Source organism: Amblyomma americanum, chromosome 11, assembly GCF_052857255.1.
Source record: "Amblyomma americanum isolate KBUSLIRL-KWMA chromosome 11, ASM5285725v1, whole genome shotgun sequence".
NCBI classification, from domain to species: Eukaryota; Metazoa; Arthropoda; class Arachnida; order Ixodida; family Ixodidae; genus Amblyomma; species Amblyomma americanum.
Window position 1 is genome coordinate 87,654,975 of NC_135507.1, and position 117,671 is coordinate 87,772,645.

Here is a 117,671-nt window from a genome sequence, read left to right on the forward strand (position 1 = left end):
GGCCCCTCGCGCTCGCCCCTCCGTCGGCTGCCGAAGTGGGCGAAAGCAGTCCGCTACTAACGTAACGACCGCTACATGACGTAACGAGCGCGGATTAGGGCGAAAGCCCAGCACCGCATATCGCCGTTAGGCGCGGAAGCGGTAGTATTTAAAACTGTATTCTAAATTATTGGCTACATCTGTCAGGCGGAGACAGATCACTACAAGACTCGGTCCAAGGGCGTTCGGAGGCAAGGCGAGCGGACGCGCTTCACATGCGCTCCGCAAACTTTGTCCTTTACGACCGGATTTACTCATTCTAGCCGTCTGAAACTAGTGTCATCAGCCTCCGCTTCTCGTCAGGAATCTGCCGATACCAACCTTTCCCGATTTGGACCTCCACATTAAGAGGCAAGTCCAAATCTTTTCATCACCCCGCTGCGCTGAGGCTAAGCCTCGCGGCGCAGCAGCCGCCGATACCGAACGCCGCTAGAGACGCAGCTAGGAACACCGGCGCGTCGGCGCCTCGACGGCGCCATGGAAACCATTGTAGTAGAGGGAGAAGACGTATCACCCTCGGAACTTACCTCTACTAACGGCTGGCAGTCAGCGCACGACAGGTGACGCTCTAATCGCAAATCGCCTCCCACCGTTACTCCGAATCTTCCTCAAGCCCCGGCCGGGCGCAGGCCCCGGCCGCCCCAACTGTCTTCCCTACGCCACCCCAAGCTCCCCATCGACGACCACAAGATCATCCTCCGTCCCCGTGGCGGCCTCAACCTTCCGACCGTGAGCGGCGTTGTGCTTCGCGATGCCATTCTGCAAGCAGCCCGCCTCGGACATCAAGAGGCCAAGCCCGACACAGTCATCAACACCCTCCAACATCTCATCCTCATCAACACTCCCGACCCGCAGCGCAGATTCCGCTACCTCAAAATCAAGTCCGTAATGATCAAAGGCATTGCCTATGACATATACTCCTACCAAGCGGCACCGGAGGACTGCGCCCACGGCGTGGTTCACGGGGTCCCTCTTGACCACTCATACGAAGATATCAAGGACCTTCTCAGTCACGAGCGGAACCCTCCCATCCTCGACTTCAGACGCATGGGCTCGACAGAGTCCATCATCTTCCTCTTCGAACAAGACTGGGTGCCCAAGCACATCTACTACTCCTCTGTACTTTATAGGTGCTACCTCTTCAAAAGGAAGATCGAGCACTGCCGTAACTGCGGCGCACTCGGCCACCGTGCGGATGTGTGCCCGGCTCCCAAGCAACGCCGCTGTCCCGGCTGCGACCAAGTCGAACCCCCTGAGGACCACTCCTGCACGCCGCAGTGCAATGTCTGCGGTAAAGCCCACCTGACGGCGGACAAAACGTGGGCGCGCTTCCGCACGCCATACCTCGTCAAAAAGAGGTACTGGGATGCTAAGCGAGCCACCGAGGCAAACGCCAGCCAGACTCCCATCAGTCAGGCTCCACCCCAACACCGCAGCCGCTCCTCGACACGCAAGCCCCAGGCCCCGCAGCTCACATCGAAGTCCTTTCCGGTGTTGCAGCCTGCCGCACCAAAACAGCTGTCCACCCCTCACAAGCCCAAGGCCCGGACCCGCTCCTGGACTGGAACCAGGCCACCACCACCTCCAGTCCTACCGAGACCACCTGCCCAGGGCTCCGCCAACCCCCTCTATGAAGAGCTGCTGCGTGTCCGCGCGCAGCTCGCCTCCCTCCAAACCACCAACCACCGCCTCCAGGCACAGCTGCATGCCCACCAGCAGGCCCAAACCCCTACCCCGGCACCAGCGGCCCCGGCCGCTCCTACCCCCACTCTTCCACAGCCACCTCTCCCTACTCGCGAACAGCCGGCCAAGAAGCGGTCCGCAACACCCACTACCTCCCTGACCACACCAACCCCGACCGAGGGAACGCCAGCCCTGCCTCCCAATTTCGAACAACTCATAGAGGCGAGAATTCAGGCCGCGGTATACAGACGGCCATCCAGCCCTTCACAAATCAATTCGCCAACCTCACTACCCGTCTAGACGAATTTGCTCGCCAAACTGATGAGCGATTTAAGGAGCAAGAGTCTCGCCACGCGACAGCCTGTGCTGCCGTGCGGCCTAAAAAGAAAGCCCGGCTCCACAACGTCTCCAACTCCTACACTGCAAACGAAAGCTTCAGTGATGGCAAGACCACGCACTATCCTAACCATCTGGCAGTGGAACTGTCGAGGGTTTGGTTCCAAGCGGGGTCTGCTTCACCAGTTCCTTGCTCGGGCAGACGGCCCCGACGTGCTCGCGCTGCAATTAAGAGCCTTCCAATCCCCTCACCGTACCCAGCTACGTGCCCATCGTCTTCTTTTCTCCTACACCCCCTCAGGTTGCATTTCTTGTACGCCGTGCGCTCACTACTATCTCCCAACCCTTAGACGTCCCCGAAATAGATCATCTCCTCATCGAACTCGTGCCGCAGCGCGCTCGGGATACTGGTCTCTTCATCATCAACGTATACAGCCACCCGAAGTGCCTGCGGCATGACTTCGACCGACTATTCACGCTTGCTAAGCGAGCCGCACACAAATGCCCCCTTCTGATTGTAGGGGATTTCAACGCCCCGCACACGGCCTGGGGCTACACAGCCGACACCCCCAAGGGGCGCAGGGTATGGCTCGCAGCTCAGCAGGCCGGCTTCTCTCTTCTCACAGACCCCACCAACCCTACTCGCACCGGGAACAGCGTCTGCGCAGGCACTACTCCTGACCTCACCTTCACCCACCGCCTATCTCACGCTGCGTGGTGTAACACCCAGGAGAATTTGGGTAGTGATCACTACATTATCGAGATTCTCCTACAAGCAGGCCCAACACGTAGACCCTCTCGTGATGCTACCATCACGAAGTGGGACTCGCTCCGCACCTCCAGAGCAGCCCGCACTCTACACACAATCTCAGACATAGCCACTTGGTGCGACAAACTCCAGTGTGACGTCCGCGCCGTGAGTCGCCAACTACCAGAGGCTGCCCTGCAGACGCGATGGATTCCCATCTTGTGCACCTATGGGACGCCAAGGCGGGTCTCGAAGGGAGATGGCGGCGTCAGCGCTGGAATAGAACACTCAGGCGCCGACTGGCCCGGCTCAACAAGGAGATTGAGACGCATGCTGTAACTCTGTCTCGCCAAATTTGGGAATCTCTCTGTAACAAGCTGGACGGCAACATGAGCCTGCCCCAGACCTGGAACCTATTCCGCCATCTCATTGATTCGACTCAGTCCAAGACACACCAGAAACACAACCTCATAAAACTCATACACACATCCGAGGCCTCCCCGCAGGAACTTCTCGAGGAGCTTCGTGATCTCTACTTCCCGGCATATCCCTCCGCAAACCACCCTGACTACGCAGGCTCCCCCAACGACCTTCTCGACCAACCGATCACCGAGGCGGAAGTGAAGGCAGAACTTCAGCGCCTCAACGCGTCCTCAGCTCCTGGCCCCGACGGAGTGCACAACAAGGCACTCCGCAACCACGATTCCCCCTTTGTCAAAGCCCTAACCGACTACTTCAACGAATGCTGGCAGCGCGCCGCCCTCCCACCTCAGTGGAAAGATGCCAAAGTAGTCTTTATTCCCAAATCCGGCAAACCACTTCTCCCCGCTAACCTCCGTCCCATCTGTTTTACGTCGTGTGTGGGCAAGCTCATGGAGCGCGTTCTCCAGACCAGACTCAACCGGTATTTGGAGAACAAAAACCTTATGCCGTTTCCGCCCAGGCTTGTCCACTCAGGACGTCTTTCTACAGCTCAAGCACCACATCCTTGACTCCCGCGCGGGCGACACCAAGGCTATCTTCGGCGTCGACCTAACAAAAGCTTTCGATAACGTTACCCACGCAGCCATCCTAGAGGGCCTCCACGCCCAAGGTGTAGGCCCGCGGATGTACAATTACGTCCGCAATTTCCTGTCTGAACGAACAGACACACTCACCATGGGCGACCACCGGCTGTCCGGTGTCTCACTGGGAGCACGGGGAACCCCTCAGGGTGCTGTACTGTCTACTATCCTCTTTAATGTAGCCCTTCTCCAACTCCCCCACCAACTCGCCCAAATACCCGACATACATTTCAGCCTCTATGCTGACGACATCACTATCTGGGCTAATCGAGGCAGTGATGCCGACATGGAAAAAAAACCTACAGTCGGCCCTCAACATCATCGACTCATACGCTCGCGCGCGCGGCCTAGCCTGCTCCCCTTCTAAATCAGAACTCTTCTTCTACCGTCCCAGGCCGCACGAACCCGCCAACCCTCCCATCTCACTCTAGGAAACCACCCCATTCCCCTGGTCTCCAAAATTCGCATCATGGGCCTCGTCCTTCACTCCCACGGCGCGCATATGGCAACGCCATCCAAACTCTCCAGACCCAAGCCCAGCAAGCCACCCGTCTCATTCGGCGCGTGGCGAACCGGCGCGCGGGTCTGCGAGAGCGGAACGCTCTCCGCCTCACCCAAGCTTACATCACGAGCCGCACGGCGTACTCATTCCCCTACCTCCCCCTAAAGCAGAAGGAGCGGGACCGCATCAACGCGCTCCTCAGGAGCTGCACGAAGGTTGCCCTCAGCCTACCCCCCAGCATCTCTACTACCCGGCTGCTCAACCTCGGTACCCATAACACGTTTGAGGAGCTGGCAGAAGCCACCCTAACAGCACAACTGACTCGCCTGTCCAGTACCGCGGCAGGCCGCACTCTACTCTGTCAGCTAGGCATCACCCCGATCACCCATCCTACCGAGGGGGTTCCCATACCTCCAGACCTACGCTCCCATCTCATCATCCTTCCAATCCCTAAGAACATGCACCCCGAGCACGACAGAGAACGCAGGACAGCCCGCGCCAAAGCCCTGCACAAGCTCTACGGCAACAGTCCCGAGGTAGCCCACGTGGACGCGGCAGCGTACTCGTCGGGCTTCCGCATGGTTCTCGCCGTCGCTAATTCTCAGGCCCGACTAATCGCATCAGGATCCGTCACCACAGACTCATCGGAAATTGCAGAGGAAGCGGCCATTGCACTTGCCTCCACCTCTGCCACCAAAATTATCTCCGACTCAAAATCCGCCCTATTCAATTTCGCCAAAGGCCTGATATCCCGCACCGCGACTCGGCTTCTACGCTTCTGGCACCCCACCCACCCCGTAACCCTCATCTGGACCCCCGCACACGCAGGCCTCCCGGGTAACAAGGAGGTCCACTCCCTCGCCGGAGGTCTCACTTTCCGGGCCGGAGTTGGACCTCCTCCACCATCCCGAGAGCGTCTGCTTACGTTCAAAGATGTTCTTGCCTACTACCGAGATACCCTCCATCCCCCACCACGGCGGAGTCATACTGGGAGACTCTCCTGGCCAGCTCTGCTGCTGCTGACCAGCGCCGGATAATTACTGACGCCCTGAAGCGGATAGCCCTCCAAGGACTGTCCTTTGCCCTGTAAGGGCAGCCCCCTAAGGGTTGCCTCGTGCCATGTTAGGGGGTTTGCCCCCTCGGTATTTGGCAATAAATGTTTCCACCACCACAACTACAAGACTCTCCGCGGTCTCCGCTGCTGAGAGCAGGGTGGGGGCACCCCTCCTAATTGCTGCGCCCAGACCGTGAGGCCCCATGATGACGAAATAAATTTCATTTATTCATTCCTTCATTCACTCCTTTCTGGGGTCGTTTACGCGGCATGACCGCTCGTTGGCCTGTACTCTACATAATGTGAGCATTTTGTAGACGACCTATATAATTATAATTGGTTTTGGGGGAAAGGAAATGGCGCAGTATGTCTCATATATCGTTGGACACCTGAACCGCGCCGTAAGGGAAGGGATACAAGGAGGGAGTGAAAGAAGAAAGAGGTGCCGTAGTGGAGGGCTCCGGGATAATTTCGACCACCTGGGGATCTTTAACGTGCACTGACATCGCACAGCACACGGGCGCCTTAGCGTTTTTCCTCCATAAAAACGCAGCCGCCCTCAAAAACCCTTTTAACGCGACATCGTTAAGGAGCCCGTGTCGCAGAAAAGCCGGTGTCGTCGGCGTCTTTGGCCGTGAGCGAAAAATGGCGCATCTCAGTGGACACTTGATCGCGCCGTAAGGGAAGGGATTTTCCTTCTCTCTTAAGGCGCGGTACGGGTGTGCAAAGGGAATGGTGAGACAGGCCTCATTTCCTTTTCTTAAAACCAATTCTCATTTCAATTTCTCTCCCTTACAGCCCGCTTCGGGTGTCCACCGAGATATCTGAGACAGGCGTCCTTTCTTTAAATTGTCCAACGGGCCACGCGTCGCGCCGAAGGGGCGTTGGTGTTCCGTGCACCCCTTGGCAGCGCTGCAAATCGCTGTCACGTCTCACTCTTAAAGACGAAGTGTGCTCCAAATTTTTCAGGGACCTTCTAAGCTAAGGACAATGCAGCGAGCCACGGAAAGAAAAATTATAGGTCCCACGTTAAGAGACCCGAAGCGGGCAGAGTGGGTGAGGGCACAAACGCGGGTTAATGACATCATAGTCGAAATCAAGAGGAAGACATGGACTTGGGCAGGGTACGTGATGCGAAGGCAAGATAACCACTGGTCCTTAAGGGTGACTGAGTGGAATCCAGGAGAAGGCAAGCGTAGCAGGGGGCGGCAGAAGGTTAGGTGGGTAGATGAGATTAAGAAGTTTGCAGGCATAGGGTGTGCGCAGCTGGCAAAGGATACGGTTAATTGGAGCTACATGGGAGAAGCCTTTGCCCTGCAGTGGGTGCAGTCAGGCTGATGATGATGGTTAAGCTTCAAGGCCTCGATTTCCAGTGAACAGGGTCCAAGAGCCATGGTCTCACTTGACGAGTGATGCACCTCATGTAGCACAAACTGAGATATAAGACATCTTCAAAGTCACTACCCGAGGCAAAACAAACGGCAAGAGAACATGCATGGAAAATTTGTTTTCAGCTGGTTAAGGTCTAAATTAGTCATATAGCTCAGGGTCAAAAGACATTTCAAAATCCGTCTTCTAGCCAAGTCAAGAAACTTATTAAAGTGGTCTATCGAATACCAGTTTTAAACGTTGTAATAGAACATCTAGAAATGAGCAACATGAAGACATTTCCCAGACGAATGTAAGCAGTTTATAAGATGTTTGCAATACGATTTGTTTGCCCCCATTTAATTTGTTCCCGCAAAACTTGTGCATTTTCTCCAGCAAAAGGGGAGCTAGCGAACTGCGGGTCTACATCAAGCTTGCACTGTGCACAGCACAGCCCTGCTGCACATGCTGCAAGCGTGATGCTGGTGTGAACAGCCGCTATTACGCATAAATGAAGAGAAAAATATCAAAACGACGCTATTTATAATGATAAATAAAAGATCTTATCAAAAACAAGCGGCACAAGCAGCACCTGAGCAGGTTGAACTAAATGGGGTAGCGGAGAGAAAAGAGCACGCCTGGAATAAGTTATATCACCAAGATCTGATGCAGATGAATGGTGCATCAGAAAAAAACCAAGAATTATGACACAAGCAGCTAAGACACCATTCAAAATCTTCTGCTATGTACAACTTTACTTTGTCGCGGTGACATGCACATGTACGACCGCGCTTGTTATGTCGCGAAACATTCCTTATATGGTGGACAGACCAAGAAAAAGTAAAAATAAAAATGCTTCGACGCGGAACTGTTCGGTCAAGCTCAGTTGTGCTGATTATATAGTGTCCGCGCGCACCTAGATGACTGGAAGAGAGCGCACACATTTTAAATGGCTTAAAAGGGGGCCATAGAGCCTTACAAACTATGTTAGTAACTCTGCACATCTCCAACCGAAGGTTCCAAAGGTTGGAGATTTGCAGTTTATTATACGCCTTCAAAACCAAAAAGACAGGCAAATCTGTCAATATGTTCAGTTTCCAACCTATAAACTCTGCCCACAAACTTTTTCATTCAAACGCTTAATTGTAACAAGAGCTGTGGTTCTCCAACAAGCTTGGAGTTTTGCAACGTAGTTTTACGACATGCAAAGCACAGCGTTCTAATCAGTTATATATTTTCTTGCGATAAGCTTTCAAAGAACCCGAAGTGATGGAAATTTATCCATAGCCTTCCGCTATGCTACCTTTTCCGTCTACCTTTACTCCCCATTTATGCCGAATTGGTTTTGAAGAACTTTCTCATTTCTGGGTGGACACCTCGATCACTCTGTGAGCAAAAGTGGGAGTGAAAAAGAATGAGGTGCAGTAGTGATGGATTTCTGTATAATTTCTACCACCTGGGGACCTTTAATGTGCGCTGACACCACACAGCACATGGCTTCTTTTTGAGTTTCGTGTCCATCGAAACCTGGCTGTCACAGCCGGGTTCGAACCTACCTGGGGTAGTGCAGTATTGGGCTCTCGCAGTCCGACCTACCTGCCCTTGCTAGTCGTCGCCACAATGCTAGTGTGTTTGCTTCTTAAGCTACAACCGGAACTTTACATCTGCGCACCCTCACCACGCGTCTCCCTCTGCACCTGTCATGAGCAGTAGGTATCACAACCTCAAGCCCACACAACTACATTCTCTACGTCATTCTTCCACCAGACGGCCAGCAACTGGAATGGCGTTCCCTGAGAACTTGCTGCTATCACCTGCCCATCTATGTTTCTTGTCTGGAGTGCACATGTAGTTGCACAAAGAAAATCTTTACTTTGTATAACTTGCTTAAGAATTATCTTTACTTGTTTTGTATTTGTGCCCTGCATCACTTATGTAATACGCTGAAACGATGGTCTTTAAGGTAATAAAAATGAAAATCCCCTGTGTAGTGATGCCACATCATCACTGATATCTATATAGGGGATGTGTGCCCTTATGACAGCAGTTTCCAACACCAGTCTTGAAACAACATTTTTTATTTTCCCATACTTGCACAGAACATACAAAACTATTACGCCAAAAGACCTATGGCAATGGCTGGTAAAAATAAATATTTCATGGTAGTATAAAGAGTAAAGCTATGGGTGCTAATGCTTTATGCGCAAACAATAATATTATACTATAATATTATACTATAATTTTCTTTCCATCTATGATGGAGAACACTGCGGATAAATCCTGCTTGCGGACCAAATGCCCTGACTTAATTCGAAAGCCTCTAAGCAGGACAGCATCTCAGAGGTAGATACTCAAGTCATGCCATTGGTCAAAGAGCTCTCGCCCCAGGATGTGCTTGGCACGGCTCCATCTGCACTGCTTTCAGCAATGGCCGTGTCGCCATCGCGCTCCTCCTGCCCTCCTTCTTGGGACCCGTTGCCAGACATGGCAGCTGCTGCCTCTGCAGCTAGCCGCTTGCGCTTTGCCCATGCCGCCTTTACCCATGGCTTCTTCACTTTCTTCGGGGTGTAGTAAGACTTGGCACGTTTGGGATGAGTGCATGGAGGAAGTGCCACAGTGTCGATAACATTCTGTTCATCCACCAACAGTGGCCAAAGAAAGAATGAGAGAAAGCGACCGCACAACAGATCGTATTTTTTTCGAGTGTCTCGTAGCTGTTCACACCGACGGCAGGCATGCTGGTACAAGTCCGGTGCCCACTCTCGGCTGGCAAAGGAGCAGAGCTCATCCTCTGAAAGAGCTCTCGAGTGGCAATAAGTGCAGCGAATGCTGTCAATGTTTACTGCGTCAAGGGCCTCGCAGAGTTCCGGAAAGGCAGAGCCGTCACATAGGTAAAGCCAAGAGTCTGCGTGCTCTCCGTCTGCAAAACGATCCACGAGACGTCCAAACGTAGCCATGGTTGTCTGCAAAAAAACAAGGGTGGCACCAAACATTTACATTCTGACATAAAGCTCACAAACTTAATGATAAAGAGGTTAAAATCAAACAAGACAACAAAGCCACGCAAAGAAACAGGAAACCACTCAGTGCCTACTTGCTGCCGACAGAAGTGACAGTCCACTCACTGTAGCAGAGAAGTAAAAATTGCGCAAAAGTTAATCAATACATATGCATTTATTTTTTTGGTAGGCCAATGTTGCCTATGAACCAACCACACATTTTTCTTTCCTGCTATTAACAAGCTTTTCACTTCAACATTACCTACAAGGTAGGCTTACTTCATTGTGATGCAACGTGCCGACATACGCAGCATCAGAGTGCGCTGCTAAACCTTGTTAGTTTTGACTAGCATATTTCAAATCACTTACAATATTCTCATGGTAACATTTAAGCAACAAGGCACGTTTGCATCCAAATACACAGAAGTAGCCTCTTATATCTTGAGTGTTTTGGTAGCCACTTTCTGAAGTTTAAAGTTAGGGTGCTTGGAAAAACAATGTTTTCAGGAAAAATCTAAGCTGTGACTAACATTAGTGACTTCGAAAATCATGCTTAACTGAAAGCTAAGCAGCTAAATTTTAACAACACTTTAATTACTCCAGCTTCGAGGTCAGTTTGTCATCTTTGCAGCCGCAGATATGATAAGCCATATCGCTTTGTAAAACAGAAAATATCATTCTCTAAAACCCTCTACCCCAAGGAAACCTTACGCTTCTTTCTGCACAAAACTGGAACACACCACACAAGGTGCGCATGTACCCATTGGTGACAGGTTGCAATCTGAACTGCGCACAATTCGAATCATCTGCATTATTAGGTATACAGCGGCATACGGTTTCTTTTCTTTAGTCACATGGTACAGATGAATAGATTCATCATCGCAGCTGTAGTGTTTGTAATTGGCATTAAGCTGAATGTCAATATTAAGATGGCAACTAAGGTCAATAAAAACATGGCAGCTTAACGAACAAGCTCGCATCATCTGCGTCCTGCTCAGTCTAGACAATCAGACCCACTCCTGGTCTATAGGAACACTAAAATGGTGTCAGAAGAGTTCTTTAACCTCGTGTGAACATCAAATCGACAGCCATTCCGTCGTAGCATCCCCCAGAAGCAAGCAGCAACCAGTAGTCACAGCCATGGCGCATGTGCTCCCACCCTTCCCAAGTTTCGACCCTCGTGCGACCGACGCCAAAAACATAGGTCACGAGTCAACGAAGTGGATAGCAAAAATTGAGAACTTTCTTTTAGCGTGTGATATCACGACAGATGCGTGAAAGAAAGTGTTCCTCCTGCAGTAAGTCTGTGAAGAAGTCTTCGACATATTTTGCTCACTCCCTGACAGCGCTAAACAAGCTGCAACGGCAATAAGCACGACCCAGGCCACGCAGAGCACATCGGCGCCAGAATACGATGCCGCACGAGCGAAACTGAACTCCTATTTTGCTCCACGAGTGAACTCAACATTTGCAATTTACAAATTCTGTCAAGCTCAGCAGAACGCTGGTGAGTCACTGGACGCCTTCTACGCGCGCCTCCGTCAGCTTTCTCGCCACTGTAACTACGAAAATGTCCCCGCTGAAGTGCAGAACCAAATCATCCTCGCCACAACATTGTCTCACCTCCATAAATATGCAATGCTCCATTCCCTCACTTTACCGGACTTACTTAGCCAAGGAAGAATGTTCGAGGATGTCGAACGGGATGTGTCCGAAATCGAAAAGAACGTCGAAAGCAATGCGGCGGTATTTGCAATGCACAAGGAAGAACAACACCATGGTCAACACCAAAGAAAGGATCAGCAGATGCCACGACAGACCTTCGCACCGCAACGGCCTCGTGTTTCATTAGCAAGTTGTCACAACTGTGGCGGCAAGTGACCTCAACAAGGCGGACGATTAAGCTGGCCCGCATGGGGCAAGACATGCAAGGCATGTAACAAGATTGGTCACTTTGCATGATTCTGCCGTTCAACGACGAGAATGGTACAAGCAGTGGACTATGACAGTGGTCCAAACAGAAACTGGCAGGCAGCCTGCAGTAGGAAGAATTCAAGTACTAAAGAGCATGCAGCCACCTGTGACACCAATTAAGCAGCGACGAATATGTTTTTGCTGCTACGACTTCCCTTCACGCAAGCCCGTCTCCAAAAGCTATTAGCACTGTCAACAATGTACCGGTCACTTTCGTAATTGACACAGGTGCAACAGTGTAACTGACACAAGTGCAACAGTGTTAACTGTTGCTCAAAATGACTTCAAGAGCTATCGCCTCAATGTGAATCTCCAGGAAACATCCACCAGAGTGTTCCCACACAAAGCAACATATCCCCTTGATCTTCTAGGCAAAGTCTCTGTCACAATAAGGTACAAAGGTAAGTGCAATGAAGAAGACATCTTGGTCATTCCAGGAAACTGTGCGCCACTCTTAACCTTCACAGCAGCATCCAACCAGGGTCTTGTCAAGACCACGTACCAAGTTCACGAGCAACCAGGTGACAAGTCGATCGTGGAAGCATTCCCCAAGTTGTTTAGTGGAGTTGGAAAACTCAAAAACCAACAGATCCACCTTTTCATGGACGACACTCATAGGCATATTCCATTTGCCTTACCTGATGCCACAGAAAAAGAACGTGAACACCTCAAGTCAGAAGACATCATTGAGCCAGCCATTGGACCTACACCCTGGGTGTCCCCTGTGGGCTTTGTGCCTAATTGTGCCTAAACCACATCAGCCTGATGAAATTCGAATCTGCATTGACGTGCGTGTTGTGAACACTGGCAATCAATGTGAACGACATTTGTCTCCAACAGTGGATGACACCATTGTTGCCTTGAATGGATCAACAGTATTCTCCAACCTTGATCTCAAGAATGGGTATCATCAGTTGGAACTTGACACATCTTCAAGGCAGCTCACAACATTCTCAACACATGTTGGCTTGTTTCGCTACAAACGCCTAAACTTTGGCATCAGCAGTGCAGCTGAAATCTTTCAGAACACCATCCGCCACGTGCTGAATGGCATCCCCAAAGTCCTAAATTTTAGTGATGACATTCTTGTCTTTGGACAAACAAAACAGCAGCACGACGCCTCTTTAGAAGCCGTTCTGCATCGACTCCAAGAAGCTGGATTGACACTCAATGAAAGAAGTGTCACTTTCATCAACGAGAACTGAACTTCTTTGTACTTATTTTTTCAACTGATGGTGCACGTCCTGATCCCAAGAAAGTAGCAGCCTTTCTGCAAACCAAAACACCGGAGTCACCTCAAGAACTGAACAGCCTGCTAGGAATGGTCAACTACTCAGGAAAATTTCTAAGAAATCTAGCCAACCTCACACAGCCCTTACGTGAACTGACAATGAAGAATGTTTCATGGGAGTGGACAGAACAATGTCAGAACGCCCTTGAGAGCATGAAGCAAGCCATGTCCAATGCCTCCAACCACCTTGCTTACTTTGACCCATCCAAACCGACACAACTGGTAGTAGACGCAACTCCACATGGACTAGGTTCAATCCTCGCACAGCGTGTCACGGAACACGCTGCAGTGACTGCTTTAGCAAGCAGAGCACTTACACAAGTTGAAAGCCGTTACTCCCAAATAGAACGTGAGATGCTCGCAGCTGTATGGGCCATGGAACACTTCCGCCTTTATCTTTGTGGAGTTCACTTCCTTTTGCTGACTGATCACAAGCCTTTAGTGAACATATAAGGAAATCCACGATCATCACCATCTGCCCGCATTGAGCGCCTCGCTTTATGTATTCAACAGTACAAGTTCGATGTGCAACACACTGCTGGAAGCAGCAACCCTTCCGATTATCTTTCCAGGCATCCGGTTTCTGAGATGCAGATGTGTGCCCTCATCAGCAAGGTGCCCAATGAGTGTGTTAACATTATCCAGCGCCACAGCATCCCAAATTCCTTCTCGGCTTAAGTCGCTGAAGAAACTAAAGCCAACAGCTACAGTTGCTTACCAGTGCTATCCAGCACCCCACACTCAACAGCTGGGTCTCAAACGAACTGAAGCCATTTGCACCTGTAAAGGCAGAGCTAACAACAACACCTGAAAGCATCATTCTTCGAGGAACACGCCTAGTTCTTCCCAATAGCCTGCAGAAACAAGCAGTGCTGCTGGCCCACAAAGGCCATCAAGGGATCGTCAAAACAAAACAACTGTTGAGGGAAAAGGCCTGATTTCCAGATATGGACAAGCTCGCGCGCACTTTGAGTAAAAGCTGCCTACCATGTCAAGCAGCTGTTCCCCGAGCAAAGATAGAACCACTTGCCATCACTGAACCACCCAATGGTCCCAGGAAGGAAGTGTCGGTTGACTTTTGTGGTCCTTTCCCAGATGGAAAATATGCCATGGTGGTAATAGATGACTTTTCATGATATCCAGTACTGCAAGTCATACACTCCACAAGTGCAAACAACGTATTTCCTGCCCTGCGACAAGTGTTCTGCCAGTTCAGAATCCCAGCACAGGTGAAAAGCGACAATGGACCACCATTCCAAGGAATAATGTTTGCTGCCTTCTCAAAGGAGCTGGGATTTCGACAGCATCGAGTCCACACCTTTGTGGCCTCTGGCTAATGGTGAAGTTGAATGGTTTATGAGCATGTTCACACATTCAGCTTGAGAACACAGATTGGAAAGTAGAACTCGACTCTTTCCTCTTAACATACAGGTCTTCGAAACACCTCACAACAGGAAGATTACCATATGAACTGCTGTCCGGCCGACTGATGAGACATCTTCTGCCTTGCTACACTGAAGCTCCTTTGGAAACTGAAGACTTGAAGTTGAAAGTAACTGTGCTCAAGAAAAACACTTACAACAAACATCACGCTGACACACGAAGGCATGCTCAACCACATCGCTTCTGTGTTGGTCAAAGAGTCTTGTGTAAGCAGGACAGATACGACAAGTTCACTCCGTACTATGATCCAGACCATTATACCATTGTCAGCGTTCATGGATCACAAATCAAGGAATCGAGAGGAAATAGAGTGATAACGTGCAATTCAAGCTTTTTCAAAGATGCCTCTGGCCTTTGAGAAGCACCAGCCACACCACTCGACTGTGATATCGTATATCCACCACCTACTTCAGTGCCAGGTACTGCACCACCTGTATTGCACCAGAGTTCTCTAATGCAGTGCTACCCAAAGGGAAACAGAAAGCCTCCTCGTCATCTGTCAGACTTCACAACATGACTTTGTGACTGTTAGTTGCCAGGAGACATTCACGATCTTTCTGCAGTGAACTGTTTTTACACCTTGTGCACATTCAGTCAACATTCCCCAAGGAGGGTAGTGTAGTGTTTTTAATTGGCATTTAGCCGAATGTTAATATTGTGTTGGCAACTAAGGTCAATAAAAACATGGCAACTTAACGAACAAGCTCGCATCATCTGCGTGCCACTCAATCTAGACAATCGACCCACTCCTGGTCCACGGGAACACTAAACCCGCCTCCACAGCAGTCATTTTCAAGAGCATTACATTTATGTAACCATGATACCTCACTAGGGCACTCTCCAAAAAAGCATTTGCCACCATAATACTGCACCTCTCTTGTTATGAATTTGCACAGGCCTACAATACGCAACAACTATCCTTGGCAACAGATTAAAGCACCCAGGGCCGAAACACACCCTCTCTTCCTACACAGCGAAATACAGTTTTAGGTTGCAGCTAATACTTTGCAGTTCAAATAGAGTGCATAGTGAAAATACCGATGATTTCAGACATATTTCTGACATAACTGCAGTTTCAGCATTACAGAGTCACAACAGAAACAACTTTTTTGATCACAGCAAATTTTCTTAGGATCCTGAGGTTAAGAGATGCTTCCATAGATGGCACGAGTTTTACCAGCAACGAAAGAAAGCAACCACGCAGCTGAAACAGTTGTAGATGCTCCGGCCCTGCAGCATTATCTTCACTGTCAAGAAGAGTTGTCACGGAGCATAAAGAGACAGAAAGCTGGGGGAAATGCGGTGTGGAGAGACGAACAGCCTTCACAAAGGAAATAGCCACGATGCAATTCCAAGCCGGTTCTGTTTGTCTCCATTTGTTTCTCCCTCCTCACTTCCACAATTGCTGAGTTATTGAAATGCCCTACGGCTGAGCTCGATTCGTGCAACCGTGTTGCTGTGCATGTTGTCAAACGAAGACAGCCTCAAGCTCTGCACAAGTAGCCAACTGTATCTGTGCGCCATCTTTTTATCCCTGCTTCCATTTGCTGCAGTGCAAGGCTGGTGCCTACCCTTGGCTAACCTCCTTGCTGCTCCTCCTCTGCTCTCTCTCTCACCATTAATACCAGTTACTGACGTTCTCACCACCCCGCACAAGGCAGCAGGCTGAGGCATATATGTTAGAGCAAAGCGGCAGTATCCACCTCATTTGGCGAAAGCAAGGGAGCCAGGTGGCTACTCCCCACGTGGTAGTCTGCGGGCACGACCAGCACGCTCATGCAGAAGAATTCCTCGAACGCAGGAAGGGTGCCCACTTCCTCAACCTCAGGGTCTCCCGGTGGTCTCTCCAGGCCGTATATGTCGTGAAGAACTGCAAGAGAGAGAGGAGTAAATTTCGATTCAGATGCACCCATGTATGGCACATATATCGATAAACTAGCACACAATCTGCTTCTGTGACAACATTCACGTGCCAGAGTCGCTGAATCTTTGACACACGCCTGCGAGTACAGACGAAAGTGTGCAGTACGATAAGCGGATGGTGATGAGCTGGTGCAATTGGCAGCACGATGCTCGCCACATAATGAGAGCCCAGCAGCCGCGATTATGCAAGAATGCCAGAACCACAAGAGAGTATTAAATCTCAACTCTAGCCCCCTTTCATGAGCCAACCAGGTCGCCATTAAGAACATCCCACACACCTGCCACTTAACTCCCTGAGTGATTCACTAATGCATTCACTGCTTCACTCATCCGTTTATCGATCCCTGTATGCATATCTATTCACATATTTATCTGTTTATGTGCTCATTTACTTAGCTGGACAACACTGCCAGCCGCCTTTTGGCAACCAAGGCAGAGGGGTTCAAGAGAGGTATTTGTATGTTGCCTCAGGATTGCACACCTCAACATGGGAGCCAGAGACAAAATGATAACATAAGGCTATGTGCACCGGAACTGCCCTTTACATTCTCTCGGTGCAACACCTACTCGATGGCTGCTGCACCATATGTGGGCACAACCCGCGAATATGACACAGCTCTCGCCTTGCTCACACAGCAGACCTGCGCTGACTGCCTCCAGCTTGCGGAACATCGAAGCTACCTCTGTAGCTACCTGACATCAGCTTCAGCAGCATCTGCTGCTGATCAGCATAAAGCAATGAAAATGAGCACCCGTACAGATGTTATCAGTTCCCAAGAACGATTCGGGGTGCTCAGTACACTGCAGCATTGTCCCTCAGCATGGCGCCTTAGCAAGGGGCTTTCCATTCGTGTTCATGGAAATGCTCAGAATCATGTCAGGCAGCAGAAGAGGTGCAAGGCATGCGAGCTGGAAACCTACTCAGGGGCTTATTTTCCTCGCTTCCAATGAAACTTCAACGCTAGCGCAAGTGTGCGCAAGTTTGGAATGACTTTCAAAGCAGCAAATATGCCAGTTCCAAGCAACCACTAGCATTTTTGGCGAACATAGCAAAATACACCAGAGTGCAACATGGATCTGCAAGCATCATTGAAGTGACTAAACAATATTAGTCAAATCTCAATTATGCAGGCTCGAAAAGGATCAGATTATTTTTTTCAAATGTAAGCATAATTCAATCCAAAGATGGCCCAATAAAATGACAGAATGATGATATGCATTGTGTGAGCACCTGCTCCAGAGAAGCATCTGCTCTTTCTGTAACCTATTCGAGTATATTTGACCACTCAACACTGAGGATAGCTGATGAATCTGCAGTGGCCTTCACTCGTCATGACCCTGCCCGAGCCACTCAGCTGCCTCTTCCCCACAGCCACCACAGTTCGCAAGGTTCCTTCCTCGAAAGGTGCGTGCAAAGAAAACTGGACAGACGCCCATGTACGACCTCAACTTCAACACAAGAACTACGTATCTCAAGCTACGAAGTCTCAACACAACATTATGACTTACATCAGGCCGCCATAGACAGCAAACCACACTGTACGGCTTTTTGACAAAGGTTCTCAGACCAGACCAAGTGCCACACACATGTACATGTTGTTTGAATTAACAAATTTTTTTTGTTATGGCAACATAACTACTACAGCACAAATCGTCGGCTCCAATAAATCTAGTAATTTGGCTTAACCCAGTAAACCAGATTTCACTGCAAAAGGCAATATCCATGCACTGAGCAATTAAACAACTGTAGGCCAGTTGCCTGAAATGAGAAAGAAAATCACAGCATCACCACAAGCAAGAGCACACATTTTGGGCATATCCTGCTAGATGTTGTTCAACTTCCACCGAGTGGAGAGACGAGTGATTGTGCTGGAGATGCGCCCAAAACACCAGGTATCTCGGAAAGTGAGAAGGGCCAGGTACGGATCGGAGCTTTTCTCAAGCAGGTCCTTCACTGTCCGCACCATACGCTCAGCCTCTCCGTTACTCTGGGGGTAACGAGGGCTGCTTGTCTCAAGACGGAATCCTTAAGATTGGGCAAACTTGACGATATCATTGGATACGAACCGAGGACCATTGTCTGTCCGCACGACGTCGGGAATCCCGAAGTGAGCAAAGCAACTCTTCACAGCAGCAATAAACGCCGTAGCAGTTATAGTCCACAGTGTGATCACTTCAGGGAACTAGAGTAGTAATCGACAATCAGAACATAGTCACATCCTTTAAACTAGAACAGGTCGATACCGAGGTGTTGCCATGGCCTCTCCGGTGTGGGAGTTGACATCAGTGGCTCTGAACGTACGACTCGAGTCTCGACACATTTCGGACACTGGGCCACAAGGTGTTCAACATGCAGGTTGCAATTTGGCCACCAAACGCACTCTCGGGCGCGTTCTTGACAGCGGCGTATCCTTTGATGCCCTTCGTGCAGCAGTGCGAGAATGTCGAAACGACAGAATGACGATACAGCGATCCAACAGAAGCAGACCCTCGTACACACTCAGTCTGTCTCTCTCCTTCCAGTATGGTGCTATGTGGGTTGGTACTCTGTTCTTGGAAGGCCAGCCTCTCTCAGAGTAAGTCATGACTGAGGAACACTCCCCATCTTGAGCTTGCTGTCGGTGAACATCATCTAGCCAACTTTGCACTCAAGGAGGTAGATCCTTCAAGACCTCACCGATGAAGATTTCCAGGCTGTTAACGGCTTTCGAGGTTGGCGAGCCACAGGGTGCTCGTGATAGAGTGTCGGCCGTAGCTACGAGTTTCCCCGGTACATATTTGACAGTGTACTGATAGCGCATCAGCTTTATCCACATTCGCTGTACTCGAAGTGGCAAGATATCAAGATCCTTGCTCGCAAAGAGGGATACGAGAGGAAGATGATCCATCTCGACCTCAGAGCTTAGACCGCGAAAATACTGGTCAAACCTAGCCACGGCGCATGTGACTGCCAGAGATTCTTTTTCCGTCTAACTGTAGCATCCCTCTGTAGGAGTGAGGGATCTAGAAGCGTAGGCCACAACACATTGAAGTCCTGAAGGCTGATCTTGGACCAAGATGGCCCCCAGACCGTGAGAGCGTGCATCAGCTGATACTACAGTCTGGCAATGCGGGTGGTACTTTGCCATACACGTTTCAGAGCTGAGCGACAACTTGTTGCGAGTGAAAGCTTCCCCAAATCCAGGTGCTGTTCTTGTTCAAGAGAGAACGAATGGGTGTCGTGATATCAGACAGGTTTGGAATGAAGCAAAGCTATTACAGGGGCTAGATGGCTGATCATACTGAGAACAAATGCGCTACAAGCGACACAAAAGGACACATACACACACACACATACACACATACACACAAGCGCAAACTAACAACTGTTTATTCCATACGGAAGGTGCGTTTATATACGCAGCGTCAGTTTTTGAAAGAAGCAACTATCCCATCATCAAACACATGACCATCACCACGACACAGCATCTGCACTTATCAAGTCAATCTCAGTTTTTGTAAGTGCAATAGAAGGAGTGCTTACACAATTTCCATTTTCCACCTTTTTCATTAAAAATGCTTCGACTATCTCTCTTTCAATCCTTTCTTTCTGTTTTCCTCCAATTGTGGTCCTGTGGAAAATTGGTGTGCACTTCTTCTTACACCTGCAGCAATGTTGCGCTAGATTTCCCGGGTGGTTAATTTTGTCGCAGTCATTGTGATGCTCCAAAAGTCGCGTGTTGACACATCTTCCCGATTGTCCAATGTATTGTTTTCCGCATGATATTGGTATTCTATATATGATGTTCTTCTGGCATGGTACGAACCTTTCCCTGTGGGCAATGTCACATTCCTTGCGCTTGTCACTCTTTCCTTTTGCGTTTACCTTGTTGCACAGGCTTATCAACTTTTTTGGTGCGCTGAATACAACTTTCACTTGGTGTTTGTTCGCCACCTTCTTCAATCCGTGCGATACCTTATGTATATACGGTATAACAACCATTCCTTCTCTATTACTCTGTTCTTTTGACTTCTTTTTTTCTTTCCTCGTCAGAGATTTCAGCACTTTTTCGCCCACTGACACGATCATGTTGTCAGGGAACCCACTATCGGTCAGCCGACTTATTTGCATGCTGATGCTCTCAGTCATTTTGTGCTCGCAGGACTTCGTCAGGCTCTGCATCATACACGATTGGGCAACACTCCTTTTGACAAGCTTAGACTTGCTGGAATCATATCGCATGATGCTTTTTTTCACTTTTTGTATGCTACCACGTATGGACAGGGGTTTCCTGTATTTGTAGATCAAGGAATCTTATCATCCCTTTTTCCGGGAGTTCATACGTGAAGTCAGGGCCATCAAATATGCGTTTATAAAGCGTGACCATCGCCTACGCGTCAACCGCGCCTGCTTTTTCCGCACTAAAACAGAGCAAGAAATCGTCTACATACCGAAAGCATGCCAACACGTTCCTGCCTTCGAGCTCTGGTTTGAGGGTGCAATCACCCTTTGCCATGTACAGGTTCGAAAGCACAGGGGCCAGACACGAACCAATGCTTATGCTGCCTCTCTGTGCGTACACTTTTCCTTCATACTGCACGTAAAGGGATCTTAAATATACCCAAAGTAGTTCAAGGAACCCACTGACGCTCGTCCCACATTCATTCTGAAAACTTCGTCGCTCCATAGCTGTCAATACTTTCCTCTACTGCAGAAATCGCACCGTCTTGAGGGATTGAATAAAGCATGTCTTTAACGTCCACAGACAAGCAAGTCACCGGTGTCCCATTCTTCAAGAAGCAGATGACCTGCTCTGATCCTTTCACCATGTATGGGTCATCACAAGTCAGTTTAGACAGTTGGACCTGCAAGTATCTAGCAACATGACTTTGCCATGTGTTCTTGTCCTCAACGATCATCCTGAAGGGGTTGCCTTCTTTGTGGGTTTTGACCGAAAAGAATGGCCGCAGTGTGAGCCCCTTGCTTCCTTTGACCGCGTTCGAGAGCTTTTCCAAACCAAGCCGGGCACATGATTTGGCCGCTTCCAATCTCATTTTCTTCAGATCTTTTTCCTCCACATTCAATTCATCGAAATTCTTTCGAATGGCATCAATAGCTTTTCTCTCATGTTCTTCTCTTTTCATAACCACGAATTGACCGGTTTTGTCCGAAATTTGAAGCGTAAGTGCGTGGTCGATTAAAAATTCAACAGTCTTTTTGATTGAAAAACGCTCCTTTCTTGGTTGTGGCAGTTTTTTGACGCAATTTACATCTCCAGCAACGCAGGCAGCTTTCTCCAGCCCAGGGGCCCTACTGGCAATGGTGTGTACCATTCTTAACAGCTGTACTGCAGTGGCTTTGACCGGAACGGCATACTTGGGACCTCTGTCTAACATGGACTGTACCTTGCTTGGTAGATGGCTCCCAGACAAGTCGATGTGACCTTTTCTCTCACTTGGCCGACGCTGCTTCTTTGGTAATGAAGCGAAAGTCCTCTTCGACTTCTCTTCTCCAATTGACCCTGCCAACTCAAGGAAGTATCTCACCATCACCCTAGTTCCTTCTTTGTCGAGCGTTTGAGCGCAGGTCGATTCGATGTGGAGACGGTATAACCCAATCTGCCTCCAGCTTTCTGCTCGGACGATTTTGCATATTCTTCGAGCCGTCCTCTCTCTGGGCGCCATAGCTCCCAACACAGTCTTGATTGCAGCACTCGTCAGGCCGTGGTTCAGGGCATACGTGAGAGTTCGGGTCCTGGTCCTTTCCTCCGCAATGCAGTTCACGAGGTAGTAAACACGATGTAATGGTTGCAGGTGTGGAACATAGAAGCCCGTTGTACTTGAAATAGAGGCCAGCAAAGCTATTACAGGGGCTAGTTGGTTGATCATACTGGTAACAAATGCGCTAGTATATCGTCGATCATATTGTCAACTCCGGAAGTGCATTCTAACAGTCTTGACATGAAGTGCTGGAAGTATTCAGGCGCCGTCACGAGGCCAAATGGAAGACGCCTGTAAAAGTAGCGGCCAAAGGGAGTGATAAACGTCGTCAGTTCTTCACTCTCACAACTTAATTTGATTTGGTGGAAGCTGGACCTTGCGTCGAGCTTGGAAAGGACTTGTGCCCCATTAAGTTGGCCTAAGATGTCTTCCACTGTTGGCAAGACGTAGCACTCCTCCGCTGGATGACCTTGTTAAGCTTCGTTAGGTCGACACAGAGCCGGTACCCCCCAGACGGCTTCGGCACAATGACAAGGGCCGAACACCATGCAGTTGGCGTATCCACTTTCCGGATGGCCCCTTGGGTTTTCATGTTGTCCAGTTCTTTCTTCATGCTCTCGAGCAGAGGAAGGGGTATTCGGCTTTGGACGCCCAGTGAAAAGGAACAAGCATCAGGACAGAGGTGGATGTGGTATTTCTCTTGTGCTTCCCCCAGCCTACGAAAGATATTGAGCTCTCGACTCAGTGCACAAACTGAACGATGCCTGAGTCTTCGATTGCCGGTAGTCCAAGAAGGTGGGTAGTCTGATTCTTGATGACATACAATGTCTGGTCACAGTCACTCTGTTGCGCCACTCCAGGGTAGCAGGGAAAGTTCCCAGCACGCCCAACCGATAATTCCGTGACCAGATACCTCGGCTTCTGCTTCATTCAGCACATGAAGCAATCCCGGGAAAGAAAGCGAAACTACCGTTACCTCTGCTCACGAGTCTATTTTGAATTTTGCAAGGTGGCCATTCACGCGTAGGTCGGTGTACCTTGCCCGATGCGTACTGAGCGCATCAAGTTTCATAGAACCGAGCAGCTCTTTTCGTTGCTTTGCCTAGCAAACTTCTACAAAATGACCCTGCTTTCTGCAGAAATGGCACGTAGCCTTGCGTGCGAGGCATTCGTTTCGCGGGTGAATACTACGGCCGCAATAACTGCAAGCTGACCCATTTAGCAGCACTGGCTTGCCACTGCGTGACGATGCGCATGCCGTCGTTATTGCGTCGCACCACGTCGACGTTCAGACTATCGAAAGCAGTGCTGTCACGTGAGCTTGCGCGGGAGAGACGCTCTTTTTCAGCGTCCTCACGCAGACGTGCTTGACACAGTGCTTCTTCTGCCATGAGTTTTGTGCAGCAGCACAACTGGTCAGATAGCTTTTCATCCCGCAATCCCATGACAAACTTGTCCCACACTAGGCGGTCTTCCACTTCGGGGCTTTTGTATCTGCAACGTTTTATGAGATTGCGAAGCGCCATGAAGAGGTCATCGACTGACTCACCCTGCTGCTGTGTTTGGCGATGGAACTGACGGCTTTCGTAAATCTCGTTGATGGGGTGCACGAAATGCAAGGCAAGCTTATCCTTGACAACCGAAAACGAGAGGGTTTCCGGAGTTGAATCTCCGAAAGACGACAAGACGCTGCGTGCTCGAGGCCCCATACAATACAGAAGCGTGCGCACCTGCACGTCGTCGGTGGCTGTATGCAGACCAGTGGCGAAGGCGTAGTCTTCGTATGTCGCTACCCATGTTGGCCACTCTCCTGGGCTTGTAAAGGTGAATGGTGGAGGGGGTTGAAGTCCGGGCGAACCGACACGCACGACGTTGACCTTGGAGGCACAGGCCTTGTGGTCAGAGCACCTCCGCTTGCCGCTCTAGTGCCATTGCATTCAATCCGGTCATACCGATTCCTCGAATAACCACCACAACGTGTCTTTTCCGAAACAGGATTAGCAACGACAGAGCTTGTCAGGCACGTCAAGCAAGCCATGCTCCATAAATTGGCAACGTTGACACCAGTTTGCCATGTGGCAGCATGGGCATTAGACGATTCATTCAAGTAAGTGGCACCATGGGACTGTTCCTGCCAAGACCAATGTGACATCAACCCTCATGGCCAACGTCATCAGCCATGACCTATATGGCATAGGACCAAATAAAATCAAAATGAAATAAGTTGCCAGAAACTCATACCAGTGGGATTACGATAACACTCTGCAACCGAGACTGCTTGCTAATCTCATTCATTCCCATTATTGCACCCATAAATCTCCATTAACCCACAAATCACTCATTAATCCCTGCTTATCACTTTCATCCACCCATTAATCCACCCTAATCCATTATCAGGGGTGGACCAACTTTAAAATTCTATCCCATTTGCTTTTTTAAGAATGTGGTTAAAAAGGGCCCCCAGATTTTCATATCACTCACCATTACACAAAGGGGGGTCACTCAGTATTTCAAGACTTTTTGTAGCGATAGCTACATAACGGCAGCATTTCGAGCCTTCAGCGTGGCGGTTCCGCCACCCTGTGGCTGCACCGCCACCCTGTGGTTGTGCTGCCATGCTGTCACGTGGTTGGTCACATGGTGCGGAGCAGCTGTTGGCGGCGCAGTGCCGTGGCTGATCACGTGGTTTGTCACATGGTTGGTGATGTCACCAGCCGTGTGGTGCGGAGCAGCTGCTGCTGGTGGCGGCACAGCGCGCCGGCGAAACCGAGCTGCACCAGCGGTGAGCGTGCGCCGTGTCAAGTGGGACGAAGATGAAGGAACACCCAGCGAAATGGACCAGTGAAACACTGACTTAAATTATAAACAAGTTCCACCCGGCCAGCTGTAGATATAACGTCACTCTAGGTTTAATCACAGCTAAACCACTGCCAATTTCTTTTTGAACCCCAATCACCCCCCAATATGGCAACAGATGGAATCAACAATCAAGATTATCTGCCACCGCTCTGCCTCCATCCCTATAAAATTCCTCCTCATCGGCCCAGCAGGAATAAAAAGTCCATAGTCCAGGCCTCTCATAAACCTTATTATTACAGCTCTTTCTCTTCATTAGCAATGCTTGCCCAGCAAGAAAACACGCGAGTAATTACTAGTAGACTCGTGATAATTCAAACTCTGTTAATCCAAACAAATTTTAGAATTTTGTTTGGCTGGCTATATATTCAATGCATTTTAAAGGCACTTAATTCATACCGCGATTTCTCTTCAATTCGGTTAATTCAAACTTTTTTAAGGTTTATGGTTTATTGGGGTTTAACGTCCCAAAGCGACTCGGGCTATGAGGGATGCCACATTGGAGAGCTCCGAAACTTTCGACCACCTGGGGTTCTTTAACATGCACTGACATCACACAATACATGGGCCTCTAGAATTCTGCCTCCATCGAAAGTCGACTGCAGCGGCCGGGATCGAACCCATTCAAACTTAGTGTTGCTGACGGTGCTCTCGGTGTGCGAAATGGCAGCGACTGAGGTAGGATGAGTCAGGTTTGAGGCGTGTGTGAACTGAAAATCCGGCCCCTCCAACCGGTTGGCTCTGACACGAAGGAGGGTTGAGTAGGTCGGAGGTGCCCCTTAGCTACACAGTTTCCATTTTTGAGCTCGTGAGGCAGAAAAGCCGGCTGCCCGCCTGCCGCGGCTCCGTCACATCGCTCCAGCAATGCGCAGAACCGGCATCCCACTCTCCAAGGGCGGCTGCTGATAAGCGGCGGCGGCCCGATAACACTGTCGTGTTCTGCTATTAAAAACGAAGCTTAAGCGTCCTCCAAGTCTTTTTTTCTTCTTTCTTCTGGAAGGCACCTCGCTGTTCCAGCACAAATGTGCATTTCCCTCGCATCCGTCCGCGTGGTCCTGTGCGTCGATAATTCACGCTTGTTATGAGCTGCTCGTTGTGTGGTGAAGCCTCTTTACATGGACACCGATACATGTGAGGAAGTTCCATTCCTACTGCATCGCTCCTGTGAAGAAGACTGCGGAAAGCCAAACTGTTTTGGAGCAGTTGTGCTTTGATATTTTCAACAGTGGGCATGCACTACAAAATGACAGTATTGGCGAAAAACCACCATTGCACTGCTGCGCACTTTTTCACTTAAAGTGCGAAACAGTTTCAGGAATTTTTTTTTTCTAGCCAATCAACTTTTCCACCTTCCGATGATTCGGACCTTTTTTTTTTTGTCCCATGAAGTCTTTATTTTTTCTCTAACGTGAAACCAAACCATTATTGACAACTTACTTTTGATCACACTTCAGTAAACCAACTTATCACTGCTTTCTACTCATATTTTATGTTGTGCTAAAGCATTTAGCTACATTTGCATAGACAAACATTCAAAATACTATTTGTATACATAGATATTGATACCGTGAATTACAATCAGTCTTGCATCATACTGAGGTGCACTTATGATAATTCAAACTTACTGATAACTGAAAAAAAAACGCTAGTTTGTTGAAGTTTGAATTAACGAGAGTCTATTGTGTTTACCTTTCTCATGTAGTAATTCTTCTTTTTAACAGCCCTTCCAATGGCCGCAGCACTATAGTATCACTGTTTATCTTATTTTATTTTCTACAATGCAAAGTAATTCTGTACCTGTTATTTTTGGACTGCTAATTAGATTAAGTTCGTAACAATTAGTGGCACAGGCCAGGACACAATTTTCTCGGTATTTTTTAATAGCCCCACCATAGTATCAAGCCGTCCAGCGGGCAAGCTGCTCAGCGCGTGGACGCACGCACCATTTTTCACGGCCTGCCACTCCTGGCGCTCGTAGGCGCCCAGGTTGGGCGCAAAGGTCCGCTGCCCTGGCTGCGCATATTGGGCAATCTCCTTGTTCAGGGCCTTGGCCTGGGCAAGCTCATAGTTGGGGGGGCGGCCATTCAGGAACAGGTAGCGCATCCGCTGGTACAACCGCAGGCAGGCTTCTCTGTCCAGGTTCTGGCCCTCGCCCTGCAGCGTATTTTCACAATATAACACCTGGCACCACTCCTGGCCTCAGTGTGCCTTGCATTTCAGGCACACTTTGGATCATATGGTGGCCCCAGTACATTACAGACAGAACGATACTCAGGATGAATTGAAGTTTGACAGTACAAAAATACGTATTACCTAGTTCTCGTGAGCAAGAGGCCATTTTCGCTAAAAACAGAATGCTCTTAGGCTAGAAAAGAACAAAATTAAGAAGGGCACTTACGGAACTTGCATGGGAGTAATGCAAAAGCATTCCAATTCTAATCAAACTCTATTCCAATTACATTCTAAATCTATTCCAATTACTTGCTATTCCTTTGGGGCAGTTCTAGTTCTGTACTGGCTAACATTTCGTATTTTCCCACCTTTGATGATGTGACACCATTTCGACCAACCGTGAGTTTTATAACGTAACTTTTTGGGTGACGCTGGATTTTCGTGTCGTTATGCCATCTAATGCTGTCATACAGAAATATAATGTACAGGTGTCGCCGCTGCAGGCTTTCTTGAAGAGCAGTTTGTGGAGAAGTAAAGGTAGCTTTTACAGGCGTAGCGATAAGCCAAGGATACACGATCATTCACTACTAAAAAGGTGACCACTAAAATCCTATTTAATGCTGGCATCAGTAGCTTCTAATGACTGGCATGAAAACCAATAATTCTATTATGCAATGCGCTTTTGACAGCAATAAATCTGTATTTTGCTGCCGAACAAACCTGACAGTCACAAAGAACAAACACATATATTTATTTTCTCGAAACAAAGATATGCTCTTATTTTTCAAAAGGTGATCATCGGAATTATTTTAAGCCCCAATATATTGAAGCCGAGGGTTGGACGTAAATGCGTCTGGTCGGAGGTGTACATGAAGAAGAAGGCAGAACATAGACCAAAATAAAAAATGAACTTTTAAATGACATTTCGGCTCCAAACGTCTCAAAAAGAGCCGAAATGTCATTTAAAAGCTCATTTTTCATTTTTATTTTGGTCGGCGTTCTGCCTTCTTCTTTGCCCCAATATACTGATTTTACAAAAGCAAGCATTTTCTCATTGCACGCAGTTCTTCATTACATGCAGTCTTTGCATCAAGACCCGAGGCTATTAGTGATTATACCCGTTGCAATACGATGAGCACTAGCTGTTCTTTTTGTGCTTTTACAACTGCTGCATCTGCCATGCGTGAATTTGTAAAGATTGCATTCCCTTGTGGGAGTATTCGCGCAAGGTGCTAGGCATGAGCTGTCCACAGAGACTGGACACGTTATCGTGCCTCCGCAGAAGAGCACCCCACATCTGCCTTCCAGTCAAGCTAGGATTCATGGACAATGGATAAACACGGCAACTAATATGTTTCAGCCAGGAAACTTGCTATAACAGCTAGCGCTGTAAAAATCAGGCATGGACCGTACAGAAGGTACATTTTTCGATACATTTCGTGTACCGTTATTAGGTATTGCTTGAAAAAAGCGAAAGCATTGCAGTATTAGCATCAAAAATAAATTTTCAGTGTATCATGTATTTTAGCCATACTAGATACTCAAAAATAAAATGTGCCGCAGATTTTGAAATCACCAAGTTGGACACTGGGCCAGCGGTGCTCACTCAGGTGGTAGCATACTGAGAAAAGGAATGAAGTGCAATTAGAGAGACAGAATGCCAATGCCGTCAACCAAGCCAGTCTTATTTCGTCCTACATTTGTTGTATGGCAGGCAGATGAGATATACCATACGCCTCTGCACACTCGGTGACAGAGGGACTAGGAGACATGCTCTGTGTTGTGGCAGAAACAGCAGCCCTTCATTCTTATTTCAGGTTGCAGTTGTTGCCAACAAAAACAGACAACTTGTGCCACCATGGTCAGGAGTTTACAGAAGATTTGTTGTTAACTTTGTCAGCACAATAAAAGTGCACAGATGGGTCAGTGGGGTCATCGGCGCTGGCAGCGTCAAATGGATCAGCTGGAGCATTCCTTTCTTTTGAAAAAGAAGGTGCTACAACAAGCCATAGTTCTCAAGAGGCACGAGCGAAACTTGAGTTTCTTAGCCACAACCATCAAGTCGACCTGGCTATTTGCGTCACTCTCATTCTTTGATAGAAAGCACCTTCATAAAGAACAACATGGCAACGAGCTTGTCTATTTCTGCAGAGAGGATCTTTTCATTTTTGCTGCATGGCCGCATCATGGGGCTTTCTCGAACCGGCGGTGCGAGAAAATGCTGTTACTTAAAACTGTTATGTAAAAATAGCACCTAAATAACAAGATTAGCAAGACCTATTGTGCCAAATAGAAACTTTCAATCCATTTATTTTTGTCCCTTTCCTTCCACATTTCAACCAAGGGTGTTCAGCTTCAGAAGTCTGTTGAACAGAGTGCTGGGGAAATAACTTTGGTTCTCCGCACCTTTTAGCACAGGGCAAAGGCAGAGGCAACTCAGTAAATACTGCAGTAAGAAACAAAAACAATGATAGTCGATTTCCATAGTTATGCCAGATGTAAATTAGATGCACTAGCACTACGTGGTCAATGTTTTGCATAACAGTCGAGCCCACATATAACGGCCCCACTTAAGACAAATTTTCGCTTAAAACGAATGAGACCTGCATGATTGTCAAAATATAGATTGTTTCAATGGCACAAAATCACATGCATAACGAATGTCATTAAGCAGTGCTGATCGGTTATAGCGAACGGACGGCACAAACCCGGCGCCTCGATGCGAGATAACCTGCCTCTGACCGCCTTGCGCACCCGGCACGCGGCATGTTTCCCAAGCCTCATCGCAGGCCAACTGCCCGCCCCGTTTCGCGCTGCTCTTGAGCAAGCTACCCTTCCCCGCCGATGCGACTTCCAACATCGCCCTCCCGGCCCCCTCCTCGCAACTCCGCTTCCCTTTCCTCACTCTCGCAAATCCGCACGTGGCCTCTGCGATCAACCGAAGGAGGCCTTCCGTGGGAGCCAAGAGGTGGCCGCACTGGCGCTCATGGACGCCCCTCACTGGTCTCTCCGCTGGCGCTGTGCTTCTGCATCTTTAGCTTGGCTGGCTTGATTGCCGCCTGCGTACGTTGCACGTCTACCCTATCAGGCGCTTTTGTCACCTTTGTTGCGGTGCGGACATTTCGTTGGCTTCGTTCAAATCTCGGGCCCTGGTTGTAATTCAGGATGGCGGACGGGAACACGGTGCCCATTTCCATTGTATTCATCGGTAGAGATCATGAAAGTGGCCTGGACGGAGGTGACGGCCACTGGCGAGCGGAGCTGCTTCCGCAAGGCCGGCATCGTCGACGCAGTGTCTGATGCCGAGCCTGATGCTTCGCAAGATGAACAACCTGGCGGCAATTTGTGGCAGCGCGTCGTCGACTCTGACATGGGGGGGTCATGACTTTGGTTGGAATGATTTTATTTCTGTCGATGACGATGCCAACACCGCGGAACCGTGCATGGACGAGGGCATCGTTTCTGAAGTGTCAGATGAAGTTGAAACTTCAGAGCCAGCACCCATAAGCGTTCCTGTAGCAGTGAGCTACATAGAGAGCCTCAGACAACTTGTCTATGCCAAGGGCCTCGGCTATAGCACGCTTCTGCTTTAAATAAACTGGAAACCTCACTCATTGGATCTGCGCTGCCGAAATAGACGTTCATCACGGACTTCTTCGCAAAGAAAAAAAATTTTTGTTTTGACAAGCAACTGTTTTTAAAGCTGTGGTCCACTTACTACGAACTTCGGGATATAACGAACGGACTCCGCGTGACGCTCATGTTCGTTATAAGCGGTCTCGACTGTATCATAATTATGCTCTGTTATGCAATATGATATTGATGTGGGAATAAAGTTTCATATCAGCCAACGCGGTGGCTCAGTGGTTATGGTGGTCAGCTGCTGACCCAAAAGATGAGAGTTCGATTCCGCCTGTGGCAGTCGAATTTCGATGGAGGTGAAATTTTAGAGGCCTATGTACTGTGCTATGTCTGTGCACATTAAAGAACCCCAGGTGGTCAGAACTTCCAGAGTCCTTCACTACGACATCTCGTTAAACCACCACAAACTGTAAGGTGTAAAACTTTCAGAAAACAGTGTGCTATGTTGAATAGACCAAAGATTCCAGAAATCATAGACCTTAAAGGGGCCCCGAAACACATTTTCAGTGCATTCTTTTGCCTGTTGGTTGCATAGAATGTGTTATAGTGATGGTATTAGCACTGGTCGTACAGCGTATACTGCAGTTTTAAATATTTTAATTAGCTTGCAAAAACAAATTCTTGGCGCTGACAGTGTCACCATACAGTGGCGGTTTTTAGCAGTGGATATGACATCACTTAGTGGGAGCTTGATGATTGGATAAAGAGTAAATATAGTGCAAAATGTGTTAATAACTAGAGGTACGTTTTGTCAATTTTTTGTGTTTTATATTACATTAATAAAACCAACTTGTTTGCCCTAGATAAAAGCACTGTAAATAAAGCAAAAAAAATACACCACCAAACGCTCTGGCTACTTTTTGCATCGAAGAACTTTGCGCCTCTCTGTAAACATCCTACGGCCTAGCACTCAATACTTATCGCTACTCTCTATGTATCCGAGGGCGGCTTTGCAGAATCGATCCAATTAAGCCATTGCACTTTAAAAGCGTTCGTTTCGGTTCGAAGGAAGGATGCATTCGTTTCACATTTAGCAGGCAGTGCGCATCGTCAGCTTGTGGAGGATCACTAGCTGGCGGCACCAGATGGCGCCACGTTCCCATCAACAGCGCGCGCTGGTTGCTCGCCGTGACCAACCAGCGCGCTAGGAGCGATGAGCGATGGTTGGCGGTAAGCACTAGTGGTACGCACTATGCTAAATGTGTCTGATATTTTGCGCAGGCTGTCACACCATTGCAGTATCTTGCGCTCGAGTTCGGATCCATAAGTAAGGGAACATCACTGATCAGTGTTCACTTCTGCGCCGTCAACGTGACGGTGAAGCATCACTGGGTCAGCTGGGCGTTCACGTGGTTGTTGTAACCATGCAAGCGGCGCTGCCAGCCTTGGCATGAATGAATGGGAGAGTGAAATGGGAATGGGAAGCTTCGCGAAAATCGAGTAGAGGGCAGCACTGTTTGCTTGTATTTCGAAATTTCTTCATTGAATAACTCCCATTCCTATGCATCGATTCTAGTAATTCTTTTTGAGTCAGCATCCGTGTGACATTAAGAATCCATCTGAAGCACAACTGGCATCTGTTCAAGCGGTGTTTCGCAGCCCCTTTAAGAAAGTTCTCCACTTACCTAATCATATTGCCAGCATTATTAATACTAGTGAATACAGTGATGTATCGAAGTACTGAAGACACAGTATCAATTATCTATATCGGAAATCAATTTCGGTTATGTATCTTGTATCACTATTAGAAATGCAATTTTTCAGGGTACTGGGTATCGGTATCGTGTATAGTTTTGTGAAGTGTCGTGCCCAGCCCTGGTAAAAATCATAATCAGAAGCCAACTCAGGTGAAATCCAGCAAACCTTCATGGAAAGCCTCCATATTTTTTGGGGCCCTAAAAGTATTGACAGGATTAAAAATCATTGACAGCTATTAAGGTATTTATACTTTATGATATACTGCGGTAGAGAATATGAGAGTGACTTCACATATGCCTGGCTATAGGGCACTCTTTTTAGTTTTTCACACAGTCGTTTTTCGTCCAGGTCTCCTCTCCAGTCCGCTGCTCTAGAAGCACAGCACCGCCGATGATCCTTCCTTCGGGCAGCATGTTTCGCAGCAGCTGCTGCAGGTGGATCGTGCTACATTCCTCTGCTCTCGCCTTACACTCATCCTCTTTCCGTGGTAACCATGTTCCGGATGGTTACTGTAGCAGGCCTTCCTACATTCTCTATATATCCTTCTTCACTCATCGTGCCCTCCTACTCCTTCTAGGGTAACTACTCTTCAGCTAGTTCCTGTGGCACCAGGTTGCGCCTTGTAACTCTCTCGCCATACCCACCTCCTGAAATGGCTATCATCCTCTGGTTGGGAATTTTTCTGCTCTCCCGATACCCTCCGCCTACCACGGTAATAACCCTCCAGATGGTTCCTGCCGTAACCACCCACCAGTTAACAATTTCGCTGCTGATGTCATTTTCCTCCTTGCATGATAGGCACCTTCTGTGAGGTTTCCATGGTAATGCACCCACCAGTCATGCCAACGATTATAACATAATACTGCTACTACTACAATGTGAAACCCAAAAATCAGTGCTTAACAGCTATTGCTGTAACACATAGAAATATTCCCAGATAAGTGCAGATTGAAGATGGGCAAAGTACCAATTGTATTGGACATGTGTAGCAATTGTATCGGACACGTGTAGCGATTGTATTGGACACGTGTAGCGATTGTATCAGCGCAGATGCGTATCAGTGATGCGCAGTATGTACAGCGTGCTAGCTCGTACCTTAATAAGTTGTGCCCTCAATAAACATACATTTCATTTTTGCACAGACTATGTTGCTGTAAGCATGGTCCCACATGCCTGATACTTGCCCACTGATACTTGCTGATATTTGATACTGCCCGGGTCGAAAGCTGCGCAACGTGCAGAAAATACGCATGCAGACAAGCACAGGAACCACTTCTAATGCGACCAGTTCCCAAATGTGCTTGGTACAGGGTTGGAGTGGTTATCTTTCTTATGCGGCAAAATCATATGTGTTTGGCTGTGGTGCCTTTTCTAATTTTCCCGAGGTCGACAACCTGGAAGACACAACTGTGGAAACCACGATTGCAGCCCTTAGCGCCATGTTTGCCAGGTATGGTGTATCAGTGGAAGTCTGCACAGATAACGAACCCAGTTGTCGAGCCACGAATTTGCCACCTTTGCCAAAACGTACAGCTTCTATCATAAAGCCTTGAGCACCCGTTATCGACACTCGAACTGCAGACCCTGAAAAATACCCTCGAGGCACGGGAGGATTTCTGGCTTGGTCTTCTAGCATATCTCTACACCTCTTGAAGATGGGCACTCTCCGGGTGAGCTTCTTCAGAGGAGGCGACTTCGTTCTCACCTTCCCGGCTTTGGAAGGGTGTCCGGGACCAAAGTGAGGAAACACCACCAAGCCAGGGCTGGAAAGCCTTCGGCAGTACTATACAGAGGCAAAAAGGTGCGGCTTCACAATGCTGCGGGTTGGTCACGGAATGCGACGATCATAGCTGAAAGCGCTCCCCTATCTACTTGGTACAAACCCAAGATCATCGTGTGCTGCGGTGAAACTGCCGGCACCTACCTAGGATGGAGGAGCGATATAGCAGTGACAGCGATGACAATGACGAGGAGAGTCTCAAGGGGTTCCCACTCCCACACACAACAGTGTACGACACCAACGGAACTAACTGCGCAAGCCTGTCGAGTAACTTCATGAAACAGCGAGGGATTGATGCTACCAGTAAGTGGCCGCGATCCTCCACCGAGCATCCCATCGCAGCCCCCTGTGAGAAGGTCAACTCGTAGCAACCAGCCCCCACAGAGTTAAGTTATGACAAACACAAGTACCAATTAAGTGCCTTAGCTATGATTGATAGTTATATTTATCTATGTGTTTAATTTTGTTCGTTCCCGAGGGAGGATGTATCGGACACATGTAGTGATTGTATCAGCAGAGATTCGCATCAGTGATGCGCAGTATGTACAGTGCGCTAGCTCGTGCTTTCACATGTTGTGCCCTCAATAAACATGCATTCCATTCTTGCTCGGGCCATGTTGCTGTAAGCGTCGTCCCAACTGCCTGATACCGCAATATGTTCAGTCTACTGCCAGCCTTCAAGGCTTTTATCAGCAGGCTTCATTTTCATCAAGTGCATTCCACTAAACAACTCGAACAAAAATCAGTGCAGCACTGAACACAGCAAGGTAAGTAACACTGCTGAGAGAAAGGAGCATGCGTAAATTTGACTACAGCAGCAGTGGCCAATATGTCTGCCACTGTTCGAACGATGCTGCTAACCGTGGGGTTGGAGTACCAGGCAGGAAGAGGAGGCGGAGAAGTCGGAGAATGCCACCTCTCTCCTGTATGCACCCTCCCATCCGTCGACTCTGAAACGAACTCGGTCCTCGCTTCGCGTCCGCACTCCCGGCAATCGTAGTATGCTGGCGCCATAATTTCGCAAATAACCCATACTGCTAGCACTGTGTGAAGGCTATGCCTTGTTGTTTTGCGCCACCCTTGTACCCAGACTGTTGGAACACCTCTTGATGTGTCACTACAGAAGCAAAAGCTGTGGAGACTGCTACATTCGCCACAAGGTAGTGCTTGTGGCACACGAACACAGCATATTGTGTTTCTACATGGCTCAATGAGATCGTAAGTAGATGTTTTTCTTATGGCCATTCAAGTCGTATCATTATTTTTGTTATTATGTTATTATCATTATGGTTTGGTCAAATTTCTAGCAACACTGCATTAGCTATAAATGTTTGGCAGGGTGCGTTTGCTACATTAAGGTCAACTGCCGCAGCGCTTCTGTAACATGTACACAAACTTCCATGAAAGCCGTGTTCGATATTCGAGAAGCTTCGCAATATCGAGATTCCCTACAAGGAGGGTCAACTATACATCCAGGTTTAATAGCACTACATTGCCTATGTGCTGCAATCAGTCTTCTGTCCCTGTATAAAAGAGCCTGCAAATAGCTGCACACCCTGGAAAAGATGGCTTCAATAGTGCAGACTTGTTCCTTTGTGCCAGACATTCTGAATTTCGTTCTACTGCTCTGGTCAGAAAGGAATGCAATCCTTTGCATCAACTGTTCCCAGTTAATGGCGTGTAAAAGAAAAATCCAGCCAATTTTTGTTTTTTGCACTTGCTCTGAAGTTATGAAATGCCCTTGCTCACATGCAAAGCAGTCTTATGGGCTAGCAGGTTGAAGCGAAAATGACGATGATGACACGTTTTAAGGCGATAGCCTTTAATGGCTCATACTCGCGGTGACCGTCCGTCTGTTACATCACCACCTATGTCATGTGACCTTGTGATGTCACATGATCTTAAGGTCACGTAATCTATAATTTGGGTCAAAATTGCAAATCAGTGCGATGAGTCACAAACAGCTTTCACCTTCCTGCAGTTAAGAGATTATTAAGTGCCTCCCACGAATTTATGTTAGGTGTGGAACAACAGCGAAGTGCACTGTAACAAGACTAGATGGGCCAAACAAGCGATCTCCCCACTCTGTGAGTGGCCTCGTTGCTGTTGTGTGTTGTGTAGCTTTGGCAGTGGCCAGCTCTGGACTAACTCGTGGCATGAGGGCATTCAGTTCCTTTTTACGCGATAGTGTATACAGCTCATTTGGTTGGAAAGCCATCAGTGTAGTAGTAGTCGGCACCGCGTGTCGGAAATAATCGGGGGCTACGTAAAAATATCGTATCATGGTAATTTGTGGTTCTAGAGGCTGACGAGTGATTGCTGTGTGATAGGCGATGAAGTGTTAATTAAATCGTTCTAACTGATTAACTAAAGAAATAAAAAATGGAAAAATTGTTCAAAGGTGTAAAAATGCTAAGAATTAAAAGCCAATGCTTGACGATGCTAATTAAGAAAATTTAGAGTGTAATTGCTCAATTATTTCATTAAAGAATTGAAAAAGAAAAAGAAAATTACATTCATAGATGTCAAACTGCTCCAAATGGAAAGCCTACCCCACTACGCTTTTGCGTCGATGCGGAGCATAAGTGTCTTTTCCAATCCAATTTTTTCTTCAAGTCTTTGTGTAATGCTCCCGACTTTTTATTTTTCTATATCTTAGTTTTTAAAAAACACATTATTAATTATTATTGCAGAGAATAAAAGTTCCGACCACCACTGACAACAGGAATAAAAAAATGGTTGCCTGCTACGGATTCATCCAGTCCTTATATTGTAGCACAGGGGGTCTCCGATCCCTTGTCAGTACTGATGGGGAGGTCTGAGGACCCTCGAGAGCCCCCTGATTATAAGCACTGAATTAATCTACCAAACCAGTGAGCATGGTAGCACGTCCTCCGCCATTTTCTCACAGACATATTTTGCCAGCAGCACTAATGTAATTTTTTTACTGCGGAATTTCTAACGTCATGTGCACATTCTAAGCATTCAGTAAAAACTCTGATATGCGAGATAACTAGGTGTGAAATATGACACCACACAAAGTGCCAATTAACAATTCAGCACAACTCAGAGCTCACCTTGTACGTGGTAAAGGAAGTAGCTTGGCCCACTTAATTCCTAAGGTCTCACTCTCCTTCTACAACGAACAAAACTCACTAGATATTTCTTTGCTAGCAATGCACACAGAGCAACTCTATGCCAGGCTGTCCTCGTTACAAACTTGCAGTGTGCCCCCTTAATCTCACACCATCATTTTGTAAAACACTGTGAGACTTCACCACGCCAACTGCCCAACCATATATCATGATCGCACTAAAAACTTTTCACGTTCTTTCATCTTCCCCACAGAGTGACAAATTACAACAATTCAATCCAAATAAGTCCCTGCAGTCATCATTGTTGAATGGTTCAATGTGACCTTTTTCTTGTACTCACACTTACCATCTCCGCTTCATTTACAAATACCGTCACTCTCTTGAAACCTTGACAAAGCACTTTGTGCAAAACAAAAAACAGCTCCATGCAAGGAACAAACAGGACAAACCTTGCACAGCTTCAGCGCAACCTCCCTCTGCGTTGACGTGGTGATCATACGGCAGATACGCCGAAACACATCATACCGCCGGTCCATCGCCGAAGTCATGCCACGGCGGTCCCTCGCCACCTTGTCACCGGATGTCGCGTAGTACTTTTGCAAGTCAGCCACTGTGACTTCATCCTTCTCCATCAGCTGCTTGAGCCGCTTGTAGCGCGACAACACTGAGCCGGGTGTCCGCCAGGGCATATCTTTGGAGACCTGAACATACATGTATCACGCCAACTGGCCCACTGCAGCAGCGCAACATGCCAACTATGCATAGATTTTAATGGCGCAAGGACGGCATAGCAAGACAACAGGCCGGCACCTTGGTAGTTAGTAATCAAATAGTGATTATTTTAGCTTATGCAAGAAAAAACGACCACGTACGTGTAGGCAAGCCCAAATCTAACAGCCCCACTTAAAACAAATGCTTCCATAGTACAAGTGAAACTAATGTGACCATTACGATCCACATATGGGCTATGTTACCGAGCATCAATAATAGCGAACACTTGTAGACATGGGACTTGGTTCTAGCAAGCAGACAGGAACCACAAACTTGTGGAAGATGGAGGAGCATTGAAAGTTCAACCGAAGAATCAAAACCTCAACGGGGGACAATTTCAACTTGATAAACTTGTCAAAAACGTCGGCAGCATAACAGACAGATGCCAACAAGCCCTGCCACTTGTGCACAACGCCACCGTAGCCTACTTCGATGGCAACGTATGGCTTGCCTGCAGATGGAAGCAACCTTGTGGCAAGCAAGGAATAGGCGCAATGTTTACACATGGGAAAACGCTAGCTGCACTTCGTCCGCCCAAACACAGGCCTGCAATTTTATGACAGAAGAGACGGCAACGCACCACGACCAAACAACGGGAAAATCATGTGAACCCCGCTTACTTTTTCACACATTGGCCCATATATGCACTGAGCAAGTAAGACTGCCAATCCAAGAGTCACCCATAAATTCGCCCCTGTAGGCAGAACAAGATGGGAGAAGTTCTCCAAAATAGCTGCCACCTGAACTGCTTCGTGCATCATCATCATCATCATCAAGCCTTACTACACCCACTGCAGGGCAAAGGCCTCTCCCATGTCTCTCCAATTAACCCTATCCTTTGCCAGCTGCATCCACCCTTTGCCTGCAAACTTCTTAATCTCATCCGCCCATCTAACCTTCTGCCGCCCCCTGCTACGCTTACTTTCTCTTGGAACCCACTCCGTTACCCTTAAGGACCAGCGGTTATCTTGCCTTCGCATTACATGCCCTGCCCAAGTCCATTTCTTTCTCTTGATTTCGACTAGGATGTCATTAACCCGTGTTTGTTCCCTCACCCACTCTGCCCGCTTCCGGTCTCTTAACGTTACACCTATCATTTTTCTTTCCATGGCTCGCTGCGTTGTCCTTAACTTAAGCTGAACTCTTTTCGTTAGCCTCCACGGTTCTGCCCCGTAGGTGAGTACCGGTAAGATTGAGCTGTTATACACTTTCCTCTTGAGAAAAATTGGTAAACTACCACTCATGATCTGTGAGAATTTGCCATATGCGCTCCACCCCATTCTTATCCTTCTAGTTATCTCCCTCTCATGATCCGGATCAGCTGTCACTACCTGCCCTAAGTAGACGTATTCCATCACAACTTCTAGGCTTCCAGCCGCGGCGGCGCACTTTGATGAAGGAAGAAGAATGCTAGAGGCCTGTGTCCTGTGATGTCAGGGCACGTTGAAGAACCACAGGTGGTCAGAATTATGTAGAGCCATCCACTACGATGTCCCTCATTGTCTTAGTCACTTTGGGACGCTAGTCTCCATAAACCAAATATGACATTTCACGCAAGATGAGCATGAGACCCGCTGGCTTAGCCCGATCCACAGAGCAAGATAGGCAGGAGTGCCGACTCCTCAGTTAAGAGGAGATCACTTTTGCTACATCTCAGAAAGCTTGGTGGGGAAACTGTGAGATGGTGCTGGGACTTGGGCTCTGCACTCAGGGGAAAAATTTTCAGGGTAGCACAATCCACCTCTCCCCACATTCAGACTTGGAGGGTATATGGATGTCGCTGCCTGATGCTCCTAGCATGACAGTCACGTACGTGGTGCCCTGTGTATCTGCCTCTGATGTGTCGTTATTATAAATGACAAACTTCTGCGTAGTTGGTAGAGCCAGCTTCAATGACATCAGGAACAAATGCTCACAGGAAATTGCAAAAAATAATCTTTGTCACTCGTTTAAGCAGCACTTCACGCATGTTTGCAGGCCCCAAAGGTGAAATCAGGCTGAAAAGCCGCCATTCTATACGATTACCTGCAAGTTTTCGTATTCAGCCTTCTGGCAACATTTAGCCACAGTGGCCATGTTCCTCCTAAGTCCGGCCGTGTGGGGAAAAGGTACATGATGCTCTGAAAATTTTCATACTGGAGCTGTACAGAACTACCGCCGAGCCACCGCTACGGTGGTTCCAGGATCCATGGTAGAGACACTTCGTTCCCTTTATTTAACAAGCATGCGCATGCAGCGTAAGATTCATTGCAGTTGTCTGCTTCATGTCGCTGCAATAGCTGTGCTTACATGAATGTGACAAAATGCGACAGTAGCGCATCACGGGCAATGCGATGCACCAGCGTTTACATGAAGCGCATTATCTCTGGCGCGATGGTGGCAGCACACAGTGTCGCATGTCGAAGGCAAAGCAGTGCTGCCGGTGAAGCTGGTTTCCACTTCTTTTTGACACTTCCTGCCTGCCTTGTCAGCTGCTGTGGCGTTGAACTCCCGATTCTGTCATGTCCTTAAATGCAACACTGCATGCATACGTTGTGCTGCTTTGTCGGTGCTGACGAAGTTTCACGTCCCTCTTTTCACTATAGCTTGCATGCAGCATACGTGGCGTCACCACCAGATAAGGTTAGCTTACTGCTAAGAATGTCTGCATGCAACAGTAGTAGCGGCAAGTTCGACCATAATAAACTGGGCTGTTATACAAGGTGAGAACATACAACTAGCACTCACAGACCGACGAAGAAAATGCATTTTAAAACGCCCAAAGTCTTCGCTGGCTAAGCGTGCTCTTGGAGAAAAATACACCTGTGTAGCGCATCTTGTGGAGGGATCCGGTGCCACCATCGAACGCACCATTTTATCACCGTTTTCTCTCCCGGAACTCGGCGAGCACACCAGACTCGTAACAAATTCTCTTCTGACAATTCCTAATGCGCTGCAATCTTGTTTGCAAGCGGTGCAAAAGTCGACTTACTCGTCTCAATCCACCCGTCTGGCAAAATGATGTGGCGCGCTTTCCTAGTGTATTATCGTTGTTTAGATGAATGCGATGCGTAGAAACTTTATGCGATGCGATGTGCCAGTTGTGGAATTCATGTAAACACTGCTAATGATGCGTCACCGCATTTGTCATCTGCTCCTGCTTGCTTCATGTAGCTCACCTGTCACATTGCGCTGGATCCTACATGCGCACGCTCTTCATGCAGAAGTGTTTCGCGCCTGTTTTTTCAGTCTTTTCTCTTGCGTTCCAATGACAACCTTGTAGTGAGTATTAGTACTGCATCATGAAAATGGCAAGGTATATGCCAGATTTAATGGCCGATATCTGCACATGGGCTAACGGAGAGAGCGCACTGGAAGCCTTCAGAATAATTTCAGCCCCTGGAGTACTGTAATGTGCATTCATAGGTGAAAATTTCCTTTTGGGAATCTGCTGGTTTGTGTTCATTTTAGTTGGTCCCAATAGAAACCTTGCTGGTTTTGTGCTGGGCCTGCTGGTCCCAACAGCAACACTTGCTGGTTTCAGTTGATCCCAACTGAGAATCTGCTGGTTTTTAGCTGGTTGACATCGCACAGGACTCACATAATGTGCATTTTTAGGAACTTTATGCAACTCAACTTAGAAGCAGCAGCACCGGCGTCAAAGCGGCTCTTCACTGCCATGCGAACAACTTTCCTTCTTCATATCCTGGTACAGCCAACGACGAAACAGTTCATTGTCTACTCTCTATGTACGCAGCACCAGTATTCATATAATGCTGCACAGTAAGCGCTTCTCACATTTGTCGCGCCGTCTGTGTACCGGCCCTCTTGTAGGTCTGTCGTCTGCGTGCCCCTCGAGCTATGTTCACAGGCCCAGTACACCCAGATGACAGTCCCAAAATTACAAGGGCAGTGCTCAGACAACCTGGCATCATGTGAGATGAGCCTGCTTCTTCCTTCATTGAACATGCATATTGAAGAGGGGGCTCCAATTTACGTAACATCATCAAGAGATGAAACTCAAATAAGAGAACTACCATATTTACACGATTGTAAGTCAACTCGAATGTAAGTCAACCTCCCCAAATCACATTTCCGAAAAATAAAAAAACTTCCGGGGTTGTTTAAGCTTGGCCTTGAATAGTTGAATGCGATAGCATTATCCAGCGGCCGTTGTTTATCGCCAGCCGCAATCGGCTGCTGCACGCGGGTGTGCCCGTGGGCACATTCCAAAACGAAAATGTATTAGTCACTGGACTACTCATCCACACTTGCGCCATTGTCCTCACTAGCACTGCCGTTGTGATCGCTGCTGTGGTCCCACAGCACGTCGTTCTGATGTTGTCGTGGAGTGAAATCCCGCACTTCGCAAACAGCCACATCCTGACATCGCGTGGAACAGCTGAAAATTTTCCTCGCTGCGGCTGCCACACCTCTACATCCATTGCGAACGTCGAACTTGTGGCCTGGCGTGCGGCTGTTCGTTTCTTCGGTGTAAAAAATGGCAGCCATCTTGAATGTAGCCATGAATGAGCGCCGGTCGCTTGCCGGACCTATAACACAAATGATGACTGACGAAGCCCTACATCAAAAACTTGTGAAACGCGGCCAGCTGTAGTCAAATGCATCAGAGCCAAAAAGAAACTACGTGTGAATGGCGTCGGGTCTTCCAGTTGACTTCTGACACTCCCTGGCGCTGCTGCCATTCCGAGTAGGGGTGTCGGCCTCGATTGGAACAGCGGCCCTTCCATCAACTATCAACGCTCCCTCGAAAGCCGAGCGCACATAAGAAAACTTGTTTTGGGTGCTTGAGCTTCCCTTAGAACGCGATCGCATTATCGGGCCGCCACCGTTTATCAGCAACCGCAGTCAGCAGCCACGTGTGAGGTGCCAGTTTGCTGCTTATCGATAGCCGTCATTGGCTGCTGCCCGCAGGCCCGGGGAGGGGATGACAGTTCTGTGCATTGGCATAGCAGCTGCTCAAGGCCACCATCAAGAGCGATGCGATGCAGCCACGCAGCAAAAATGCAACCACGCTCTAGCATGCGTGACATCTCGTTTGTCTCACCTTTACTTATAGTGCAGTGTTTTCATTTCGACTGTAAGTCGACCCCCCACTAAAGATTTCCAATTAAAAAAAAAAAATAGGTCAACTTACAATCGTGTAAATATGGTAATATACAGACACATAAAACCATGTAAGCTCCTCGAGGGGAAACGGAAGCGAGTTTGATTAACACTTCTAAGCAACAATCTTTGGACCTTCCAAGCAGAATTAGCCTGCAATAGTACTGAGCTTCTCACTGCTAAGATCATCTCATTTTAGTGTTTGTGTTTCAACTGTTTTGCTCGCATTCTATTTGACACTGATGATACATCAGCAGATCCATCAATGCAAAATCGGTTGTGTATGCACAACGATAAGCCTGATTCCCCCTGTGCATTTCCCGGCTAGCACAAGCTACTGCTACTATATATGGGAGCATAGACAGGAACACTAGCTATTTCTAGAGCCACCAGAAGCTTTGCTAGAGTACCGCACTCTTCCTCTCCATGCCTCCTGATCAGAAGGGTATATGTGGCAGCCGCTGCCTAGTGTATCCAGTACAAAAGTCATCTTTGTGGTGCTAAGTTTATGTGCCCTCTTAAATGTAATCATTTCCAGTGATAATTTAAAATGCTGTCCAGTTGTCACAGCTCAAACTGGCGATATCATGAACCAACACTTACAATTAAGGAACAGGAAACGAGAATTGCTGCAACTGGTACACTTATGCAGGCTCCAGAGGACAGTCCAGAGCTGTTGGAAGGGTGCTGCTCCATGCAATTGACCTGCTATGGTTCGTTTCACTCTTTCTGGCAACACTCCATGGGCTGTAGTAGCCAACCTTCCAAGCCCTGGTGGCACGAGGCATACGAGCACGATAGTGAGCACAGGAAGGCATGCACAAAGCCACGCTGATAAGCAAAGGGGAGTGGAAAGAGAGTACAGCGCAAAGTTGAGCCCCGGTCACGTGCTGGGCGTTTGTGTAGCAAAATCGCTCCTGCTGAGTGCATGCACTGCCACGTGTCAGGGTCGGTGTTCCAGTCTACCTCACTCCATGGCACGGCCGGAGCACACAGCACAAGTGAATGAAACACACATTCGGGGCAAGTGTTCTCCACCAGATTTAGACACTCCGTTTTTTAGAGGGCAGACCGTTCCTGACTTGCAGTTAGGATTCACGAGCAAGGTTGAATAATCCTTGCTGCTCCAGTGGCTTTTCTGGCTCTACTGTGCACCTGCAGTATCATGCCCCTGCCCCAGCATCACTCACCGCAGACCAGCATCCCTGTCCGTGCTTGTCCACCAGCTCCACCAGGGTCTGGTCCTCGCAGGGAGTGTATGGGCCCGAGACAACTTGGTATTCAAAGAAGTTGAGGAAGTGCTCCCGGCACTGATTGTTTGTCCGGCTCGGCAGGAGGGTGGCCACCTAGGGACAGAATTACAACACCAAGATGGCACAGACAGTTCTGTCCACTGCGATGGTAGTAAAACTTCCACCTCCCCATCATCCTGGGGTCACGTAATGTAGCCTAACTATTTTTCCAACTACAACGTAAGGCGAGGAAAGGAGAGGGGGAGTGTAAAAACACAGTGGACTCCCATTAAAACAAACTCAGTTAAGACCAAGTTCCAGATATAAAACCTAAGAACATTAGGTTGGTTTCTCATGGGCTCAGTCTAAAAAAAAAAATTCTCTTATGGCTAAATCTTCGCATATTGTTTGGTTAAAACAAACTAACGCAGCGACTAAAAATGAAACGGCACTAGCGGAGCACCTGCAAGGCATTCTCAAAGCAAGAATTGATTAAAAAAAAATGAAATAGCTTGCCCGCAAAAACACTCAAAGGCACGAGGAAGCTCTGTTGCGGTGATATGTTCATGTATAGTGGGGCATTTTCTTCTGTGGGGATGTGTGGGGCAGCAACATGCAAGATCTCGGCTTGATGCACGCGTCGATTGCTGCGTGTTGCCTCTGCCAAACGAAAAGGCATCTAGTACGTGCGGAGTGCACTTGCTACCTTACTTTAGGCTTATCGGGATGCAAAGCTGACCAAAACGTGCTACGAGATTATGGCAGAAATGAGATCTTGCCTCATATTGTAACAATGGGTGCTGCAGTGTTGAAGAAACAAGGATTTATAATTTTATTTTGCACTACAAATTAAATAAAACAACTTGTGGCACCATATCCAGCTGTGAAATTTCGTCATTAGCATATCCCAACACATGACCACATTTTGGTAAACTATCACTGATTTTTATTACATGCGTAGTATTTCTTATTGCGACCAAAGCAGAAGCCCCAGTCAAAAAATCTGTCCGTTCGTCTGTCTCAAGCCTCAGTTGGAATGAGGCAAGCTGGAGAGAGGGAAATCCCCTCTCATTTTCAGAGTACAGGGGAGCAAGAGGAAACCAAATGAAACCAAACCGCAGACAGCAAGTTTACTGTTGCGCAAAAAAAAAAGAAAAACTGAGTGGTTATTGAAATTGAGCTTCGTTCCCTGTAAACAGTTGGATAGGAGCCCAAATTTTATTTGCAGGGTGTCGCATCCGGGGACGTTGCATGCCGTAACCAAAAATTTCCTTACATAAATCTAAACTTCCCAACTTGGAGCAATTTTTTCCTGCAGGAGAGAGAGTGTGTATTGTGTGTGTTTTATGGTGCATAAGCAGCTCTGGCTATCATGCACCAAACACAGGGTTAGTAGGATCTCACTGTTGGGCAGGCAGACAACTAGTTCATAAAAAAATTACAATTTGCTGATGAGGAAATATCCCTCTTTTACAAATCTAACTACTCGTGATAAGTTTACTATTGCATTCTCTCCTAAAAGCAAGCTGGGGTGGAAAGGGACGTGTTTATAGTAAAATATTGAGAAATGCTTTTTTCATATTTTATAAGCTTCCTGCAATGAAAACAAAGTATGGTTTACTGTGACCACTTCGCCACATCCAGAAAGAGGATCTCCTTGTTTAATTAGTATGAAGATATGTGTTAGATGCCTATGTCCAATGCGAAGGGACACAAGATAACTCCAATAAGGTGTTCTTGGTGTTGGCACGACTTCCATTCACCAAGGATCGGATTCACCAGCTGCAGTTTGTTGTTGATTTCAACATTCCATGCAGACTGCCAGTCCGAAAAATCCCCACATTTATGCCCGAAATATCTTATAAAATTCTTTCCAACAATTCCTGCTGTTCGTCGCTTTTAATTTAAAGAGCAGGAATTTGTAACACATTGCTCGTTGCAAGCGAGTTATTTTCTTGTGTTTTCTCAGCTGTGTACTTCATGCAAGAGCCACCCAAGAGATAAGTTAGCCACCATCATTGCCCGAGGCTGTACGTGTTAAAGGAAAAGGCAGGGCAGAATCTGATGAGAAAGTAGAACGCATATAATGAAAGGTCAAATGAAAAGCGGGATCAAAAGAAAACCAGAATAAAAATTACATTCAATGAGAACGTATTTTTTGATGGAAACAAGAAAAAAAAGCACATAGTAAATAAACTTGCATCTCGTACGTGACTTTTATACCTAGGCAACCACCAGCTCAACGTGACTACTGCAACTGCACCGAAATTAGCATATCTGTTGCATATATCGACAATTAAACTAGAAAAACATAGAGTTGGGGGTGAAGTTTCGTATGTAAGTTGGCTAACGGAAGTTCAAGCCGCCAACATGCAAATAAGCTGGCTGGCACAGAGTATGGCTCATTGCTGCACAGCAGCATGCAATGAGGAAAGCGTCCCCGGAGACACCCTGAGCCCAAAGACAAACGAAAGACACGATCATAGGAGAGCACGAGAGAAGGTGCAGGATGGAACCACGCCTTCTTTATTGTTTTTTCTAATTCTAATAATGCTCGGCAGAAAGCCTCAACATCATCAGTAACATCAATGTCGTACATTAAAAGCAGTTTTTATCTAACAACGGAGGACCAATAGTGCGAACGCACCATAGGTAAGGCAACGGCAATGTGAGGCTCAGTGCCACAGTCGTGTGGGTCTTACCCAGAAACGTTTATTGCGGCTCTTTTGGGAAAAAAAATATACGCGTGGGAAACAGCTCAGTAGCAGTAGTGGCAATCATTGTATTCTGAGAAGGCACGATGTTAGTGGTATGAGCAAAGGCTTTCAACGGCTTCTCAACTGTGGCTTTGGCTCCCTTTCTGAGCTAAAACTACTATAAATCTCACTCACCACATAGTAATAGCGAAAACACTACTTAACACAGTCTCAACCAAGAATCTTATATGAAGCCTTGGAAGTAACTTGGGTAAGCTTGAGGGGGACCTTGGCCAAATATAGCATAGCAACAGCCCATGCAGAAATAAAACAAATATTGCCACGAATGGGTTTTAAGCCACCATCGCGTGAACAGAGCAGCTTTGCTGGCCACTGAGCGAGGGCACCATGATATTGCCGCAGCTAATCATGCTTTGTGTTGAACTGCAACACACTCTCAAGCTGTGTATTGCGTATGGCATTGTCTTCCTTAACTTCTATCTGCAGCCCATACAGATCAGAGCAGCTTAACCTGATTCTAATATCGTCGCCCGGTGTGCAAACAACCAAGCAAAGCACAAAGACAACCAAGCTAAACACGTGCTTTCACACACCTACTCAATTTAACTAAGTTAAAACCTTGCCAACTTTTTAGTATAATGTCCATTTTAGTTTCCACACCCAAGGCTGTTATGGCACTGTCATGTATGGCTTGTCCAAGAAAGTTTTAGTTGACCATATTTGCTGCTCCATCAAAGAAATTCAAAACACTGCGGTGCCATCTAGTTACAACAGCTAAAGCGCATGGTAGACAATGCAATGGCATCATTGTTTTCCATTGAAGGTCACACTGGAGAGAGTGTTAGCTATAACATGACATGACAAACACTCCTGAAATTTTTGAAAACAGTGTGCACTTAAAACCAATACAGTCAACGACCGAATTTTCGGACTCTCTTGGGACCGCGAAAATGACCGAAAAGTCAGGCAGTCCAGAAAATCAAATTTCACCGAAAAAATCGCGGACTTATTACCAGTATGCCGAAGGAAGGCGTCAGTTGTATTGCTCATATTCTAAACTTCCTCATGACTAAATTTCGCCCCGTGACATGTGCACGGACGAGGACTGCGACCGCTTTCATGAGCGCGGCCTGGCTGTGCTGCCCGCGGCATGTCGCCGAAGAATGCAGGGGTTGGGATAAAGTCTAAATTGGGAAGCAAACACGCGACTGCGGGAACTGCCCTGCACCTGCAGTACGATGAACCTGGAACGAGAACGCAAAGAGGGCAAAACAATAAGAACCGAGAAACAGCCGAAGCTAGCGCTCCATCGGCGTTGGCCTTCGTCATTAGCCCTAGCGAGTAGAGCCGAAATTGGCATCGTATCCGGCGATATGCGCTCTGCGGTGGCGTCTTGCCTGTCGTCGAAACGGCAGTTGTTTACGGTTTTACGATAGAAAAGTCAGGGTTGCGGTGCGTTTTGCTGCGGGTACGCTGACCTCGCTTTGAGATGCACCACCATTTCCTCCTGCGCTCGCCGTTTCCGTGGAGCCGTACGTCTCCCAGGCGCTTCGCTGCTACCTCTTTCCGTATCCAGGACAAAAGACTCGGCACAGATGAGTCCCGCAAACTCTGACTACAATCAAGAACAGTACGAATTCAAAACCATGCGGGCGCAATGTACAAACTCGCGCAGAATTTCCGCATCTGATGTTAAAAGCTTCTTTTAAGCTTGAATTTAGTTTTGTTTGATCAAGTTTTCGATCTCTCCTCCAGTTTGAATTAATGAGGTTCCACTGTACGCATTACCATATTTACTCGCGGTGTGAGTCCATTCGCATATTGAACCGCCCCACTTTTGTCGGTCAGAATTTACTTTTTTTTTTTTTCAGTCTTTAGCTTTTCGTAGCTGGTTCCTCAGTTTTCACGCGGTCCGCAGCGCAGACCTTGGCAGCGCACCAAAATGCTCCTGGCCGCTGATAATATCACTTGTTTATCTTTTCAATGCTGCCCGCCGCCGACAACACCACCACTTGTTTATTTTTTGAGGAGAGCTACTGTCAGAGGGGTGGCAGAGGGGAGGGGGAGAGCGCGGCACGCTCAGCGAACTTGGCAGAGCGCCAAGGCAGAGTCATTCGTATTATGCACTCGTCACCATCCTGTGTTTTTTCTTTAACCTCGCTCAAAAAACGCGTGCCTGACCTTCAGGACCGGTGTTCGGCATGTTCACGTTATCTCGATGACGCGAATGGCCGGTGCCGTGGGCTACCACTAAATTGCCGGATCGCGTCAAAGTGAACGATGCTTAATAGCAGCGGCACGAACACAAACCCGTCTGACCGCACGCATTTGTTGATGGTGGAAGGACGGACGGAGGGACCGACCGACGGAGGTACGATATGACATATCGACCCTTCGAAAAAAATCTGTTAAAAGTTTTTTTCCTGCGTAATGAACCCTCCTGCCAAACTGATTTTAACTTTTCTGGAAGAAATGTGGGTTCAATACGCGAGTAAATACGGTATATGGCAGCTTGGGTATTGGCAGCGAGTGCGAACAAGATATCGAGCAGTCAGTTCCGGTGTGTCCAAAATTTCAAGCGCTCTTATACATTGGCTCTATGGGCCATGTCGCGGTGCCGCGAAAAAGTCCGAATAATCAAGGATGACCGAATAATCAGGTGTCCGAATTTTCGGTCGTCGACTGTAATTAATATTTTATCGAGATGTGGCCACATTGTAGAATACACTGATAGTGGTGGGTTTCACAGCAAGATGGCTTTTTATTGATTTTAAATGACCAAATTAAAATTATATATACTTTTAAAATATATATACTTTGATATTGCAGTGCTCAATTCTTACAATACGAAGCACAATTTTTTCATTTCCACCATGATCTCATAACATGTTTCGGTCAGTAGTCAGTCCCTTTACAAGCGCAATGCAACAGCGTCAGATTTCACATCTGTTGCAGCTTCTGTTGCAATTTGTGTGCACCTTTGCGTCAGTTTCTTTGCAGCTGTCGGCACATCAAACACCATACTTGGACAGCTAGCTGCAGAAGCAGATATCAACTATGCTGTGACAGTGCCAACATTTGCATAGATCACACTGTTTTTTTGATTTCGATTCTGTATTTTGGTTACTGTCTAGAAGCCAGGTTTCTCACAACCCAGTAATCAGATTGTGACGACGTCACAAGGTCGCATGACCTCTCTCAACCAACCATAAATTTAATTTCCCCCTGCCACAGTGGGAAGGCTGCGATGACGTCGCAAGCTATCATGGCATCTCTCAACCAATAAGGGCAGACTGTGCTGGCGTCGCAAGGGCACATCACCTCGCTTGACCGATCAGCGAATTCTGTGACACCGGACGTTGGTGGGGTTTAGGTTGGATGACAACTCTAATGCTCTCGCGTTAACAAAAGCGCAACAAATAAGTCCTGCCTTGCTCCAGTTATCACATCCATACAGCTTGACGGCCACAAGGAGCATCATGTCTTCTTCCGCCGTCCAGTGGCCGCGCAGCACCTGCGGGTCCAGAGACCGCTGGTAGCGGTTCATCAGCTGCTTCTTGGACCGCCAATTCATGATGTGCGCCACCTGCAGAAAGTCAGCAGCACGAATCAATTGGAGCGAAGAAAGAGTATCTCCGTGGCCAAGGTTCAGTGACTACACACAATAGTCAGACATTTAAATGCAGTGCACATGACAACCACATACAAAGACTACAAAAGCTGCCGCAAACCATTATATTCAACGAAAATCGTCATGGCACAACAGGCTGCACACTTGAGAAATGGAAGGAATTTATTACATGAATCTTTGCACAACAATCCACTCAATAGTTTGAAGCACCTTTGGAACACCTATGCAGTTTTCGCATTCGCCAATAATCCAAGCTCTCAATCCTTAGCTGCTCCAATAAAATTTCCGGGATTAATGTGAGTCGTTCTTTTTGCCACTTCAAACGACAAGATACCATCGCCCAATGTTAATTGCAAGCCCCTGCTGTTTGAACAGTGAAAAATGCTGCTGATTTTTGAATTACAATGAAACATACTGTCAGCCAATTGCTGTAATACTGAAAGACATGCACAATGGATATAGCAGAAGGAGTTTACAGGAAGACTCGTACAAGAGTTCAGAGGAAGTGCAGTTTTGAGCATATTTGCCCAATTTTTTTTTATTCCAGCTGATTTTCATGGGCTTAGTCAAGCTTCTAGTCAGTATTTTAATTTTACTGGCTGATTGTACATTCTACTCATAAAGGTTCAGCTCTGCATTTCAGTCAGAGCCTCCGTTTATGCAATTTATTATGACAGTGTCTGTAGTAAGATAAAACTTAAAAATGCAGCAGAACCACGTTCGGCGGTGTCCTGTAATACTTCGCTAGCCAATCACAACGGTAAATCAGCTGCTTAATGTTTAACTTCATTCAACATGCCAGGTATCAACATTCTTGAGCTTATAATTTTCTTTCTTGTGATTAACTTCTTTTTTAGGTAACAATTAAAAGAAGCTTAAACGGACTACTTTTTTTGATGTGGAGGAATTCTAGCCGCATTCGATTCAGTGCTGGTTCACGGCACCAATTCTGAATAAGTGCCACTGATGCCAGTGCAGTGCAGAACCAGTTCAGTGGTGCAGGTGCAGTGCGTCAGCAGCGCCACACCTCATAGATACGACAATTTTCAATCGATCAAGTGCAGGCAAGTTTTGTCGTCTGCTCGCCGTGGAGGTGTTCAGTTCTCTCATGTGTTTTTTGTGTGCGGTCGCTTTCGTGCCCAACGACATTTGAGTCGGCCATGGATTTGGCCAAGGTCGAAGACGACATCGCAGAGTTTCTTCTTACGGAGTAGTTCTGCCCTTCCCAAAGTGCACATGAGGAAACAGACTTCGTGCTGTCTTTTGCCGCAACTCACTTGCACCGACGGCAGTCGAATTCCGAAGTGCTATAAAAACGTGGTTGCAAGCTACTTCAATTATGAATTCATGAGGCTCTTCAGACACTTAGAGACGTTCGTAGAACTTTGAGCGCTCTTCAAGGCCCCTGCATATTTTCCGACGCCTAGGGGAGGGCACCCGGAAATCAACGCCGAGAACCTGCCTCGCTCATTTAGACCTTCATAAACAGTGAAAAAAAAACAGCTTGGCAGCACCAGAGGGCTTCCTCGCTGCTTCGCACGTGCCCCGGCGTGCCTGTAGCCGCAGCAGAATGGCCAGACAGCAGCGAATCAGCATCTGCAGCCTGCATGCTTAGCACAGCAGGCACAGGTACTGGTGCCGGTTGTAGCAAAACACGCTTGGATTCTCCCTGCCCGCAGTTTGCCAACAGCCAACACACCGTTGTTGCGCCGTAAGTTTCTCGTGCACTCGCACACGCACGGACGGCCTGTCACAATTAACAAAGCAGCTACAGCACAAAACACAGAAGGTTGCCTGCTGTGGCATAGGTTTCAGCGCAATTTTCTCGCACAATGACATCGAATCCGTCGATGACAGCGAGAACATCACTCAATTCACGTTCAATATTTACGAGCTAACATGCGTCGTCCGCTGAAAGTTGTCAGCACACGCACAACTTCTTCGCATGGCGGCTGGCGCCGTGGTTCCTTGCACCAAAGCGGCACCAAGGCTGCACCCGAAGCAATCACGGACGGTGGTTCAGAGAGCGCAATGAATCGAGGGCTTTGGAGCAGTGCACCATGAACCAATGCAGGCGGTGCAGTGAACCACAAGTGAATCGAATGCAGCTTCTGTGCGGCAGTCCTGAATGTGCGCAGAGTTTCACTACAGACTTAAGCTGCATTTGACTAAAGAGTATTTTCTTAAAGCATCCCGACTAAAAGTTAAATCCACCGTCCAACACTAGCTGATGCCCACTTTCCAAGACTATACGACACTGCTCAGCCATCTAGTGTGCCGAGCAACTCTCATGCCACACAACAGCCATAAGAAAACTTGTTTTAAACCTTATATTAAAGCTAAGAGTAGCTGTTCATGTGTTATATGCCCTCCAAAAATGCGAATTTATCACTGCAAAAAAGCAGAGCTAAGCTCTTCACCTCTTGCAAATATTCAGGAAGCAAAAACTGGAGGGGACATTCAAGGTCTGCCTTGAGGATATGACCTGATAGGTTTAATGGGTTTAATGGCCATGTATGCGGAATTGGTCATTTCCTACTTTACATTCATAGATCCAAAGGAGACTTCATACCATTTTTTTGCACAGTGGTGCCACAGTTAAGCAATGCACCACTGCAGGCCCTGCGATGGCAAGTACTGCCACCTGTGGGACTTGTGGAACCCAGTTTGCTCTTCCCGAGCAAGCTCTCGCCGCTAATTGTTAACTGCCACTCACCACAGTAGGCAGGTTGTGATGACGCCACAAAGTCACGTGGCCCACCTCGGTTGCTTCTCTACGGATTTTTCATGCATTTTTTACTCACGATGAAAGACACTGACACCGACAACGAACGCCGACACCAATGCCTGCTTTTCTGCGAAATAGGCCCCTTAATGCTATCGCGCTATTATGCTAGTGTGTCACCTCACACGTCTGTACTAACTGCTGTCGGTATGCGCACACTGTGGCATTATCCTTCCTGGCCCAAATATTTCTGATATATCAGCTAAATATCTGCTTCTTCAAAAGTCAGAATGGCGGTAGCTTATCAGGCTGTTTTTGTGAGTGAAAAAGTACTTCAAACGGAATGCCACGCAACAAGAGAGAAAGAGGTGCAAGACTGGGACATAACGCATGCAAGTTACGCTCCAGATATTGCACAAAAAGATTGAAAAACATCCCCTCGAACAGCACTCAGGAAGGAACTGGCTCTGTTGAGTAAATCGAAAATGCTGTAGAACAGTGGTTTTGTGGCAACGTAACAGAACGTGTGACTGATGCAGATTAGCTCATATGCTCAAGGCGCGCTCATGTGAGGCTTGTTTGTTCACAGAGTAGGCGCCCCAAACATTCATTGTTATTTCTGTTGAATGACGTGCACTGCAGTAAATACGGACTGACACAAAGATTTCGCCGAAGCTTGGTCAGTAATGCATTGTTAATTTTTTTTGTGGACTCCATTTTGCGCTCAAAGTAGCCCAAAAAATGCAAGAAGAAATTTCCGTGCAATATTCTAGCAGGAGCAGACCAGAAATACACAGCGGAACCTAAATACCTCACGGGATCACGAGTACCATTCATATTTCGATTGATAGGAGAAAAAAAAAATCCGGATGCTGAATCACTGGAAATGCATACAGCAAATCTATTTATGTCCGTAATGTGTGATTGGCAACTGCAACATTGGCAGTGCATAGGCAATGGTGCTGCTTGCAAGTGCAGTCACCCCCCCAAGGGCGCAGAGTGTTCAAAGCACCCAATGTTTTGTACATTGTGCCCAATAGACTTCAGCCAGCAAACCTCATGAATTCGTATCTACTGAAATTCATACTATTCATGATAGTACAGTAAAAGCTCGTTATTTCAAACTTCACGGGACCGGGAAAAAAGTTTTAATTATCCGATGTTCGAATTATCAAACGGCCTCGAAAAAACTGACAAGAACCATATGCATTACTGTATATGTAGCATATTTATTCGTGTAACGAACCCACTCGCATAATTAACCGACCCATCCCCGATTTTCGCCTAAGAATTTTAAAGAAAAAAAAGCGGCAGTCGTTAACGCTTCCCTCCGTTTCGCACCGTCACACAGTCTACAACGCACTTCTTGGCAGTGAGCCAAGATGTTGCGCAGCGATAACATCACGGCGTGTTTACCTTCTGATGTTAGCTCTAGCAAGGGGGGAGGAGTGAACTTTGCAGAGTGCCAGTGCTTGTCCGGTTGTGCCAGCCTCGTTCTCAGTACGTTCGCCTCAAGGGCGACCCACATGAAGCGAACTTGCACTGCGAATTTTCAGCAGCGCGACGCAAAACGTGCAGCTGCCACCAGTCCACTGCCGCCAGGATTGAGAAACGGCGTGGTTCCATACGCTTAGTAAAATGCTGAAATGAACAGCTGTGCATTTACAATTAAACTATTATTTACTCAATGACCATAAAGAGGACGAATTATCCTTTGCGACCCCTTTCTGAACCAAAATAGTTAACCTGTTTGAACCTCCTGTGCTTACTGACGTCAACCGACGCGTAGTGGCTAAGCCTAGTAGCTTTGAGAATCTAGAAGCATTCTAAAAATCTGGCGCGTTTCATCGCTAAAATTTTGTGCTGCGGGCATATTCAGACAAAGCAAAAGCTTCGTGCGACTTTTGTTTGCCGCGAACATGAGTCACAGTGTAGCGGCAACGACGGGTTCGTGGTGAAGCGAGAGTGCAGTGAACTAGAATACTGGGCAGTGTGCTCACTGCACCGCGGTTCCATAGACCGAGGTGAAGCCGCCGATGCCGACATTTTTTAGTTTCCCGCTTGTCCGCTAGGTGCCGCCGCCGTTCCGAACACTGTAGTCACCACTGCACAAGTAGGCGCAGTAACACACTTGGGAGTCATTTTTCAGTCGTTGCTGCGTGTTGTGCTCAGTTTGTGGTTGCTTTTGAGGATTCAGCGGCGTGCTTAGATCATTATTTCGTCTCCCACGAACCTGCAATGCAAGGATGTAGCATCCTGGACAGATTGAGAGAGTGTTCCGTAAAGATAAAAAAATGCCTGGTCGCCTGCAGAACCATTGCTTCGCGCTGGGTTTCGATACTGGCTATGCCTACAGGAAAGATGGCCCGAAGGTAGCCCTCTTCAGCGTGCGGAGTTTTTAATTACAGTGTAAATAATCATAATCACAGTTTTTAATCATAGTAAACTGTCTTTCATTTTTGGTTTGGTGAAATGCATTTCTCAGGGAAACTGCGAAGATTCTATCTATATTGGCCTCCTTGCTTGATTCGGAAGATAAAGACGCTGCTGAAATATCTGAACTCCGCATGCCAGCCGGAATGATAATGAAGTTGCCGGTTGATCAGGCTGGAGTGTGTCGTGGTCGTAGTCAGCATGTAGCCAAGAGTGACTCACAACTAGTCTTTCACACTGCAAGCTATGTAGCACGAAAATATGTCGTAAAGGCAAAGTGTGAAATAGGCATTGGCCTCCTAACTATATCAGCCACTGATGACAGTTTTCGACTTGCAAGGTACGCAAAATATTGCTACAAGGTAGGATTCATCTACCCTTCTGCACAGCTCTGATTCTGAGCTGTAGCTTGAGAACCTTTTCACAGAATGCTGCAGGCAAAGCCAACTCCATTCAGAAAGCATCTTTGATGTGCTGGATGTGGTCAGGGCAAGGCTGTGTAAAGAGGTCAGTTGCCATCTTCACGCAGATATTCTTTCCAAGTTAATTTTAAAATTTTACATCGCAGTCAGGCTTCGCTTTTTTGTGAAAGGAGTGAACACTGAGCGGCCCGGCATACGTGAACGGGCCAAGCGCCTGAAGTTGAGCCGTAGCTGAACCATTGCGACACTTGCTTTCTCTGCGCACTTATCTCAAACAATACAAATAAATTTGTCTTTGCCCCATGTGAAGATGAAGGGTTTCGTGTACTGTTTAATTCCAAATTTTCAAAAAACGCAGGTTCGATACAGGCTGCGGCGGTCGAAGGCGGAATTCTAGAGGCCCGGGTATGTGCGATGTCACTGCACCTTAAAGAATCACAGGTGGTCTAAATTTTCGTAGCCCTTCACCAAGGCATCCCTCACAGCCTGAGTTGCTTTGGGACGTTAAACCCCCATAAACTATAATTTTAAATCTTCTGAACACGTTTACGCTGATGCTATGGCAAAGGAGTTACAGCATGCAAGTTCAATGTGATGGGTGGGTACAGGCAATCAAAAAGAGCGAGCGAGTCCGGAAATGAACTGCATGGTAGTGGAACGCCAACGTTAATCAGCGAGCATGCATGAGCTTTCACAGCCAAAAATTAGCATTGATCAGAAGCGATCTTTGTCTACTTTAAAATTGGGAATAAAGCGACACGCCGTAGCTGAACTGGTGTGCTCAAAGCATATGCTCGCGTTGGTCGGACGATGCGGGGCGTCGAGTCCGCAATTTCAGCTGATGTGCTCTTGGAATTGCAAAGTAGCGGCCGCTGTGTACCTGCGCTCCATGCGCTTGACTCTGCCCTGCCTTCGAGCGAATGAGAATATTATTAAACCTTCATCCGCTAATGCTGAACGACACACATGATGCAAACTAGTTTAGTTTGCACAGGCACGATCTTTTGTCAGTAACACGGCATTTTATCCCGTATACGCCTGGATCGCTTTTTCTGCCTTCCTACAATGAACATGACAGCAGTGCCGCCACAGCGCCGCCGTCATTTTGCAACAGCGGCTTTACTCCAGCCCGGCCAGAAAGCACACTACCCCTATTCTAGTTCACTGTAGCAAGAGGCCGCACTGGCAGGCGCGGCCATGTTGTAGAAGCGGGCGAAATCAGACGCGGTCGCACCCCGATTGGTCCGCGCTGACAGCCGACGTTGGCCGCTTCCGGGCAGTGGCTGACTACCAGGCGATGCTAAAAGCCAGCGTCATAATCGCGGCTGACCGCGTGCTTCCATTGGCGACTGATAGATGGAAATGATGGAAGGCACTCGCAAAAAAAAAAGTTTTTCGCATGTAATTTGTAGCGCCCGTCCGAAGTCATAGCCTTTCATGGGCGTTGGGTGGGACCGCGCCGACAGCACTTATCCGCATTTCTGAATTAACAGGGCTCGAATTAACGAGTATTTAGTTGCGAGTTTCGTGAGGCAGCCGCCACTGCGGCCGCCAACCCTTACCCTCCGACACCGCCGGCCACCGCGCCGGTGATGGCGCCATTTAGGCTTTGCCCACTCTTCCACGGTTTTATCTAGTTCCATCTTCTGTCCCCAATTAGGTCGTGCACAGCCTCTAACTCTGCAGAGGTGTTTTCTTTTTGGCCACGTGCTGTATGCCAAGCCGCCCAGACGTGGCGGAGCGTAGTTCGAATTATCAGTAGCGGAATTGACTCGCTTTCGAATTAACGGGCTTTTTATCCACAGATCTCCATGGAGCTTGGCCGGAGCAAGTAGTGTAGTTCGAATTATCCGAAAATGCAAATTATCGAGGTTCAAATTAACGAGCTTTCACTGCATCACCGAAATTCTACTGCAGAGGAAAAAAGAAATGTGCACTCAGCGACAGCGACCATAACTGCCATTCTACCAAACAGTTAAGATCCATGGTGGTGCACTTGGCAGCCTGGCGCATTGCTCTTTCCACGGTAGCTTCATTCCAGTGCTGATAGAGCTGGTGCCATCTGTAGCAGGTTCTTGTAACTAGACAAGCCTAGCAAATTTGTTGTAATAATAATTTCCTTGACTTTCTAAAGCTGAAAGCTGGCAGTAGCTGGTATTAGGAATATGCCTCAAACAACAAATATAGGCCATATATTGGGTTCTAAGAGAAAACTACTAGTAACTTCTAATACGGACTATATTCGGCTGTGTGGAAGGAGACGGTGTGTGTTTGTGATCTGTAGCTTCTGCTCCATTCCCAGAAAAAGTTGTCAGTAAGTGTAACAACTGCCAGGATCATAAGTTAGTGCGCACGAGAAAAGATTCACAGGCGCCCTTTTCGGCTAAAAGATACCCAGTCACTCCAGCTCGCAGTGCAGCCAGTACTGAGACAGCTGCCTCAGTACTTGCGTAGAAACAGCCCAAAGCCAAAAGTGTCTGCTGAGAAGGCTGAAGATCTGGCACTAAGAAGGAATGAAAGCTGGGAGTTTGTGCCGCCGTACTGCCTAGCCTCGCCAACACCTCCTCTGTTTCAATGCCAGCCACATCGTCATAGCATTGCAGTGGCACCCTTTGTACATCTGCTTTCGTTTACTCGCAGCATCGTGGCACCACTAATGCATAGAACTGATGCGGTGTAGCAGAGTTTGCTCAGTAGCTCGGGTGCTCGGCTAACAGCTGAGCCAAATTACGGTTTGAACCTGGCCGCAGCGGCTGCGTTTTGATGGAGGCGAAACGCAGAAGGCGCCCGTATGCAGTGCACTGCACATTAAAGGTCTAAGGTAATCTGGGGTCCTTCCCTACAGCACCTCTTTCTTCTTTCACCCCCTCCTTCCCTTCCTCACAGTGCGGTCGAGGTGTCCACAGGGAAGGCAGACAGTTACTGCGCCTTTGATTTTAAAAAAAAGAGGCTAGCGAATGGGGGTGCCTAAGAAGAAGGTATGATCTGGCAAAACCAGCTTCTCTGGCGGCCACCTAATTCAAGAAGGCATTGGCATCATGTGACCCTGAACTGCGAAACACCAAGAGTTGCCACACTGATTATGTAGTTGCACCACAACAGAAACCAGTACATGCCTCAAACCAGTTAACGCTTTTCCCATTTCTGTAGCGGCTGACCAGCGTCTTCAGCTGTTCATCCTCCTCAGCGGAGAAGGGGCCGGAGTTGATGCGCACTGCGTGGTGCCTGAAGTAGCGCACCGCACACTGGTATGCACTGCGCCCAGTATTCAACTCTTCTGCCACCTGCGAGACACACACACACAAAGAGCTTTCACAGTCCACACTCTGTGAGAGTGAGGAGAAAGCTCTACACCACAACCCAATGCACTGGGGTGCAATAAGAAACACTGAGAGCTAATTCAGTTGCTGCATGCATTGTTTTGTTTATAGGGGTTTAATGTCCATAATCGACTCAGGCTATCAGACACACCGTAGTGAAGGGCTCCGAAAATTTCGACCACCTGGGGTTCTTTACGTGCACTGATATCGCACAGCACATGGGCCTCTAGAATTTTGCCTACAACGAAATTCGATCGCCACGGCCGGCATCAAGCCCACGTCTTTGGTGTGTTGTTTAGAGCCAATGACAATCTGCTGAACTTGCCTTGGGGTTTCAACCCTGTTGTGCAGCGCAAGAAAAAGGGACAATGAAAATGCACGCTTTAACATAGGATGTAGTTTGCCAAAAATTGACTAAAATTTAATTGGAATTTTTTTAAACGGCTGAGAGGACACATACTTTTTCGTTATACAGTTGTGAAAAGACAATAATCAGCACCCACCACTTGTATTCAGTACAAATTATTAGCTGGCCACAAGGCACACTGCACAATAGAGGGCCCACAAGAAGGTTCACCCACACAGTAACAAAGCGAGCACAAGGAATTGACAATGAAGGGACAATGAAAATGCACGCTTTAACATAGGATGTAGTTTGCCAAAAATTGACTAAAATTTAATTGGAATTTTTTTATACGGCTGAGAGGACACATACTTTTTCGTTATACAGTTGTGAAAAGACAGTAATCAGCACCCACCACTTGTATTCAGTACAAATTATTAGCTGGCCACAAGGCACACTGCACAATAGAGGGCCCACAAGAAGGTTCACCCACACAGTAACAAAGCGAGCACAAGGAATTGAACCTGCGAAACTTATGCCGACAACATCCAAAACACCACATCCTCTGAGCCATCATGTTGCCAGCAGTGACTCAAGCAATTGCCTCTAAACGACTTCCAAAGATAGCTGGCAAGATCATGAGACTTCATCTCCCCCTCCCTGACCTCGCCAGTGGCAGATGCACACCTGTACACACCTCATCCCAGCAGTGCTCGTCATACTTGGCAGCCAATTCACAGAGCCGACTATCCTCAGTTGGAGTCCAGGGGTCCTGGTTGAGGCGTACGTCCAAGAGGTGATGCCAGTGCATTTCGCAGTCAAGCGCAGTTCGGTTTGAACGCATGTCCTTAGCCTCAATGCGCAGCCAGTCCACAGGCCGTGTCGAACTCTCCAGCAGCTCCACCAGGCTCAGGTCAGGCATGTCACACACCTGCACTCGTCGCGCCAAGCACAAATACACTCGGGCTTGGCAGGAGCAGGATCACGTAAATTTAGAAACTTTTTTTTTCTGCAGTGTTCATTGCCTCAGGTCATAGCAAGGAAATTGATGTATGAATAATACAGGTAGGATTAGATATCTCTTGTCAATACATATAAAAATTATGTTATACAACAGACTTCTCTGCTTAAACGTTAATTATTGTCATTTAGTTTTGACAACAGCGTGTTTCTCAAACATGCAGCACATTCACTTCCTGCAGAAGTAGTACGTCCCACACATCTACAATAAACCAACTGAATCTGCTACCAGGAATCTTTCCTGTATATCTCACATAATAAAAATGATTTATCAATATAAATAGTCTCAAAGCGAAATTTAAATCTGAGGTACAGAAAAAACAATCTAATCTTCAAATTTAGCTCTCGCACTACTGCACCGTAAAACAACGCATTATCCAACACGATCTCCAGAGGAATGGGTTAAGCCTACGATTTGTCTCAGTTCTGGCAAACAACAGCTGTGCTGTATGCTAACTTCAGTGTTAAGTAATTACCTAACGAATGACATAAATACATATGCTCCCTCTTATAACGAAATTCAATGTCTATATTGTTCGATGTGCGACACATAGCTGCGTAATCTCGCTTCTGCTCATGTTCTGTAAATTTTTTTGCTTTTCTTTCTCCTTTGTGTTTCCACTAGTTTGTACGCAATTCCTGCAATGTGTGCTGTAATATGTAATCTTCATTCATATTATATATCCGCTGCTGTTAAAACGACTGGGTTAGTGGCCAGTCAAGCTGCCAAAGGGCAGCTTTTTTCCTGCAGCCCTTTCATGTACCTGTGCATACATAAAAATAAAAATCTGATTTGATTTGATTTGAATGAAACAAGGGACATATGATTATACAAGTTAAAAAGGTTTCATGTGTCTGAATCTAAACAAGTCTATGATATGTAGACCAGTGGTGCGGTCCCTGCTTCCAAGAATCTCGAGTGCAAACGGCCCGCCGCGACCATGGTCGGGTTTCTTTAGCGATTCCTCCATGTTCTTCGAGCCCAACAAAAACAGATTATACGCTTGTTTTATCCTACACAAGTGGCAACAGTCAGCAAGAGCAAGTGGAAACGCTGCCTGTTATTCAAATACAGTCGAACCCACCTATAATGGTCGCAGTTATACGAGTGTGCTGCTGCTGCCGGAATATTCATTAGGGCAATGACACTGCATCTCAGATAAGACAAACAGTCGTGGTCACACCATACAGTCTGAGCGAACACGAGGAGCATCATTAACTTGCCTGTCCCCCTCTCACCGTTGCAAAACACACGCTTCCCGCAAACCCAGGAGGCAAAGAGCCCCCCCCCCCCAATAAAAAGAAAACACTCTGTGATCACTATTTGGAAGTGAACGGCGATGTACCTTAGCCTCTGAGATGCACGGCATGACCTGACGTCACTGCAGCTTATTGGCGAAAACAACCAGCAGCTTGAAACCTGTGTCTCGGCTTTGTCCTTTTCTATGTTACCAAAGCTCCTCTTTGTCACCGAGACACTGAACCGTAACGATAGAGGCAAAATTAATTTTGCCCTCTGTGTTCGTTTACAGCTGCAGGGGGGACCAGGAGGGGCACTGCCATCACAACAACTACTACCCCTGGAAATATACTCCCGATCACTGGTGAAAATAAATGCCTTTGAGGTGATTGCTACTCAGTGCAGCTCCAATTCATTTGTGGCATTATGCAGTTTCCTTCACTCATTAAAAATAATGAGGGACTATTCCATAAGCTGCACACCTCTGAGTTACTGCAGGCACAACAGATCTTTACAACTGCTTCGATCTGCTGGTTCAGGACATCGCGGAAGCAGTTGCCCACATGACTGAGACAAAAGGTAAGGGGCCCTTTTGCACTGCAGCTATTCATGCCTTGCACCAGCTGCAGCCACGGCTGGTTAAACTTAGCAAAAGTTCCCAGCCACATTGCTCCATCAGATTCTATGCCCCTGCATTTGTTCTTTTTCCATTCCTTCATCTAGCTGTGTCCCATCACTAAAGAACCACTTGCCATCCGTTTCACACACCACATGTGCTGCTGAAGTCTGCTTAGAGTAATTTCAGGACAATGCGGCAAATCATGAAAACGATAATGATAGCCGTAATGCTAGAGACAGGAACAGAGCAGAGTGGGAGGGAACAAATGTGGGTTAGTGAAATCCTAGTTGAAATCAAGAAGATGAAATGGGCATGGAAAGGACATATAATACAGAGAACATATATTTGTTTGCCCCTCAAGGTAACAAAGTTGTTGCCATGGAAGGTAAGTGTAGTAAGGGTGACAGTCTGGTGGGCAGATATGTGATTAGGATATAGAAACACATTAAATGGAGAGATATGGGGAGGCCTTTGCCTTGGAGTGGGCATAGTCAGGTTGCTGTTGCTGATGACGATGAATTGGAGGTTAGTGGGAGAGGCCTTTGTCCTGCAGTAGACACAGTTGCTGATGATGATGAAGGCACTAAAAGTAACAGCTTGAACACCCAGATATTGAGTGAGCAAAGAAATGATGGCCTACAGGAGCATCGCAGGTCCTTAGCCTCTCACATTGTACAGTAAAACCTCGCTAATTCGAAATCGCTTAATTCGAACTTCCGGTTAATTCGAACTGACGGCCGGGTCCCGGCAAAGCCCTGTGTATTTCAATGGGTCAAAACTCCCGATAATTCGAATATGCCGGTATCCACGTCGGTTAATTCGAACTAGGCGCCGATGGCTGGCATTGCTCCTCGCATATAGAAGTCACCTCGTAGCAAATACAATGCGCTGAAAATTTTAAAAAAATGCAGAATGATGAGAAAAAAAAAAGCCAGCACGCACGAGGTGAGACGTGAATTTCGTTGCCCGAACCAACCCTCCGGTGCATGCCGTAGCAGGTTTTCGCTGCCGGAGCGTCGAAGCATTGGCTTGTCTATTTTTGGCTGACGCGCGGTCACGCGGGTAGCCACCCTACCGCGGGCGCCGCCTATGCTCCGGCCAAGGTGGCTCCGGCGCAAGCCGTTGCAGGTTTCCGCTGCGCCGAGGCGGTCGTGACCATTGGAGACGCACGCGACCATGGAGGATGGAAGTACTCGGGAGAGGCGGTTACGTCACATTTTTTTGAAGCAGCGCTTTTTTTCTGATGGAAATAAACGTTTCAATCAAGCGGGCCTCCCCTCCCTGTTCCCCCGCTTCCCTCTACTTGGGCGCCGTTCCAGCGTGCCTGCCCATGCAGCAGACGACGCCGCTGCGCCCAGCGTTCTATTGGCTGCGCCGTCGGCTAAACTCTCCCAGTAGCCCTTGCGAAAACGCGTGACTTCCGGTACCCTTTTATTGTGCAGCTCGGGAAGCGAAGACTCTTTCCTTTCCTTCATCCTGCATGCAGCACCCGGCCCCTCTTGCGCCTAGTCTTTGTTGCCGCGGTGTCTAGCGAAGTTTGTGTTGCGTGATATTCCTCGTTTGTTTGGTATCTCGCTGGTGACGTCTCATCGACTGTGGCAATCATGGCAAACCGAGGAAAGTACTTCGCAAAGGATTTGAAGACGAAGGTGGAGATATTACAGGAGGTCGAACGTGGTCTCCTAACAAAGACAGCGATCGCAGAGAAGTTTGCAGTCAAGAAAAGCACGCTGTCCACATACTTCAAGAACAAGGACTCGATCTTCAATGCGTATCAAAAGGAGATGGAGCCCTCGCGGAAACGACTAAGAACATCGGCTCATCCAGAGATGGAGGATGCTGTAATGGCATGGATTAAGGACGTTCGCAGCAGGAACATTCCGCTAAGTGGACCAATAATTGCCGCAAAGGCAGTGGACTTCGCCAAGCCAGATGGGCATAAGTGACTTCAGCGCGTCAGAAGGCTGGTTGTCGCGTTTCAAGGCCCGTCACGGACTTACGTTTAAAAGCGTTTGTGGAGAAGCAGCCGCAGTCGATGAAGAAACGTGTCAAAATTGGATCTCAGGTCAACTAAAGGACTACCTTGCCGATTACTCGCTCAGCGATGTGTTCAATGCAGATGAAACCGCGCTTTATTTTAAGTTGCTGCCGAACAAGACTGTCAGTTACAAAGGCGACGCGTGTTCAGGCGGGAAGAGAAGCAAGGAAAGAGTGACGGTGTTGGTGTGCGCAAACGCGACTGGCACGGAACGGTGCCGCTTGCTAGTTATAGGCAAAGCAGCGAAGCCTCGCTGCTTTAAAGGGCTAAAAACTCTCCCTGTTGATTATACTTTCAACAGAAAGTCGTGGATGACGCGAGCAATTTTCACGGATTGGCTGCGCACACTCGACAGGAAGTTCGCGGCACAGAACAGGAATGTTCTGTTGTTCGTCGACAACTGTTCAGCCCATTGCGACATCAGCGGACTGAAGGCGATCCGTCTGGCATTTCTGCCGAAAAACACTACGGCTGTGCTGCAGCCTATGGATCTTTGGGTTATTAAAAACCTCAAAACACTGTACAGGCGCCACCTCCTAGAGCGGATTCTTGTGTGTATGGACAGCGGCAAATCGTACGACGTCAATCTCCTCGGAGCCTGCCACATGCTGGCAACATCGTGGAATGCTGTCAAGGCGGACACAGTCGCGAACTGTTACCGAAAGTGCGGCTTCATTGAAGGCCCAGAAGCCTGCAGCACGGCAGAGCTGGATGCTCAGTGTGATGACTCCGTCGCGCTGCACCCTGCCTACGCTGCTTTATCGGAGGGTGTTGACTTCCAGAGCTTCGTAGACGTTGACAGCGGCGTGGAGACATCGGGGCCGTTAAGCGATGCCGAGATTATTGAAGCGGCCTGCGGTGACCAGATGCCGCACAACTCGGGCGCGGCGAGCACATCTGACAGCGACGACGAGTCCGACGGAGGCGACGATCCATTGCCACCCCCGAGTGCATGTGAAACAGCGTCAGCACTCGATCTGGCTGCGCTCTACTTCTCCGCCAATGATAATTCGGACGCTGCGTTGGAGCTGTTGGGCAACTTGCAGACGATGCTTGTCGAGTCACAGCAAAGAAAACGAAAACAAATGCGCATCACCGATTATTTTTCTCTTTGATATGTTTTGCCAATCTGCTGTTAATAAACATGTTTTTGAAGCATAGTGTCATATTTAATCATTAGGCTTGCTGCTTACGCGAATGCATTTTGATGTTAGCTCCAACCGCATAAACAAATTAACTTTATTTCCTTCGACATTCGGGCTCTATGATTTTAATTCGCGCAATCGCCCGCCGCAAATGTGTAGTAGCGCGTAGTAAGAGATAACGATCTCAGATATGCCTGTTTTAGCTTCGGCCCGTGCTGCCGGGCGTGATGGCCGCTTTTTTTAGCGCCCGCTCGTTAATTCAAACTCCGCTTAATTCGAACAATTTTCCGGTCCCCCTCGAGTTCGAATTAACAACGTTTTACTGTAATAGGTAAATTATATGACTTTCTAATGTGATAGTATTACAAATCTCAGTGGAAAGAAACTGTGCCATAAGCAGAAAATTTGCTGACTGTCTGGAAAGAGGGGATGTCACCAGGCCAAAGCATTCCTATTGGCAAATGGAAGCTGGAGGCAAGATGCCAGCTCCGGTAAATGCATCAGCAACTGCAAATGTTATCACACTGCCAACACATAGTTCACTTAAGTGTCCCTGTGAATTTTTTATCATGAAGCCATATCCACGTCAAAACAAATCGAGAAACTAGCAAAAGTCTTGTACATACACACACTGGTTAAAAATTCAGAGGATACGAATCGCGGAGATACGAATCTCACGGGGTCGCGATAAAATTCTTATGCAGAAGCATGAAAAATGCCTTCACACAGATGTTTACGGCTTATGGAATTTATTCACCGCTGTATGGCCACAGCTCGCTACTCCCAGCGAGTACCGCATGACGTTCGTGATGTCGGCAATGGGCGGGCCGCGCAGACCGCCGATCGATCACTGCCTGCGGTGCGTGCTGCGCGATCAACGACAGCTATGTCGGTGATGTGCAGGCCGCAGACCTCCGCTCACTGCATACGGTGCATGCTGCGCGATTAGCGACAGCAACGTCGGTGATGTGCAGGCTGCGCGGACCAACGATCACTCCTTGCGGTGCATGCTGAGTGATTCGGGATCGCGACGTCGGAGATGTGCAGACCACGTGGACTGCTGATCACTGCTTGCAATGCGTGCTGCGCGATTAGCGATCGCGACGTCAGCGATCAGCGTAATTTGTGCTCGAGCGTGCGGTCACCGCTCGCGCATTTGTATCATCCTTAGAGGCGAAGGAAAGAGTTGTGCACATTATACACAATTAACTCAGGCCGGGGAATTTTACGAATTCGTATCATCGCGAAATTTGCATCAACCGTGCTCGTATCACCAATTGAGATTCTACTGTATTTTGCAATATGTTACTGAAATATATACAGCTGAACCTTGTTATAACGAAGTCGAGGAGTCTGGCGATTACATTCATTATAGCCGTATATCTTCATTATAGCGTGTGTAGAAAGAGCTCCAAGGATAATTCCATCATACCTTCATTATATCCATTGTCTTAATTGTTATAAACAGTTTCGTTATACTAGGTTCGGCTGTGCAGTGAACTACCACCTCACAAAGCAAACATTACGAGGGCATTTTTGCAGTAACTTAATGTAAATAATTGGATACGGCTCTTGCAGGTGTTAAGCAGCTCAATTCGACAATTTTATTCTGAATATTTCACTTCAGCCAACCTCTGCTTCCTGCAAAAAGGAAAGAATTCATGAGCATAGACTTCTGCTTTTGACAATTTTGGCAACCTAAGACGTAATCTAGCTAGGAGCAGATTTAACTTCAGTGGCTCATGAAGCACTTCACCGATTTCATACAAACCGAGCTAGGTTCGCAAAGTGAGCCTCTCATCCTTGCAGCATGCTCAGCAGATTGCATGCCTGTTTTGTTATTCGTTTTCATCCTCATGAAATTAAAAAACAATGCATCAAAAATACTCTTCTGATATGTTGCCTGAAGAACATTCGTAACTATGTTATCCAGGGCTTGAAGCTTCAATGTTTTTTTTTGCATCCTTCTTGTATGTTTCTGGCAGGCCTACAGATCTCCTGCCATCTTAAATTAGGCACACCCATCTTAAGCGTGAACTTCGGCACTGCACCAAATCTTTTAATCTAGGGGTTCTCAATATTTTAGCCTCAGGAAGCGCTCACCCCTCTTGCAAAAAGGAGAACGCATAACACACAGCTCTCCTCAACCCCTTCCCCCTGCACAAAAACATCTGAAAGTCAGGTAATAATGACTGGCTGTATACTGTGCTGCAAGCACCTACAGTATAATTGATGCCAAAATAAAGTGGTTAAAGCTAAGATAGGGTTTGAGCCAGGTGTGGATTCTCTGCTCGGGAAGCCCAAAAGCAACCAAAACAGCACAAAGGTTGCGCTGAGCCCAGCCCGTCTAAAGTCCGCCACTCTAGGCGCGCAGCACCACCAATGACCCTCTCCTCGGGCAGCACGTTTCAAAGCAGCTGCCATAATGGACTGTGCTATATTCCTCTGCTCACGCCATACTGTCCGTCCTCCTTCCACTGTTACCAGCCTCCAGATCGTTCCTGTGACAACCAACCTCCCGTTACGCTTTCCTACGAGCTAGCCATACTTCTTCCTTCCATGCTAACCCTCTTCTTTCCAAGGTAACTACCCTCCGCATGGCTGATGTGGCTACGGCCTCCAGTTGCACCTTTTATCAATCTCGCCACATACTCTTTCTTCCACAGTAACCACCGTCCAATTGGGGATTCCTCCACTCTTACGATACCCTCAGCTTTCCACAGTAATTGTTCTCCGGATGATTCCGGTGGCAACACACCCACTAGTTACGCCAACTGCTATAACTGCTACTGCTACGACAATGTGAAACACAGGAACAGGCACTTAACAGCTAAGCTGTAAATATTCAAATCGGAGAGAGTGCAACAGTACAAGATTGTAGGTGGGTAGCCACCTAGAAAGTGAAAAATAACATAAGGAAAATAAAAAGTAAACGAATGAAAGAAGCAAGGATGAAAAGGAGGCAGATAGGATACAAGAGGGTGGCCACATATGACGCTGCCTGCTGACTCCCCAACCCGTGAGCGCCCCAAAAAATCTGCGGGACACAAAATTCCATTTATTTTCGGAACACTGGCCCCAGCAGCCTTTGTGTTTGCACTGGGCACGAGATATCAGATAAGTGGACTTTCTTCTTTAAGATCGCGTCTGGGGCGCTCAAGCAGAACCACTGTAAAGTGGCTAGTTTTGGATCCCGCGAGTTATTTTTAGGGCCGATATAAAAAGCTTCATAAACAGTACCTCGCTACTACCATTTTGGCTGGCTTTCAAACTCACTTTTTTTTAAAAGCAAATATTTAAAAACTTTGCCAGTTCAAACCAATGAACTATAGTCGGATACAACTTAAGTCTGCAGTGAAGCTCTGCCCATATTTAGGACCGATGCACAGAATTCCTTCATGACAAAAACATAGGCTGTTGTTAAAACTTCTCTTGTCACCTAAACACTGAGCTAGTCACGAGAAAACTGTCATAAGCTCTAGAATTTTTTTACCTGGCTTGTTTCAGTCAAACAATAAAATGATGATTTTATTTACTTTTGTGACTTGCTAGCGGAGTAATACAGTACGCCGCGGACCAAGGCATAATGTTAACAACTGCTGTTTTTTTTAGTTGTATCCTACTATAGCATTGCGGAACAACAAATGCTGCAGACTAGTCGACACGACCGTCAACAGCACTGTGTTGTTTACACTTGCCTAGGGCACTCCCGTCTTTGCTAAAACCTTCGTTACACTGAGATGGGACACGTGGTATATGCCTATATCCCCTTCAGGTGCCAATTAATTCTGCTGAAAGGAAACATCTTTTTTTTTTGTATAAATCATGACCAAAAAGAAATGAAGTGCAAAAAAATTGTGCAAAAATTTCCACATTTGAGCATATTTTCTGCTCAAATATAAAAACTGCAATATTTGCTTGGCTTTTTTAACTGATTGTAACATATGATAAATGTTTTGCTGTGGGAATAAAACCTTCAGAGAATTAGTTTTTAGTTCATGACCTAAAAAACAGCTAAGAAGAGTCATTCTGTGATGACAGGCAGAAGAAAATTCAACATTTCCGGCACCGAGAGTGGCTTTTAGATGTGTAGCCTTCACATTCACAACGTTGTGTAATTAATATGTTCAGAAGTTGGGACCAATGATTGCTTCCATTATAGCCACTGCTTAAAGTCTGGCTCAGTCGAACGGGTCTTGAGTGATCTGAGCGCAGGTGGAGAAAAAGAGAGAGAAAGCACCTTGCAGCCTGTTTTACCCACCATTTTTACAAAAAGGGGAAATCATTTTTAAAGGTTGTTGTTCACTCAATTTATGTCAGGGACTTCAAGCAAACTATCCCCACGCTCTACCAGTGTGCTGATTGTTTCGCTGCCTCAGAGCTGAGCGGCCAGCTCTGAACTGACTCATGGCATGCGGGCATAGGCTTCCCTTCTTCATCCTTTTTGTGTAAAGCTGCCACTCCATCTTAGGCTTTGTAAAACATTGTAATGACTCCTGCTAAAAACCCCAGCAAAATTTTCAAAACAATACAGAAAAAATGTTGTGACCATCACAAATGAAAGCATAAAAAAATGGTTTCTTGCTTCGGATTCAGCAGCCTACATTCTAGCATGGGAGATCCCAGACCCCTTTTCAATACTGGTGGGGGTCTCAGACCATCTGAGACACCCATGACGTTAGGCACTGATCATAGCGCACTGTGTTCGCCAGCAGTGGCTCAGCGTAGTGGCGGTCCTTTGCGACCACCTGTGGGTCTTCACTGCTCGTTCGGCCGCGTTTCTTTGGAGGTGCTTCTCCATTGGCTATTTTCATGAACAATGCTGCAGCGGCCGAGTCATCCACCATTCCCCTGTAGAAGCGTAATTTTCAACACCTGTAAGTAAGCCGATTTCGTACCACACTTGCCCAAAAAAACGCCGCATAGTGGACAGAAAACGCCGCTTTGATATTTTCTAGCCATCATGTCCACGTTTGTGGATCTGCTGCTCTGAACTCCCACCGCAGCAATTTTTCTTGGTCTGCGAAAATTAAAACTGGCATGCAGTTTATGCATTACCATATTGATGCATTCTAATGGTAAACTGCATCATTCATAACCATTTGAAATGATAGGATGCCAAAATAAAAGCAATCTACTCGCCAAGGCAAAGAACGTCGTGGTGTCCAACTGTTCGTGTTATGTACAAACACATTTTATGGTAGCTGCAACAGATGGCGCCACAAAGTTGCCAGGGAGTCAAAATGGTAAGGGCGCAGAATTCTAAGGTTGCATCCACATATGTGAACACAGCGCCTGAAGATATACACACTATAACGATGCTCTTTGAGGCACTTGCTGTTGTAAAACCACCTCAAGAACGAATCTGGAATGCATCTCAAAACAGGCCCTCCAGCCAATGGCAGCTATTGATTATCACGACCTCCCGGTTAATTCATAGCTATATCCCCTGCTGAGCTAGCATGACAGGGGATTCAATTGGTGCAATTTGGAACCGACCCCAAGTTAACCCCGACGTTGTGAGAATCGGTCAACGTCAATGGCTGAAGGGCCTTCTTTCAGGATCATTTACCGCATTGTTCTTGAGTTATATCCAATTGTAGAGCAACCATCGCATGATCCTCCCACCTTAAAAATCAGTCAATGCATTGGGCACTGACTGCGTATGCAAGGAACATCAGAAGAAAATCAAAATTTGTGACAGAGTGACTGAAAACTGAACCTGGCAACATTTAAAGCTAGAACCTTATCCAGTGAGGCTAGCCTAGCAGCTCTGTTCGAGGAACTAGCGGGTATTATTAAGATTCCACTGGGCTTAGTGAGGTTAGAAGGACAGATGAGGCGTATACAGTACCAAGGGGCGAACATATATACTGTGCTATCGTGGATCAGCGGACAGACGAGAACTAGGTGTGGGATTCCTCATCAATCAAGACATAGCCGGCAACTTACAGTTCTACAGTATTAAAGAGGGGTGGCAAGCTATTGTAATTAGGCTTAATAAGAGGAACCAGCTAAAGGTTGTGCAGGCCTATGCACCTACTTCCAGCCAAGGTGACCAGATCGTTGAAAGCTTCTATGAAGACATGGAATCAGCAATTAGCAAAGTAAAATCACAGTACATTGTAGTGAAGAGCGACTTCAATGTGAAGGTAGGCAAGAAGCAGGTTGGAAACGAAGCAGTAGGCGACTATGGCATAGGCACCAGGCATAGCAGGGGGGAGTTATTAGTAGAGTTCGCAGAAAAAAATCAATTACAGATCATGAATGCCTTAACGAGAGGACAGGAAGCACACATGAAAAAACCCCAATGGTGATGCTAAAAATGATATAGATTTCATACTAGGCGCTTATCCTTGCACCGTGCAGGATGTGGAGGTCTTCGGATAGGTGCATTGTAGCGAACACAAAATGGTAAGGTCTCGTATTAGCTTAGACTTGAAGAGGGAATGAAAGAAATTAATGATGTGGAAGCCCCTTAACTAGTTAGTAATAAACGGTAAAGTAAAGGAATTCAGGATATCGCTGCAGAACAGATATTCAGCTTTAACTGAGTGAGGAGGACGATCTTAATGTTCAAACCACGAATGATAATCTCAAAGCTATCATCACAGAGTGTGCAGTAGATATAGGCCACGTGATACTGGCAAGCTATCGCAGGAGACTACAGATCTGATTAAGAACCGCCAAAGCATAAAAGCGTCTAAGCCTACAGACAGAATAGAACTGGTAGAACTGAAAAAGTTTATGTGCAAGGTAACCAACATAAGGAAGTTTAAAATGGAGAGAATTGAGCATGCTCTAAGGAATGGAGGTGGCCTAAAGGTGATGAAACAAAGAGGGCAATTTCATTAGCAATGTGTATAATAAAAGCAGAGTAACCAAAGAGTTGTAAGCAAATCTACACAGTAGCTAATGAGATTAGTATGCTAATGAGACAGGCAATAGCACTGAGCAATGGGCAATCCTGCCAGTAATGAAATAGAAAGTAAAGAAAGCCTTCGGAGCAATGCAAAAGGGAAAAGCAGCTGGCAAGGATCAGGAAACAGCAGATCTGTTGAAGGATGGAGGGGAGATTGTGCTAGACAAACTAGCCACCCTGTATACGCAATGCCTTATGACCTCAACCGTACCAGAAGCTTTGAAAAATGCAAACATAATCTACAATTCATAAGAAAGGAAATATCAAGGACTTCAAGAAGAATTGACCGATCAGCTTACTGTCCGTTGCCTACAAGGTATTTACTAAGGTAATCACTGATAAAAACAGGATAACGATAACCTTAGAATTCAATCAACTAAATGATCAATGAGGCTTTAGTAAAGGATATTTCACACTAGACCATATATTCACACCATGAATCAGGTGATACAGAAATGCACACAATATAACCAACCTCTATATATAGCCTTCATTGATTACGAGAAAGCATTTGACTCAGTGGAAACCTCAGCAGTCATGCAGGCATTGTAGAATCCGTGTAGAAGAGTCTTACATGAAAATACTGAAAGATAGTATCTATAAGGACTGCACAGCTACCATAGTCCTCCATAAAGTCAGGCACAATCTCGCCAATGCTATTCACCACCTGCTTACAGGAGGTGTTACAAGGCCTGGATTGGGAACAGTTGGGGGATAAGAGTTAACAAAAGAATACTTAAGTAATTTGCGATTTGCTGATGTCATTGCCTTGCTGAGTCACTCAGGAGATGAACTGCAAAGCACGATCAAGGAGCAGAACAGTGGGTCTAAAATTTAACATGCAGAGAACCAAAATAATGTTCAACAGCCAAGCAAGGGAACAGCAGTTCACAATTGGCAGCGAGGTGCTGGAAGTGATAAACCAATACGCCTATTTAGGGCAGGTAGTGACCACTGATCCGGATCATGAGAGAGAAATAACTACAAGAATAAGAATTGGGTGGAGCACATACGGCAGGTTCTCTCAGATCATGTATGGCAGTTTACCAATATTTCTCAAAAGAAAAGTATACAACAGCTGTATATTACCAGTACTCACCTATGGAGCAGAAATGTGGAGGCTAACGAAAAGCATTCTGCTCAAGTTGAAAACACTGCAGCGAGCTATGGAAAGAAAACTGATAGGTGTAATGTTAAGAGACCAGAAGCAGGCAGAGTGGGTGAGGGAACACACACATGTTAATGACATCCTAGTCGAAATCAAGAAAAAGATATGGACTTGGGCAGAGCGTCTAATGCAAAGGCAAGATAACCGATGGTCCTTAAGGGTAATGGAGTAGATTCCAAGAGGAGGCAAGCGTAGCAGGCGGAAGAAGGAATTTACATGGTCACCCAAGTTTACGGGGACACCGTAGTCACAGTTGGCAAAGGACAGGGTTAATTTGAGAGACATGGGAGAGGCCTTTGCCCTGCAGTGGGCGTAGCCAGGCAGATGATGAAGCTAATATTGCGCGTGCAATGAAAGTATGTAGGAACAGGAACATTCAACAGAGCACAGAGGCTGCCCAAATGGTCATCTGGTCTCCGTGAATACGCGTCTGCCTTCCTTCACAGAACTGCTTTCTCGTCGAAGAGCTCCAGTCATCGCCCCACCGCAGGCTTTCCCACTCTCCCCACGTGTGGCCCAAGTGGTCGGAGACTTTCCTCCCACGGGCAAACAGCGCCCAAGCGTGGCCAGACGCACCTCCTTGTCCAGCTGGGCCTTGCGCTCGCTCAGCTCAGCGTGCTGCTTCGGATCTTTGGTTGTCAGCAGTCGTTCAGCCAGCACCTCCGAGCGATTCTGCACGGCCTCCATGTTTTGCTGCAGCAGGTTGCTCTGGACTGCATCCACCTGGACACAGACACATGGCAAACAGCAGCAACTGCTCTGTAACTATGAGGGACGTGCGAATGTGCGGGAGTCGAACTCGGCAATTTTGAACAGCATGGAAGTGCAAATGCTCTCCGTTTTTTTTTTTTTTTGCACCAGAGCAAGTAGTCTACTTTACCCTTTTGAAGCAAACAGGTTCACCAGACCAGAGGAGTGGAACTCATCACAGTTCCAGTTTTGCTGCTATGGCAACGACAGGCAGTTATTCACAGTTTTTATAGCTCGTAAGATTGCTTCAAGTTACTGATGTATGACATTTAGAGTATGGCATCCAATTGCACAAATGGTTCTTTTGGAGTGAGAGCTCCACTTTTTGCATGCAAAGCTGGAGTTCATGCCGCATTGAAAAAATGACCTTCAAAGAAGCACAGCTGGTTGATATGCGTCGTACCAAGTGACTCGCCGGGCTTTGATACCGCGCCTGTGACGCACTGGCTTACTCGGCAGGTGCGCCTAATCACGTGACTCGTCAGTGGTTCATAGGTGCGCACTCACTTCACCTCACAGCCGAGCCTAACCACGTGACTCACATTTGTCTAAATATAAGTGCGGGCACTGCTTGGTGTTTCACAGAGCCATGAAAAAACGAAGGGGGGGGGGGGGGGGGGGGGGGTTCCCAGCCGTGCGACTGTATCGACGACGACAGGTAGAGTCGCACTACCCGGCAGATTCTCGGTGCCGAGAACTGTGTCTAACCATGCTCAACCGAGCTTTCACTCCCTACAACCAGGTTCAGTCAGCCATTTTTTAAACAACTTTTAAGTAGAGAGAAGATGGGGTGCTTAGACAATGGTTTGACAAGAGGACTTGTCTTTGTCTGGGTGAAGACGAGTCCTCTTGCCTAAACGTTGCCAAAACCCCCTGAGGCTCCCCTCTCCCTTGTTCACTTCGTGTTGTCTGGAAATCTATCTACCTGCCCTCTCTTGACCATCGACTTCAGGTTGCACCGGCACTCATTCTGAGAGTGAATGCCACAGCAATTCAGGTCACATGCATGGCATCTTCTCAAGCGGTATCTTTAATGCAGAAATGTACGCATTTATTGCCCCTAACAACTAACACCGACGTCTGCCATATTCACAGTTTGAGCCCAACAGTTTCCCAGATCAAGGCGCGCCTTACAGAAGGACACCAATGAGCATCAACACTAATGAGAGTTGAAAATGGCTGACGTCGCCATTTAAACTCCACGCCCTGAATCCTTCAATTGAATCTTTATTGAGTAAAAAGGAAAATGCTCCACTCTGCTCCCTTGACCCAATCATTGAGTAAAGCACACGATTGTCCTCTTCAGAACCACCATTCTCAAGTCAGGCTGCTTGTTATCACCACTCCCCCATGCAAAAGAATATAGGGGGAAACCAGCTGGTGAGGATAAGGTAACAGCAGATCTGTTGAAGAATGGAGGGGAGATTGTGCTAGAAAAACTAGCCACCCTGTATAGACAACGCCTTATGACCTTGAACGTACCAGAAGCTTAGAAGAACGCTAACATTATCTTAGTTCATAAGAAACGAGACGCCAAGGGCTTGTGCTGCTTCCTGTCCATTTCTGTCTCTGAGGAGGACACATAAAGAGGACACATGAGGACACATAAAGAGGGAGCAAACATTTCCCTCTCCACAGAAATGCAGCACAAACATGGCGTTACTCCCTTTCACCTAAAGAACTCCATTTTTAAGGAGAGTAAATGGAATACTCAACATAGATGTGTTTATAAAGAAATACATAGGAGTTATATACGGTAAATAAAGCTATGAAGGAACTTGGATATTTAAAGAGAACCCTTTTTAAATCCTCAACAGAAATCAAACTACTTGCATACAAATCTTTCATTAGACCAGTTTTAGAATATGCGGCAGTTGTTTGGGATCCGCACACCAAAATCAATATCACCAGACTTAAGAATGTCCAGCACAAATGTGGCAGGTTCATATACAATTGTTATAGCTGGAAAACATCCCCAACATACCTTTCGCAAACAGCTAATTTAGAAACCCTGCAGGCAAGATGATGCCAAGGAAGATTAAAACTGTTCTATTAGGTCTACCCGTAACCAACTTGGAATAAACAGAAATGCACATTTTCATTTAGTTACCCAGTGACAAACCCATTCTTTTCATTCAAAGGAGGTGAGCAATTTTTTTTGTGCAGAACAAATGTGTTCACAGCCTCATTTTTTTCCTACAACTATATATCTATACTTGGAACCACCTACCTGCAAATTTGGTTGAGTGTTTGACGCTATCTTCTTTCTTGAGTGCATTCCGTAATAGATAGCGGTGTTTCATACTGTTGTATCATAGTGTACGTTTACACTTTTTTTTTCCTTTGTACATGCTATACATGTTCTTTTCGTTGTCGTCCTTCGCAAGACTGAATGTACATTGTATTCTTGTAAACTGTATTGCTCTGTACCCCCCACGCCTGCCTAAAGCCTCACTTTCAGGCTGGCAGTATGCTATAAATAAAAACCCCATATGGACATGCACTAGATAAGAAGTCATTTAGTTCCATTTGGGCTCAATTTTGCTAACAGTGTCAACAAAGAGGATACTATTAACAAAATGCATGGGCTTCTACAAGACATCCCATTCCATTACACATGGACTACTATATTAACGAAGAAATGCATTCAATGCCCACATTCACCAAGATTATGAGGAGAGGAAAAAGTGCTGTTGGGCAATCAAACTTAGTCACACGCACCAGTAGAAGAAAGGGATGTTACGAAAGAAAGCTTACGGGCGACCATTGAATTGATGCGGCAAACGCTTCAACAGCAGTCGCCTCAGTAGCTATAGCTCAGCGCAGCTGTGCGCCAGGCTGACATGGGGTTAAAGCAAGACCGGACATTTTACACATCTGAAATTCCACTGCCCGAGGAGAACTATAGTCTAGTGCACGGCGCCGTTGATGTTGCAAGACCGCTTGACTATTTTTGTGTCAGTGGCATGATCCGTCTGACCAGCCTTGAACGTTAGAGGATGAAACTTCTATGGTAGAAGCTGACGCAGTTGGTGTTAAGCCGATAAGACAAGCATGCAGCATCTTCTAGAAACAGCAAGCGCGGCTCGAGTGCAAGATCGCTACCAAGTTTTGTTCTTTCTCTGGGCAGTACCATCAACTCAGCTAAATGTGCACTGTGAGCTGGTACAAGCTCTCACCAGGAGTCTCACAGGCATATTTGCTGTTATTTTCCTTGGCAACCTCCATAGTCACGACACGTGAGCAAGAACTTCAAAACAAAAGCAGTGATAGCACTGCAGCCCATTCACGGCAGCATCAGTGATACTAAAAGATTCCCCAGATATTTCATACTACCTTCCTAGGCAAAGCAGCAGATGCAAAAGTTGTGCCACATGGCAAACCACAACACCACTGCTGACGCTAACTGGATAACATGTGACCACCACAGATAACGTATTTTCCACAGTGCTTGCTTCACAGCTTACCCCAGTGCAAAGGCCCAAGCTCACCTTAACAGTGTCCTCCTTACCCAACCCAAGAATGCAACAGTTTTCGGTAACGATGTACAAAAATGATGCTACTGACTCGAGAGGAAGTCCCACATATAGCTGTACCAGTAGACACTCACTCTGATACAAGTCAAGAAAAAAGCGGCTTTTCATCATCAAAGGGCCCTTTTCCAGTCAATGGACACAGCAGATTCTCATGAACCTGCATCGCACACTCTGTGGGGGTGAGGTTCCTGAAGTGAAGGCCGAAGTTGTCAGGATCGGGAATAGGATCCCTAACAAGGCAGGTGCAAGCAAACCAATGCCTGATAAAAACTGCCTGCTATGCCCAGCCGGTGGTAGCTTTCATTTCGTGTGTTGCTATACTCCCCACTCATCGCCACCATGCACAGAGTCTGCGTTTATGTCATTTTTCGGTGATTACATCATCAGAGAGGCCCAAGTTTGACACTGAGCAGAAGGAGAAACTTTTCCAACTTCAAACCCTAACCTCGCAGTAATAAATCCATCTTTCACTACCACAGAAGTGGCAACCAAGCCACAAAACGCCGAACTATCGAATTTCGCTGACAACAAAAATTTTATAAAGTTTTCCTGAGCATCTCTTTAAATCTGACAAAATCCAAATGATGATCTACATCGCCTTACAATGTGCAGAGCAATTTTCGTGCCATGCATAAGTAAGGTATGGCAGTTCAGGTCTCGAGCCAACCTGAATATACCATATACTTACAGATGATCAAACACATAAGCCGCACTTCATCTTGAAGCGGAAAGTCTCATGAATGCATAGAACTGGCCTTCCTTCACCCTTACTCTGCATTAAAACCAAAAGGTTGCACCGTATCATGGAAAAATCCGGTGACTTGAGCCAACTGGAAGCTCCCGTGCAAAGCTGAGAGCACTCAAAGCTGGCACGGGTGTCATACCAAGGAACGGTCCTCGTCGGCGGACCACGGCACGACTGGTGACATGTACGGGTCCAGCTCCTTGTTGGCCCGCTTGGTGAGCTCATCCTCATTGGGGGGTGCTGGCATGCCGTTCACGTCCCGAAAATATGGGTAGTGGAAGACCATGGAATGGTACCAGTTCTTGCGCACCTTGGGCTTTTTGCGGCGCACTGCCAGGTGCGTCAGCAGCATGGGCAGGTCTTTCTGCAGCTTCCTGCGCAGAGTAGCACCACACGTTGCCATGTGCTCAGGCCAGTCTCAACAAAACTGGGAACTGGTACAGTACACACACTGTCTAATAAACACAGCAGACTACATACTTTCCCAGCACTAGTTGTTGATCAATACAATCTCGCACCAACACTCCCTTGCCGTCCTAGTTAACCAAGTTGGTGGCGCGAGTACTCCATACTGGTCGCGGTCCCAAGCTCTAGTCCTAGATCAGGGCGAATTTTTGATCAACGGCAAAGTTTTTAAAAAGTTTCATTTTCCTTTCTAGCCCAAAGGTTGCACTCTGGTAGATGCTAATAAGTAATTACTCCAAGAAATGAGAACTGTAATAGGAACTGCAACTGCAACCTCCTCGGAAGAGAAAGCACAGATCTCATCATTCTATCAGGCTGGACAGAATCTGGACACTGAAAGCATATTGAAGTTGGCTTGCATTAACAGATTACCACGGTTTAATGACAATTAGGCGAAATTTTCTTTTAATATGTGGCTTTCAAGAGCAACAAAAGGCCGCAAAGTGAAATACAATTGTCACCACAGGCCGTTTTCGGTAGGGAACTGCAAAGACATAAAGATACCTTTTTCTTTTACGCCTAGATAACCAAGGTTAGGCTACACCAGCATTCACTTCCCAAATGCGATCACAGGTTCCTAAAAGCATTCCATTTTTAAATGCCATTTTCTTATCCATAAATGCATGTTTTGTTCCCAGACAAACATCAACATGCATAGCCAAAGAGTAAAAGACTCGCACAATAAAAACTTGATGGGTTGTTCTCGGTGTCCCTTTAAAGCTAAGACCACTACTTTTGGACAGGAAAATTCCCCATGCCATGGTCTAAACACGTGTGCTTTGCAGCATGCACTTGTGTCGCTGCAATAAACGCTGTCGACAGACATGACTACGTGCAACAAAGCCAACCCCTATCAAATGAGCGGCTTTGCAAAACTGAAGCAGTGGTTGCTGAACACCTTTCAGTCTTGGGAAGGACACTTGCTAACACAAGACCCACAAAATCAAAACTCTGTTCAGCTCCAAATAACACCAGTGCTCAAAGGGTTTCAACAATCGCTGTTTGTGATGCCATAAAAAAACTTACAATGCTGAAAGTATGCGTACAATGCCATTTTTCAACCACCAATGATAGCAGTTAGGCAAGTCGCTCATTAGTGTCATAAAGACTAGGGGAATGTTCGTGACAACAGTACTGTATTTATTAGAATCTAGGCTGACATCTTTTTTAAAACACGATTTTTAAAATCCGTTGTATTCATAAAATATGACGACAATGCATAAATGCATAATAACAAAAAATGCAACATGCCAGTGGCGGCCCCGCGAAACGCCAACAGAACACGGCACTATGACCATTACTATACATAGCCAATGTCTATAAAAGCATACAAGATGCACACAAGCACTGGTTACCATTTTGACCACGTTTTTTGTGGTGGCATGGGCATGTTCCACAACAGTGCAAGTTTTTCACAGACTTCATTGCACCAAGCAGACAGTGTCATTATAGTGCCTCCTTCAAGCGAAAAGTTGTGCTTGCTACAGAGCAGTTCTGAAACCTGCAAGCTGGTCGGGACTTTGGCGTGGACGAAAAGAATGATCCCGGTTGGAGAGGGCAGCATGATGTACATTTTGCGTACACCACAATGAGGAGGGCTTTCATGGGCCCGAAGAAAGGGCACCATCACAAAACAGAATCAGCACTGGCAGAGTTTGTGAAATCGTGAGGTTCAGCTGCACTTCCAGTGACCAGCGAGGTCATCATCATCATCATCAGCCTGACTACACTCACTACAGGGCAAAGGCCTCTCCCATGTCTCTCCAATTAAACCTGTTAAACCTGTCTTTTGCCAGCTGCGCCCACGATATGCCTGCAAAATTCCCAATCTCATCCGCCCACACAAACTTCTGCCGTCCCCTGCTACACTTGCCTTCTCTTGGAATCCACTCCGTTACCCTTAAGGACCAGCGGTTATCTTGCCTTCGCATTACATGTCCTGCCCAAGCCCATTTCTTGCTCATGATTTCGACTAGGATATCAAAAACGTGCGTTTCTTTTCTCAATCACTCTGCCCGCTTCCGGTGTTTTAACGTTACATCTATTTTATTCTTTCCATGGCTTGCCGCATTGTCCTTAACTTAAGCTGAACCCTTTTCATCAGCCTCCACGTTTCTGCCCCATAGGCGAGTACCGGTAAGATACCGCTGTTGTACACGTTTCTCTTGAGGGATATTGGTAACCTGCTATTCATGATCTGAGGGAACCTGCCATACGCGCTCCACCCCGTTCTCACCCTTCTAGTTATTTCCCTCTCAATATCCAGATAAGCTGTCACTGCCTGCCCAAAGTAGACTTATTCCTTTACCACTCCCAGCACCTCGCTGCCAATTGTGAACTGCTGTTCGTTTGCTAGACTGTTGAACATTGCTTTGTTTTTCTGCATGTTAATTTTTAGACCCACCGTTCTGCCTAGTTTGTCTAACTCATTGATCATGATTTGCAGTTCATCTCCCGAGTGAGTCAGCAAGGTAATGTCATCAGCGAATCGCAGATTAATAATTTAGGTATTCTCCATTAACTCTTATCCCAAACTTTTCCCAACTCAGGCCCCGGAATACCTCCTGCAAACAGGCGGTGTATAGCATTGGCAAGATCGCATCTCCTTACCTGAAGCCCTTCCATTGGAATTTTATTGCCGACTTTAAGGAGGACTATGGTAGCTATGCAGTTCCTATATATATCTTCCAGTAATTTGACATAAGGCTCATCTACACCCTGATTCCTCAATGCCTGTATGACTGCTGAGGTTTCCACTGTGTCAAATGCTTTCTCGTAATCAATGAAGGCTGTATATAGGGGTTGGTTATATTGTTATGAGGGGGCAAGCGAAGAACGGGACGAATTGATGACAGATGAAAATATCATTTAATGGCTGCGGGCCTAACGTGAGCGCTCCGTCCCACACCACTGCCCTCTTCTTCATCTTCGTAACATTACCCGGGCCCTCTGAGCAATCGTCCCGATCGATTGCTTCAATTCTGAAAGTTTAAGTGACGATGAGCATGGCCAGGAAGGATAGAAGAAGATGAAAGGCTTGCCACCAAAATAAAGGAGATGATATGACGAACGGTTGCCCCTGGAGCTTCAAATCCAGCAGTCGATCGCCCACATTCGAAGGTGAAGGGTTAAGGAATTGTCGGACAGCTTGGGCGGGGGTGGCATCTTGGTTCGGGTCGTCGTTGGGTCATAGTATGTCTGGTCCTGGTCGTCGTGTCTTATTGTCGGGGCTGGGGACGGGGCCGGGGAGAGCTGGTCGGTTCTGGTCAGGTCGAGCTGGGGTTGAACCGGGTGGCAGAGACCAGGTCCCATCAGCCGACGACGCAGGTGAGCAGAAGGCGGCGATGCTCCAAGGACCAGGATAACGATAGGAAACCGGCACCTCACACTAAATGTTACGAGGTGGCAAGCAAAGGGATGGGACAACTTGATGACAGATGAAAATATGATTTAATGGCTCAGGGCTTAGCTAGAGCGCCGCTTCGTTCCACACCACTGCCCTCTTCTTCGTCTTAGTAACAATATTCTGCACATTTCCCTATCACCTGATTGAGAGTGTGAATGTGATCTATTGTGGAATATCCTTTACGAAAGCCTGCCTGATCATTTGGTTAATTAAAGTCTAAGGTTGCCTTGACTCTATTAGCAATTACTTTAGTAAATATCTTGTAGGCAGTGGACAGTAAGCTGATCGGTCTGTAATTTTTCAAGTCTTTAGCATCTCCTTTCTAATGATTTAGGATTATGTTTGCCTTTTTCCAAGCTTCTGGTAAGGCTGAGGTCATAAAGCATTGCGTATACAGAGTGGCTAGTTTTTCTAGCACAATCTTTGCTCCGTCCTTCAACACAACTTTTACCTGACCCTCAGCAGCTGCTTTTCCCCTCTGCACTGCTCCTAAGGCTTTCTTTACTTACTCTTTCATTACTGGTTGGATGATTCATTGCTGTGCGCTACTGTCTCGATCATTAACGTTCTGATTACACTGGCCACTGTATAGATTTGTGTAGAACTCTTCGGCTGCTTTAACAATCTTATCCATAATGCTAAAGACATTGTTCTCCTTGTCTCTTAATGCATACATCAGGTTTTTACCTATGCCTAGTTTCCTCTTCACTGCTTTTAGGCTACCTCCGTTCTTTAGAGCATGCTCGATTCTCTCCATATTAAACTTCCTTATGTCGGCCACCCTGTGCTTATTTGTTAACTTCGATAGCTGTGCTAGTTCTATTCTGTCTGTAGGGTTAGACGCCCTCATGCTTTGACATTTCTTAATCAAATCTTTCGTCTCCTGAGAAAGCTTGCCGGCATCCTGTCGCACCGTCCTACTGCCTATTTCTACTGCGCACTCCGTAATGATAGCTGTCAGATTGTCGTTCATTGCATGAACATTAAGATCGTCTTCCTCAGTTAATGCTGAATACCTGTTCTGCAGCGATAACCTGAATTCCTCTATTTTTCCCTCTTACTGCTAGCTCGTTAAAGAACTGCCTCTTCACTAGCTTCTTCCGGTCCCTCTTCAAGTATAAGCTAATTCTAGACCTTACCATTCTGTGGTTGCTACAACGTACCTTTCCGAGGACACCCACATCCTGAATGATGCCAGGTTGAGTGCATAGTATTAAGTCGATTTAATTTTTAATCTCACCATTGAGGCTCTTCCAGGTCCACTTCCTGTTCTCTCATTTGCAGAAGAAGGTATTCATGATCCGTAAATTATTTTTGTCTACGAACTCTACTAATAGCTCTCCCCTGCTATTCTTAGAACCTACCCCATAGTTGCCTACCACCTGATCGCCAGCCTGCTTCTTACCCACCTTCGCACCACAGAGGTGCTAGAGGCCAAAGCAAGAGAGATGGCAAGAAAGCGATGCAAGAGAGCGATGCAAGAGAGAGGCGTTCCGTGGGACCAGTGAAACAAGCGAGCTAATTCCAGCAGGCCGCATCAAGCGCACGTCACTAGGAGTTGTAGCTAGCTGAGTCACTGCAGCGTGTGATGACATCCCGGAAACCTTGGTTGCGCGCTCGTTCTGAAAGTGCAGCATTCCCAATGCACTTGACGGTTTCAATGCACCTGTGCGAACAAGACAGTATTAAGGAGACCAGCAATGTCGAGGATGAGTCAGCGGGAACAGGTTCGTGGTAATAAATGGCGTTTGCATGCTGTCCTTACTGTCATCCTCATTTTTTATTGCCTGGCTTACATTCAAGGAAAGCTCTGTTTTTTTCTTGGCCTTCAACTTTCAGGTGTTGGCTTAGAATAGAGGCATGGCCTAGATTTGAGTAAATACATTACTAATCACCCTAAAAATGGCACCTCGAGTGTTACACTGCCAAAAGGAGACAGACACCCACCAACCGGTGAGCATATTCAACACAAAACTCCTATGGACACCTAATAAGGCCTTACCTGTTCCTTTCAAGGGCTTCCGTGAGCTCCTGAATATTGATATGTACAAGTTCTTGATAAGAAGGCTTGGCCTTCAAGCACTCCTGCTGGCGAGATGGAGCTTCTGCACTACTCGAGCCTGAACAAAGAAGAAAATGCATACATTTCTTTTTAAGTCCACAAAAACAAAATGAAGCCAATGTAGAAACCCTCACACATAACTGTTTCCAGCTCCCTTCACACATCACACGGGACCCAAACCCCAATCCTCCTGAGCCAGGCTCAAGGCGCATATTGCACTTAGTGTCACAGTCTTCAGTCGCCAAAAGATGCAATGTGGTCGGCCATCAATTTGCAGGATCTGCATAGTTATTACAGCGCCGTCTGTCCTGTAGTAGCTAGGAAACAACTTTTAAAATCAATAGTTCATAACAATGGCCATAGATCACGGCATCTTGTATTATTCGACAAGTAAGCAAAATCAGTTTTGGCAAGCATCCCGAGTCTTTACCCTCCATTGTTCCCTTTCTGTGTGTTAAGAAACTACCTGCCTGCCCCCTCACTGCCATGACATTTTGTAATGTTAATGTGGATTTTTTTTTTGCACTTAATTTAACATCTTTCTTCCTTGCCAGCAGAAGCAATGAATGCTTTCAAGAGGGTCACAGCAGTCTAGCCATACATTCACAAATCTCAAACACATACATACAATTTCTCATACCTTTTTACTTTTCATGCTTCAATAATGCAAAAGCATTATATGTCATCATCATCAGCAGCCTGACTATGCCCACTGCAGGGCAAAGGCCTCTCCCATGTCTCTCTAATTAACCTGTCCTTTGCCAACTGCGGCCACCGTACCCCCGCAAACTTCTTAACCTCATCCACTCACATCAGATGTCGGTGTACAATGTCACTACACATGTAAGCAAACATGTACTCATGACAGATGAAATGCAACATAATGACATGAAATGACTCATGACTCGTAGTCAATCAGCAACATATCATGACCCAGCACTATACAAGTAACCTGATGTAAGGTGTATAAAGTTGGTACAAAGTATGCGTAGTCATGACTTGTACCAATTCTGCAAAGTAGCATGAGTCAGCACTCAAAATGCTTTCGCATTCACATATATAAGCAGTCCTTTTTAGTGTGTATATGTTTTGTGCAAACCAGCTGTGCGGTATGTATGTAGCTGTGCGATACATAGTATCGAAATCGTCCTGTGAACTGTTTTCCTCTGCTTTAACCAGTGTCGATCTTCTACATCTCAATCGGACGTCAAGTATTTATCTGTGGTTAAGAGCAATCAGTGTTTATTTGCTTATCTGACTCCTCAAGGGTCTCATGTTGAGACATTACATAAGGGAGTGGGTGTTACAAGGCAAAAAAAAATTCAGTAAGAATCAAGATGAAATGTTCTCGATGAGCCGCCAGGACGCTAGTGGGTCGATGCTGGTGGCAACTTTGGTGGGAAGGCTATTCCAGTTTTATGCTGTGCGCAAGAAGAATGACTTCTGAAAAGTTCTGGTGGGGGCTTGTGGGGGATACACTGCATCACGGTGGATGGAGCAGGCGATGCGGTGGGCTCTTTTTACGTTCTGGTTATCAGAAGGTAAAGAGTGGAAAAATTTATAAAACGGGCTAAGACGTGCTATCCTACGACGTGAGGCTAGACAGGGTAAGTAGATTTCAGTATATAGTGCCGAGATGCTGGAATCGTAGGAATAATTGCACAAAATGAATTGTGTTGTGTGGTTCTGACCCGACTCGAGGGCGTTAGTAAGGTTATTGCGGCAAGGTTTGTCCATTGTTTTGCATCGGCAAAGAGGAGCAAGGCACATCAAGGCACATGAGAGCAGTAGCGTTGTCATCTTCCTCCACATCTGAAGGTATTGTTTAATATCACGCACAAGCAGCTTCTCCCTTTCTCCCCTAGTCTAAACTCATTCACGGCCTAATGCAACTCTTTGTGAGGAAAGGAAAGGCACATAACTGGCCCACTTTGTTGGTGGACACCTGAATTTCACAGTAAGAAAAAAAGTGGCAGGGTTTTAAACATAGCTGAACTGAGCAGCGGTGAAAAACCTTGTGTTTAGCCCGGTTGGCTGACTGTTTTGCTTAGCTTGGTCATCGGCACATCTGGCGACAATATTAATTCCACTGAAGTTTTAGTTCATGAAGACAAAAATGTGCAATGCACACAGCACGAGAGTGTGTATATTAGCAAGAATACGTTGCAGCTGGTTTGAAACAAGGCGTGATCGGCTGCAGTGATAGTATAGTGCTCTCACGCAGTGGCCAGCAAAGCTGATCTCTTTGCACCGCTGCGGATTTGAATCCCAGTCATGAAATTATTTATGTATGGTTTGCCCAAGTGAATTTCACAGTAAGAAAAAAAGTGGCAGGGTTTTAAACATAGCTGAACTGAGCAGCGGTGAAAAACCTTGTGTTTAGCCCGGTTGGCTGACGGTTTTGCTTAGCTTGGTCATCGGCACATCTGGCGACAATACTAATTCCACTGAAGTTTTAGTTCATGAAGACAAAAATGTGCAATGCACACAGCACGAGAGTGTGTATATTAGCAAGAATACGTTGCAGCTGGTTTGAAACAAGGCGTGATCGGCTGCAGTGATAGTATAGTGCTCTCACGCAGTGGCCAGCAAAGCTGATCTCTTTGCACCGCCGCGGATTTGAATCCCAGTCATGAAATTATTTATGTATGGTTTGCCCAAGGTAACCCTCATAGCTAGGCCTCACGCAAACTCGAGAGCCGGTAGACTGCGTGAAGTAGTCTTGCCAAAAGATCTTGTATCTGAAGGTTTTAGCCAACATAAGCATTTCTTTTTAATGCTATAGCAGTCATCAATCATCACCAGCCCGACTACACCTACTGCAAGGCAAAGACCCCTCCCATATCTCTCGAATTAACCCTGTCCTGTGTCAGCTGCAACCACCATATCCCCACAAACTTCTTATTCTCACCCACCCACCTAACTTTCTGCTGCTCCCTGCTAGACTTACCTTCTCTTGGAGTCCATCCCATTATTCTCAAGGATCATCGGTTATCCTGCCTTCGCATTACATGCTCTGCCCCAGCCAATTTCTTCTTCTTGATTCCAACTAGGACGTCATTAACCTGCACTTGTTCCCTGACCCACTCTGCCCTCTCCCTTAGATAAAGCCAAATATCTGTTCTAGAGCGATATCCTGAATTCCTCTACTTCACCTTTTACCACGAACTAATTATGGGGCTTCGCTTCATTTGTTTCTTCCATTCCCTCTTCAAGTCTAATCTAATAAGAGACCTTACCATTCTGTGGTCGCTACAATGCACCTTTCCAAGGACCTCCACATCCTGCACAATGCCACGTTGAGTGCATAGTATGAAGTCTATTTTAGTTTGTCTCACCAGTGCGGCTCTTGCATGTCCACATTTTGTTCACTCATTTGGAACGTATCGCCTTACAGTGGCAGTAAAAAAAAATGCAAGCTGATGCAGATGCATTTCGTCAGGCAATAAAGCAGTTTTTGAGCACTTCGTAGCAGTCATGGTAGGGCAACTCACACAGGTAAGCGTCTTTGAAAAAAGTGACCGGGCATAGGTGGTTTGTTTCTTAGCTGCGTAGAGAAGCATTTATGGCAACTCTAAAGCTATGCATCTGTGTAAAGTAAGGTAAACCCTTTTCCTCACATTCTGACACGTTTCGATGTTTAGGCATGCTGTAAAACTGCTCCATTGAGAAGTAAAAACCTCTTGCCCAGTTACCTTTGGCAAAGGGGGTATATTTGAACAAATATGGGGCTCTGATTTCTCTGTATGCCCCTGGCCTACGGGAAGCGCACACCTGTCGACTTCCTCACATGCTGGCTTTTAACAAATTCCTGCACTCCAGGCCATACGTCTCATTCACCCAAACCCAGCTGTAAGTTCTTGCCACAGCTCTCCACAGCCTCTATAAGGCTGCTCTCTGTCAACCCAAACCACCTCCACTGACAAACTTTATTCCACTGGTCTCATCCATCCTATTCACACTCTCTCTTCATCGCGACTGACAAGTGGCTTGCCTCTCCGGTACAGTACATGGCCGCTGACTTCTCGACCATGCTACTAGTCTCCCCATCAAGGCGGCTTCTTTTCTACTTCCTCCCTACCAGAAGCTTCTAACTACAGTATACTTCATTTTCCCTCCAATATGTCGCCGGAAATGCATCCTGGCCACCGACATGCTACTGCCTGTCATTATAGTCCTGCCTTCCACCTCTGGAGTCGCCTACATGTATGCCTCTTACGCAGTTCCCCATGGCGCCAGTAGCCAGGTCCTCTCTGATCGTCTTCTCTCTGCCAGAGTCACTCGCACTAGCGGCCCATTCCAACACCCCCACCCCTTCCCCTGGACACACATAAATGAGGTCCCTTCTATGATTAGGTTCATGCCACTCAATATTTTAATGCAGCAACGTTAACGAGCTTGTGGTGCGGAAAATTCGGCATCATTAACCGTGAGTTAAAAATCAACAAAAAATCGCCAGAAAAGCAACCTAGGAGGCTGCTGGCCCACCTATATCATGCAATCTTGTGGCACCGTCACAACCTGTGGAAATATGGCAGGTGGCGGTAAAATTAATGAGTGATCATGCGAGGTTGTCCCACCGGTGGCATGCCATCTCAGTGCAGTGGAGCATCGCTTAACTGCTGCACCCCTGCACCAGGAGTGGTATGAAGAATCCCAGGGATCTTTGAATGTTAAGTAGAGGAAGACCAATTCTGCATATATGGGCATTAAGTGATTAGCTATCGCGTCATACCCTTACGGCCGAGCGTATGTGTCCCCTCCAATTTTTTTTCATCCTCTCCCACCTGTGCCTCGTAATGCTATTTACACTACCTCCCAGGCGGCCATCCGTGACATGCAATATAAAACACCTCCCACTCATCCATCCACAGAGCTCGAGGTTGCACTTCGTTGCAGCAGCCTTGACTGTCTTCCTCAGTCAAGGCTCCTGGAAAGTCGAGGACCAATGGCAATGAGCTGGTTAACCAGTTGGCCTGTGAAATTCTTATCAGGGCACCGTTGATCCCTTGGTCCAGACCTTCGGAGGACAGATTGAGACTGCCCCATCGCGCAGCTATCAAAGAGTAAACTACAGTGCTCTCCGTTTTTATCGCAAACTGTACCCTGAATCCCATCGTGGTCATTCCATGCAGGAGGCTCACATCCTTTGACAGATTCAGCTCAACACTCTTGTCACACGTGCACAAACTCCGCTGCAATTCTTCATGTCCCAAATGCCCCGCCCCTTATGCCAGCATCTTCCGTCGGCTATTCTCCTGCCCAGAAAGCTACGCAATCAGGTTTTTTTCCCACCTCCTCCCACACTGTTGGGACCTGGCTGGACTGGCTTGGAGCTGAGGGTGAGGAAGAACGGCGCCTGCTAGTGCAGCGGACAATCGACGTCCTACATGCCTAACTATTGTGCCCAAATAGTCTCCACTTCTACATCTATGACCAACCCATTTAGAGCTTTCATAGATTACGAGAAAGCATTTGACTCAGTCCACAACTCAGCAGTCTTGCGGCACTGAAGATGAGGAACCAAGGTGAAGAAGAGGCATATGTAAAGATAGTGGAAAATATCTATCAGGGTTGCACAGCCACCACAGTCCCGTGACAAAAACCTAATCAGTAAAGGCATCAGCCAGACAGACACGATCTCTCAAACGCTATTCACCGCGAGTTTACGTGAGGTTCTTCGCAGAGAATTGGAGTGAGCAGAGCTTGGGTATACAATCTCTGAATACCTTAGTAATCTCCGATTTGCTGATGACGTTGCTTTGCTACGTAACTCAGGGCAAAAATTGCAAATCGGTATCGAAAAACTACGAAAGCGAAGTTGTCCTAAAAACCATCAGAGTTAATCTAAAGTAATCTAAGTACACAACAGCTTACGATATCAAAGTCAGTTGCTGGGTGAGTTGGTATTTCATGCTTTCATTAGACACAGCTCGAAGACGAACACGGACAAGACGGGAGGCACCAGAGGGGTGGTGTCTCCCCTCTTATCTGTGTTTGTCTTCCCACTGTGTGAATGAAAGCTTACGATATGCAATGAAGCCCTCGAAGATTTCAGGGAATACGTCTACTAAGGATGGCTAGCAGCCGCTGACCCGAACCACGAAGGTGAAGTAACTAGGCAATTAAGTATGGGGTGGAGAGAATTTGGCAGGCACTCTCCAGTCACGAATAGCACCTTAACAGTATACATCGAGAAGAAAACGTATATTTGAATGTTGCCAGGCCTCACCTATGTGACAGAAACTTGTGGGTTAACGAAAAGTCTTGAAACTGAGGATAGCTCAGCGAGCTACGGAAAGAAAAATGACAGGTGCAATATTAAGAGACAGGAAGAGAGCTGAAATGATGAGGGAAAAAGCACAAGTCAATAATATCAAAGTTGAAATCTGGAAGAAGGAATGCACATAGGCAAAGCATGTCATGCGAAGGCAAGATAACCGATGGTCCAGTAAACAGACACTGAGGACAATGCTATGAAATTTTTTCTGTTAGTTCGGCATTTTGTCGCTTTGTTGCCACTTGTCCAGCAACACAAGGTGCATTTACTGCCGAGAGATTCGGATTCGAAGTTGAAAAACTTTTTCCCGCCGCTACGATTCAAATTTGGGACTCCGATGACGAAATAGGAGAAGAGTGACGTAAAGCAGTGAAACGGAAAGGAGGACTCCGTGATTGCAGGCAGCGAGCATGGCACTCCCGTCTAATAGCAACAAAAGTGAATACTGCCGGCCAGAATTTGAAGGCTCCATCAGCCGTCACCGCTTCGTTTACATTTTCACCAACATTACAATATATTCTGTTCCTGATTCCGACAACAAAGTTCTCGCAAAAAACTGCAACCTTCATTCAGTGACCTCAACCCCACACACCGGGCCATGCTTTTGAGGGCTGAGGCAGCGGGTCTGGCAAGAAAATCCAAGCATCGATGAGTCGGCAGCGTCGCTGCTATCGCCGTGCCACCGTCGTGACTGATGTGTAGCAACCGGTAGGTGCGGGTGTATTTAAATTCTGTAATTTTAGACCTGGTAGGGCTGGTTATGCAGCCTAGCATCTTGGAGCGTTGACGATGCGAACACGCTGAGTGGTGCGTTTGCTAACGTGGAGGCGCATCGAACATTGGCTTACGCAGCTTTTTCCTTGTTGCATTTGCATGCCGTTGCATGAACTTCATCCAAGGAGAACTTAGAGAGGCATGTGGAGGTCCGCTAATGCTCTGCTTTGTAAACCGAAACCATGCAGAAACCATCCGGGAACACAAAACGCATAGCCGCGAAGCACCCCAAAACATATCGAAACTCAGCTGGCCGCCTGCTGCGCCGCCAATAGCAGGTTTTCTTTGACTTCCAACATTCAGGTTGTCTTTTTTTCATTCTCCTTGTGTGAAAAAAGTGCACTGGTGGTTTAAAAAAAAACTTATATACTTCAATATCAATAAAGCACGTAACCTTCATGCATGCTTGGCAGCCTCAAAGATCTGTGGTTTCTTTTCTCCTATTTCATCTTCACAATTGTGCTTGCGAGATTGGCCACTGGCGGCGATACCTGAATTTTAGTTCTTGCTCTTTTCTACCTTACAAGAGCTTTGTTTTCAGAAGGAGTGGTGCTTTTGTGTTTAGAAGCTGGTATTTTATCGATACAAGCCAACTTAAATTTTTCTCCCAAGTGTCCCTTTAAGGTAATGGAAGGGATTCCAAGAAAAAGCAAGCTTAGCAGGGAGTGTTAGAGGGTTAGGTTTGCAGATAACATTAGGACGTTTGCATAGATAAGGTGGCCGTGGCTGACACAGGTCGAGATTAATTCAGCAGATATGGGCAGGCTTCTTATGCTACAGTGGATGTTGTTGGCTGCTGATAATGATGACGACTATGATTCTCGGTAATTGTATCATATAGGCGCCACCCACACAAACGCAAAGTACAGGCGTCGCCACGATGCAGCTGTGAAAGCAGCCGAACCAGAGGCCCAGTGCTGACGTCGGCAAGATTAGGCTGTGAAGGCCGCTTCATTAACATAAAAATACACAAATAACAAGGCACGTCTTCATTCAATCATAGAAACCACCTTACAATTGTGCTTTAATAATGTATAACCGAGCATTGTAATCATGTTGCATACTATTTTTTTGTACCCCACTGAAATTTACCATCTTTTTTGGAAATCTAGTACAAACATGGCTGAGTGCAGCTATGCTTCTTTTTTAATTGGTAACAATTAAACTGCTACCCCTAGTTAGTAGAGTGCCCTGTGGTTATGATTGGTCTTGGTTTTAATTGCAACTAACTAACACTAATTAATTTGGGTCACTAACTAGAGCAGTGCATTTAAACTTGACCTCAGCTTTCCAAAGGTATATGACTCGGTGCTATAGGGCAGTTGGGCAATGTTCAACAGCCTAGCAAGGGAACAGCAGTTCACAATTGGAAAAGAGGTGCTGAAAGTGGTAAAGCAATACGTCTACTTAGGGCAGGTAGTCACAGCTGATACAGATCATGAGAGGGAAATAACTAGAAGGATAAGAATGCGGTGGAGCGCACATGGCAGGTTCTCTAAGATCATGAATAGCAGTTTACAAATATCCCTCAAGAGAAAAGTGTACAACATCTGTATCTTGCCGGTACTCACCTATAGAGAAGAAACGTGGAGGCTGATGAAAAGGGTTCAGCTTAAGTTAAGGACAATGCAGCAAGCCATGGGAAGGAAAACAATAGATGTAACGTTAAAAGACAGGAAGCGGGCGGAGTGGTTGAGGAAAGAAACGCGCGTTGACATCCTAGTCGAAATCAAAAGGAAGAAATGGGCTTGGGCAGGGCATGTGATGTGGAGGCAAGACAACCGCTGGTATTTAAGGCTAACAGAGTGGTATCCAAGAGAAGGCAAGCATAGCAGGGGGCGGCAGATGGTTAGGTTGGCGGATGAGATTAAGAAGTTCGCAAGCATAGGGCGGGCGCAGCTGGCAAAGGACAGGTTTAATTGGAGAGACATGGGAGAACCTTTGCCCTGCAGTGGGTGTAGTCAGGCTGATAATGATGATGATTGTTTTAAGTGCAATTAACTAATTAACCGAAGTTAATTAATTCAGGTCACTAACTAGCACAACAAATTTGAACTCATTCTAGGCTGTAGTGCAGTTTAGCTTCAATTGCAATTAACTCATTAACGCTACTTAATGCGGGTCGCTAACATGAACAGCGCATTTGCACTCAGCCTATGCTTTCCAATGGTATACAACTCGATGCTATAGCACAGTTTGGTTTTAATTGTAACTAACTAATTATCACTAAGTCTCGTCGGCAACTAGCACAGTGAATTTACACTTGACCTAGTCTTTGCAATAGTATATGACTCGACACCATAGCACAAACTTTTGTTTTAAATGCAATTAACTAATCAATGCTAATTATTTCGTTCCAGTAATTAGTAGACATACCTGCATGATTCACCAATTGTCCACACTCATGGTTGATCACGTACCTAAATTTTCTAACGGTATATGACTCGACGCAGTAGAGGAAAGTTTTGTTTTAACTCCAATTAACTAATAATCAACGCTAATTAGTTCGGTCCAGTAATTAGTCAACGTAACTGCATGATAGACCAATAGTGCAAACTCATATGGTTGATCACGTGACATGTACTATATATAAGCTTAGACAAAGAGTATAGTAGCATTAAATAACAGTGACAAAAGGAGAGAAAACAAGCGCTAGTCTGTTCCTTGCACGGCTATTTAGCCCAGTTATTTAGCGCTACAACTATGTCCTCTCTATCTAAACAGCAATCAGCCCAGCTTTTACCTTAAATCTTAGACGCAGCTGGACAGCGAAATCGACTTGGCTGTTTGGGCTTGCTGGTCAGTGATCATGGTCCCAGTCCTGTCCATTTCTTCCTTTGTCCTTGTCTTTTAGCGCGCTGCATTCTTAAACCATTTTCAAAGTTGTGCCCGCAGGTTGCCGGCGAGTACAGCTACGCTCCAAAATCTTAGCTGCGTTCTTGCCCCGAAAGAGGCCGCAATAGCAGTTCCGCAAGGCTAAAACTGCTCTTACGTAACGCGAGTGACAGCAGTGCTGCTGCGACAGCAAAAGCGAAACTTTCACGTCCAAAACTCGGCAGTCAATATTGCACGCACCCTTTCCAGCGTCCAGACTGTGGCTGTGCCGTGTAAGGAAAAGCATATAGTGACTTCTTCGACTCTCAAAAGAACATACATTAAGGGTAAGTCACACTTGCCACTCTACAATTTGTTACACAAAGGTAGGCGCGTACGTATGTACATGTGCTTATACATTCTATCTCTACATGGTCTCCTCCCTATGCACGTTCATCGGGCCGACCCGTCGCGCGGGCTCAGCGCACGATGCCTGGCTACTGCGCCGGAGTACCCGAGTTGGAACGCGGCCGCGGCGACCGTGTTTCGATGGAGGCGAAACACCAGACGCGCGTCTGTTTTCTGCACGTTGTTCATCCCAAGAGCCTTCCACTAGAGCACCTTTCTCTCTCTCCTTTCACTCCCCCGAGTTCGAACGTGGCCGCGGCGACCGCGTTTCGATGGAGGCGAAACACAAGACGCGCGTCTGGTTTCTGCGCGTGTCAGTGCACGTTAATGATCCCAAGTGGTCGAACTTATTCCGGAGCCCTCCACTATAGAGCACCTTTCTCTCTCTTTCTTCTTTCATTCCCCCGAGTTGGAACGCCGCGGCGACCTCGTTTAGATGGAGGCGGAACACAAGACGCGCGTCTGGTTTCTGTGCGTGTCAGTGCACGTTATTGACCCCATGTGGTCGAAATTATTCCGAAGCCTTCCACTAGAGCACCTTTCTCTCTCTTATTTCACTCCGTCTGATCGGGTAAGTTGCTGCATAAACACTTTTAAACTTCAGTCCCTGTGGCCATGTTCAATGACAGCCCAAAACGAGTTCGCACCCCGCTTCATTATAAGCCCGCACCTCAGCACAGCCGCGGCAGAAAGCGACCGAGATGCGACATTGACACAATGCACACAAAGACGTGCCGTTACGCCATCACTCAAACCGAGAAAGGCCAGCGCCCGAGATATCCTTCATGCTTGCTAAATTTTCTTAGAAATGGCCCTGCAGCTCACATGCGCACAGTGCTAGGCGGCCGGAACGCCGAACGCGCGGCTAGTTACGACAGCGTACAATGCATACGCACCGGGAAGAGGTTTCTCACAGACATTTTCTTCAAAGTGGCTGCAGGAGTCCGCAGGCGCCCCATGAACGGCTTTATCCTGGAATGCATACGTCTCGGACACACCAGGAAGAAGTTTCTCATCGGCACTCTCCTCAAATTGGCTGTAGGAGTCCGCGGGCGCCCCTTGATCGGCATTATCCTGGAATCCATACAACTCGGACTCGTCGACGTCAGACTCTTCTGTTTCATAGTCGTCCACGGTAAACGATACCGGACCCAAGTCAAGCTGCAGTTCACTGCTCGGACCGGGGTCCATTTCCAAGGAATCCTCTTCCATCGCGCTCTCGAAACGTTTCACACAGTGGCGTTCGCCTACTGCCGAGCCAAGCGGGCAAGCGTCGCTCCGCGTCGCAGCTGCGCGGCTGCACTGGCTGCGTCGTCAGAGCAGCCAGTTGAACGTTTAGCCGCCAGGCGCCGCCACCGAAACAGATTCGCTGGTCCCACTGATCTCCACTAGGGGGCAGGATGCCGCATCGGGCGCTAAGGCGCTAAGGTAAGCTGCCGCAGGTGGGCAGCTAAGGTATTTAAATACCTGTACAGAAAGAGCGTTGACACACAGTGGCGGAAACGAACTAGAAAGCTGGCCAGTAAGTTTGCCAGAGACGAGGAAGGAGAAAGAGCATTAAACGACAGATTAAAAACGTCGTAGGTAAAAATTGGATAGATTCAATGGAAAATAAGCATAGTGTAGAACAATATCGATGCTGGAAAAGGCAGATCAGGAACGTTTTATGATAACTCAAGATCAAGAGGCAGTGCCCTCCTCTTTGAAGTTAGGTCAGGGTGTCAGAACGCGCAGCTACAAAAAGAAATTTAACGAAGATGGCACGTGCTGTGCGTGGTAAATCTGTAGAAACAAAAGAACACCTCATCCTAAAATGTGATGGTATCCATCCCGATGTCGATGCAGGCACAGTCACTCTTCCTGAGGCCTTAGGGTTTAGAGATAACAATAGTCATGTAAATAAATCTGCGGTGGAAATTAGCAAAAAGCGATTGGAGGATTGGTGGCACAAAAGCAGAGAGGTGACATAAGTTTTAAAGTGTAGGAAGACGTTTTTTAAAGAAAATGGCGAATTTTATTAACAACTTACAGCAGAGTTAAAGAAAAATGAAGGAAAAAAACTGAACATAGTGGCAACAACCACTGCCCTCTTTCAAGGGGGACGCTCCTACCTTCCATCCATCCATCCATTGCTAGGGTGCTTCGATGCCAGCGCCGGGTGGAGACAACTTCAGCGACGCCGCCATATTGAATCACAACTGCCTCTCCCATGTACCGCGAAATGCTGGACTGCTAGCCCAGTGTAGCTCTCGCTGCAAAAGGCCGTTCAAGTTAAGACACTTTGAAGCGCGCCGAGAGCATGAACGGCGCCGCTGATCCCGTGTGATTCATTATGGCGGCGCCGCTGAAGTTGTCTCCACCCTGGCGGCGCTGGCATCGAAGCATTCTTAAGGGTGTCTCCGCTTTTCAGGGTGAGGACACTGCCCGCGACGGCAACATGTTGGGCCCCACTCTCCCGTCGGCTGAATAGAGCGCAATGCGGCGACGGGTCGTTCGGAAGACAAAACTGCCACTACCGCGTGAAAATCCGCAAACCTGGTGTTCTAACAAGAAAGGGTGGTACCAGAGATGTTTCAAACAGTGAATCGGAGTTAGCTAAGCTAAAATATGTCATGTTTCGCAACTGATCTGCTGAGAAATTCGGCGCCTTGCGAGCATTCGTAACGTTCTCACAGCGGTTGTAACATTTCCAGCGCTATCTGTACACCCGGATACATGGTTTGCATGTGACGTCACGTCCGGCGGCGCGCGCTGCGGCGGACATGTTGGTGCAGTCTGCAATGCAGTCTGTGCGGAGTCGGTGGAGTGCGGGCCGCACGCGTTTCCTCGCTAGTGGTAACACGTGCAATTTTGTTGCCTTTTGTGTGGCATGCCGCCGCTTCTCAGTAAGCAGCCTTTAGACGCTACCTACCGCTTAGATCTTACGGGGTCGGAGCGCGTTCTGTATGCGGAAAAAGTGCGTCTCTGCGATAATATCGACCCGTTCATGCTGCGGCCGGGAACGGACACAAGCGATGTCGACATATTTCCAGAGATTTATTACGGTGACATCGTCAATTACCTTGTTTTTTCTGCAAACTTTCTGACCCTTGAAGAAATGAAGGCGTTTAAGTCCACCGAGGCGCTTAATTATTTCACTAGCGGCTGGGTGAAGGGGCTGTCGGCAAAACAGCTGCAAGGGGACAAGGTGCTTCTACTTGGAGAGGTAAGCCGCAGGGCATTGATCTTTGTAAGGATTAGAGTAAAGAAATAACGGTTACTAAATCCACAAGTGAGTGAGTGTAAGCAATCGCTCAGTAAAGTTTTAAAAAGAACTGCTTACAAACTGTCAGGCTAGTGATTCATTTCTTCATATGTACTGAACCTGGACGACTTCAGATTAATCACGAGTTATTCTATTTTTATGGGCATATGAAAGGAACCGTTGCTGGTTTATCTTAGTTTGGAAACCCAACAAGTTATTGCGCAAAAAAGAAACGGTCATGCGTGGAGAGATTGTTATCGCTCGCTACAGATTTGTCGACCAACAATTTAGGTCTCGCCTGTCGCGTCGTGCATTATGGCCCGCATTAACTGATCAAGCTCAACGCTGTTGCCGTTTTTGACGGTCCGGTAGCGCGACAAGATCGACAATGACGTGTGCCTTCGCAGAGATGTGCCCAATGTTAATTTGGATTCGTAGCCTCCACTGTTGCCGACTCCTCAGCCTGACACTCCGCTTGAGCCGCGCGTTTCTGGGTCCGTCGTCTTGCCGCGCGAGCGTGGCGACCGGGATCACCATGTTTTGCGCTGTAGCCGAGCAAAAGCGTAGGGGCCCAGTCCGGGTCCGTCTCCTCCCACAGTCTTGATGGTCTGCCTACAAAATGCAAGAAAAAATTGTTTAAAATGAGATTTTCCACATGCTTGTACGTCATGCACCTAAATAAACATTGTGCATATGCAACGGACTTACCTTTTACGAAGTGGGCGCCGCAAACACGTATGCCCGTCCTTTCGGTGTTGAGATCGGCACGTTTTATACGAGCCAGCCACACCTCCCGTCGCTTCGCGCATAAAGCTTTCGTACGGTCACCTTGATGCTCGATGACCTTTGGAAGACGAAAAAAGTTTGTGTTTGTTGATTTCGCCCAACAAGTGCGGTTGGAGCATCCAACAACAGCGCAGATAACCATCGCAACGCCGTCGAAGTACACCGTACGCGCGAATTGCATCAAGTGCACCACGGCCGCTGCGACTGCACCAACATGGCGGAACAGTATCCCAGGGTTCCCAGCTACGACGTCAGTGCAAGCCATGTATACTCTACATCTCGATTGCTTTTTCAACAGTCAGAATTGCTTATTTAGAGCTGGAGTTTCATAATCGCCAAACACTGCCACTCGGGCAGTTCTAACGAGAATATCCAGCTTTCCTGTCAACGACAGTTTCGAGGATGTTTGGCATTAACTTGCTCCTCTGTTGCTACTTCGACAAAGCAGTGGCAGTATATAAGAGATAAATATTGTCGCCGACAAACGTAGGGTGGCACGAAAAAAGGTCTTTTGTTAATCCGAAGGCCAGAAACCCAGCAGCGCGCGTTCGAACGGGAACGTCCTCTTCTTCGCTCCCACACGAGCCCAGCCATGCCGCTCGGCCGCATGGCGGCGCTCGCAGAATGTGAGCAGTGTGGCATTGCCCCCCTCTTTTCAAGAGGCATCGCCTCGATGCCTCCGGCAAGGGGGATAAAGAGTGTGGAGACACCGAAAGTGCGATGGCGTGTGGTGGCAGCACTGAATGTGAACTCCGGGAGGGGCTAACGGGCGTAATACGGTTTCATGCGGGACACGTGGACGACTTCAGACTTGGGCGGGCGAGAGGACCGGACAACTCCTTGCGGGTACACTTCATAGTTCACATCGCTGAGTTGACGTAGCACCTCGTAGGGACCGAAGTAGCGCCGCAGAAGCTTTTCAGAGCGACCGCGCACACGTATAGGGCTCCATACCCAGACGTGCTCGCCGGGTTGGTAAATCACCTCCCTGTGGCGGAGGTTGTAACGCCGGGCGTCAGTTGTCTGCTGGTGGCGAATGCGTTGTCGAGCAAGGTGGCGAGCGGCTTCTGCATCGCGAACGAATTGGTCAGCGCCTGGGACAGACGAGGGGGTACAATCCGGGAGCAGCATGGCGTCAAGCATGGTCAGGGCATCTCGGCCATACACCAAACGGAAGGGGGTGAAGCGCGTCGTTTCTTGGAGGGCGGTGTTGTACGCAAACGTGATGTAGGGAAGTATTTCGTCCCAGTTGCGATGGTCAGCGTCGACATACACAGACATCATATCTGTGATGGTCTTGTTCAGCCTCTCAGTAAGTCCATTCGTTTGAGGATGGTAAGCAGTCGTTTTTCTATGACTGGTGCCACTAAGACGGAGGACCTCGTGTGTAAGAGCCGACGTAAACGCGGTTCCCCGGTCAGTTAATACAACCACGGGGGCGCAGCACGATGTGGTGAACAAAGAACTGTGCAATTTCAGCCGCGGTGCCACGGGGAAGAGCCTTGGTATCACAATAGCGGCTTAGGTAGTCCGTGGCAACAACAATATACCTGTTTCCCATGGAGGACACCGGGAATGGGCCCAGTAAGTCCATGCCGACTTGTTGGAATGGGATTTGCGGTGGATCAATTGGCTTCAGAAGGCCGGCCGGTTTTGTCGGTGGTACCTTCCGTCGTTGACACTCACGGCAGGTTCGAACGTAGCGTTGGACGACCGCAGCAAGCCGTGGCCAGTAGTACTTGTGGCGGAGGCGTCCCAATGTTCTGGAAAAACCGAGGTGGCCAGAAAAAAGGTCGTCGTGGCATGCAGCGAGAACTGCATGCAGCGTGGCATGCAGCGGCGCTCGCAGAATGTGAGCAGTGTGGCAATATATTAAAGCGTAACAACTGTCAGAAGATTTTAACATACACTGCTCACCTCGTGTTTGGGGTGTTGTTGAAACAGACCAGTGAACTGTGTAGGAGTCTCACTGTTTAATGGTAGCACAAAATTGACTCACATTACTTTATAATTTGTCTTGCTTTCAAGAAATGTGTGAAACAGTCACATTTGTTGAATCTGCTACTGCGTGGTTGTCTTTCGTAGTCTACAATTAACTTGTGCATGTGTATGATTCACTTTGCACAAGAGCGTGATAGCCATAACCACTGCTTATTCGCCGTGAAATTTTTACTTCAGTTTTGGGAAGGTTGAAGGCTATGCCAGCTCGTAATGACCAGCCTGTTCACTTCAACAAAACCAAATTAAAAGATATATTTTGTGTGTCGCTACTCCAAGCCTCCGCACTTTTCGCCACAGGAAAACAGCGGACATCAAATGCACTGACCATAGGAGTCGGTGTTGCTGAGTGAAACACAGCACGTAAATATCAGAACAGCAAAGAATAATCCATTTATTTACAATATACATGATATTGAATGTACACATTCCACTCTGCGTTCTAAAACAAAAGGCAACTTGTACTCACTGAAGACCTGCGCCTGCTAGTTTTGCTTCCATAGGATCGATCAGGAAGTTCAGGTATGCTCAGCCATCGTGCGAAAGCACGAAGCCTAAGGGACACAAGACGGTTAACAAGTTTCTGAAAAATTTCTGAGTGCTGTGTGCACGAAACTTATGGGAGGGCCACACTACTGATAATCATTGTCTTAGTGTCTTCACTAGGTTTTTGAGACGACTAATATCCCTTGTTTCAAAAAAAAAATTTCAAATGTCTTTTCGCGCTGCTCAGCAATTTTCAGAACTTCTTCGCGCGTAAGTTAAATTTTTCCCACCTTGTACAAACTCTTTCAGCTGAACGAGTTTGTGCTGTTCTCCGGGCTCTCCCGCGGTCAGCATGCGCATGCAGACCAAGCGATGTTCCACAGTAGACAAAATTGGCCTAAGAATCCTGCTAAATGAGAAAGTACGTCGCCCTCGATAGAAGACACTGGGTGCAGATCGACATCAATGACTTCTTTATTTTCGTCAGATTCGCACTGCCTCGCATGCTGTATTTCTGGAGAGAGAAAATCAACTAGATAATCACTGTCGTCAATTTCGTTGCCAGATTTTTTTGGAACTTTTAGAAACTGGCTCACTGACACAATTTTAAGGGCATTTTTTAGATCATATGAGCTGGGCACAGGCGCCGGCATTTGGATTACGGAAAATAAATTCTCCAAGCAGTCTTGGACATGCCTGCCAGTCAGGACAAATTTGTACCCGCAGTCTTTCACGACATGACTACGCCTGACTGGCAGGGCTTCCAGATTTTTCGCACGCCAATGCTGAGTACCGAGACAGCTTCTGACGCAAGGTTCAAAACAAACTGCTCGCTCATACTTTTCTTTGTCAATCATGCTTAAGGCGACCAACGGATGGCAAGCTGTCATTATCGTGTACCACTTGAATAAAAGTTCAAAAAACCAAGCAGTGGTTTCAGCTTCCGATGGTAACGCTCCTTGATCTACAAGGCACCTAATTCCTGCAGGGGCTTCTCTGAATAGCTGAACAGAGATTCCAACCTTCATTTTTGTGAAGTGACCATCTGAAAAATGAATTTCACACAGGTCAGCTGTTCATCGTGCTGATGCTCAATCAAATTCTCAACATGCCCTATCAAAATTTCAGTGCTCGGCAAATTAAAACTTGACACAATCTTTTCACTAAGATGCATGACAACCTTCCTCACAAGATGTCCTCTAATATTCTTAAGTACATGAGCAGGGTCTGGCATAAAGTAAAGCTCTCTTGCATCACAAGGGTGGGGAGCACTGCACACAGTCACCGAGTTAAGTGAGCTCGACAGACTTAAAGACCTCCACATGGCTCGGTTCGAGGCACCCATGTCACAGGTCACACAGACCATGCGAAGAGAGATATCTCCGAGCAGAGTCGTATGAGATGAAACACAAAATCTCTCAACGTGTCACCAACGTAGGCACCTGTAAATTGATAAGCTATCACTTGCTTCCGACAGCTGTTCATGCCTCCAACCATGAACACAAGAGCATGATTAGCTGGTTGATCAGACTCCGGCAGAGTCGTCGTTCCAAGAAAAACATCAGAACTGCGATCTAACTCTAGCCCTTTTCTGATCTCCATTTCGTCCAGAAACAATATGCAGTCTTTTTCAATACCGGCCATCATGGATACCTTGGTCCTCATTATTTCAAATATTTCAGTGAGCACGCCTGGTTGAAATGGAAGATGTTGTAGCCTTCTGCTGAGTGTTCTCCTTGACGGTAGCGGATTGCCTTGCTCAAGCAGAACATCGTATCCTGTAGGGCCACAAGCAAACATCAGCTACAAAGCCTTCTTTACTGTCGCTGGGCTCCATGGACAGCCCTTTCTGTTGTGCTTCTGCAGGGCGACTTTTTGATCTTCGTTCAGGAAGCTGAGATTTGAGGTCAAAGTAGACATCTCTTTCTGAAGGCGTTTTGTAGTTCTAATTTTTCTTTCCGGCTTTTTTTTTAGTCAGGGAGCATCGTCTCCTCAAAATCGAGTTCTTATTCTGAAGGTCCTGTACTTGTTTCACGAGCTCAGTTGCGGACATAGAAAACAAATCTGCTGTTCGTGCTCCACTCTCCCTTGCATCTTGATGCTCTTCGCTCACATAATTGTCAGCGCTCTCAGAACAGCATTCTTCTGCGGCTGATGAGCTCTGGTCACTATCACTGACAATGGTAGCTGGGAACGTTCGTTGACGAGGCGGCTTTCTGTATTTAGGTCGAGCTGAAAATGTTAAAAACACACAAACAAGTTACATTGAGGACACGAAGCAGTGAACTTGTCTTGAATTTAGCATATGCTTTTAAATGGTTCCCTTCATCGGATTTCGAACGACATGCTTAAGCTAGCAAACACAGACCCGTGATCAGGACCCGACATGCTTAATTCCGCCACCTGAACTGGAGGAACTATGGGGCAGATCAGCGAGAAAATGTCCCTATTATTTCTTCCGACTTTTTTATGCAATCAGCATTCGTAATAGAATCCTCTCGCAGTACATAAAGGCATTGCTTGGAGAGTATTTAAATAGCATCAGCATAAGTAGAGGTTAGTGACCCGACGTTTCTGAGTCGAAATGTTTATGTTGGAGAAAGTATATATATTTCCTTACGCCTGAATTCAAAAATCGTCGGCACAGCTGTGGATTTAAGAAGGCGCCGTCCATCCTGCCGATTGGCTTCAAATTGGTCTTGGTCAAAATGAAGGTGAAATAAAGTAATGCATGATAATACGAGGAACTGGAGCCTTTCATCAGTCAGATGTAAAGCTCGTGGCGTCATCAGCTCTACAAAAAGCAGTGATACCCAACAGCAGTTGTGATAAATATAAATACTCTTAGGGTATCGTGCCAAAAGGCATGCAATAGTAAATTCATAAACAGTACGTTCACTATGAACACAGATATATGCCCCACCTTGACATGCTCACAAAATTATATTATTTATTTATTTATTTATTTATTTACGAGGACTTCATCCCCTGTTCTTTGCTTCATTCGCCAAGAAATGAAGACCGACAAGTCGCCTTTGACGACTGCTAATTTAAGTAATTATGAAGGTGCAACTTTTCAGTTGTGCATAATGCTTCCGCCCCAGCAAATATTCTGAAATGGAAGCGCTTCGCATGCCTTACCTCGCATACTTTGGAGTTGTCTGTTGGCTTCCAGCCGTCTCGTTTGACCTGCGTTTCCCACTTTTTTCTGCGCGCACTGTATCGAGGAAAGCGAAATAACCGCTGTCCTTTTCTAGTGCTGGCAGAACAACCGGGAACACAACAGCCCGTCATAGCTTGATATGAGACTGCTTCATCACACACACAACACGAGCTCACTTCAACAGCCGGATCGGTAGTGCCACGAACAGAGCAAGACCCCATCGGCTAGCTCTTAAATAGACGTCTCCCAATTGCAAATAACGTGGCGCCAAAGGGGCGCGACATGACGCGCAAAATTTTTCACTACCGCCTTGGCTTAGCATGTTTGCAGCTTTCCCCGCCGCCTTTATCCTCCCGATTAGAGACGCCTCGGTACAAAATGCACCTTCTACCCCACTTTTTCGGAACTCACTTTTTCGGGACACCCCTCTCGCCCCATCTACTTCTTGGCACCAGTTCACCCCGAATATCCCGGCGCCGTATACCTACCTTAAGCGCGTCAGTAAGCAAGAGAGCATGCGTGACGAATTACACTGTCGTCAAGAAGAGGTGCCTTATTTTTGGTATCGCTTTTCAGTAAATCCCTACTGGGGAAAATATGCTACTTTGGTTACGTCACGTATAGCCACGAGATAAGTAAAATTCGTCACGCGTGCTTCTAGGCAGGCATGTCCTGGAGCTTACTTTTCTTGATGACAGCAGCGGGGATGAGAGCTTGCCTGCCGCGCGTCTTTCTGCTCAACATGAATCAAATCCTCTCCTTCTGTCCCTTCACCTCTTTCATTTCATTTCTCCATCCTGTCTGCTATCCTTTATTTCCGCTGCCCCAGCTCAGGTGCTTCCGTATCGATGGCAGATGCCGGGGCTAGCAGAAATCTTTTCCTTCCTTTTTTTATTTTAATAAAATCACTAACTACAACTAGCCCGGACCAGTACCAAATGAGAGGTCTACTGCCTTGGCCAGCGACTATGGAGAAAGGCGGCAAGCCAGCGTCTTTTGGCAACTGGAGCAGGCAATTCCGCTGAAGTGAGAAAGGCGGCCTGTGTTGCTCCGACTCCCCTTAGTTGAGTTTGGCGTGAATAGTGGCATTGAAATGAAGCCGTAATCTAGAGTTGAATTTTTCAGGTTTATTTGTGAATAGGTCGCTTTTATTGTTTTTCCTTCATGCTTTGAACAGAATGAAAAATTAACGTTTTTGTATAGTGCACTGAAATTTGTTGTTGCTATGCTGCGTTATTCAATTACAAATTTCATTGAACCGTTTATTTTTAATTCTTTCCAAGAAAAACCAATAAAAAGACAGATGTCTTGCTGAATAATCAGCAAGGTGTCGCATCGTACTATCAATCAACGTCTATTCAACACTATTCAGAGGGAAACTCTGACCATATGCATAATTTTTTGCGGAACAAGTCTTTAGCAAACGAGAAAATATGAACGTATTGTTTCAGACATGTCCTCAGTTATCCGCCCCAGAAGAGTGTGGCGACGGATCGTTTGGAAAAGAAATTTCTTATTACTGCTTGGAATCCTATACGTATGGCGGAGTAATAAGACAAAGTCATCCCAGTTAATGTTGGACAAGCGGGTGTTAACCACGCAACAAAAAGTTATGTTCGGAAAATCATCCTCCGCGCTGCTGGCATACCTGAGAAACTTGGGATCTAGTAAACAGTTTTTACGTTAGAACAGCAAGTGTAGCATAATCCAACAGCATTCGGTGACCCTGATACTGTAAATTATGACTGCGAAGGAGGCGCCAATAACCGCAGGCTCTTTTTCAGTGTAGCCAGTGAGTGGGGAACGCGGCGGCCAGTCATAACTTTGCGATCGGCGTGCATTCGCAGCGAGTGCATCATGTAAAAAACATTCAAAACTGGCAGAACATTGCTGCCATGAGCGAAACAAGCATGTAGCGTCAATATCCAGTTTATTCGCATCATTTAGTCGCCACGCAACCGCACAAAAACGACGCCACATGCATAGCGCGCAGTATACGCGACCGGCACGTGTGACACAACATGCCGCTGCGCGGGGGAAACGGTGGCGCGGGGTGCTACAAAAGGTGTCCTCACCCTGAAAGCGGAGGCGAGACAAGCGGGCATCGAGGCACCCTATCGGGCGCCTGAAAGTGACGCCACCGGAAGTTGGCCAGCATGTCCCGAAAGTCAGCCTTTGGCAGTGCATGAAATCGGACCTCAGCACAGTTTTTCTAGGTCTCCCTACCCCCACCGACCTTCCCCCATTCAGAGAATCTCAATTTCTAGGTCTCCTCGATTTGGCTGCACTTTCCGCACAAGTTCAGGAAGTGCAGCACTCTCGCACTCGATTTGACGGTGCAGCTAGCGCCACCTGCACTTCGGTACTCGATTTGACTTCGTGCTGCACAAGCCTCCGGGCGAGTTCTCTTCTCGTGCAAGTAGTACAAGGTGCTTGGCGCGCTTCGTAGCAGACGGCTCCGCGGCCTTGCTTGTTTTGGTGAGCGGCGTTGAGACCATGGTTGAGACGGCCGCGTTCCCGTGAGAGACGCGGCATCGGCGCCATGCCCTCACCAAACAGCTGAAATGCCAGTGCGCGTACGTGTGTGCATGTGCGCGTGTGTCTGTGTACGCGCGTAAGCGACTGGCTGGTTCTCATATTTCTGTCCAGCCTCGCACATCGCTTACACCATTTCTCTTTTGTGTGCAATTATTATTATAGACGCAGCACGGTGGGGCGCTTCCATAAGAGGCAGATGGTGAGATGTTTTATAATACGTGGGCGATTGCAACGTTTGTGACTCGCTGCGACATCAGTACCTCAGCTTAAGACAGCGACTGGGCTTGAGCTCGCCGTCAGTCCGCACCTTCGCCTGCCAGTTAGCCTCTGACAGTCACGTCACCATCCGCCGAAAGTGAACGCGATCTAGTTGAGTTCAAATATAGATCAGGCAACTGTTGGCGGACATGCGCAGTCATTTTTCGATAGAACGGAAGCAGCCCAAATCACGCGTATGAACTGTAAAAGATCGTCTCGAGCGGTAGTCTGAATAACCTCTCGAATTCAATGTTTGTTGCCTCTTCAAAATATCCGTCAAATCAGTGACGGTCGACCGGCCTGCGCCACATTGCACAACACAACGGAAAGAACGGTGTCAAATTCTTCACCACTTTCGGAATTACCAAATTTCATAGCCGCTCCACGAGATGTGCCACTTCGAGGGAACGCACAGCGTTCAATGCAGCTAGCACAATCTCGCGCATATGTCAAACGACGCAACAAACAACTACACATAGCCTCAGCAGACGACTCGATTTGGCCACTGCACCGACAGCACTAGTGTCAGGCTACACTCGCGCCGCAAGAACTGTCGCTGCACTGGCACGGCACTTTTGTGAACTAGTGCAGAAAGTGCAGACAGATCGAGGAGACCTTCTGTTTTAGTTTTCGTTTTCCACTTAGCATCTTGTCTGTTCGACGTTCTCGTCTTTTTTCATGACAATGCCTACCTGTTGCGCCGCCAACTGCATGAGGAGAGCAGCAAAGTCCTCGGGAAAGACGTTTGAAAAGTAAGGGTCTATTGCATCGCTATGGGACGACACTAGCAGACGACAGAACGTCGCTACATACAGTACGTACGGAGCCTCGTCTGCTGAGCTCTGTGTCGCCCCGTTGCGCTAGCGTCGCCAGCTCTGCTCTTTGTTGTGATGCACGTCGTCGCGCTCTAAGGCCAAGTTATACCGTCAATGGAGGATAAATTTAAGAAAGAATAGGTGCAAACCTTCATTAGGCAGCCGACTTTGCAATGGCCATTTTACCGAATTATGCTTAGACCGAACCGGCGCGAGGGCGAGGCCGCAATCTGGTGAGGTGCCGTCGGTGCTCTGATAGTTCACATTAACGCGTCCAAAAGGTATATGGTGCTGCTGTTTCGACGGAGCGTATCAAGTACTGTTTCGTACTGTAGCAAATTATGCCTGAATGGGCTTTTATAGGTGATGCCTGGTGCAGCTGACTTCTAACAGCGCTTTTAACATGCACTGCTGCATTCGTCTTTCTCATCAGTCGTTTCTCTCGTGCTGTGTAGATGAAACGAGGCTGTGCTATAAAGTTATATTGAAAGCACGTCTGGAAGATAAATGACACACTAAAGCAATAAACATCACCTGCCATTGATGAGAAGCGACATCGTCCGCCACCAACCGGAAACTGAAACAGCGGCAGTTCGAGTTTCAGGATTTCCGCGCCATTTCCTTTTCTTTGCAACACTAAAATTTGTCTTTAAGATGACCTAGACTCCTCGCCATTCCACTACTTCCCCTAATTACGCTCGGAAGACAAGAACCAGATCAGAAAATAGCGTTTAATGCACGTATACCCCTTTGCCGCGGCATGGTGAGACATGCATGCCTGTTCACTTCGGTTCCTGTGAAATTACAGGGTTCCCCAAACAATGCACACATTTCTCGCGTTGAGCTTGCTTATTCCTTTGATATTACAGTAGACGTTACACGAAAACAACGCGAAAAACTGAGAACGGAAGGGCGAAAGAGGCGACTTTTGCATTGAGGTACACAGCAGACACCGAACTTCCGGGACATGCAACCGAACTTCCGGTGGCTTCACTTGCGCCTACTTCGGAAAGCGGGTATGCGGCATCCAGCCGCCTAGTGGAGATCAGTGGCTGACCCAGTCATAATAATAATAATAATTGGTTTTGGGGGGAAAGGAAAAGGCGCAGTATGTCTCATATATCGTTGGACACCTGAAGCGCGCCGTAAGGGAAGGGATAAAGGAGGGAAAGAAGAAAGGAAGGAAAAGGTGCCGTAGTGGTCTCCGGAATAATTTCGATCACCTGGGGATCTTTAAAGTGCACTGACATCGCATAGCACACGGGCGCCTTAGCGTTTTGCCTCCATAAAAACGCAGCCTCCGCAATCGGGTTCGAACCCGGGAACACCGGATCGGTAGCCGAGCGCCCTAACCACTGAGCCACCGCGGCGGGTGCTTCGGTCGGGGTCGAAGGCAGGTACTCTGGCTCAGTATACGAGCGCCTTAACCACTAAGCCACCACGGCATATATCTGTATGGACAAGGATGATCTGACCCATTATCCTATTCCACTATCATCCCTCCATCCCCACTACTCTCTGCACTCCCTGCCCAGAACCATTAGCCTCTTCCCTCCACATTCTCTCCCTCTGCCCGGCGGACCCTCCCACGCGGGGCCTAGAGCACCTGCGTACTTCAAGACCTGGGAGGACTGGGAGGCCATGCTGCGCTCGGAGGACCCGGCCGTAGTGACCATCGCCATCGGCCGGGCCGCCAGTGTTACGGATCCTAGGAGCATAAACACTTTAGTGCAGTAGGGCGTACGGATACACAGGGCCCTGAATTCCTTCGTTGCAATAAAGTTTATATTTCCCTCACTCTACCTCTCAAGATTGAGAGAAATGGGAGGTTTAGGTGAGGACACCAGACGCTGAAACGCAGTCCTGCTTGGCGTCGCCAATGGGGTCCGTCCAGTTTTCGTATACGTGGAGGGCATAAGTGTAGCGGTCAGGAGGCTCGCCGTGCCGGAGCAAGTCTGGATGAGGTGCTTTAAAACGACATTGCAGTCAGCAATGCAATTGTGGCAGCCGAACCTATAGTTCGGCGCCATCGACTCGGGTTGACCGGTGTGCACGTTGCACCGGTGCCCTTAATTGCATCATCTAAGGGGGCGTCGCTCCGGGCGAATTAAATAGAATGATTGCAAGTATACCAGCAAATCACAACAGCAGATTTATAAATTCCAGGGTTAGTGCCGCCTCAAAGTTGCCGCTATCTTGTGGACAATTCTAGGTCGACCAAACTGGCCAATGTGTAAATGATCGGCTGTACGAGTAATATCGTATTCGGGATAAGGACTTTCTGACAATTTGAGGACGTCCTCAGGACGTTTGGCGCTTCTGGGCGTGCACGGGCATCGCGATCAGATAACACGTGAAGTTGCCGAAGCCTCCAGACTGTGGCAGCAAAGAAGCTCTATCGCAAAAAAAATATGCAGCGGCCTAATTAGCACGGCTATGCCAAGACATGTAGCAAAAGGTACGTTTCCCTGGCTGAACTTGTGCTCACTGTATGTTTAGCAATGAGAGACATTGGGCTCCATCTCGGCGGCTATGCGCTGTCTATTACGCTTGGCAGTCTGGCATCTCCGTTTGGCAAGGCGTTCCTCTCTCTGTTCGGGCGTCTCCGTTACTCTCTTCGCCTTCTGATGCTCATTTTCTCTTTGTTGAGTAGCCAACTGCCCGGCTACATCTTCAGGACCGGAAGAGTTGATCTTCTCTTGTCTATACCGCCATTTAGCAGCGGCTGGACTCTCCTTCTCTGCATGAATGTCAAACGTTGTGATACAGACGCCCACTACATCTCCGCCTTTTATACGCAACGCTGCGCATGCGACGCGCAGTTCGGCTGATATAGCAGCGAGGCGGCGACGAAGAATGCGACGAATCTGTGGGGTCTCTGGTTACCATGGTATAGGCGCATGCGCACAACTGCTCACCTGCGTGACGTCAAGCTCGGCTCCTCCGGAAGTGGAGCGGGTGTGGCGATGGCGAAGTGCACGCCGCACCTTTCTCCTCTCCGGTTGCCATAGTAGCGGCGCACGTGCACAGCTGGCCTCTCCCATGCACCGCGAAATGCTCGACTGGTAGCCCAGTGTAGCTCTCGCTACAAAAGAAATCGAAATTCCAAGCCTTTTATCTTGCTGTCTGGATCTCTCCGCCATCCTTCTCATCAGATTCCAAAAGCGAGAGCTGGCGAAGATGACCCCTATTCGAAATATGATATGCAGCATGCGTATATTGAAGGCATCTCACTCTTGGAATGTGATGAAGGCTTCCTTGGCGGACGTGTGCGGATAGCTTTTGCTACCTGTCTTTTTCAGGTTTATCCTAAAACACGCACGCATGTCAGCCTCAGCGTGTATAAATTTGGTTGCTTCATATTAAAAGGTCCGTTTAACGCAGAAGCTTTAAGAAACTCGTGTCGCATAAAATCCGGCGTCGTTGACCGTGAGCTTTCGAAAAATTTAACGAAAAATCCTGAGAAGCGAGCTAGGAGGCAGGTGGGTCACCCAGGTCACGTGACCTTACGGCGTCATCATAACCTGCCCGCCATGGCAAGTTGAATAATGAGCCGCTGCGGTGGCTCGGTGGTTATGGCGCTTGGCTGCTGACCCGAAAGACGCGGGTTCGATACCGGCCGAAGCGGTCATATTTCGATGGAGGCGAAATAAGCCCGAGTACTGTGCGATGTCAATGCACGTTAAAGAACCCCAGGTGGTCGAAACTTGCGGAGCCCTTCACTACGGTGTCCCTCATAGCCTGAGTCGCTCTGGTACGTTCAACCTCCCTACGCCCTAAACCGCAAGTTAATGATTTGCCGCTCGTGAAGAGCAACCTGCCTTGGGTCGCGCAAGCCCCACCGGTGGCAGCACCTGCTATCGCGGGGCAGTGGCGCATCGTTTAACCGCTGCACCACTGCGCCAGGAGTGGTGCGCGGATTCTGAGAGCCTTATGCAAATATAAAGAATGACCAATTCTGTACACATATGGGAATTAACCCATAACGCTATCTCGTCTTACCCTAGAGCCCGAGCGTATCTTAAGTGTCCCCTCCATTTTCTTTTTCGGAAGTGGGCAAATGCTCTCATTTTTGCCTTTTCTCCATCTCCCTCACCATTGAATCCTTGGCCCTCTTTCAACCTCACCCTCATTCTTTTAAAATTTCCTGATCCTCTCCCTATCCTCTCTTCCTGTCCCCTTACCTCTCTCATTTCATTTCTCCATTCTGCCTGCTATAATTTATTTCCGCTGCCCCAGCTCAGGTGCCGGGGCTAGCAAAAATCTTTTCCTTCCCTTTTATTATTTTAATAAAGTCACCTACTACTACATGATCCTGGAACCCGACCGAGGCGGCAGCATTTCCATGGAGGCGAGACACAAAGGCGCCCCTGTGCTGTGCGATGTCAATGCAGGCTAAAGATAAAAATAATAATATTAACAATAACAATAATTGGTTTTGGGGAAAAGAAATGGCGCAGTATGTCTCATATATCGTTGGACACCTGAGCCGCGCCTGAGGGAAGAAATAAAGGAGTGAAAGAAGAAAGGAAGAAAGAGGTGCCATAGTGGAGGGCTCCGGAATAATTTCGACCACATGGGTATCTTTAACGTGCACCGACATCGCATAGCACACGGGCGCCTTAGCGTTTTGACTCCATAAAAACGCAGCCGCCGCGGTCGGGTTCGAAACCGGGAACTCCGGATCAGTAGCCGAGCGCCCTAACCACTGAGCTCCCGCGGCGGGTGGTTAAAGGTCCCCAGGTGGTCAAATTATTCCGCAGCCCTTCACTACGACACCTCTTTTTTGCTTTCTTTCACGGATCCCTCCTTTATCCCCTCCCTTATTCAGGTGTCAGCCGATATGTGAGACAGATATTGCGCCATTTCCTTACCGCGAGAAAAACAATTTTCAATTAAATTTTTCTTCACCCTCGCCTTCACTTCGAAAAATTCATTGGCCTTCCTTAGCCCATGCTCACTTCGTCGACCAACCCTCGTCCTCACGATCAGCACTTTCACCAAATAGTTATTTTCCTTGGTGCAGACATGTGCCGGAACTATTAACGCGAAATATTGTTCACTGCGACCGGTCTCGGCTAAGTCGAGCCGCATATGGATCTTGCTTAGCACTCCTATAGCACTTCGAAGTTTTCAGTAGCCAATAATGGCCGGAAAAAAATAATTCTGAGGTGATTCTCTGTGTATCCTTTGAATGCGTTCGCAGCCAAACGTATGCACGTTCTATCCGAGATTGACGCCCTAAAGTTCGTTATATCCGAGGTAAACACACACAGTTGGTCACATCGGAGGTCCAGACACATTTCTGTATACCTTAGGTTAACACCTCAGGCATTAACCTCGGGTTAACACAAAGTTCATTATATTCGAGGTGGCATATACTAAGGTTGATTATATCCAAGTTTGTATACCATGTTAGTATAGGAGTATATATATACTTACTACATTTGTAGGCCGGTGGGTAGGTTGCCGCCTGCCACATGGTTACTGACAGATGGCTTTCGCCATTTCCACACGCATATAGATCGTTCTAATGCTAACGCATTAATGATTACTCATAGACTGCGATCATGTTGTAGTCAATACTTTTGGCAACGGCAAAAATTAACTGTGCCGGGAGAATCGGGGCCGTGAAAAATCCTTCTCGCGATGCCCTATGTAGCCAATCAGAAGCAAGTGCCGAAACTCTCCTGGCTGATGGTACAATATACATTGCCATAATTAATTGGGCCAACCGACCGAAGCACACTCCTTAAGTTTTAAGGGGGCGGAGCGACAAACCAGTTAACCAACGAAAAAAAGATTCGGACTGCTGACCGGAGACGGGTAACGGCCGACTATGTCCGCTGCCCGAAGCTGTTCATAGGAGTTAGGACAAGAAGTCTTCACAGAATGGACATAAGAGCGACTGCATCAGTCAAGCTCTGCGCGGACTCAGGCCTACACCGAAACCTCGGACCCTAGTCAAAACTCGATATAACTAACACGGATGTTACGAATTATTGGCGTACCGAAACGTTCCTAAATATTTTGAACCCGTGCAATTCGCACTTTATATACCGAACGAAAATGGACATAAAAAGATACATGGATCCCCCTGCGCCAATTAAGCAGCGCCCACTCAGATGGCAGGCGGCAGACTTCGCCACACAAAAGTGAATGGTGGTGGTGCGACAAGTGTTCGCGCATTTGTCTCGCAATAGTGCTTTACAGCGAAAGCTCTACTACTCCCGTGCAAAGCTGAAGGTCATATGGAGATGAAATTTGACATTCAAACCAGGAAGAGCGGAGGCTTGGCTCTGACTTCATGCCATGTGACTCGCCGCAGCTGCGTATGCGGAGCAGACAGCACTCTCGCAACTGCCGGAAATCGCGTGAGGAACCGTTCGCTATACAAAACAGTGTGGCGCGTGCTTACCTTCACACAAAGCCATGGATGAGCAACGTGCCGTAATTAGTGCTTCGACGAAGTATCGTCGCCGTGAAGCGCAATCTGATCATATTTACGATGTGAAAAGGCGTAAGATTGGATAAACATGCTTAAAAGAGCTTTCGATGGTCTTGCTAGGTTCAACCGGGTTGAACCACAGCCAATTTTTTATTTCGCACTCGCCAACAGTGTTATGGAAGATACTGCGGCGTGGATAGGGTGGCTAGAACTTTTTGAGGTGTGCAAAGCGGCTGCCGGAAGCTGCCCCCCAAGACCAACCGATGCCGCGCGGGGGCGCTGAAGACAGCGACGCCGTCAGAGCGAGACATCGGAGCATTGCGCGCACCAAGAAAGCATCGCTCGCGCTGATTGTTGCTTTCCGAAGCAGGTAAAGTTAAGGTGCATGGACCACTAGATGCGTTATTTCTGCCGCGAGATTTGAGAATGCCACAAAGACCAAAAGACAAAAGAAAAACTAAGCGTTGGTGTTTCGTGCCTCAAGTCAAGTTTTACTGCTTATAACACGGGTTCACTTTTTTTAAGTAAATCGAAAGGAAGACGAAAGGAAAGAAAAAACCGTGAATCCATGCGTTCTTTAGCGGGCTTATCATGCTGTTTTGTATCTATCAGCAACGAATGAAACGCGAACCAGAAAACTGAGACGGCAACACAAAAACGGGAAGATATTAGCTCCTGGATTTGAACTACAAGCCAGGTTGAAAAACATTTCGGAAGAAGAGTCTTCACTCCTTCGAAATTAAAATAGTAGGAACTAGTATTTAGCTCCTCCTGGCTAAGAGTGGCGTATCTTGCAGTCCGTGGTTCAATTGTCTTGTTCGCGTTTCATTTCTTGCTGATAGTACGTGGATGAACAACTGAAAATAAGTGTTCTTCCAGAAACGCGTCTTTTTCTTACTGTGCTGTTTTACTGTGGAAGCGCCCTCGTCACAATTCTATGCTTCATGAACTGCACTTCTTGAGAGCGTTTCTTTGAAAAGGGAATTCTCGTTTGCTCAGATTGCAACGCATGTAAAAACTCCACGCCGCGGAAAACTAATCCGGAGCTCTCCACTACGGTTTTACTATTGCTTTTCGGCCTCGACACGTAAAAACCCACTAAATCTTTCACTGTACGAACGTGTATGCGACACAATGTAGTCTTCACACACATTGGTCTAAGGAGCAGAAGAAAAAGCATGAAACCCTTTCCGAATATGTTAACCATTTTCCACACAGTAGCAGCGCAAATTTACATGCTTTGTTTAGAGCGTGTGGGCTTCAAATCGAAGCTCCTGAGAGGCAGATCTAGTCGCTCGGTTGTTATCCGCTGCTACTCGACGTGCGTACCTTAACGAACCCCATCGCGGGAGGCAAGAGAAGGTGCTGGCGCAAAACACTCAATTCCCACTTCATGTACGTACTTCAACGTCCCAAAGCGACCGAGGCCATGAGGGACGCCGTAGAGAAGGGCTCCGGAAATTGCATCCACCTGGGGTTCTTTAACGTGCACTGACATCGCACAGTACGGGGCCTCTCGAATTTCGCCTCCATCGAAATTCGACCGCCACGGCCGGGATCGAACCCACGTCTTTCGCGTCAGCAGCAGACTGTCATAACCACTCAGCCACCACGGCGGCTGGTGACGCAAAACAAAAATACCACACATTATTGAGGAAGGAAGCCCAGCTGAAAGCAAAAGAATTTACTAAAACTGAAAGGCAAAAAGCAGCGCGAGCGAACCGCTCTAGCGGCATGGAAAAAGAAGGGAGGGGGGAGAAGCAAACTTCTGGCACTCCTTTTCATGTTACAAACGAACAGCCGAGCGCGTTCTTGAAAAGCGTGTGAACGTATGCGCAGCAGCTTTTCATGCCAGCACATAAATCGAACCTGATGAGTGCTCCAGTTCCCTTTAAATCAGACCTCCGCAAATTCTGCTTTAGAAACAAAAAGAGAAGTGATTCCAGCAACTGGTTGTCGTCTGCTGCGCAAGAAAGCAGTTCTGCTTGGTGAATAATTCTTCAGAACTCGGAGCTCATAACTTCATCGAGTGTACAAACCACCATCGCGAAGCCATTTTCATCTTCAGCGGCCTCCCAAAAGCAAAGCACAGCGCGCAAATCACGCAATTAAACGCGGTCCGCGCGCTTTCCACCGTGCATGATCAGCGACCGCGCGACGGCGCCTTTAGCATCAGCGCCCCTGGCGGCATCGGTGGGCAGCGGTGCCACTTCCGGCAAGGGAAACGCGCCGCGCTTTTCACACCTGAAACAGTTCTAGCCACCCTAGCGTGGATGTTTGGCAGCCATGCAGGTGGGCGACACGCGTTCGCGCCTCTCGCACCCGCTGACAGCTCCTCGTTAGCAGAGGCAGACGGCTGTATAGGCTTGCCGCAGCCATCCCAGCTGCGTTCATGTCAACTGTTCCAGAGGCGGTGGAAACGGCAATAGGCTTCATTCCGACGTACCATTTTCACTCGACACTAGTGCTGCACGGA

The 117,671-nt window shown here is 47.3% G+C and overlaps 2 protein-coding genes across 4 annotated transcripts; one reads left to right on the forward strand and one right to left on the reverse strand.

Annotated features, from left to right (window-relative positions):
- Window positions 1-8,856: 8,856 nt before the first annotated feature.
- Window positions 8,857-111,832, reverse strand: LOC144110446 (uncharacterized). 3 transcript variants are annotated; one of them, XM_077643345.1, is made up of 12 exons: window positions 111,666-111,832; window positions 85,124-85,241; window positions 79,390-79,624; window positions 74,796-74,942; window positions 60,765-60,998; window positions 59,521-59,688; window positions 50,624-50,779; window positions 44,435-44,590; window positions 37,817-38,068; window positions 26,924-27,134; window positions 16,205-16,371; window positions 8,857-9,757 (listed from the first exon to the last, which is right to left on the reverse strand). In XM_077643345.1, the coding sequence occupies exons 3-12, from the start codon at window positions 79,600-79,602 to the stop codon at window positions 9,146-9,148; spliced, it is 2,316 nt and encodes a 771-aa protein (XP_077499471.1). In that variant the 5' UTR covers window positions 79,603-79,624; window positions 85,124-85,241; window positions 111,666-111,832; the 3' UTR covers window positions 8,857-9,145. The 3 variants fall into 3 exon arrangements, with proteins under 3 accessions (XP_077499471.1, XP_077499469.1, XP_077499470.1); XM_077643343.1 differs by lacking the exon at window positions 111,666-111,832 and adding an exon at window positions 96,356-96,764; XM_077643344.1 differs by lacking the exons at window positions 59,521-59,688; window positions 111,666-111,832 and adding an exon at window positions 96,356-96,765.
- Window positions 10,934-11,674, forward strand: LOC144110833 (uncharacterized). The gene is given in 1 exon segment (XM_077643920.1): window positions 10,934-11,674. A coding segment is annotated over 1 exon segment (741 nt).
- Window positions 111,833-117,671: the final 5,839 nt, after the last annotated feature.

What these genes read in the sequence shown, in the direction of transcription:
- LOC144110446 (XM_077643343.1), bottom strand. Translation starts at nt 96,671, where the DNA reads ATGGAAGAGGATTCCTTGGAAATGGACCCCGGTCCGAGCAGTGAACTG. An exon ending in CTGTGAGAAACCTCTTCCCG is followed by an intron (nt 85,242 to 96,355) that starts GTGCGTATGCAT and finishes TTCTTTGTTCAG; the next exon opens with GCTCGAGTAGTGCAGAAGCT. An exon ending in AGGCCCAGCTGGACAAGGAG is followed by an intron (nt 60,999 to 74,795) that starts GTGCGTCTGGCC and finishes CGACGAGTGCAG; the next exon opens with GTGTGTGACATGCCTGACCT.